The 144,179-nt window shown below is 42.7% G+C and overlaps 1 protein-coding gene across 1 annotated transcript; it reads left to right on the forward strand.

Moving 5' to 3' along the window:
• The first annotated feature begins 16,113 nt into the window (after positions 1-16,113).
• antxr2a (ANTXR cell adhesion molecule 2a) lies at positions 16,114-87,004 on the forward strand. The gene is made up of 17 exons (XM_076104750.1): positions 16,114-16,644; positions 19,005-19,076; positions 21,750-21,821; positions 22,737-22,818; positions 22,917-23,021; positions 23,394-23,462; positions 24,768-24,848; positions 28,454-28,514; positions 29,042-29,137; positions 31,290-31,359; positions 40,126-40,204; positions 40,684-40,779; positions 46,961-47,011; positions 47,397-47,486; positions 49,017-49,187; positions 50,161-50,241; positions 84,371-87,004. The coding sequence occupies exons 1-17, from the start codon at positions 16,472-16,474 to the stop codon at positions 84,407-84,409; spliced, it is 1,488 nt and encodes a 495-aa protein (XP_075960865.1). The 5' UTR covers positions 16,114-16,471; the 3' UTR covers positions 84,410-87,004.
• Positions 87,005-144,179: the final 57,175 nt, after the last annotated feature.

A 144,179-nucleotide genomic window follows, 5' to 3' on the forward strand; every position in this document is an offset into this window, starting at 1 on the left:
AAGGACCCTGCCCTTAATGAGTGACCCCTGGTTTTTAACGAAGCGCCGCATCGACCCCAAACCCCCCTCCGGGCACCTTATTCCCCGGACTCACTCCGGGGTCACGCACCCGTGGCTCGTCGACCTCATTCTCTGTCACGTCAGTGGGCCGAGCAGACGGGCGTCGTCCTCCACACTTTCTACATCGAGGGGGGGGTGAGATTTCACAGCAGATTTACCTCATAACCACCAACATCCTCCCCTCTGCTCTCTGGGGAATCCCCTAATTCCCACTGTGATCTCCTTTGTCTTTGTTGTTGTCTGAGGCTGGCACGCATCCCTGAACCACCAGTCCCTGTTTGTCTTATGTGGGGTGGTTTTTTGGGGGGGGTGGGGCGATGGGGTGCTGAGCGCAAGGCTTTCTGGAGCAAAGAATGTGCAACGTGTTAGCAGGACGCCTGCCAGCAGAGAGGACGGCTGTATGTGGGACCAAGTTTTAATTGGTCTCATATTCTTGGCCTCAAGTGTGCGGAGATTGAAAGAGAGTGTGCGAAGGATTAAAAAAAAAAAAGGCATCAGAGTGTGGAATGGCTGTGACAAAAAAACTCAATTCTAAATTGTTTTTTTTAGCAAAACTTGGTCTGCATAAAGAGTTTAGAATCAAACTGATTATCAGATAAAGCAAAATGTCCAGTGCAAAAGCCTGACGTGAGAGGCCCTCCTAATTTCATGTGCAAATTAAGCAATCTGCTGTAATTGCAGCGGGGATGAATGAGTCCCTGGTTATTCAACCTCACTGTTTGCAAAAAGAAACTGAAGGTATTTCCGCTGAAAACCGCTCCGGGGAAGGTTGGAGCGAAAGATTTCGAGGGGGAAGCAGCAAATGTTTCCCCGCTTAGCCAAGAACGTGACCCGTTGAAACGTTAGGCCTCGGTTCGAGCTTCTAACGGAGCGTTACACACAAACACACACACACCTCCCTTACCCCCTTGTTCTTGAGTGGCGTTTGGTGTTAAGCTAACGTGACTTGAGGCTCAGGCACTGCAGCTCAACGTCCGGCTAAATATTGCTGAGATTGGCCCCCGAGTTTTACTGGTATTGTAAGTGCGCTCATTTAATCCCGCCGCCTCGGACCGCACACATCCGCAGCGCTCATTACTGTCACAGCCCTTTAATATTAGATTAGTGACCCTTTGGAAATTAGAGGATGACCAGAGAAAGAGGCTGGAGTGATTGCCAGGAGGGATGTGCAGGGGATATTTGCCCATCATCCATCCAAACCTCTTATGTTCGCTTTTGGGGGGAAAACGGACGCCGTGGCCTGGACTCATGTCATCCTATGTGGCCGGTAATCGCATTAAAAGTTCACACAGTAGTCCGAGATGGAGAAGAAAGAACTGTGTGTGCTGTCCTCAAAGAGATCCCACGTGAAGGGACACGATGCGGCGCTCTGGTGTACGTTACCGGGACATGACTCCGGGCTGAGATGGAGCTTGTTATAGCTGATGGTCCTCTGGAGGCTCACAGGGTGATGTAAAGACACGGAGAAGATACGCTGAACTGAAAACCTTTCTGACAGCCTCAAACTTTGAAAATAGGTTTCACTTTATAAGACATTTCCTACAAATGTTTTTTTTACCTCGGTTCATACAGTAGAAAGCCGACAAACCAAACGTTGGTGCCAAGAACTTTAAATGAAATACAAATTCTAAACTAAATATCCTAAAATGATTATGATAAAAAAATAACTTTATCTCTGGATTTACTTTATTTTCACTCATCGAATCTGCTCTTTCCAACTGTACTGAGCATGAAGTTTAACTGCCATAGTTATTATTTATGTCATTATTTGATTTGCTTGTTTACATATCATTATTTATAAAACTTGTTTTCATGAATATTGATTTGGATTAACACGCCAGGAACCATGTTTACGTCCTAACTTGTTCTGGGACATATTTAATCTTCCAAGAAGACCCATGACGTGGCAAAAGTTTCTCCACTCCGCTTAAAGATTTAAGTCTTAAGTTTCAAGTTCTCTCAAAGACTTCTACAACAGCTAGAACATCTTGTACAAGAGGAGCTCGATGAAGAGATGAAGATAATGAGAACCTGAGGGAAATACCAGGGAGGGAAAACAATAGAATGCAATTGTAGCTGAAGTAAAGCTAAACGTTCACAGAAGAAACAAACAGGATGATGCCCGTCATGTTGCCTCCTACTAAACTACAGTTCTCATTGTTATTTTCTGTTTGTTTTGCTGCTTTCTAGGTTACAAGAGTTGACGTTAGATGAATATTTGTGTTTCATGCCCTCCAAACAAACCAAATTCACTTCTGCAGTTTCGGTCTGGCATGATTATTCATGAATGCTCTGATACTTCTACAACATGTGTTTTCTCTCACTCGGGCTTGGCGGAGAGGGAACGCGCTGAGGTTATTGATTACACTTCTGAGATCTGTGGGGAGCAGAGATTCACTTGTGTCTCAGCCAGAGTGTCTTAGCTCATATGAGTAGTGACTTCCCTCATCAACACTGTCAGTTTGTCACAGCGGGAGGGAATTTTCTGTCAAATTTTGTCCAAGATTAATCTCAATTATTGGCTTGGTCTTTTACTTTAGAGCCTCAGGAAATGAAAACAGAGGGACAAATAGATATTTCCTTTCTAAACTAAATATTTCCAGCACATTAATCCATCTGTAGTTCATCCGTACCATGAAGCTCTTTGAATACCACAGAAGGTTTCAATTCAACAATTTCAACATTAAAAGCGCCTCCGTTATCGATCCTTATATTACCTCCACTGATGTTCTTGGTTCGGTTGTTGTCTGTTTGCCAGCAGGATAACGCAAAATCTACAGGCAAGATCTCCATGAAACCTTGCGGAAGGGTGTAGCATGGACGAAAGAAGAACCCCTTATATTTAGGAGCAGATCCGAATCAAGGCCCAGATACACACAATGTTTTTCACTTATGAAAACGGCCTCGGTGGAGATCTGCGCTCCCCAAACGCCCTTCTAGCTTCCCTGTTACTCTAGCCTACTTTATTAAACAAGACTATAGTCATGCTAGCGGCTCTGTGAGGCTACTTAGGCAAAACTTAGGCAAAGCAGGCGGCAACGTCCTGTTCTGCCGAGTGAAGCCAATGAAGCCGAGTATGGGACGAACTAAGATGTTAAGTCCTTTTCAGACAGAGCACGAAGAACAATTTAAAGTCAATGGAATGATGTGGTTGGATGCAAATTTCAGCAAACGTCTAGTTCATACATTGGCTGTTTGGGGCAAATAAACACAAATGGTCCAGCTGTTAAATTTGCACTTCACTTTCTGTCTGAACTCACCTTTAAAGTGCCAAGGCAATTGGAAATGATAACTCCATGACAGCTGAGCAAACTCTATCTACTGAGGAAGATTGTGTGATATAATTTAAAGCTCCAGAAGAGCTACTAAATGAACGTCGTAGGGAGATTTGTCAAAAACCCACAGATGTTTGTCTCCATTGGAAGACAGAAAAGAGTTTTACTCTACTTCCTTTTCTTGAAATACATAAATTGTAGTAAATACAACTTTCCATTCTTCACTCTGAATGTGTTAAAGTAATAATTTCTAGGAATTTCTTTTAAATAAATGTCTGTTAAGTCACTATCTATCGTCTTGAGGTAACACAATGGTGATTGAGCTTAAGGTCCACTTATGACAGCAGAAGTGAGATCCAAAAACACATCTGCAACTGATCTTGTAACTTTGAAGGGATTCTGTCTTTTCAAGCTCAATTAAAAAGCCTCATCGGTTTGAACTTGAGGAGGGATACCTTGAAGAAGTTTAATATTACCATACCCTACCGGCAAGAAGTTACAGACATGTAATACAGGATGATAAAGATTAAAATTAACTAAATTAATTAAAAATCTTGCAGTAATATGAGGTTTAGATTTGACAAGACGCACATTGTGTGTCTGTTACATTTCGGTTCTGCCGTCACACTAGATCTTGAACTTTAGCAGCCATCAGGCAGAAACATCCTCTCCACCTCACCCTCATCTCTGACTCTGCACAAAGTTTGGGTATTTTTGATTTACATTTTTTTCTCCGGCTATCACTCGGGTTCGCCTGGAGGCCTGCTGGCCCTCAAGGCCGCGTTGCTAATCTCTGGCGACACCGCTGCAACTGCCTCCGCTGTCTCTGGTCTGCGCTCTGGAAAACCTAAGCAGTAGAAAAAGGTGATGGGGACTTGGCGGTCGGCTGGCTACGATGGTGGGGCGAAGCACGGTACTGAAAATGGCAGCTGTCAAGAGATGTGACCCCCCCCCCCTCCCCTCCCTCACCATCACCAACCACCGCCCTGGTCTGTCTGAGGACTTTGTCACATGCGTTAGATACTCCTGGTCGTCAGAGTAAATGCGGAGCGGCAAGCTTGTCAAGTTGAGTGAGGAGGTATGTCCGTGCGTGAACTCAAGTGTGACTGCTTAGGTAAATCCATTAAAGCGCTGAGAACAGGGGGGGATTTCTTCATCTTTTCAGCCAAAGCCAGGGGAGCAGATGAAGTGAACATCTCATCACATTTAACATCACGTTGCATCCACGTCAAGAATACAGTGAAATAAACTCCTAAAACTTGAGGTGGATTTTGAGGAAGTGGGTGGATGAGGTCTGTGATATGATCTTAAAGCAACATCATCAAACTGTTGCAATGTTGGACGCTACTAAATAGGAATATGATGCTATATTTGTAGCTCGACAACAATGAAAACTCAGTAATATAAAATAATTGAAATAAATCTGTATGTGCATGTGAAAAAAAGCAGGAATGCTCAAAAATCTTGAAATGTTGTGATGCAAAAAATTCAGTTTAGTTGCTTTTCTGGAGCTTTCAATCATATCACACCTTCTTTATCAGAAGATGAAGTTCAAATTCTCATCTTTCTGAGCACTCTTAGGGCTGCTTAAGACATATTAGAAATAGGGTAAATAAAATCCCCCCACTAAATGTAACACTTTTACTTTTCTGCAACATTCCAAGCAGAGATTAAAGGGCTTGAGTTGAGTGATTGAAAACAATAGGATACATGGAGGCGTTCAAAAACACCCTCAAAATATTATACAAATCTTTGGTAAACTCCTGGACCAGCCTTAAAAGTCAGTCAAATATTATGTAAATAGATCTCTTTGCAAAGAGGGGGGTGATCCTTTTACAATACCAATTTAGCAAACAATCAAGCTATTCAAAGACAGAGAATTGTGGTCTTTAGATACAAAATGGCACAAAAAAAGAAACGTAACACCAGCAGAACCACATGGTGACCATATATATCAGCCCACAGGTGTTAAAACAGGAAGTGTACAGTCACTGAAAGGTGATGCATGATCAAAAGGCCTCCAGCATAAACCTCAGCCATGTGTGTGATACTTAAGGCCTCTACACACCGAGGGAGTAACGAATAAACAACACAAAAAGCAAAATACTCCCCTGTGAATATCACATGTCTAGGGCTTTTATTGTGAAAGGTAAGATCTGGTCTTTGTCGAGGTTGAAAGGAGTAAGGTTTGCTGTCTTGATTTGGACAATGTGTTGATGTTTCTTAAATATCGGCGCAATTTGGTTGATGCCTTTTATTTGCGGTGGGAAAGCTAAAAAAGACCCTGTGAGGTCATGCGAGGTCGAAGCCTCTCCTGAGCCACGAGAACAACAACAATGTGCCAGCAAGTTTTCTTCTAACGCTGGAAAAAGTGCAAAGACTTCCCCGTGACAGGCTGGAAAAAACATCGGCAAGATGAACTGTGAACACGGCAATTGTTCTTCTTCGCTATCTTGCTCCGAGCGCCCGGGGGCAGTTTTGAACCGGGGCTGGTGGAACGAGGAGAAGGGAAGGGGGGGGGATCGTGGGTTGCACTGGAGGTGACGAGGCTTGGACGGATTATTTGCTGCCAACTTAAGCGACAGCAAGGCTCATGCACTTCCTTCTTCTTTAAAAAAAAAAGAAAAGTGTTTTCCCCCCCCGAGGGGACAGGGTGCTGTGGGACAGTCATTAAGCTGTAAAAAGGGGGATGGCGCTCTCCAATCAGCCCCCGTCAGTGTTCAGCAGCGCCGCAGCCTGACATGTGAAGCAACAGCTACTGCAGAGCCTCGTCCGCTTTGGTTTCACATCAGCGACCCGCGCTCTTGCTGTTTCGCTCTCTTTGTCTCTCTTTGTTCCGCTCAACTGCTTCCCTCCCTCTTATGTACTCATTCAGTCAAACACACACACACACACACACACACACACACACACACACACACACACACACACATACACACATACACACTTTGGATATTTGTGAAGTTAACCTTCATTTTCCATCGTCTACTTTTTTTAAAAACTCTACGCAGCAAATTTTCCAACATTTCTTTGGCGGTGAATCTCAACCTAAAGAGGCATGTTAGCAACATATTTGCTGCCTTGTAGCAACAAAAAACATTTGCATACCTGCACGGGGACTATTTTGTTCACCAGGTGATTATATATACAAGCTTTTAGTCGTGATTCTCCAGCCTGTACTCTCTTTTGGAAGATCCTGCCAATGGAGGCGTGAGAAGACTTGTCTCAGAGGAAATCAAGTCTCTCTGGTTGTTGCAATGGCAACTGTTTGCCAACAGAGGTTGATAAAGGTTGTGCATTACTCAATGTAGTTGTAACTCATTGTCCTGTTGTTTCTCATCATTTGAAACACACAGTCCCCATCCACGTAGGACCAGTGTGTCTGTGACCACTATCAGTCATTTTCCTCCTGGAGAAAGAGGAATTTAAACGTCCAAGAACCACAAAACCGAGGAACTATAAATTCTGCTTAAGTGTATTTTGTGTGTTGTTTTTTCCCCACCGCATCTCGCATCGTACAAGAGGGGGAAGTGTTTTGTGATCCTTTATGTTTTTGCAACACATTCTCACTCCCAACGTGTCAAATATCACAGCTCGGTCAGTGTTTCAAACTATGACGCTCTAGGTTCCCCTCTAGCGTCAGTTTTTAAATGTGTCAGGGACTTCGTGTCAGTTTTCTGCTTGTTACAATCATCTCTTTTCATGATAAACTTCCGACAAAGGTTAACTTCGTTTTTAAGGTTTAATTAAGCAACAAACATACTCGGTTAGGCCTAGGAAAATATCGTGGTTTTGGGCTAAAAGAAGTACGTCTATAAGATAACATAAGTTTGATTGTTACGTAACTGGCGTTAAGTACAGAAGTTATATAACATTCTAAGGTGGAAAAATTCAATGTTGATTTGGTTTTACTTTGGACACAAACAGCGGTCTCCTGGATGAAAGTCCTGTTTGTTTGACCCGTCCAACCTCCCTACTCGGACATCCTCGCTCTTTAGTTCAGCCGCTCCTCTGAGCTTCCAACAATGACACGGATGGGTTTCACATTGGAGTTAGTTGAAAGCCCGGTACCTTGTGTTCCAGCGTTAACTGAAACGTTTCACAAAATGTGCTAACCGTTCAAACTTTTTTAACGCCAACAAATCGTTCCAAACGTTTCACAACATTAACCACGACCGTTTTACCGTAACCACGTGTTCCAACGTTAACCGCAACTTTTTACAATGTTAATCAAGTGTACCAACCGTTTCACAACGTTAACCAATCGTTCCAACGTTAACCACGACCGTTTGACGGTAACTACGTGGTTGAACGTTAACTGTGGCCGTCTCACAACATTAAAACCAGGTGTTCCAATGTTAAAGCCAACAGTTTCACTAAGTTAACCACTGTTCCAATCTTTTCACAACGTTAACCGTGCGCGAACCTTCAGCGTTGGCATGCTACCCACAATGAATGAGGTATTTCTTTGCCCTCTGGATGTCTTTTGCAGGACCAATATGTTGAGTAGAGAGGTCTGATATCAGAGGACGTCTTGTACCTGGAAGTTCACAGGATCAGCTGTGTGATCATCAGCAGTGTGTCAATCAACAGTCATGCATTATGAAACCTCCTTGAGCAATACTCTGAACTCCCAACTTACACACTCATGCGGGGAGACTCAACAAAATACTGTTTAATGTAATACAATGTTGAAATTCAGCGACTTCTCCAGAGACGAGCCTGCCTCAGGACGCCGCGCTGACCTGATGTTTTGCACAGAGGGCCGCGTCAGCCTGGAGGACATTTCATCAGAGTGGAGGAAGAAAAAAAAAAATGCTGGTGAGAGCGGAACATCGCTTACACTCATCTGCAGATGCTCTGGACAGGAAGGTGAGCAAACAATCACCAGGAGCAGGTGCCTTTTGATGGACAAGGCTGCCAGCGCGAAGGCTGCATGTCAGCCAAGTAAATAAAACACAGAGAGGGGGAGGAGGGGGGGGGGGGGTGAGACAGAGGAGAGAGATGGATGCAAACTGATCGTTGTGTGTGTACAGACCATCGCTGCGGTGTCTGAACCGAGAGGTATTCACTGTACATCAGATTTTTAAGGAAAGCAGGTGTTGAGGATAACATTATTAAAATGAAGAAAGTTACAATTTAAAGTGCTACGATTAAGTACAATCTTAACAGAGGAAAGGAAGCTTTCATTTGTCACTTCTGATTACATCTGAATGCAACCCAGTCACCAGAAAAAAGAAGGCTGGGATTGATTGTTTCTGCAAATCACGTGACACGTTGAATCTATGTTGTATAGACTGTATAGACTCTGGTTTAGACCAATGCTTTCAACCAACGGTTGGTACGATATCTTACTTTAGTCAGGACATCAGTGATCAGTGATGAAGGAGAACCTAAACGCTGAGAGAAAGAGCGCCAAACTAATTACTCAATCGAGGGATCAGGCACGACTTGCATCTTTGCATTGACTTTGTATAAAATCGCACAACGCGATAAACCATCACATCACCTGGAGATCGAGACAGAAGACAATGAAATGAAAGAACACTGTTCCTCCTTATTCTCTGTTACAATCATCAAAATATATTCAGTATACCTTCAGTAGCTAGCGTAGCGTAGAAGTGCTAACGTTAGTTAAAGATGTGCTAATGTACTCTGCTAATGTTAGCTCCACAGGTTTATCTCCTTCCTTCCTAATCAGCCCACCATACAAGTAACGTTAGCACTCCTACGCTACGCTAGCTACTGAAGGTATACTGAATGTATTTTAATGATTGTAACAGAGAATAAGGAGGAACAGTGTTGTTCCTTCATTTCATTGTCTTCTGTCTCGATCTCCAGGTGATGTGGTGGTTTACGTTCACACTGTGATCTGTAGCTTTATCTTCTATCTTTATCTTTTTAACCTGTTTTTTGCTGCTGATTCAGTTTGACATCCTTCAAACACATGTTGTAGACCCTTCTATCTGCTTCTCTTAGATTAGATAGTATTTCTTCAGAGTGCAGTTAGTGACAGTGTGGGCTCCTTGGTAATGTAGCTCTGACACTTGGGGGCGGGGCTTACCTAAGAGTTAATTGATTCAAAGTTAGCTGAGACTTGACTAAAGTGATGGACTGCTCAACAGATCACTCGTCACGTAGCAAAAATGAAAATAGTCCAATTTAAAAGATTTTAAACGACAGTGCAAACTATCCCATCATGTTCCATCTTTGACTAATTCAACTTTAATATAACCTTGCACTGCCCCATCCCCACTGCTCAACATCAGGAAACCACTGTGTTTCTACTTTGACGTTAATCTGTTCAGCCTAATGTTTCCCGAAATTAATCCATACGTCCTCACACAGGCGTTCGCCTCCTCCCATGATACTCCACGCCAAAGAAATCCTCGCCGTCTCAACGGCGCAGTGAAAGAAGTTGAAAAGGTAATTCTGAAACGACTTCATCACCTGTTTCCCCCTCATCCAGCCCTCCCCGACGCCCCGTCTGAGAGCGTATTTATCCCGATTTCCCTCTAAACCAATTAAACGTGGGAGCAGAGGTGCTGTCACTGCCAAACATGTTTCTGTAGGAGCCAGCTGAATAAAAGCCTCGAGACGGATTAAGGCAAAGAAGATCCTTAATTTGTTAATCACTGAACTCTGCTGTCACTGATAGGGGGAACGAGCACGTCTTCATACGCGGGCCCTGATATGAGTGGGGAGTCAAGCGTGAAACACAAAGGGGGAATCAAGAACAATTACCGGGAGATGCTGGGAGGATCAAACGTGGATTCATTTCATTATCTGGACGATGCCTGGCTGCCCGTCCGTCTCTGAATGCTAACGTCTTTCTCCGAGGACTCGACGAGGACATGTGCTTTAGCTGAGCGACGTAGTGCACAAACATCTTTATAATGCCAAATTATAGTTTGACAACTATAGTTCTCCAAATGTTGTTAACTGTTATCTGTTTAAAGATACAGCATATCCAACCCTCAACGACAAAACAACTGTATAGGTATTACGTATTATATTTACGTTAAGTACGGTGGCAGCCTCGAGTGTCTGTAGCAATTATGATGGGAGCAAAGGAGGAAGTCAGACGTAGTATTAAGCCGTAGACTGTATATAAGAAGTGGACTTAGTCGTCGTGACGTCACCCATTGATCTGTGGACTGATGAAGCCTCGAGTTTGGCGAGTTCGCCGTCGCCATCTAGACTTTTTGCAACCGGTGAACAGAAGTATTATAAAATAACAATAAAATACAACTAACAAGTGTGCAAAGCAGCAGCAGCAAACACTACTACTACAAGTAATTGCACATATGAACAAACCACCATGCTGAAATAATAATAAATCCAATCCTGTATATTATACAGATTTAAAAAACATTTTAGTTGAGATGTTCCAAGATGGCGGCTCATCTTCTGTAACACCAGTAACTGTTTGTTTACATGCCGGCTTGTTGAAAACAAGAAAAGAAAGTCACTGTGTGCAAAATCACCATTTACACATGTCTGAGTCCCCCCCCCCCCCCCCCCCCCCCCCCCACACACACACACACACACTACACTCATTACACACACACACACACTTTTGGCTTTTGTGTGCTTTGACACTTGGCCTCAAGTCATGATTGATAGATGCTGTTTACTTGCGGGCAAGGCACTCAATTTCAACTTAAGATGCCATTAGTGACAAACAATGCTTTCTCAAAGGAGGAGAAACAAGCTAAAATAACAGTTATTACGGTAATCATGAGTTATAGACGCCATTAGGGCTCGGTGGATCTTTCTTATTGTGACTAATATTTCTTTGGTTGGTTTTCTTGAGGTGCTCTGATTTTCTGACGCCTCTCCAATTATCGATAACGAGGTTTTTTTTTTTCCTTCTTGATGAAGCATCATCAACTTGCAGCAGTTTTTAACTTCAAGGACTTTTTAGAGGACGAAGGAGTACAGCCTACAAGACGTAGAAGAGTAAATAAATATTTACTGTACACTTAAATACGCCGAGTCACAGAGAGCAGGAAGCTGGTTCAGTGCTCTCAATTGTTTGTTTCACAAGTGGTTACAGTAAAGAAAACATCTACTGTATTGTCCCTGATTTGAATGAGGATAGAAGTTCCTTGAAATGTACTTGAAAGAGTGGAGACGCAGCAGTTCATCATCACTATGAGCAACACCCCACTTTGATTTTGAGGAAGGATGAAGTGAGGAGACGGAGGACAAACGGAGACGAAAAAACAAATACAACTCTGAAAGTGGAGCTCCAAACACCTGCTCATTCATCCTCCTACTTCATGAAACACCAGTCAAATAAAACAGCTGTGCCTCAGAAATAATCGTTTTTTAAAATATTTAAATATCAGTCAAAACACATCCTTAACTATAACTGTTTCCCCCTGATTTCAGTCTTTGTGCTAAGCTAGGCTAAAGGGACTTCCTCATTTCTCGAGCCAATTTCTCCTCACATGAATAAATGAGAAAATAATTATTCTAAAGAAAGAGGTCAAAGGTTCATAGGCTTTCTATGGATCCCCGTGGTCCATTGTGTTTGAGGATAGATTGTCGACGGAAACTTTTCTTTTTCTTGACAAATACAAATATGTGTTTGTTGTTGCACTTTTGCGTTTTAGTCATGGCTTCATCTCGTGATTAGCTTCAACACTTCACTGCTTCCATAAATTAGAGTTGTTGTTTTAACTGTCACTTTTGATTTCACCTCCAGCTCAAGAGCCCCGTGACGAATCAATGCACTGCAACTGTTTTCTCAAGCCGATGGATTTCCCAACACAATAGTCAAAAACGTGCTTGTTTTTTCCCGTTCCCTTCGTTTTACGGAGCCCTGCTCAGGGTACACCGAGTTAGGTAGCATATACTGAAACCAAACAGCGTGCAAAAGAATTAACATTCTAATTAAAATCTAATTATACTTTGATTTGCCAGATAATTATACTCGTGTGTCGCTGTTCTCTGGACTATTCAGATTTGATGAGGTGTGTTAGTGGTAATTACCTCGCTGATATGGAGTTGTGTGACAGCGCAGTTTTCACACGGAGGCAAAACAAAAGAAAATGCAGTTCCTTTGTGTGTTACGTGTTTCAATGGTTTGAGCAAGAGAACTTTCTGAAAGTTCACCTTTTTTTAGAAGAAATTGCAGTTCTATAGCGTTGCCTGTGGCCAGCTTTCAATATTTTATACATTTATAGGTTTTCATGACAAAAACATGCAAGTGTGTCCCTCACAGTCCGTGTCTCTACACCAGCACTGCACAATGAAGCTCTCCAGGGAAACACATTTTAATCATATATGAAGTTTAAAGGGATAAAAAAAGATGAATCCATTCGATCAAGGCAAAAAATAACTCAACAAAATGAATATATTAAGTTGTGGTGACAGAAACTTGATCATGTCAACTGACATCCAGGTCTGTCAGATGTTATTACAAAAACCATGATCTTTGTTCTTACTTTAACCAAGTGTTTCACAACATTAACATGTGACATTGTGGCTGATATGAAACGTATTCATGAAATGTATTTTTGATTCAGAAACATCGACATTCAACGTATCCCCTGGTTCGCAGAAAAGTACAATGTCGACATTTTTCCTGCCAACTGGTTTGACTTTGAAGCTTGTGGCTACATCCCAAGAAATCCATTTGTATGTAATTTATGTAATCATGAACGCAAAAACCCAAACAGGGTAGTTATGGCCGAGGCGGACGGGTCAAACAAACACCAGTCTTTCACCCAGGAGACCGCTGTTCATGTCACGTGTGAAACGAGAAGTCACCGTTGATTTATCACGTAACTTCTCCACTTAAGTAACGGCACTTCTGTGGTTGTTTCAACCCAAACGACGATCTTTTCCTGAACCTAACCAAGTAGTTTTGTTGCCTGAATCTAACTAAGTTGTTTCCAGTGAAGATGGAACATTATTTTGAAAAGCCTGCGTGTGTGTTGCTGGACTTTTGCACGAAAACTCATGAAAAAGTTATTCCAGACGTATGAGGACACGTTGTTATATTTGCATAGATTTCAATGCTGGTGCCATCCATAATAATAAACATACCTTGTAACAAATATACCTACACGTATTACAGAAATCACAATAAATACCTAAAACCCTTTTTTATTGAGAACATTCGTCGCAGCACGAGCAGGTGAAACAGATAGAGCTCAACAGCAGCGGTGGTGTTTTCACTTCCAGTGCATGTCGGTGCTTTTACATAATTCCATAGCCTGAAGTCACTTCCTCCATCTGCTACACACACCTTGTTCAAACAAGAGGCACCTGGAATGTCCTGCATGTCCTAAAAACCACACAACATGAGGAAAGGTGTCATTAGCGTTTATTGTAACCTGAGGGGGTAGAAGGTAGTCGGATGTGCAGGAGTTACGAAACATAATTACTCATCTTGAGTCAATAACTGTGTGACGACTGTCAGAACATTTGCATCATCCTTCTGGAAGACTTGTATTCGTTTTTTTTAAATGCCACTTGGCCACATGTTCGTGTTGCGTTTGGTTAAATGGATGAGGAAGGCTTCGGTTCATGCAGCTCCACGCTGCGCTGCCAAGGTTTAGAGGTTCAGCTCGGTGCAGATCAATGAGTAGAGAAATGCACCGAGTCTGCCAAGGGACGGGGGGATTTAAAAATGGCACAATGAGCCATCCACGCCGAGGGTGGAGGCACTTGCAGCTTCCATAATGTGCCTTGAGTATAAAGGAAACTTTAATTAAATGTTGAACAGTAAAGTCCCCCATGCTCCTGTACTGTTGCATAATCTGTGATGCTCAATGCTGTCAATGAGGTATTTTGTGTTACCATGGAAAAGTGAAAATACATGTTTGCGTCTATTTCTGTCGTGTGTTATTGAAGGATTTTCGGGTCATATGAGGGTCGTCACCCACTTTCCACATGTGAGTTAGAAAAACTGAAAAAGAAGGAAGAAAAGAAACACAGAGGGGCCCACAAAGACACGTCGCACTCTCCAAAAATAATATATAGCAAATATTTTTTATGCTAAAGTGCATAATTTGTCTTTATGCAACATCTTTTGTGAAACATCTTAGATTTCACACATGGCAGACTTCACATCTGTAACCTCTTCCTGGTGTCACTGAGCCAAAATACTTTTCTGTTTCCTTTAGAGTGACTGTTCTCTCTTTATTGGGAAATGAGTTTTGGATGCCTGCTTTTTTTTTCGCCACGTGTTCATTACTGTTCAAGCTGATATCTGTGCTTCAATGAGAGGCTCTCAGCCTGGATGTCAAAGAATGTAAAGTAGAAGATACTCATTCCCATGCCTGAGCAGATTGCGTGGTTCTGTAATCAATCGTAGCTTGAAAATGAGAAATGGAAATCATCTTTTAGTTTGATAGGTCCTCTCTCTGTGTTAATTACAACCGTACAACAAGAGATAGTTTACCTGCCAAAAATCTACGAGAACAATGTGGTTTTAGTCAACACAAATTACATTTTTGTTTCATGAAGGAGCAGGTCTTTAGTTGCCTCTGGAGTGACACAAATATATGTATATATAGATAAATATATTTATCTATATATTTATATAGATAAATATATTTATATCTATATATTTATATAGATAAATATAAAATATATATAAAATAAACAATAAAGGCTCTGTGTATAATTCAGTTAAAGAAAAATGAAAGAACTATAAGTGAAAACAAAACAATAATATACAATGAAATAAAAGTAAAAATAAACATTCATACATGTGGCTGATGGGAATTAAACCCCCAACCTCCTGCAATGGCAGTGCCTTGCTCATTAATAGTCTGAAGAACAATAAAATAAAAACTAAACTCCTGATTGGCCTGAGCTCTGACCTGTGTGGATATTGTTAATGCAACATGATTAAGTAGCTTTGTACAGAAGATACAGATGTTATTGGGTGTGTGCACTGGGACCTCCGGCTCTGCAGAAGTCCAACAGCTGGTTACATCATGCGCATGCGCACTGAACTGGAAACTGACGAGGCCTTGAAGTGCCGTTGGAAAGATTTGCTCGACACCCGGGCGAGCATGAAGAACCAAACAATCTGTGATCACCGTGTCACTATTTTGACCTTTTATGAAATGCAGTAGTGAGACTAAATCCTTACGAAAGTAAAATGCTGATTTAACATGAATGCATCAGTAATCTGACGTTCTGAGGTTTAGATGTTGCTTCCATTACTTGTTTTCTTTCAGGATGATGGAAAGAAAACATTCAAAATACACATTTAAGTGTTTTACTTTGTCTATTTGCACCTGTAGATGTATCCCAAATTCACCAAAAGTTAGCATTAGATAATGTTTTACCCTATACACTCCAATGTCATGTTATACATTTCTTACATACATTTATTTTAATACATATCTTTAAAGGCCGTTTTCTCCCAATGAGTTTTTTCCAGTATATTCTAAAGGTTTTTAAAGAGGGGTTTGTTCATATATCATTCATAGCCGGATTCATTGAATCCAGAAAACTTATAATGCAAAAATGTATTGTTTTCAAAAAAGTAATCAATTGAGGAAGTTTCATGGCTGTATATTATAGTTTATATGTTTTACTCAACTCACATATTGTCTCTCTTCTTTGTATAAATTACATATTTATTCTACTGACAACATAAGTTTCATGACTCATATTACAGCATTACTTTTAATCATTTCCAACTGCGTTAAAAATAAAGTCCCTCCTGCAGCACTCAGAAACCCGAGCTTTGAAAGCAGCACTTGAAGGAGGCCTAACTTTTCTTCCTCCTGAGTTTATACTTTGTAGCAGCTCGGTGAAGTTTGTTCTCGCGCAGCAGTGATTTATCCCCTCAAACGAGGGTCCACGTGAGCTCAGGAGACCGTTTTGTGTTTATTGGGGATGTTGAGTGAACGGTGAGTCAGGGAGATGAAGAAACCTCACGGCTGGTGACGTCAGGGCGGTGGTTTCCTTTATTTCGCAGGTTTTCAAATCGGTTTAACTCGGTTGTTTTTGGAGGAACTTCGACAATGTAGCTCCTCTCACTGTGGGATGCGCACGCTGTGAAACTGTCTTCGAAAGGCTATTTATTATTTTTAATTATAATTTATTTTTTCTTCAACTCGAGACTTTTTACTGCAATTCCTGTGGCAAAAAAAAAAAATATGTTGGAAAAGTTGTCACGTTATTCCCCCACGGAGGGGGAACGTTTTTCCGGAAAGAGTCGGTGGACTTCGGCGGCGGTCGCTGTGCTCCTCCTGGGGTTGTTTGCCTCGTCTTGCTGGGCGGAAGAAGCGTCATGTCACGGAGCCTACGACCTCTACTTTGTTTTAGACAAGTAAGTAAGAGAGAGAGAATGTTTGTCTGCTTTTGTTAAAAAGCTGTTATTTTAGTTGTAAAACTGTTTAGTTTGCCTGTGGGAGGGGAAGGTTGTGACCAGGTGTGGTGCTGGTTTCTGTGAGCCGTTATATTCTGTGACCTGATTAGGGAAATGCTTGGCACTGCACACATACTGTTTTTTTGTTTGTTTTTAACCCCAAATTGAGTTCAACACCATAGTGCTAGTGTTGGGTGTCACAATGATATGGACACTCCTCTCACATGGAAACCATATGGACAAGAGTGTCAACATGTATCTAATAAAAGAGAAGTCTGAATGGTACAATATGCCCAAATCAGAGATGGCAATGGTTTGAGAAAGGCCCCTTCCTGTTTCATCATGATAACATCCAAGTGCTCACAGCCACATCCATAGATGGATAGATTATATCTTTATTTCTGTGTCATGCACGTAACGTGCCCAACAATCATTGGTTTATAAGACACCAAAACACAGCTGCAGCGGACACGCATTTCATTACGTTTATTTTAATAACTAAATTACAGGTTACTTCACCGCTTGGTCCTAAACAAAAATACGCTGCCTTCCCTCCCAGGCCTGGCAAATACAATCTGCTAAAAAAAGTTTCTTTTCTGAAGCACAGCTCAAATTTTAGCCAAAATAAGTCAACATAAATGGAAGTCATTTTACTAAAGAGTATGTCCTTAATGTCCTCAGATAGGACAGTTAATACATGTTTGGTGTGGAAGAAGTTGACCTTGAGTCCTGACCTCACCCTCATCATACACACAAGTGATGCTTGTCCCTGATTGGCTGGAGTCTTGTGATGCTCAGTGGTCACATGGGAGGAGGAGAGGACTCTGAGTAACCTCATGGAGCCACACAGGTCTAACCGTGACCACTACCTCTCCCTGACACTAACCAACTAGTTTCATCCACGTATTCAGGTTAACCAACACGTAGCCATGCTGTCTCTGAGGAGAATAGTTGGTCACATGATGTCATGAGGTTTGGCAGCTCTTTGTCATGTACGGGAAACAAAATACTGACAATATCAAGAAGTGTTCGTCATGTCTTCCTTCCTCACCATAACAAAGAAAATGAGTAGTACTTCAAAATACTTGTATAGATAAATTCACCCATGTTTTGTTAAGGTTGCATCATTTGAAGAGTTATAAAAAATGTCTATTCTTTGTCAATTTCAAGAGAAGTTGCACCCCACTCTTTTAATCTTCTCTGTCCCATAAAATAACATTATTCTACCTTAACACACGGCCATCTGAGTCCTTAAATATCAACACAAGTCCGACCTTAAACACACTGAGAAGTCCTCGAACGTTGTTTTGTTAATCATGCAAACTAGCAGGAAAGAATTGCATCACCGTTTGTAAACTTCCTGTGTCTGCTGAAGGCATCACACACACACACACACACACACACACACACACACACACACACACGCTGCAGAGCCACATTCAGCCAGTTCAGCAACGCTTTGCAGTAGCGTCATGCAAATAAAAAAAAAAAGAAGCCTCCTAATATATTAGGAGGAGTTTCAGCTTTGACAGCGACTGGTTCTAATCCTGTCCTCCCCCGGTTCTGGAGACCTGCCGTTGCTCCGGGTCGTTGAGTTGAAGCGCTGCTCCTCTGACCCATTTAAAAAAAAAAAAAAAAAAAAAAAAAAACGACCTCACCCTCGTCAAAATTACCGGATGATGACCGAGATTATTGGCTCAAGTTAGACCCGAGAGCATGCATACGTTTGTGAATTAGGGATCTGTTTGATTTACAAATGCAATGCATGTTTATGTTGGTGATGTAAAAAACCTATTCTGCAGAAGAAGCTCCGTCAGGGTCGAATAGCTCGTCTCTTTGAAGGTTCACTTTGTCCCTGCAGGATAAAGTATCTCCACTCTGACTTCCTGATGGTTCTGATAAGACGAACATCCTAATGTCAGCAAGTTGTGCTGCAGGATTTGCAGAAATCTGCAGCGTTACGTCAGCGTTGGGCCAGACTTTAGTCTTTTCACAGTCTTATGGTACATCAGCGTTAAGAGTTGGGCCTCATTGCTAATGTCGGCCGAGACTTTGGTGATTTCTACCTTTTTGTTTTGGGAAATAAAGTCCAAGTCTACCAGCCAAGTAGATCTTCAGAAAGGCAAAGCGCCTGTGTTCCACCAGCTGCCATAGAACAGACTCGTCGGCACAATTATCCAGCATGTGGCTGGTGTTAATATCAACTGTGGCTGCGGTACGAAGCTCAAACTCTGTACAGTATCCGACTCCCCAGCACACACAATCTGCTGCTACTGACGAGCTGCTAACTGACTTCTTCTTGTTGTGTTTTATCCTTTCAGGTCCGGGAGTGTCGCCGATAACTGGGTCGAGATTTACTCGTTTGTGAGGAACCTCACCGACAGATTTGTGAGGTGAGTCCAAAGTGCCCAAAAACAGAGTTTCAGGGTTTCATAATTCTCATGTTTTGAAATAAGACCTGCAGATATTGCATGGAGCGAAGTCGAGCAATGATTCAAACAACAGAAATTACAAGAAAGGATATTCATCTGCATGCATCTCTTAAATATGACGGGTCAAGTGAAATGAGCTGATTGGTTGAAGGAGCAAAACGCCTTTCTTGTTTTACATCAGTTTTGTTTTCTTTATCCGACAAACGTCTAGAATTAAAGATCCTACGACACGCAGCCCACACCTGCTTTCTTACAAACTATCAAATTGCAAAAATCCATGACGTTTTTTTGCTGCACATAATTCGTTAAAAACCCCGTCTTGAAACGTTCGGCTTGCATAATGTTTGAGTGGAAACGCGGCGGCTGCCAGCACAGTACAGACGGCGGCGACCCAGCCAGAACGAAGTGGTTCGGTTTGAAGGAAAAATAGCAAAGGCACCAGGTGGGAGTGGGTGGCAGAGAGGAGCAGTCTTCTGGGCTGTGAGAATGGCCATTTGCACCGGGGGGGGGGGGGGTGTGGGGGGGGTCCGGCTTCCACACTTCATCCCTTGCTGACGGGGGGGGGGGGGGGGGGCAATGTACAGTAAAGCAAAAGAACACTGGAAGGCGACGAGGACAATCTGCTAAACAATGCTCGCTCAGAAGAGCTCTTCTGTCGCGCCATGTGGAGCGAACTGGACTCCTCCATCAACCCCCCCCCCCTCAAAGAGAAAGAAGTCCCACCACCACCCTCCGATATGTCCTTGGCATCGCCGCCCGTCTTCCTATACTAGTTCAGCAGCATGGTATACAATCACAAGCTCTGCCGGGAGCCCTCTCGGTTCGCCGTTAAAAAGTCACCACCCACGGTTTCTCATCTGTGACTCGGGTTAGTTTTCTTAGTCCACATATGACTCTGAAACTCGCAGACAGGATATGCGGACGTATACGCAACCGGCCAAGTCTGGCCGTGTGGCTTTTGAAGATTGTGCGATGTTTGGCGGGGGAGGAATGGCGACTGGGCCATGTGTCACGTGGGTGAGGATTATCAGCACCTCTCCTTATGCTCCGACAACGGCTTCGGATCTCTGCAGGAAGAAAGAAACACTGAACGCTGAAGTTTGACTCGGTACCTTCGCTGTTCTGCTTTTATTTAGGTCGGTCCATTTTGGGAGACTGCACTACGTTTTCTACACTACATGTTTAGAGGAGATTGTAATGTTTTTCTCTCCGACATTTATGTAATGGCTGCAGTTACTGCTGACGTTTAAGATTTTAAATAAAGATGCTACTTTTTCTCAGCATCTACCAATTCTTTCTTTAATTTATAGTCTCTACGCTGTGTAGAAATGATTGGTAGAAGATTAAACTAAATATGCAGCTAACAGCGTGTGTTAGATGTTAATTATATTGTTGCTTTATTGGGTTTTTAAATAGCGTTACCTTTTCATTTATTACAGCGATTAATAAAAAGTATTTATGTGTGTTATTGCTCACAGTGGTGTGATACTGGACCCATTATATTTCTATACCAGCACCAGCTCCTGATTGTATATTCAGTGTGAGATAAGTTGATGAATTACACCGAATGTAAACCGTTGTAGTTGTAGTCAGACACATCCGTTCACACCCTGAAACAGTCACAGGTACAAAGTTTATATGCGTGTGTGTGTGTGTGTGTGTTTATGTGTGACTCATCCCCTCAACATGTTTCCTGTCTGTGAATTGATTAATCACTTCCTTGAGTCCCACAGAAGCTGCTTAAAGTCAAACGCTAATATTAGTTGATATTCAAGGAGCCCCTTCTGTTTGCTTAATTCTACATTTACTCCCTCGTTCTCCTGAACTGAACCCGAGTACGAGCTTTTTATAAGAACCGTCGGTCACACCGGCTCCTCAATAGCCACCCGGAGTATTGTTCACGTCGCTCTGTTGCGGCGGTCGATACGGAGGATTAAGAGGACGGAAGTGATGATTTATATGGAGTAAGGAAGCAGAAAATCTGAATAAATACCACAATGTTATGGTGCATTGCAGTGGCGGCTGGTGGAACATGTTCTAGGCAGGGCTGTGTCACATCCAATCAATTTCAGCAAACATCCCAGAATGATTTAATGCAAAGAAATTAAGGTATCAAACACGCATTACTACTTTGCAGTTAAATATTTGACATTTATTCCAACACGAAAAAAAGCATTAAATAACACTTTGATAAACACGTCACGACATCTTATTTTTGTCACCCTCACAGGGAATTCAGTATCCTATAATAATGTATCATATAATAATATATATATCATATAATAATATTTTTGGCAGTTTCTCCTCAAAGTTCCCCTCTCAAACGGGTCTAGGGGTACATCCCAAGTCTCTTATTTGTCATTTCCAACTTCCGGTTATATATATATATATATATATATATATATATATATATATATATATATATATATATATATATATATATATATATATATAAAATGTTGCATATAAATAAAGATATTTCGATTTTTTTTTTTCATTTGGTGTGTGAGAGGGAAGCAAATGAGTAAAGAAGAATGGAAATCAAACACTAATTTAACTCTACAATTTGTAAAAGAATAAAATAAAAGTCCGCTTTTGGGATTCTGAACTCTACGTTGTTGTTTTCCTCTTCAGCCCCAGGATGAGAGTCTCGTTCATCGTCTTCTCGTCCCAGGCCAAAGTCCTGCTGCCGCTGACTGGAGACAGGTACTGAACTACTGAACCTTTACTGTGACGCTGTAATAATGTTCAACACTGTTTCATGCTCTAAATATCTACTTGTGTCTACTAAAATGTCTACTTTTGTTCAGCTTTTTCTTAATTATGATACTTTATAATCGCTGGTCACTCACTGACATTTTTACAAGGATGCTGGTGTAAAATGACACTTCTAACACTCTGTATTAATATATTCTGTATTATAATTCTCATCGTTACATTATTATCACTGTATTATAAGTTACTCCAAGTCGTCATTGTTGTATGTAAAGAGAACAAAGCCGACAATGACCACTCAGAGTAACTTATTATCACATTATAATGCATCATAACAGAGATTATAATGCATCATAACATGATCATAATCTATTACAACTATGAAACGTATCGTCCTAATACACTGTCATCAGCAATTATGTAGAAGTATTATGACGCTTGGCCTTGAAAGTCTTTTGTTATGAAGGTTGTTATAACTCATTATGAATATTTAAGAGAGCTTATAACTATAATCTTTCAGTGCATTAAGCAGATTATAACTCATTATTAGTATGTTTATTATGCATTACAGGCATTGTTTTGTTGATTTGGTCTGCTGACCTCGGCCTCTTCCTGCAGGACACCACAGTGAAATGTTTGCGTAGTGACATTAGGTTGAGGTTAGAGGTTCAATTCCCACTGGGCCTCTAAATGTCAAACTGGATAAACAGCTTCCATTTCCATCTTAATTACTAGAACAACTTGTTGAAGTCTCCTTTCCAGCGCGACCAGAACCACAAGTCTTCTCCACATCATGCAGCCGCAGTACAAATGATACAGAGCCTTCCACCCACAGCGTGACACAATAGTCCGACTTGTGGGCCAACATGTCAACATCTATTGTGTGTGTGTGTGTGTGTGTTTAAGAAAGGAGATAGAGGACGGTCTGAAGCTGTTACAGGAAGTAAAACCAGCTGGAGAAACATACATGCACGAGGGAATAAAGGCGGTCAGTTTACCCTCATGAATACATCACAATTTACAGCTCAGTGGCTCTCTACAAATGTGCAAAAGGCTTGAGATGTGTGGTGTCGTTTGAACCTGCAGGCCTTGACTCAGATAAAGGCGCAGACCACCAAGTCCTCCAGCATCATCCTGGCTCTAACAGACGGGAAGCTCAACGCTTATATTCACCAGCTCGCAGTGAAGGAGGTGAGATTCAGATCGTACAAACAGTTGCACAAGTTATCACGTCCAAGTGTCGGAAATAGTGTCGCAACAGAAACGATGTCCCCACAAAGCTGATGTCGCACTTGTGACTTGACGCTTTACTCTACTTCAATTTAACTGCAAATACAAATTCAATTATTTCTCAGCTTTTAAAATGATTTTATAGCATAGCAGGAACAAATATCCTATTTGTTTCTTACTTTTATTTATTTGATTAATGACATATTAATGATTTCTTTTTTTTTTTTGAATGTTTTGGTGCCTAGACATCCTGCGTGTCTCCAGTTATTTATATTAAAATGTTCTCTACACCTGACCCGTTGCACATCATCCACACGTTTGTTTGACCTGCAGGCCGAAGAGGCGAGGAACTTCGGCGGCCGTGTTTACTGCGTGGGGATCAAGGACTTCGATGAGCAGCAGGTAAGAAAGCTGCCGTCTTAAATCTGCAGCAGGGAAGTCTGCCGCTCAATGTGTGCCGAGCGATTACGTTCGATAGCGAGAGACGTGTTGGAAGAGTGTCAAGAAAGGTAAACACGTGTAATGTGAGCGCCGTTACCTGTGTGTGAAATCCACGTCTTAAAGTGATGTCATTAAAGCAGCATGAGCCTCTTCTCAGATGTTCATCGGCACGTTTCACTTTGATACAAATAGTCTCCGCTTCGCTGAAAGAAGTGGAGATCTGGAGCTCCCAGGACAGCAGTGTCTGTGTATTTTAGGATCAAATCTAAGTTTTAGTTTGTTTATTAGCTAAAGTGATTAGAAGTTGCTTTTATTTGTTTATTTTTAATATTTGTTTATTGGTTAAGTGCTGCAGGAATGAGTCCTAAAACCTGGAAATGATTCATCATTTTCACTTGTGAATTTTGAACCTTTTTACGTGACTTTAAAATAAGGTGCACTTACAATAGTGCACTAACAGGAGGCCATGTTTTCATGAAGTTTGGTGGAAGGGTGAAGCATTGGCCAAGAGAGAACCCGTGAAGGTTTGGATCTGAATCACTGGTCATGTTATTTTCCACTTATAGACGTGGCCTCGGTTCGTGGCTTCGCTCCTCTAGTGCTCCTCCAGTGCTCCTCTAGTGTCCTTCTAGTCTGCTCTGTAAGTGAACATGTGTTTTAACAAAGATGGTGACGGGCCAACCAAGTTCTCAGCAAGACTTTAAGTATTATTGTTTAAAGTGTGAACATGCCTTAAAGCAGATGTTTCCTGATGAAGTCACACTATTGAGAGCATAGTTTCTTTGTTGGGTAGAAGAAGAAACGGTGGAGTAAAGACATTATTTATGTGGCTGTTAAAATCACTTATTGTCCAGTCGGTCTGTTCTCACCGTTTAGGAATCAACTCATTCAATCTTAAATATTACATTTAATATCATTTGTCATCAGCTGGACCAGAGTGCGAGTCTTTCCTTTTGTGTCTCTGATGTCCGTAGTCTTTCTGTCTCTCTTCCAACATGGTGGCCTGTCCCTTGTAACCATTGGTAACCATCCTGTGATGAGCTCTTATTAAGTCAAAAACAAAGGCAATGTTGCTCCCAGTTTGTGTTGCAGTGATACATTTTTTTTTTTTTATGGTTGAGCAAAGTGTTTGCCACAGTCATGCCATCTGCTACGTCTCCTCCTGCCCATGATATGAAAGCAAAGACGGTGCTCAGTCATAACGAGGAAAAAGAACAAGAAAGCGGCGTTAAACCCGCACTACTCCTGTGTTTACTCCACCGACAGCTCGCTGAAATTGCGGACAACAAGGACCAAGTGTTTCCTGTCAAAGATGGCTTCCACGCGCTCAAAGGCATCATCAATTCTGTAAGTTCGCCTACTTTCTGTTGGTGTGTGTGTGTGTGTGTGTGTGTGTGTGTGTGTGTGTGTGTGTGTGTGTGTGTGTGTGTGTGTGTGTGTGTGTGTGTGTGTGTGTGTGTGTGTGTGTGTGTGTGTGTGTGTGTGTGTGTGTGTGTGTGTGTGTGTGTGTGTGTGTTGGACTGTGAGTGTGTGTCAGCTCAGGTTTGTGGTTGATGCATGAGATTTAAAACATGCACAAAACGTGATAATTATTAAAGTTCTTTTCCTTTATTTTAGAAGTAACTGAAGGTAGTAACAGCGCAGATTGCTGCTTGATTTGGGAATCAGGTTGAATGGCGGAAAGAAATTGAAGTTTGTCACAAATTAAAACAAGACCTCAGTAAACTTCCTGCTGAGCTGCATGGAAATAGCTGCTCGCTGTGACGGGAGAAGGGAATGTCCTCACCACTCCGTAGCAAATCAAGACGCTGGACTGTGAGCAGCTTGACAGTTAGTCGCCGTCCGTATGACGTCCTGTTCACGGTGTTTTTATTGTGTTTGAGTGTCAGAACTCTCAGTGAAGCAGCAGCAGAGATACAATTAATGCTTTTCATTTTTAAAATTCAGATTAAAAGCCGGAGTAACGCATCAAATAAATAAATGACATTACATGTACCAAAAATCAGATTTATAATTAATGTAGGCATTAAATATGACTATATATTAACATTTATTAGCTTCAGTATTTATTTGCCCGTCTATTTATTCTATTTATCTACTCTTCTATTTAATTTTCCCTTTTTATTCATTAAGTTTTTAAATACATTAGTTTATTTCTGCATTTATTTATTTTTGATACATTTTTTGTGTAATTATTCATTGTTAAATTCCTCTCTTTTAAAAAATGAATGCATTTCTGCTTCATTACGTGAATGAGGGAGCTGTCGTTCAACGTGGCTAAGCTAGCGCGCTAGCTAGCCTTCGCTGCACCAGGATCCTGCCGGGTTGCAAACTAAATTGCATCGTGAAAGCGAAGCTCATCTAAGTTCATATTATTCAACATTTCGTGGTCAAAAAATACCAAATTCCGTGGCGGTGCTTGGGTCTGCGGTACCTCCGGCCTTCCTCTGTTCCGTCCTCCATAATCTCGTCCGTGTCGCTCTGTGATCAGTGAGAAGCTGTCCGAGCATAAGAGTTCCTTAAACCGTGTTTAGATGAAGTTTCCCAATGCGGCCTTCCAATCCGCTGCCAGCCAATTAGTGATACTTTCCATTTGCTGCAGCTTTTAGCCTCGTCGCCGTCAGCCAAGGCGGGGGTTTGTATGGCAGCATTTTTCTACATGAATCTGAGCCCGGAGCCCCGCGGAGAACGCTGACCCGAGCTGGACCTGCATCTGTGTCGGAGCCGACAAGGCCGGCAGTGTTTGTGAAAGAGAGAGCAGAGCTCGACGAAGCTGTCAGCCGTGCAGCTGGAGCGACGCGGAGCCAAAGGGCGGGTCTCCTCTCTGTTGTGAGATCCAAAGTACAACAACTATGATTGATTGTGTTGCTTCTCACACGACCGTCGAGAGAAAGACGCTCTGTCGTCTGACGCTGGTCGGGTGCAGAATATACGCTTCAAATCTCCTCTCCTCTCGTATGATTTTTATCAAATGATATGATATATATTATATGATTATGACAAATGTATATATTTTGTAAAATGCCAACATTTGCATGTCATCTCGGGTGCTCTTGAGTGGGTCTAGGTGATACATCTTTCATACATTTTTCAGCAAAATGATTTTAAAAACAATGCAACCAGGATTCATTAAAAACAGGTGCAATAGTTCATTTATAAATATTGGGTAACCATGACACTAAAGAAGGCAGCAGGAAAACAATGCTGCACTATCTGGAACTATAAAAGAATCCAGCTTGTAATAATTATCATAAAATGTGTTTAAAGCCTCTAAAAAGGTGGATTTGATTATTTATAATTAGAAGAAAATATGCTTCTAATCTGTTCGTGCTGAGCTCAGACAATCTTTTATTTATTTATTTTCATTTTAAAAGCATGCGCTCACAGTCTTCGTCACAAGGCGGTCCTTCCCGGTAAAGTCATTATATCATTTTTGCTAAATGTTTTATAGCCTGCACAAGAACATGTTGCATGCTGACCACAGGAAGAAGAGGCTGTGAGCACAGCATCCTAGAGCATTCCTCTCTGATGAGTAAGACTGGATTCCCGACTAGTTGGCCTCCTCGCTCCTCCGATGGATTTTGGAGGATTTGAGATCATCTGTGCAGCCTTTTCTCTGCAGGATCCACCCTGACAAAGTTGTGTTTCTGCACCCCCCCCCATTAGGCCTTTTTATTTTTCCAATCTGTGCCACGCTGGACTTTTGTTGCCTGAGCTTCGGGCCTTTTGGGAAAACCCCAAATTGCAAAGTAGCCACATCGTTATCGTTCCGCTGAGCGTGGCCACCTGTAGTGAGCAGTCTCGCCGGATGTCGTGACGCATTCCTTTTTAAATAATGCACGACAGAATGAACTTTTCCGCCCAATTATTTCCACAAAACGAGTAAACCAGCCTCATCCTCTCAGAAAGCCCACCAGTCACAACGCCGGCTGAGATATTCCGATGACTTTAGGTATTTGGACGACTGCCTTCCTTTCTTTTCCTCCCTGCAGCCTGTAAATAGTGTTTGCCACCAGATCCCATTGAAATGAATAGCTGCTGTTTGAGTTCAGCCAAACTGAGGCCTCTAATCTCGGCGTTCAAAGCTTGTACCTCAATATCTCCAGACTTCCAGTCCTGATGAATTTTGTTATATTTAAAAGTAAGTGCTACTTTATTTTATGTTTTTTCAGATGACAAAATTTCTCATTTCGGAGCAGAACTTTTACACTTAATGGGAAAACAATGTCATTGTCCTCCATCTTTTCAAGCTTAGGCAGGCAAACAGTCAATTCATCTTTTTTTTGTTTTTCAAAGCACTGCCAGGGAAGTAATTAGACGGGGAAAATAGTGGCACAGAGGAACAGCAGCAGATCCTTTTCCTCCCAGCTGTCATCTGCAACCCTCTTTCCCCCTTTTAACGATTCCATATCAAACCATCACATTTAATAAGGCCGCTGTAAACACTCCCCTCCTCCTCTCCTCAGATTAAAGTTTCACCCAACATCAAATGAAAGGTTCAAGTGTCCTGTATCGCAGTTAATATGCTCCTTTTTACCGACTGTGTTCTGGGATTTGCATAGTTTGTCCTTTTGTTGATTTATTGAATGGCGGCGGATAGTGGCGCTCCATGACAGTGGGCTCACGCGGGCCTCTTTATATGATAATGCACGATCCCGGAGGTTTTTTAATAGAACTGAGGAATGTAATAGTCTTGCATAATTTTCCCATAAAGGCTGACACAGCTGCCGTTTTCTCCCCTCTCTGTCCTCCTCGCCGCTGATATTCGGCGCCCTTTCCTTTTAGCCGCCAGGCCGCGATCAGGAGTGAGACATTTCTCAGGTGTTGCACTCTAATCTGTTTTCTAAACTTGACAGAGCCGATAACGGCCAGGACTTGATGTATTTATTCTCGGCCCTCCAGCTATAATGTACCCATTTCATTTCATTTTTTTTCTCCTTGTCGTCCTCCAGATATTAAAGCGATCGTGCACAGTGATCCTGAGTGTGGAGCCCTCCAGTGTGTGCGTGAACGGTGAGTGCGTCCTGCTGCTGCTGCGGTCGCTTTCCTGGAGCTCCGCACAGATCCTTCTCTGCAGGGCTGCTCGCTCACTGAGCTCATGATGAAAAATGTGCCAGTTTCAAGCAGTGGGTGAGGGAGCAAGTCTGCTTGGAGACGAGGAGTGAATCAATCACTTAGGGGCATCATAGGACACTCGGACAATTTTAATTATTTCACATTTAGCCCTTTTAAAGCACAGTAATGTACGGGTTAATCCACCTGAATCAGTGGTTCCCAACATTTTTGGCTCCTAAAATGAAGCAATGTCTACTTGTGACACTTTATTACACTTTATTACACGCTCAAAGCATGTTGTCCTTCTCAGACCGTTTCATTTATATCAGTCTTCTAAAGCAGTGGTGGCCCAAAGGTTAGAGAAAGCAAGCTTTTGACCGGGAGGTCGCTGGTTCAATCCCCGGTCCTGGCAAGATAGATCTGGGTGGGAAAGGTAAAGCAGCAGTTCGTCCTCACAGTCTCATCTCTTTGTTTACATTCCTCAGAGTCCTTCGACATCGTCCTCAGAGGGAACGGCTTCCCTTCCGGCCGCAGCAACGAAGCTGTCGTCTGCAGCTTCATAGTCGACCAGGAAACCTTCAGTAAGTGTTGGAGATCACTAGAGGTGACCGAAGCACACGTTGCATTCAGAGTCTCTGAGATCGGCCTCTTGTATTCTCTCTTCACTTTGAACAGCACATGTAGAGCTGCACGGTGATTCCTGTGTGGCCCTTACTCGCTCTGTATATTGTTTTTGTCAAAGCACGAATTAGACGAGTCAAACTGGAAATTGTGGGTGTTTGGTCAATAAATAAATCATAAATCGCACGTTAGGTTAGCGTGAGCACGGAGGACAACAACAAGTAAAGCAAAGAAAGAATAAAAGCCAACTTATTGGTATTCATGAAGATAAAATGAAGTCAAAGCCAACGTGTTTTTGAAAGAGCAGGAGGTTTGTTGAAACAATAATAAACCATTTGCATTTAATACAAAATATCTGTTAAACACTGAAGTCAGTTTATCCGATACTGGATGAGTAAACTACAGTTTGAGCTGAATTCAGGCCTGAAGTTCAAGTCTTCTGGAAATGTTTTGTGTCCATAAAGCTTCATCTTTTTTCAAACGGTTCTCCTTCAGCCATCACGTCTACAGTAACTTAAGAGGAAGGAGTCGTTAGTCATGTAGTGCAGATTCAATGTCGCGCATCGTCGACAAATCTGTGAGGTGGACTTCTTCTACAGAACTGAAGGGGATTACCAACATTACGTAGAGTCACTGATGTCAGAAATAGAGAAGACAATGTATTTGGAGCCACTGCATCCTTTCTGACTCAGCTGTGCTGGTCATGTGATGTCAGTTAAAGCGCCCGAGGGTTCAGAGCTAAAGGCCCGAACCCGATCTCCACCCTCTGTGAGGGTTTAGGACCTTTCCATTGTCGACCCGTCGAGTGTTCGAGGGCTCTCTCGATAGACACTTTGAAGCCCTTTATTAACACTTTCCATAAGTCTGCTTTTCTTCAGACTTTGCTCGAAGGAATTACCCACAATTCATAGCCATGTGACGTTAAACACCATTAACGTCACAACAGCATCATTATGTTGTTGTTTCAGCATTCTTTCTATCCGTTTCTAGCAATTCCATCACAGACATGTGTTCATGCTGCTTCAGTGAAGGAACCGAGTGCCTCAGCATTGATGACGCTACTCGGCTAACAGCTGAACAGGTTCTTGCTGCTCGTGGAAGTATTACTGTGGTTCTACTACGAGTGTCCACAGGAAGGATGAGGCTGAGCGGACCCCCGTCCCGACATGTCGGTTATCTCTGAGTGGCTCCCTATCTATATGATCAGAGCAGAAGAAAGGGGGGGGGGGGGGGGTATGTAGGTCACCGTACTCCTTATTTTGAGCTCGTAGTCTGTTCTGTCGAGAAAATCCTTCTTTCAGGAAGCAAAACTAGATTTGGCACCGAGAGCCGATCTCTTCAAGCTCTCATTTGGCCGTGGGATCCGTGGGATCGACGTCTGCCAATGACAACACTTCCCTCCTTGACAAGTTATTTTTTGATTTTTAAACATTTCAACTTGACTAAAAATCACTCTAGCATATTTTTCGTTTTTTTTTATACTCCTTCCTTTTTTTTATAAAAAGGACTCAATCAGGAAGTGGCCATTAGCAGATGTCTTCCCGTTAGTCCTCTTCTCAGTTTAGTCCGTCTCACATACGCCCACTTGGGGCTATTTATTCCCTTACTGGCTTCTGCATGTGTTCAGCCCAGACCTTTCTAACAGTGGGGCACCTTATAATTATGGACAGGCGTCATGGCGACTATGGAACACGCGCTGCATATGTGGAGCAGATGCTTCAGTCTTCTCCATCACCAAACCGGTCGGAGCTCCCGAAGCAGACGAGCAGAATAAAAATACATATATATCAATAATCTGAGCGACCTGCGTGGCTGGAGATGATTCAGGCCTCAGTCAACCTGTGCTGATGAACACACACACACACACACATGTACAAACACACACACACACACAAACACAACATGTCTATATGATCAGAGCAGACACACACAAACATGTACACAAACAGTGACCCAATGCATTATAAAAAGATTATAATGCATTCAAACTATGGGAAATATAACACTTTATGATCCTTGCGAAGAAAAATGTCAGTGAGTGACCAGCAATTAATAAGTATTATGAAATCAGAGCTTCTAACACATTATTGTCTTCTTCTGTGGTTTTTACAGCTCGTAAGCCGACTGTTGTGCGTGACGATTACCTGCTGTGTCCGGCTCCGAAGCTCTACGAAGTGGGACAGTAAGTAGCCGGAGGGGAAGTGCTGAGCATGTTTATGTTTTATTTCATATTAGTATGTGACTGTCGGACATTCTTGTGACCAGCTGCTGATGTGGTGCTGGTTTGTCCAGAACGACAGATACAGAAAAGAAAAAAACCTCAAAATAAAATGCAGTTTTAGTTGTTTTTCAGATTTCAGATTTACGGCTGGAAATATGCAAAGTATATGTGGAACATATAGCAATATTCTCATGAAGCAAAGTTCTCCAAAATAACTGATATGCAGGTTATGTGATGGTGTTTCTGTAGATGGATTTAAGTTTAAATCTTGGCTCGTGGACAACAGGAAACGTGTGAAATGTTAACGACGGGCATCTCGCTGTGAACTCAAACGGGACCATGAAATAGATTTAATATTTATATATATATTTTATACATATTTTTAACCAGACAAAACAAATGGAGCTGAAGCATCTTTTAAAAATGGTGACCTGTCAAGTATGGTGCGTAAAGAATAGAAAATGAGTAATGTGTTAAATGATTTGGCGTTTGTTTTTTCAACTGCATCTAGAAATCAAGAATCTCATCATCACGTCTTTCCTCTTCTGTAAAACCACACACACACACACATACACATACACACACACACACACACACACACACACACACACGCACACAGATACTTCCTCTCTCGTACTTTTTATTTCCCTTTTCTTCAGGCATGTAGTCGTCTTTGTGCTGCTCTCCTTTTGCGTTCAGTCTTAGAGTCGTTGGCTGTTTAATTCCGGCGTATCTCTGATATTTAGATAAGACGCTTCAATCCATTTGCTTCCTTCTTGTTCTTACATGCACAGTTTTTCTGTTGTGCAAACAAACAACTCCTAAACCTATAGATTAGCTGTATGTTAAAACAGTAGACGCGGGGATGAGGAGTTTGCTGTAGCGTAAAGACGCAGTAAACATTGTCGAAAAAACGAAGAAAAAAAAAACCATATATACAAACCCACAAAGATTTAAGTGCAAATATGCATTTATTCCTGGCTGCACAGCTATTGTTTGATTTTTAACGTCATCTCTTATAATCCCAAACCATAACAGATGATCGCTAAGGCGTTCTAGGCGGAACAACAGATTTTAATGTCCTCGCTGACTCCAATCCAATCAAAAATGTATGATTATGAGTGCCGCTGGCTGCTGGAGGTCCTTCAGCTCTAAAACAGATTATGTATCATATGACGCCGGCGGAGCCGAAACGGCTCCAAATCAACTTGAACCTCACCTCAGATAATCCTCTCACTCCCAACGTCCACACTGCTCACAACATGTTTTCCTGCCAGATGCTGACGACGCAGTTTTTTTTAAAGGGATATAAAACGTGAAGTCAGACTGATTAAGTTTTGCATTGATCCCCTTTATGCACAAAGACGTATACATGTACGTACACACAACATTCACTCTCACACAGAAGAAATGCACCTGTGTGTCAATGCACACTGAAACATTAGAGTATCTTTAAGCTGTCTGAGAAAATGATTACGAGTTCGACTGACTAAAACGACTAAAATGTGACTTTAAACCATCTACAACTTTCAGTTAGTCACTCAAATTAAAACTAAATTTCAAAATCTTGTCAGACTCGACACTGACACACACACAGCCCTGACCAATACATCGATTAATCGATAAATCCTCAACTATTTAAAAAGTATTTAAAAGAATAATTGGTTTGAGTCATTGCTTTAAGAAAATAAGTCAAAATTCTCTGATTCCAGCTTCTTAAATGTGAATATTTCTGGTTTGTCTCTGTGACAGTAAACTTCACGTCTTTTGAGTTGAGGACAAAACCAGACGTTTAAAGGACGTCGTCATTTTTCTTTTCACCGTTTTCTGCCATTTTAACGACCAAAAAACGAATCGATCAATCGAGAAACTAATCGACAAATTATTCGAGAATGGAAAAAACGGTTATCTGCAGCCCTAATTGTGTTTAACTGTCTGCTCAGACTTGCAATTTTGCCATTATCTTATAAAATACTTTTCTTATACACATTTCTTATAATTGTCAGTCGCTAACAACTTTCCTGCTCATGAAATAACACATTTAAAAGGATTGTGCAGCCTCGGCGGAGGTTTGTTTCTCTCTCTTCTTTTCTCACAGCAGGTCGCTGCTTCTCTTCCTCCAGCTGCTAGCGATACTATGTTTGACACTTTCTCCAGCTGGCAGTGCGATTGCAATCACCTGATTCTCCTCACTTATCGACGTGGAGACGTTTTAACATTGGTGTTGCAGTGGCAGCTACTTCCTGCTTTTTTTTCCAGGAATCATTAGAGCAAAACTGGATCTGGTATCTTTTGCCAAGGATGCAGTAAAAACATAAAGTTGCATCTGTAAACCACGGGCCTACAGCGCCCGCTACGACCTGAGCTGCTGCTGGCGCTACGTGCCCACCATTTAGAAAAAAAAAAAGAAGAAAAAAAAAGAAGGCCCCGCTTAATTAACTCTTGGCTGCCGACGGTGACCCATTAAGTAGTTAGCTGGTACGGGGCGGTGAGTAAACACATCTGCTGGAGGGGCTCTAAAAGGATGTGCGACAGATGCAGCCGTTCCCTTTTTCCACGCTCGCCATTTAAATAATTCACCGTGCTCTGACAATCCCCGCGCCCAGGACCACCTGCATGGAACAGCGGAGCCCCGGAAACGTCCCGTCTCCGTCCATCTGTCTGCCTCTGCTCCCATCGCCGCGACCGTTGAGCACACAGGGCGGCGGCGGCGTTAACACGGCTCTACTCAGCCGGAGAAGAATCGGCTTTTTTGCGCCTCACATTCCTTCCCCTCCTGTTTTTTAAAAATTTTTCTACAACCCATGTTTTGTTACACGCAAGAGGCCTTCTCCTCGGTGCTGCTCGAGTCTCGACCTCGTCAACATGGTTTTTTTTTGCCGGGGAACATATTTCGGATGCGGCGCTCAGCTGTAGCTTCCTGTCCCAGCGGGGCTCCACGTTCAGCCTCCATGTCCTGGAATCGCAGCGTCCTCGGTCGGCCATCGAGCCGTGTACGAGCACTCACGGCGGAGGCATCATCTGCGCTGACAGCTGCGGCATCAGGCCTGAAACACTGGCATCTGCTGACGCCCTTCCTTCCTTCCCTCCCCCCCATCCCCTCTGTGTACCCCCATTAGGAGAACCCAGAATCCCCTGCTGGGGCTCCGATGGAGAGGTTAAGTGGCTACGCTCTCGCAGCAGCATGTCCTCACCTGGTGTTTTCACAATAACGGTGGAGGGCAAAAAAATAACTGAAGGGGGTTAGTCGACACCTGCTTTACAACGCAGGTACAGTACAGTAGCTAACGCTAATGCTCGTCAATAATTAAACTGGGCCGTCCCCGGGCTGCTGCTGCTAGCGGAGGCGTCGCCCCGCATCTGCTCCGGTGGGGGAATGAAGACGTCCTGTTGTTTGAATCGTCCTCCGTGTTGTGGGACAGACATGTTGGATGTGCATTGATTGCCACGCGGTGAAATTGGAACCAGCGCTCTTTGATTGAAGGAAGCGAGGAACGACTTGACGGCATCAGATCTCAAATACCCGATGATTCGAGCTCCTTTTGGCGCTGCAAAACGAAAACAAGCAATAAACTGAAACCGACAGAAAATTTGCAACCTGCGCTTTATGAACATACATGACGAACATTCTTAAAGGAATACATCACCCACAAAATGATCAATTACTCTCCTTGTTACGTTGAATTCACAAAGAAAACGTTTTTTTCTCTTTTGCCTCGAAGGTGAACGAAGAATCAGAAAACACGTGTTTAACATGTTTAACAACAGTAAAACTATATCAAAACTTTGTTTACAAACTCTCACACAACCCCTGCAGTACAATCCACGTCTCTTATGCTCACTACTTCACAAACACGTCCATCTTCGCTAAAATCGTTCCATTTAAAACACAGTCTGCTCAAGTAGGTGACGGTTGTAAAGTGTTGAAACGATTTTGGCAAATATAGCAAAGTTTCCTTCAGGAAATTCAACATGTTCTGGAGATCAACTGAAGAACTTATTCTAAGAATCAATTTTAATTGAACAATATGCTAATCAGACACTTGTGACATTCCTCAAATGTTCAGGATGTTTGTTTTAGCTGTTAAACGTTACTAGTGGTTTCATTAGTGGTTCCCAACATTAGTGGTGAAGGAGTTGCATCCTTTAAATTTCCAGCTGCCGTACCGGAACACGTCTGTATTTTTAATCAGTCCGTCTGTTCGAGTGCTTGTCACTCTTCCCAAGTGGCGGACGTCTCACTCTGGAACTCCTCCGATCCGGTTCCCCCAGGCTTCTCCAGGGCCTCCGTCAGAACTTCTGACCACAGAGTGATGACTCCCGGATGCCGAGCGACAGGCCCTCGCATATGCTCCGCCCGTCAATTATTCAGCCTCCTCAATCTTCTCATCTTTTAGGGAAGTTTGAAAGCCATTAGCGCCGGCGTCGTCAGCCGGCTCCAGCTGCATCGCATCACCAAGGCTTAGCGTCACGGCGGGGGGGCGCACTTTGTGACAGATTATAGCGAGCCAGGGGACGGAGTAGAGCTCCGACGTTGGAGCCAGACATTCAACCGGTGTCCCTGGGAGCCCGTGTCGCTTTTCTACCCCAAAGTTTGACTGATCCCCTCGTGATTTTGTGAGAAAGAAACTCAAGAAAATTATTATTTTATGATTCTTGTACGTAAACAAATAGTCAGTTTGGCAGAAAATACAAGAAGTTCCAAAATCTTTAAAATACATTCTCACTTAAAGTGATTTCAAAACATTAATAAGCTTATACTCCCTATGACATCACTACCGTATGACATCACTAACGTATGACATCACTACCGTTACCTGACGGCTGCTCCACAGACAGACTGACGTTCTGCTTGTTGGTCACATGTTGTGATGAACTTACTTGTGAGGGTTTTATTGTGTTTGAGACGACCAGAGTTCTACAATGTTTTCTTCTCTCTGATCATGATGTGAGTCTCACGCTGTACTGAGAGGAGACAGAGAGACAGAGAGACAAAGAGACAGAGAGAGAGAGACACACAGAGAGAGAGAGAGAGAGGACGTTTGAGACGAGGACGTCTCACTCTGTTAACTTCTAAAGAACCGATAGCAGAACCGGTAACTCCAGACCTTATCGATACTCCTGGTTTTATTTTTGAACTGGTTCCTGTTTAGGACCTGGTTTCGGGGCCATTTCTAGCCTTAAAAAACAATTGTCACTATCATTTATCTCAGAGGGAGAGTGGGTCGTATCAAAGTGTCCAAATTGCACCTGAAGTCTCTTCCATCGGTGTACGAATGTGAGTGAATGGGTGAATGATGACATGTTGTGTAAAATGCTTTTAAGTGGTCTGAAAGGTTTATTTCTAATTAAGCAATCAGTCATTGTGTGCATGAAATATTTCCAAAGCAACAAGGAGACTCATTTCTGGTTTTGTACGACCAACAGTCCAAAATCCAAGTTTTTTTTTTTTAATTTACAGCGACATGAAACAGAGAAAATCAGCAAATATTCACATTTGAGAAGCTGGAAACAATGAATTAGTCATTTATTTTCTTGACAAATTATTTCAACATTTAGGTGATTAACAACATGACTCGTTGAGCGACTGACACGGCAGCACAGAACACTTTTAAATAGACTTTGTCACCCAACTACTAATTGTTCTTCTGTTAATCTTCCTGGAGATGTAAGTGGGGGGGGGGGGGGGAGCATATATGACTTATGCCTCTGTGCTGGAGCAGATTCTGCCTACTCAACAGTAACTCGCTAAATTAGCAGTCGGTGTCTCAGGGAGGAGGGAGAAAGAACCGCCGGTTGGGTTGTGGTGCGTTAAAGACGAGTGTCAGACGTGTGGGGGGGGGCGTTGGCCGTTCGTCAGTGTAACTCGCTTGGGAGCCTTCCTCCTTCACACGCCGAGGTCCACACCTCCAGCTTGATTAACAACCTGCCCACCATTATCACGGATCGAGGGTGTCAGCTGAATTAGCCTCTCCCCTCACCCATTCAGCACAAAGCACTTAGTTAACATGCAGAGGACCGGGAACAGAGGCGTGCAGCGTTTTCACGGATCCACAAAAAGGATGTTTGGTCTGATGGAAGCAAACTGGTTCACCATTCAACTATATTTTAGAGCAGTCGTTCCCAAAGACCGGGTCGCGAACCACAGGTGGGACCCAGGAGATTTCATTAGGGTCGCCAAATAGATTTGCAATAGTCTGTTATTTAGGTACAGCGTGTCGCATTAAGGGGATCTATTGGAATAAATGGAATATAATATTAATACGTACGTTTTCTTTAGTTCTTAATGACACTGTGTCCTAACTGGACGCGAGGTTTAGCGACAAAATCTGTTTGGTTGCTGTTCTACGGATCACGATTGAAGACCAGAGTGGTGGTTTATCCGCTTCCGGCCCTCCTCCCTCGGTCTAAGGCCAGCACATATAACCTGACCTGGGACACTACCAGGACCGGGAACATCCCACTTTAGTCCAATTGTTTGGCCAAATAGATTTGCTCTCTTTTATTTAGTGTTTAGCATCTAGAGCGATCCATTGGAAATAATGGAATATAATATTAATATGTATGTTTTCTTTAGCGTATAATCACCTGAAAATATGAACAGGTGTGTTTTCGTCCTAACTGGACACAAATCTGTTGGATCCACGTCGGACACAAAGAGGTGTTTTGTGATGGAAGCAAACTGGTTCTCACACAAAAGATTCACAGTTGTCAAATCTTTTTAGAGCTTTAATTTCCAAAAAAACACCACAATCCATGTGATTGTGTTGCCTTTTTAAGGGGGACCTTTTGTTGGACACCCTGGTTTCTATATGTTTCACGTCTCTCGCTCTGAAAGCGCCGTAATGGACGAGGAACTGCTGAGAAGTTCAGTTGAAAATGAGGAGTTCTGTTTACGATAGTCTTTACGATCTAGCTCGGACAGACTGCCAGTCGCTGCTCCGGGTCAGAAGATCGAAACTTTTATTCATAAGCTGTTGCAGCTTTGCCGGTATGAACAGTGTAGATGTGAAATATTGTCCTGCCCGGTGTGTAAATCATCAACAGTGATGATGGCATGATTGAATAAACAAATAGAAAAAGAGGGAAAAGATAAGTGGAGACATCAACAAGTTGAGTGTCAAAGTTGATCCTGTTTTTTAAAAGTTCCATGAACTGTATTTTAAATATTTATCGTTGGGTAAATAACAAAAATAAACAAAAAAGGTGCAAAAGGGAGTCAGCGTGGAATATTGAGCCTCCACTGCATAGTAATGGAACACGGTCCGGCTGCTCATCTGTTCTGAACCACGGGAGAGTTCGGTGGCCCGAGGCGCTGCCTCAGGTGAAATCCAAAGCAAAGCAAAAGAGCTCTCTTGTTATTATTCCGCAGCACCGGGTTTCTCATGCCGGCCTCCCCTGAACGCCACCGCACACACTCACAGCTGCTGGCCCCTCACACACACACACACACACACACACACACACACACACAATACCAGCCCGCGTACTCCTTTTCTCTCCTCTTTTCTCTGTTAGATTTTTAGCCGTTCCATATCCTGACTTCTCATTAAACCCGCGGTAATTGGATCGGGCGTAATGGACATATGGAAATTGCGGTGCCGTTCATCATTAGGGTTTTTTAATTGCGCCCGTTTTTTGGCGTCCGCGTTTTTTTCCTCCCTCTAAATAAGTCATAGGAGGTTCACGACGCCTCGTTACCGCCGGTCAGGTTGCTTCATCCACAGCGCGCGCTGACGGCTGTGATAATGAGAGGAGTTCCTCCCGTCTGAGTCTGAACCCCGGTGTGTTTCTTTACCGAGCGCCGCCGCTTCTTAATCATCTTTCAACTGGATTCACTCGTGAAATAATACAATTTAGCTCTTTTATTCTGTCGCAGGAAGTCATATATGTTTTGTAGAACACCCACGGATGTATGAGCTTTGAGAAATGACTGATATTGGGAAGAAAAGTAAATGTAACACATGATGATACATAAGCCGATGTTCCTTATTTACTTAAACACTTGCAGTTTTCAGGCCTCAGTTGGGGAACAATCCTCTGTTTCCACCAGTGGAAACGGCAAAATTGGCACTCCGAAAGAAATATTTCTTTCTCATATTTGTTGCGTTTACTTACAAGCGCACAGGCATCTGTTAAAGAGACGATGCCGAAGCAAATTTAGTTGTTTGACGGAAACGAACGAATGTGCAAATCGATATAACTGACAAAGAACTAAATGAACAAAAAGGAAAAAAGTCTTAGGATGCGAAGTATCTTAATTACTCACAATGACAATAAGGTTACTAAAAATGGCAACCAAAAGCTGATGTCTGGTTCAGAACTTGGTGTCTGTCTCTGGTATTTGTAGCGAGTTTCTTTTTTCTTTACTGTAGTAATTATCCCTCATATTTAAGTTATTAAAGAGTATATATATCTACTGAAAGACCGTCTGTGCTCCTCACAAATTATTCTTTGTGTGTCGACTGATGCAAGCAAAAGAAAAAGAACCACGCGTTTGATTTGTTTTTGTCCAGAGAAAAAGAAAAGTGTAAAAATTTACGTCCCTTTGTTTCGCAAAATTGCCGTCAAAAACACGTAAAAAGTTAGCATAAAATAAACATTTCTGTTATTTCTACGCCTGCTGGTATAAACAGCTAATGTTAACGGTTTTCTCCTCCACTGTCCCGTTAGTTCACTTTATCAGCATCACATGTAGATAATTTAACACATTCTTCTTCTCTGCAGGTCTATGGACGTTCTCATCAGCCTGAACCACGGCAAGTCCTTCATCTCCAGCGCCTTCACCATCACCGCCTCCACGTGTGTGAGTCTGAGTTCCCTTAATATCTGAAACCAGATGCTGAGTTCTGATCTTTCCTGTGTTATTCACCTGTACGTGTTATATAACCGCTATCACAGCTACCTTTTCATAATCTGTCACATCCTTAATCTGTTGCTCATATTGTGGTTTGAGTTTGTGACGGTTACTGTTCTTTATGAGCAGAAGTCCTTCATCCTCTCCTCCATGTTTATCAAGACGTCAGAGTTTCTTACTTTGTTTTTGTATCGTCATAATTGTTTTGGTACGTAGTTCCACTGAACCAGTCGTGTAAAACCAAACGATTGATTGTGGGGGTTAGTTCTTTTCATAAAAGCTTGTAAACGTCCGTCTTCATCTGCATTTTGTTTACTGGCCAGCAGCAGAAACGAGTGACTCATTTAACCATTTAGTCCTTGGATATAACGCCACAAAGTTCATCTTCAGGATAAACTAAACCGCTGACTTGTACTTCCTCCTTGCAGTCGGACGGTCTGGTGGTGGCAATCGTCTTCCTGGTGCTGCTGCTCCTCGTGGCTCTGGCCCTCATGTGGTGGTTCTGGCCTCTTTGCTGCACACTGGTGAGCGTCGCAACTCTGCTCATTACACATTCAACCAGAGCTGGTGATTCAACAACTCATACGTTGGCCTCCAAAAGAAAAATAGAAATACTCACTGCTACCTTCTCGAGCTATGATGAGGACCAACATCCTTTTGCTGCAAACGCAGCTCGACATAAGAAATCATTTCAACTGAAAACTGCTTTATGAAATGGAACTGTAGTTGGTGAAGCGTGTGACGGTTATGCCCACCGAGAAAGCCCAAAGCTGCACCCATAAACCAGTGATAACCAGTGATACCACAGAGGGCTCGGTGCTGTACAGCTGAGGGGAAGTGGTGTTGAACCTCGCTCATCCACGGTGGCTTAGCAACAACCACAGAGGAAGAAACCAATCAAAACAGGAAGTGAGGGAACCCACATCCTGCACATTCAGTGTGACAAGTTCTGAGAAGAGATGAAGTCACAGACTGAGTTTAAAATCGATGGGAGAGGAATGTGACAGAGTGACAGATTACGTTAAACAGCGTCTGATGTTTGCTCAGACTAACGGTGGACCTACCTGGGGACCGAAGTGATTCATAATAATCACAGAGATTATTTACGGTTTAATCACATCTGAGTCTTTCATGACGCTCCAGCTTAAAATACTGACTCTGTTTTGGTAAACACAGAATTCTTTTCTTTACTAATCCAGAGTGTTTCATTTGTTTTTGTTCCTTGTGTTCTGTTTCTATTGTTATTATTTTTCTTTGGTGATTACAAACTTCCTCTGTTCATCAAGTATGGAGGCAGTGTCTAACATCTGGAGAGGAAGCGGCAGAATGTGTGTTTTGTTTCGCCAAATCAGGGTCGAACAAAAGTAGAGCGGACAAAATGTTTCAACAAAGCTCTTATTGACGTTTCAGTCCTTTTGAAAGAGCTCTGGCACCAAATATATATTCCAACTGTAAACGAGCACAGTACAAAGCTCTTTCTACTACAATAAGTACATATATTGCCATATACATATTCTAATTATTATGTTGGTTTAAACTACACCAACCAGCCAAAGTGACAAAAATGATGAATAAACGTAGTTAAATCTCTTTAACTTAAGTATTCCTGACCACAAATGCACCGATCTAAGTCTAAATAACATCCTCGTGTTTTACTCAAAGTGAGCCGATCTGCATCATCGCTCCAGGACTGTGTGGCTTTGATCACATTTGATTCTTGGTTCCGGAAACATAAGCAAACAACCAACCGACCGTCATAACATTTACAGTGCAGAATCAAACCCAGATTGCTGCACGCAGGAACACGACATCGTGTTGTTCCTGCTAACTTCAAACGCAGTGAGAGACGCACAGAGCAAAACATCTCTCGTGTCAACTGTTTCTAACTTCGGCAGTTTTCATAAGAAGCTGATTGAGAAAAGGCCCTCAAGGTTTAAAAAGACAGTGAAAGCATCTCCTCATACAGCTCATTGACCTCATTCTGTGTGCATGCTGTGTACTGTTTCTGGTCCCGGTGCTGTTTGGTGGATTGAATCCTACCTCAGCAGTACCGATGGGTACCGAACGCCAGTCTTAAGGCCTTCGCACACCAATTCTGTATTTTTTTAAAATCCATCATCCGATAAAAATCGTGAGACTGAAACCTGCACACTGACTTCAAAGAGTTTTATTATTCTGTTCGTTGCAATACAAGACGAACTGTATAGCACGAGTCCCAAACGGGGCTAATGACTGATCGAGATTAGCAGAGGCTATCGTTTAGCTGCAGAGAACACGATCACAACTGTCGAAGTCTTTCGTTCATCTGTTGTTTTGCGATCATCCCAGAGTCTAAGCTGCTGATCTTTAAATTGCAACATTTTCAGTTTGCATTCTTTCTTTTCTTTATTCTTAGCATCCCGCTAACGATGCACTAATTATTGTCATGTGACCACGTCACGGTTCAGGCTGGTCTCATCCAGCATTCGTAGCGATACCTACGAAAAGCAATGTGTCTTTTATTATTTCATAGATATCACAACAAAATTATTTTATATGTTAGCAATGTTTGCGATCTTTGACCCAGGAGGCCGCTGTTCGTTCCCCGCGTGAAACGAGAAGTCAACTTAGATTTATTTGTCATGTAACTTGCGTAATGTAGTCGCGGTTATTTTAACCAAAACAACACAATCTTCTCCTGTTTCCTGTGACGACGGAAGTTTATTTTGAGAAGACTGTATGCGTGTAACGAGCGGAAACGGAAACTGGACTTTCGTAGGAAAAATGAGGAGTAACTTCTAATAAGATATCATATGAACCGTTGCATGAGTATACGTTCCATAGTTTATATTATATTACCAGTGGTTCCAGTGGTAATAGACTCTGCAGAGTAGAATGAATACATTAACCGGTGTTGATGAAATCTTAGAGATGCCCGTCGCTGCTCATGACAGATCTAACGGTTGTTAATATTGAGTACAAAGTACACGATATTGACTCAAGTTCAGAGCTGTGGTGATGAAAGAGAATTTCATTAGTCGGTACAGATGCGTTTGTCTGAGTGTGGAGGTTAGAAGGTCATTCACTCATTCCACAGATCGCCACATGAACAGGTGTGAAACTAGCGAACCTTGAACCTCCTCTCAAACTCTGAGCTCTCCTTCATTGCGTCGCCTTTCAACAACTCGTTGGAAGGTATTTTCTTTCTTGAATCCGTTGTTTAAAGTTTTTTTTCTTTGGATATTCATGAGAACCGCTCTCATCATCCCCAGCCTCACCCACTTAACCGTTTATACAAATCCACCGCAGATTACCATTTGGGGCTGTGAGCGAGGGGCTACAGATGGTGCACCCTGGTCTGTTTCTGTGCCTCTTTTTTTTTTTTTTTTTTTTTTTTATCTACTGGGATCTGATAAAGGCAAACTCCCCCTCCACCACCACTCCCACCCCCCCATCCGCCACCGCCGCCCCTTAAATGATAGACGTCACCTGGCTTTGTGGACCTGAAGGGAGCCCTTCCAGGATGAGATGGAAGCATATTTTGGAAAACCAACAAAGGCATTAAAATGTAAACCCCCTGCAGCATGTCTGGCCGCGGACGTGTTTGTCTTGGTGGAGGGAGCTGCTGTTGTCTTCCATCGAGGGACGCGGCAGAAGAGGAGGGCCATGTGTGGCTTGTTAATATTTAAACCCCCAGTCTGCCAGGTTTCTGCAGTCGGGATGAGGCCGCACACACACACACACACACACACACACACACACACACACATGCCCAACCTCTTTCCCACAATCCCTCTCTCTCGCTGTCTCTCTCTCTCCCCACATGGAGCGAAGCCAACAGAGAGGTCACACAAGCTGTGGAGTGGTAATTTCTTTGTTTATGATTTGTTTTAGGAAATTAAACTCGGAACGACGTCTCCTCGATTCAGGAGGTTTTTTGAGTCGTTCATCCAAATCGCAAAAAAAAAACACAATCGCTGCTAAATTGGATGCACTTTGGGACGCATTATAAACTCAGTTGGTGCTTAATATGTTGATAATCTCTGATTGCTTCGTGTTATTTCATGTTTGAGGTTGTTAGCGTTGCTCTCCGACGCAGAACCTTTCATCTTCTTTTGTTTCTGTTTCTGTCAGAATCGTATTTATAAGATAAGATAGAACTTTATTAATCCTGAAGGAAATTTAGTCAAAGATTACGACAGAACAATAACGAAAAACAATAGAATACAAACTTATATGAACAATAGAATAACAATTATTAGGTGTAAAACCAGCAATGCTGACACTATTGCACAATAAAACAGAATAGCAACACGAGTAAATAAATAAAGTAAAACATTTAAATTAAAAAGAAAAAGTTGATTACAACAACAAAGAAAATACAAAATACAAGAGTACAAATATAAAGTGTATAAGAACACCAGTGCCTAATAGAAACTAAAATGTTGTGATTTTCTACAACAGATAAATTTGTCCTTTTACTTTTTAATTTTGTAAATATGCTACCTGCCACTGATCCGTCCCGATAATCCTCCTGAAACAGCTTGACGCGCTGGAGGTTGGGAGCGAACGGATTATCAAGTCCAGTTATTCGGAGACGGCCATATGGGGACGACGCCCACGAGCGCTTCTGATTGGTCCGATTCCCCCCCCCCCTCTGTGACAGCGGTGGCGAGCCGCTGGCCTCCGGTGTCAGACGGCGGTTCAGTTTTTAACTTGGCCCGCCCCTCCTCACATCTGTCCATCAGGTAGCCGCAGAAAGAGCAGCACAGCCCCGTCAGTCATTTGTATAATGCTTCATTTATCCCACAATATGTCCCGGAAATCTGCTGCATAATTACTTAATAAAAAGAGCTCATCCCGTCAGCGTGAGGTGTGGCTGAAACCACGTTAATCAGCGTATGGAGAGGCGACCAGTAGACCTTCGCTGGATTTGCTTACAGCCAGTTGTGTGTCAGAGAGCGATTAATTAACCCTAATTGATTATTTTTCATTATTCTAATGACAACAGTGTGATGGTATCCCCGGCGCTTTAACAGTGAGTGAAGCAGCTGTTAGGATCTATGATATGCCGTTATTATTATTACAGCGCTCCTTTCTATCCTCCAAAACTAATTTAGCAAATGCAGCGAGCGGAGACGACGCTGGAGCGTCTGTCTTTGGTGACTAATGGACGAAGGTTCTGCCTTCAAGTTGAAAAATAAATGTCCTCACTGTAATTCTACTACGTGCTGCATATATTTATATTAATAGGCCGGCTAGTGTGAGCTGTGGAAACTCTTTCTTTCTTCAGTTTCTACTGTTCACAACACAAAGATATTTAGTTTAAAACGTTACCAAAAAGTAAAAGAAAAGGAGCAAAACCTCATACTCGTGGAGTTGGAACCAGATAATAAATTATTAAATTATTACATAATGAACTTTATTAATGTAGCCGCTTTTATACTTGCAGCTCAAAGTGCTTCACAACAGAAACAAATCAATAATTCAGTTATTAAAAACAGAACACAGGGCGTTAAAACATAAATAAAGAACTATGTAATAATTATATATAACTTATTACTTGTATAATATAAGTAATATTTGCAAGTTGATGATAATAGAAACAATTTTGGGGTATATAAACTGGAGAGATGTACAAAAATACAGACACTTTTTTTGTTGATGATTACTTGATCATCAGCATTGTTTTATATCACTGACTGATTATTACTTGACTAATAATTCCAGCATGGGGCGCCCCTCTTTACACATGTGGTCACTTAAAACCCCCAGTTATCAGAAGCCATAGTCGGGCTCTCTGTAAGTGACCTGAAAACACCACAGAAGAAGAGACTGCATCTTTATTTATTTCGTTTGTCCTCCCATCGCGATCCCTCTCACAGACGGTGTGTTCAGCAATCCCGGCCCAGTAAAAAAATAAAAAGATAAAGTTGGACATCAGTATGTGAAGCGTCTGACTGACACCTGACAAGTGTCGCCGTCGGGCCGCTCTTTGCTTCGCGGTGCACATCTGTAAGAACCCGGTGGAGGCATCTTGTCCTTGAGTGGAATCACATTGTGGACAACCTGCTCCTCAGGTGTCGCGTCATCCGCCGGTGTCACGAACAATGCCGCTGGGCCGGTCACTCTGCTGAGGAGGTGTGCACTTATGTATTTTCCTTTTTCTTTACCCTCCTGTGTGTGTTTTCACTCATCTCTCCATGCAGTCGGGTGGGGGGGGGGGGGGCTTGGAGCGGAGCCCGGGCCTCCTCCTCTGCATCTCATCGGAGCTAATTAACTCCTTAGGACTTTATGATTGGGGGGGAATTGCTCGGGAGCGCTGAACCCCGTCCAATTAATTAAGAGCTAAGCGGGCGGCGCTCGCCCCAAAGACCCCCCCCCCCCCCCCCCCCCTGTTGTCAACAAGTTGGTTTTCAGTTTTTCTTTATTTTGCACTTGGGGGGGTGATGTTGGTTTACAAGCAGAGCCTCTTGTAATCAGTAGTCAGCGGGTGGCGGTGGCGGTTGCAGAGCAGCAGCGGCGTCTCCGCCGTGTGACGACCTCAGGGACGTCTCTGTTTGACTCAGTCACCTGTCACGAATCACCTCCGTCAGCCTTGTCTGGGCTCGCCCTGTCAAGTGTGTGTGTGTGTGTGTGTGTGTGTGTGTGTGTGTGTGTGTACACGTCCCCTGATGGACATTGTGCTGACGCTCTTTTGCTTTTTTTTCCTTTCTGTTTATCCAGGTCATCAAAGACCCGCCGCCGCCTCCTCCACCTTCCCGTCCTCCGCCACCTGTGAGTACTTCGCTCTGCCGTTACAGTGTAGATGACATACAACACAGTCACAGAACAGATACTGCAATTCATTATACCACGTTGAAAATAATGGATATAACAAGATAAAAAGGAATAGTAGTCATTTTTTGTCAGAAGATTGTTCCCACTCGAAGGACGTGAGTTTCTCTTCCTTCCTGAGGAAATGACATAAATGTATTTCCTGTTGAGAGGAAGTGCATTCAGATATTGATAAATGGGATTGAAAGAAAATAGAACAATAGCAAGCACAGTCCTGCACCACCTGTTTGTCCACGTGGTAGAGTTGATATGTAATCGTTACAAGAATACAGTTTGCATGTGGTTCTGTACACGAGTGACTAACTTCCCTGTTTTTCTTTTGAAGGAGCCAGAGCCGCTGCACAAGAAGAAGTGGCCGACCGTGGACGCGTCCTACTACGGAGGAAGAGGAGCCGGAGGGATCAGCCGCATGGAGGTCAGAGCCTAAACCTCGTCCCCCGACATATTGCTTTCACAAAAGCTTAGATTTGATCTGATTTAATTGTCCGTCACACATGATTCATTCAAGGAACGCTGGAAACTTGAAAATCCAATGATAAGTCCTGATTTAACGGTTTCTGACTGTAATAAATGTTGTATTTTTGGTGATTTTAAAAAAAGAAAAGAAAACATGCCTTTCAAATACATTCGGGCATCTTTTCTTATCAAATCCAACCAGCAGAAAAAAGAACAGAAATCCTACAAAGATCAGATCCCAGACAACAGGAAGTGACCCTGTTATCACGTAAACCTGCAGCGCGTTTAGAGAAAACTGCTGACGAGTCAGTCTTCTCTCTGAAGCTACAAGTTTGTGGAGTTGCACAGTCGAGCAGCAGGAGGAGGGACCAGCCGACCGACAGACCGGCCGGCCCGCTGTCCTCGTCAGTCCACTGATGCCTCCGACATGACAGGCGCTGCCATCTCGTCCTTGGCCGTCCGATCCTGATTGGATCAAGTCGTTGCCGCGGATGAAGGATTGAGTGCCGCTGTCAGCTTGACGTATCCACCTCCCCCCCCGCATCTCAACTCCCAAACCTTGGCAGCCTCTTTGTTATGCGCCTCCTCCGAAGGGAGTCCAGTTTAAAGGTCGAGCTCCCCTCCTCCTCCTCCTCCCTCCTCACCCCCTACCTCTTCTCAGCCCCGAGGAAGTTGGTGGCGTTGCAGGGATTTCCCAGCATCCTCGGGGAGCTCTCTTTACTTTCTTTCCCCACGAGTGTTGCAGCGATTTCAGGTTGATTCCCGTCGACAGGCCCGTCTCCACTTCTGAAGCCTCCCCCACCTCTCCTGCGGATGGAGAGCGAGGTGCTTGTCCCCCCCCCCCCCCCCTCTCCCCCCTTGCATCCACTTTGTAAGACGCCATGCTGCGAACGCCACCTCCACCTCCACCGCTTTGCCGCTGCCAATATTTCAAACGTGCATCGAGCCGGCTGGTGTGACAACGTATCTTTTATTCATGGCGGCCTCCTCTTTACTTGATGCTGCGGACCAGAGAACGCGTCCCAGAGATGAGTCTGAAAAGCTGTTCTATATTGTCACGGCTTAACCTACAGCTTGAAAACTGTGTCGCTAATTAATCACCTCTCCCCGTTCATGTGACGGTGTTTCTTTTTTTATCTGCTCCTTGCAACAGATGTGATGGATTCAATTAAAAAGCAGGACAGCTTAACGGACACACAGGCCTGCATTCACACGCTCACACAATGACACATTGTACCACATGTAAATGAGCTTATTAGTAAAAGCAAAAACAGGTTTTCAAGGCCATTGCATATTCTTATGGATAATGTAGTGATACAAGCAGTTTGATGCCCTTCTTAAAGGGCCAGTGTGTTGTATTTAGATGGATCTAGTAGCAGAAGTTCAGCACTGATGTAATGTTGATATTTTGCAAGTAATGAATGTAACGGGAACAGAATGAGCTCTTCTCTCAAGCGGGTGCTGTGTGTGTGTGGTTCTACCTGTCCAGGTGCGCTGGGGCGAGAAGGGCTCCACCGAGGAGGGGGCCCGGCTGGAGAAAGCCAAGAACGCCGTGGTGTCCATACCGGAGGACTGTGAGGAGCCCATGATCAAACGTCCCACCCCGAAGGCCGCCCCCACCTACCATCAGAACCAGAACAAATGGTACACCCCCATCAAGGTGAGCCACTCATGAGACTGAATATGTTTGGGTTTGTTTTGTCTTTCAGCATTAACCCTTTCCAGTTCTCTTTCCCTCTAACTAATGATGAATGTCTTTTCATTTCTTATGTTACTAAATGATACACAGTCCTGCTCACTAGTAGAATAGAGTTTGGCTTTATTATTTCATTTCATTTAACTTTAATTTTCGGTGGGATACACAGAAAGTGAAAATTCACGTCAGCCTCATTGTGACGTATTACTGAATTTATTTTTCCGTTTTCATCCCCGGTGTTAAAAGGCTTTACGTGGCATTTCCATCAAGGGATTCTTTTTATTTTCATCTAAAGGTTTTTAGGTTTTTATTTTTTTTTTTAATACAATTTAATTCGTTTTATTTTTTTGATTTGTTTTTAAAAAAAAGAGAGAAAAAAGGCGAGTTGCATTTCTAATTCATTCATTTCACAAAAATTGGAAAACGATTTCCATGTAAATAGATTGAAGTTCAGTCGAATCTTCACAGATGTTTTTGTTAAATGGACCGTTGGTCCCAGCAGAGTCGTTCATGGCTCCCAGTAGCGCTGAGGAGCACAGAATTTCATTTCTTTCACAGGATCTGGTTTGTTCAAACAGTTCAAACGCTTTATTTTGGGCCATACTTTAAATGAGGCATGCAGAATAAAGTGTTGTTGACGAAATATAACAATTTCATAGCTTTGATTTGGCTGCTTTTTCTGACGGCGGTGTTCATCACGCACGATGTGTTCAAGGATTGTCGTAAAGTTGGAAATCCGATGGTAATGTCTGTTTTTACAACTTCTGGATATGACAAAGACATTCTTTTAAAGAAAAAAGTTTAAAGCAACCGAAAGTTAGTAAGTGGTCCTTCCAGCTTTTATTATTTAGTTACAAAGGATAGAAATGACCTTAAGTAGTCAAAGTTTCATGTTTTGACTTTGCTGAGCTGAAATCCTCTTGTTTGGTTTCCTCAGGGTCGTCTTGACGCTGTGTGGGCTCTGCTGGGGCGGCAGTATGACCGGGTTTCCATCATGAGACCCTCAAACGCAGACAAGGTAAGTCGCAAAACAAAGTGGGAAGATGTATCTGCAGGGAGGCCTGAAACACAAACCATGCAGAGGCATGCAGGGTTGAATAAACAGGGACGTGTATGTGTGTGTTTTACTGAAGGGTGTGTGTGTGTGTGTGTGTGTGTGTATGTGTGTGTGTGTGTGTGTGTGTGGGATCAGCTTCACAGCGGTGTGTTGTGTTTGTAGTTACACAAACATGCAGCCTGAAGGCAGTGAGTCAAAGTCTCATCAGGGCAGCTTGTTGCATTCGCGGATTTAAAGAAGACATTTCAGCCTTCTTGTTTGTTAACTATTCATTGTTGTTGTAACTCTTCTAGAAAAGCCCTCATCCTCAGTATGAAGGTGTTTGTTTTTAATCCTTCCAGATCTTTTGAGTCACCACAATCACAGTTCAGAGCTGGTTATTTTATTGCAGTATTGAGTTCCAGCTGTGGCGGTTACAGTAATCTGTTTGCTGGCTCTCAGCAGAGGAAGCTGCTGGCTGCAGTTTAGCGTCGCGTCGTCTGTTCCCTAACTGGGCCGATGTGAGCGGCTCGCTGAGGGACGACTTAATATGGTCAGACCGTGACTTTCCTCAACCTCCGTCAGAGGAGAGGAGGAATATCGGCTGCACTGAAACCCGACACCATGCAGGCGGTGTGGAGAGCACGCCGCTCGCAAACCGCCACCGATTTAGAGTAAAGCAGATGTTTTGATGTGTTGTGAGCTTTCTAATGCAGCGGTTTATCCAACAAACCACCGTTTCTATTTCTTGAGGCCCAGAAACAGATTTTCTTTGGCCTCCTCTTAACAAGAAACTTCAAACTATTGCACGGTGAATAATGTGAAGTATTGCAGAAGCTGTGCAGGAAATAGTGACTCATCTGTACATGCATTTAGCTTATGTGGTGGTCCCTTCTGATCGTCTTCCACACAACTGAGCTCTGAGAACAGGAGCCATGAGAGTTTTCTTTAGCGGTTTCATGTCAGACTGCAAATGTCTGCAGAACGTAGACAAGATGAACCGGTGGGCCAGCTGTGAGCCTGCCAGTCACTGCTCAGGGTGTTTAGGATAACTCAGAATATCAGTAGTGTCCCACTGTTGGGTTTCATCCAACTGTTCCACCTTTCTCTTAAGTTACTGACATTTTCCCGCCTCCTGTTGCAACCTCAGTTCTTTACACCCTTTTACGGCCAATGTCATCAAGAATAAGCATTGTTTGGCCCCAGCTAGAGTTATCAAGTATCAAACATTGATTTAAAACTGTTAGCAGCATCAAAATGTCTGGTTGTTTCATGTTCGGTTGTCAGAATCAATATTACAAAAGCAGATTTCAGAATTCAGACAGGACCACGGCCGTTTTACATGTGACCGTGTTATCTAGTGAATCTCGTCACGTACATCTTGTTTATGATAATAATCACAGATGAGTTTGTATTTAGAACCGGTTGAGGCTCTTACGAGGACATGTACATGCTCTGTTGGTGTCTTCAACAGCTGGCCTTACGCATACGGCTGAGAGTCACCAGTTAAACTGAAACACCTGCAGTGTTGACTACCACTGGACTGTTTGTAGCGTCCATTTTAAAAGTGAGTAAAGTGCATCCACACTGATACGTTTGTTCCTGGACAGTTTCTGTGTGGACTCTACGATGGTTAGATAAATAGGCGTCAGTAAGAAACGGAAAGTCTTCTGTTTTGTGTCCGTCGTCCTCCTCAAAGCCGCAAACGCCCGCTCCGTATGGCTGATAACGCCGCTCGCTAATCACTCCAATAACAGCTGCTTCCTCCGCATGTCGGCAGTAGTAGAATTATAAAATGCAGAATTTAACTGCACAACAGCTGCTATTATAGACCACAAGGTCAGCAACGCCTGTGATCAGTTGGCCGTGTTAAATGAACCTGGTAGTCGATCGGTGATCACGTGATAGGGGCGTGACGAATCAGGGAGGGACACGTCAGGACTTCTAAGAACCAATCAAGTAGTGAACGCGGGTGTCTTCTGCGTTTACAACCGTCCACACGAGGAGGTAACCCCGGAGGTTTCAAACGTATCCAAGCTCAGGAGCGTTTTTAAACTCCTCTGTTTTCGGTGCTCTAAAAGTCCGGCCTAGTGGTGACGCTCAGTGTGAACGTAGCAGAAGATGTGCGTTTTTAAAATGGAAAGTAATAGTGTGGACATGGTGTTTGGTGTTATGAACATGAACACAGATCCTCTAGTGATGTGTAGCTCTTAATGTCTCTGTGGTGTAACGTTACTCCACCAGATACGTGTTAATATCTGGACTCTAAATACTGGTCCACTACGCACTCACTGATGGCACACAGATCTGGAGTCACTTTGGTTTGGTTACATTCTCCATCTTTGGTGGTTAATGTTCTTTCATAGCTTGACAAGCTGTTGCACTCCGCCCTACTTCCGTTGCCAAAATGCGTGAGCACACCTTCGTACGTCATCGTTCTTTACAAACTGTTGATGTCGAGTCGGTAACTTCCACCGGGTCTCGACGAGGCGCGCGTGCGATATTGAACTGAGCGGTCCGGTGGGAGGTTAGGTGTAGATGGCAGAGCGGGCAGCGGCGACGCGGAGAAGGGAGAGTAGAGTAGAGGGAGCGAGGGAGGGAGGAAGGGAGGGTGAGGGAGGGCAGCGGTCTTTGATGGCGGACAGGAAACCTCCAGGGTCATGAATTTTTCAGCGAGCCGCATCCGCGGGGTTACAAGGACTCGTACAGGTGTAAGGAAGCAGGTTGTCGCAGACATCTGTTCAGCGCGGGGACCCGGGTGTCCATTCCACCCCCCCCCACCACAGCCCTCCCCCTTCTCCTTGCCAAGCATCCATCCTCACCCCTCTTCCCTCCCTCAGTGCTGCTGCCTGGAGCCAGACTGCTGGATTGTCAGCAGATGCAGAAGAGAGACTTTTTTTTTTTTTTTTTTTTCTGGTCTCACATTTTAGCGCCCGAGGGCCTCCAACACCAAAGGTAGAGCGGGGGTGGACACAGCTGCAGTGCCGAACTCGCCCCCAGGCACAAATAAAGAGATCTAATGCGGTTTGACTGTGTTGTCGGTGAGACCGGGGGAGCCAGGGAGGCACTTCAGAGCCGACTTCGCACGGCAACATCTGCCGCCAAGTTTTGCCGGGGATCGACTGGGGACAGCAGGTAGAGGAAGGTGGCAGAGAGGGGGGGAGGGAAGGAGGGAGAGAGAGAGGTTGGCCTTATTCTGGTGCTCAATCAGGCTCTTTTCTTTGAAGCGGCGTTGTGCATACATGAGCATTCATACTCGCGGTATTGTTTTCTAAAAGCAGCTGTCCTCACAATGTCCAAACAAGGTGTAGAATGAATGATGCATCCGCAGACATTAAACCCTCCGACAGAAGGAGACAGAATAGCAGGCGAAGCCAAGAAAAAAAAGAAAAAGCGGCGTCTTCATGAGTCCGTGTGGGTTTCCATTTGTTCCTCTCGGCTCTCATCTGTTCCTCACCAGGGAGCCGTGTGGGCTGAGAACGCTGCCGTGTGTGGAGGTTAATACTATTATCTGATGGACCTTCATGTGTTGGAGAGTTTCTAAAAGGTTTTTTGTTGAGTTTTTTGTTTCCCTGTGGGGGCTGGTCCTTGGTGTGTCTTTAAAGCACTAATGAGGTGATAGTTACTGATCCTTCGGGGTTAAAGCATCTCGGATACTGCTCAAGATCTCAAACGGCGTCTCTGCACGACCTCTGCAGACGTTCAACCGCTCCTCGTGTCCCAGTCGGTCTCTGGCACTTGTTCTTAGATTCAACAGACTTGTTTCACATATGTAACAAATAATAAGAAAACATGACAAGAATAACCAATAAAATGTACAATAATACATGATTAACTATTATTTGAAAAAAAGGAAAGTAGGCAGAAGTAAACACAAGGTTTTAAGCCTTTCTTTAAGTTAAATAATGAACTTAATGTTTATCACATACACACATAATCATCTTAATATGTAAAACAAAACAATAACGAGACGAGGGCCCTTCCTCACCCCTGTGACCTTAAAAAACAATGTTTGTATTTTGCTACACGTCTTCATCCAACAGATGAATAAACACGCTCATCGTGGCACAACTACCATGTTTTTAGATTAAATGTTGCTCTTCAGGTTACGATCTCTCTGCCTGGAAACATGTGTTTTATGTTCCCAGGAAGTAAATAGTTTCTTGCTTTGTGTGTTATTCATGCAGATAAACATGTGACATCATGGTATTTGTTAGAGTCAACTAACTGGAAAAAAATTAACATTTATCAAGAGCATATTTACACGTTTATAATCCTCGTGTAAACTCACAAGTGAGTGCAGCGGCACGAAGAATGTAAATCCTACAACCAGCAGGAGAGATTTAAAGCTGCAGCACTCTGACAATACAGATATTATTAATATTATTATTATTATTACTATCTAGTGCTGGAATAATGTAGTGGATTTATTGATTAGTTGATCAATTGAAAAATGTGTTTTTATACTTGATGAATCTTTAGAGTCGTTCTTGTTTGAGTCGCTCACTCAGAACAAGAACTTCATCAATAATGAAAATAATCCACTTATACACTTTGTGTTTTTGTACGAATAATTCCAACATTAGTATTTTTTTGAACGATTGTTTTTGTTATGACTACTACTCGCAAAGAACTTGAATATTAATGTAGAAAAGCAACATAGATTTCTCTGAGCTAATTCAAAACGTACACTCTAGTGAACGACAACACAGAGGCTCAGGAGTCTGAACCCCTTTCATTCTTACCTTTCACAATAAAAGCTCTACACCCATTCATTGTGTAACTGTTGACCAGAAGGAACTCAAATTCTCTCCGAGCTTTTCACTGAAAGAAGACTCAATGAATCTTACAGCAGCTTAAAAGCTGCACTACAGTTAACCTCACACAGACTGACAACAGGATCCTGGTAGTTTGTCCTCTGCCTCTGTGAATCGATTCAAAACTTTTTGTTAAAAAAGTGCGACCGACACAATTTGACATCGCTGCCCGTATGAATACGTCTGATGCAAAATATTTGCAGGCGAGTGTTCCGCATTTTCTTGACCTTTTTCTTCTTCACACCCTTGTTGTGCAAAGGACTTTACTCTGACGTTGGAGTCAGACGGAGGGAGGAGAGAGAGGAAGGGTGGATGTTAATGAGGGGTGTAAGGAGGGGAAATGAGCTTCCAGAGCAAATGGAGCTCAAGTTTCTCTCAGAGTTCCTCTCAGTGGCAGATGGTGGAGGAGTGAATGGGGGGGGGGGGATAATACATTCCAAAATGTTAAATGTCTACAGGAAGAAAGATTTTAGAAAGATCCATCACGTAAAAAAACGTTGCTTTCATGGGTTTCTCTACTTGAGTAGATTTGCGACATCAGACAATTTTGAAACTCTTGTGATGCGTTCAAGTACAATCAGACAACTTGGATTTCAGAGTCAGCTGCCGAACATTATAGCTTCCACTACAGCCATGATAGTTGAATATCATCGGTCTTTTGGGTTTACATTTCAGCAGCTTTTTATGGGAGCTAATCGGGAAAAGTTTGATGTACCAACATCTGTGTGAACAGCAACCAGCAGCAAAACTGTTTAAAGTAGCTGCGAGCAAAACTGTCAAATAAAAAATTTAATAAAAAATATTGTAAATAAAGGTTTCTGTGTATTGATCCAGTGGTGATTTCACCAAAGTCGCACAACAGAAACAAATGAACCGATGGAGGCAGCGGTGTTCTGCGAGGTAAAGTCACTGTTTTTGTCAAAGAAGTCTGGTTGCGTAGAAGAGAGCGTAGATGACGTCTTCAGTGCTGGTACTCCGGTCTGTTTCTCCAAACGGGGGGCGTGCAGACTGGATCAGAACCTCATGCAACTCCTCTTCAAAAGCATCCAAACTATCCCTCTAACTAAAATCAGTGACAGAGTTAAAGATAGGAGGTTAGTATGACATGGAAGGCATGCTTTTGAAGATCATAAGTAGCAATGTGAAGTACACGATTTGTACTAATTGTTTCAATGAATGCACTGAATATTTACTTTGAACACGATGACCATTGTGTGTCATCGGTCATGTAGTGACAGAATCGCACGTATACGGCACAAACATTTTTACAAAACTTAAAAGATGACATGAACTTCTCAATTTCGGGGTTTCATGAAGGCAGCATGTCGTTGCTATTTGAAGAGGAAAGTATCACTGGTCTGTACACATACTGCACAAACATAAGGGATGACTAATATCACCAGAAGTAAACTAGTTAAACCCGACTTAAACATTGGACCACAGCCACGCTATAGGATCAGCAGTAAACTGGCTGCACTGGTACCACTGGTACTGGCTGTACTGGTATCAGTATGAGCAGGCTGGTCACATGGAAGCGATCCAAGAGAGCTGATTATTGAGATACACGATGACCCATTTAGATGATGCAGGTTTCTATGTAAAGATCGAGTTTAGTGTTGGCATCCTGAGCAGAGAACTCGGTCACTCATTATTCTGTTTGTGTTCTAATCCAAGCTTCGCTCTTCTTTGTTCTGGTGGTATAGAGCCGGCCTTGTGTGCATGTTGGTGCATGTCAGTCCTCTTCCTTTTGAAACTGTTTGCTCTTCATAAATAGAGAGTGACCTCCCACACAGCATTGCAAAAGTGCAGTTTGAAGCATTCAGCTGAAGGTTCTTTAAAGCCAATGCTTCATGTGTTAAAGCTGCATTCTCTCTAGTGTCCACCAGGGGGCGACTCCTCTGCTTGTATAGAAGTCTATGAGAAAATGACTCTACTTCTCTCTTGATTTATTACCTCAGTAAACATTGTAAACATGAGTTTATGGTCTCAATCTCTAGTTTCAAGTCTTCTTCAATACAGCATGATGTTCATTTAGTACATTATGGTCCATTTAGAGTCAAACAGACCATAAAGCAGGGGATGCTTTAGGGCGGGGCTACACGGTGATTGATGGGTCTCTACCAGAGACGTATATGGCGTCTCTACGTCACTCCTCCTCAGTCCAGATATGGTAACTTCCTGTTCATCGGCTGCAAAAAAAAACATGGCGATGGCCGTAATCCAAGATGGCGACGGCGACATCAATGTTTTAAGTAGCTATCGTTAGCAGGGTAGCTAGCAAGCTAACGATTACGTCACATGGATTTAGCTCGACAGATTGAAAATAAATGGCTCCTCGCCGAGCAAAACACGTTACTAATGCTACTGAAATACTCCGCACGATGTGCGTCACCCTCTCGTTCGCCCGGTGTACATAAACCATGTCGTTTGATGTTGTTCACGAAAACAGCGGGATGCGTCGACATGTAGCGGTTGTAAATGTGGTGTATAGACGGTGGGAGTGGATGAACATTTGCAGCAGTGAGATCCATTCAACAGACTGTTTATTCAGTCTCATACATAAAGGATGTATTTAGCAGCTTCTTTCTTTGCATCTTTTGTCACTTGATCCGAGCATGTAAAGCGGGGCAAACATTTGCTCGGTATTGTAAAAAAACAACAACCAAACAGATGCACACATACTCATCCTTTCACGCTTCCCGTTTGTTGCTTTTATCTCGTCGCATCACAATGCCACGCTGAATATGGTGAGAACATCTTTCTTGAAACTAATAAAAGCCGTCAAAACTGTATTGTTCGGTGTTAGAATAAAAAAAGAGGCAAAAGATGACACATCTTTGAAGGTTGTCGCTGAAAAAAAGGCCCACGTTTAGCTCTCGCCGCAGCCGTTGAGAGGAATAATTTGGTACCTAAACGTCTGATAAGACAATATGCTAATGTGGCACTAAAGAAAGAGTTGACAGCGGCACTAATGCAGAATAAACATGCTGCGGGAGGACTTCTACGTGTTGACATCAGTCAGGGTGTTTACCGGCACACGCATAGATACCTCGCTGGAACAAACGTAACACTTCATTTCAAGATAAAAGGCTTTAATGGAAAGAAAACAACCCGGCAAACGACATTAAGTTGAAACGAAGCTCTAGATCAGAGAGCGTGAGATTTGCTAATTAGCGGGGGTAATTGGAATTAAACCAGAGCGTCGCTAATAATGAAGCGTTGGGAGAGGAGAGAAAGGGCCGGAGTCGACTCTGACAAAATAAAGCTCAACATAACAATCAGACGTTACTCATGCTTGACATCTAAACCCCCCCCCCCCCCCCCCGTCGTCGTCACATGTATCTCTCCGTGCTGAAGGGGGGAGGAATTTATTTCATGTTTTTCTTTTTTGCTGCTTCTCTGTGGCACTACGATATGTGTTGTTTGGGTTAATAGCTGACCGCCGCGGTACACATCTAACAATAAGGGTCTGTTTTTAGCAGAGAGGGATCTTTTTCAGTTAAATATCCAAACGTTCCGGTTCTTCTATCTTTCCAAACAAAACCCAAACCTGCTAATAACATAACATACATCAATTCTGGGTATTTAGAACCGTGAATATACTGTAAAACATTCCACGTTGAGGCATTTTCAGATCACTTCAGTGTAGAAATGTGAAATAAAACAGATTTTCTTTTCAAGAAAAGGAAGACAATTTCAAAAATGAACCTCTACACAGACTACAACAATATGAAAAACTGGTAAATCAGCAGCTTTTCATTGTAAATCAGAATATTTAGTGCTCAAGAAAGCTTTTTAACGTTGTTTATTGTGCATCACAAGTGTTCATAATAATCATGAAAATCCTCGTGATACAGCCTCCTATTAAAAAATACAGGAATTATCAATGTTGCTCCTTTTTTCATTCATTTTTCATTCATGCAGGGGGACCTTATGATTTATGATCACCTCATTTAAGAATGTTTCAACGTTTGTTTTTCACTAATAACCATGTTCACCTGAAATAAGACGTGCGTGTGTCCCATCTGTGCTACTTGATTCTTTACAACAATAAAAGGTAAAGTGATTCCGAATGTTTTTGTGCCATTTCAGGACTTTTAAGCATATTTGAATGAATATTGAGATAAATGGCGATATGTAATTCATAAATTGCACTGCAGCAACATTAATTTTCCTAACTCATAACCAGATTATTAACCTTTTTTATTAAAACTCTTGATGCAGCATGCACAGTGCAGCGATCTGCTTTATGTTGCGGTGTTTCAAGTGAGTTTTTTTATACCTTCAACATGAGACTAATAATAATAATAATGACGATTGATGTGCATGCCTTTCTCACACCTTGCCGCTCTTCATACATCGTGTAGCACATAAAGCAGCAGTGGTGTGGTGGTGCGGTGGTGCGGCAGCGAGCCCTGGGCCTCATTAGTGCTATCGGTGGACGGCCTTGTTAGCCCTAACAAGTAGCCGGCTGACAGCTCCATTCAGCCGCCGCTCCCCCACAAGAGAAGTGACAGCTTTAACTCCGGACGCACAGCGCCGACGATTTACGAGCCGCGCCCGGCGCTCTCTTAACCAGATTAGTTCTTTTTACATTAACCGAGGAAAAGTAGGGCAGATGTCTGTATGACTGGTTGTAAATTTGATAATGACCGCCATGTTAATCTCCCCCCCCCCCCCCCCCCTCTCATCCTCCTCATCCTCATCCATGCCCCCTCACGGCAAGTCCAGGCTGGGACCTGGCTGGTAACAGGATTACCAGTGAGGGGACCCTCTGTGTGCGTGTGCGCACGCACACACACACACACACACACACACACACACACACACACACACACACACACACGCGTGTGTGTTTCTTGGACCAGGAAGCTAATTGTTGTTGTTGTTGTTGGTGGCTGGTTGGAGGAGTAAAGTGAAAAGTAAGCTAATGTGGGAAAAAGAGACATAATGAGAAAAGGATTAGTGAGACATCAGGACTGAATCCCCTCCAGTTCCTTCACAACGTCCTCAGAAGTCTGCACGGAAATAAAACTGTAAAAAAAATCATTTAAAAGACACTAATGTCAGGATGCATTCAAATGAATACTTTAAATACTAACACTTCATTGTTCTTAAAAAGCAGCTGGATCTTTACTAACAGAAGCTCAAACGTGTGTAATTCAGTCCTTTATGAATATGTATACATTGAATAATACTTTAATCATATAAGTATTATTCTGTACTTTTTTTATCTTTTTGCTTTGGCAACATTTGTGTTTTTAATACACACACACACACACACATATTTAAGAGTTTGTCAGGTCATTAAATAGAGACAAACAAGACAACACTGTTGTTTTTATTACAGAATTGGATTTAATGCAACAACAAATTTCTCAAGCGACATGTCACCCCAATAAAATGAAGAAAAGAAAACAATCTGTTTGTTGCATATTTTAATATCCTTCAAGCTTTAGTGAGATCTATCTGCACGTGACGACTCTTGACTCTGATCTCCGGGTCACTTTCCTGGATTAGCTCGTTGTTTTTCTCTTCCTTCTAAATCTCGTTCTGCGCTGAAATCCACTCTGAGCACAGCGAGTTACACGCCGCTTCAGAAGTGTTTTGTGATTCTATAGAGTATCTTCTGGTGTTGTTTTTTGGAGACCCCCCCCCCCCCTCTCCTCACTGTTGTTGGAGGCCTCTCCTCTTCCTCTCCATTAGCTGATCGGTGTTGTTGTATCTGGGTGGCCGGGGCTGGTACCTGCACCTCCCCTCTCCGCCCTGATACGATCTGAACTGATGTCCTGCCGGTGCCTTTTTTCCCAGAACCCCTCAGACTGGGCGGGCGGGCGTCGCCGTGTGCCGAGCCTTTTCTTCATCACCTATTAAAATCAAAGCCCCGTCGTTTGCGCGAGGACCGCTGGGAATCTTGGCTTTAATTAAATTACATTATTGTTAACGTCAGCTTTGCCGAGGCCGGCTCTGTCGCGTGCACTTTGCCCTCCTCCTCCTCCTCCTCCTCCTCCTCCTCACCTCCTGACAGGGAGGAGGAAGGGGGGGGTCACACATGCATGCAGTAATGTATTCTAAAGCCCCCCCCACCTTCCATCGCCTCCCATCGATTTGAATTTTTAAAAAGATGGAAGCGGGGAGTCATGTTATGCAGGGAATATGTTCACAGTGAATATTCAATTAGCCCGCTCCTATTTGGTCTACATAAATGTAGCGGCGGCGGCTAATACGTAGTGAAGGGCCCTCGCATGCAGCTACATGTAATCCGATCCGCTCTCGTGTGTTTGATACCAGACGCCATGAATAAACATGTAAACATGTCACCACGCTGTACTTTTCTCCACCTTCATCCTCGTCTGATAACGGATTAACTTGTCAATAAGTATCTTTAGTACTCTTTCTCTCTTCACTTGTCACGCAGGCTCATTATGAATATTATTGTTTTGGTCAGAAAACACCCTCGATGCCCCCCCCCCCTGCAGAGCCTCTCTCCTCCATCCTGAATAGAGCAGTGAAGTGTCACTAATGTGCCTCTATTCACTGCTTTTTGCAGGCCTGAGCCTCCTCCTCCTCCTCCTCCTCGCTCTCTGCTGTCGTCCTGTTGCTCCTCTAAAGGAGGCTGATCAAACTCCTACAGGTCACTCTGGTCAACATGGCTGACTCTCTGTATTACAACACAGTTTGGATACTTTCAGCCCATATTGAGACGTCACAGTGCTGCAAATTAATACTAAATTAAACAGACAATAATCAAAGTAATGCAGTCAGTGCTGCAGGTCTCCACATGTTGTACACGAAATACACAATATGCAAAATACAAAGACTGGACTGTTTAGGATGATCCCCACAGAGCCATATTGAACATCACCCAGGCCGAGTTCACACGTACACGGGAGTTCTTCCTCCATCGTTACAAAGAAAAAAGTGTGTGTGTGTGCGTGTGTGTGTGTGTGTGTTCCTTCTCATGATGTTTTGTTAGTTTACGTGATGTTAGTGTTTTCCAACTATGTTATAAAACACGGTGGGAAATACAGCTTCATGTTCTGATTTACTAATCAATTCAGTTTCCAAAGTGTCTGAGATCAGTTTGGGAATCCTTACAAGCTTTTCCGTTAGCGTTACATTTGGTACAACACACACAATCAGCAGAGAAAAAGTTGAATATTGATGCTAGTTTTTCCAGAAATTGACGAGTGATTCTGGAGATCAATGATCCGACATCTCTGAACTGGTTGATAGGCGTCTCATTCCGAAGTCTTTTGTTCTTTTATGACATGTGTTTGTCTGTAACCTTTACAATCTTTAAACTTTTTGATTTTGAGGAGTCACATTTTAAAGACCTTTTGTTCTATTTCTACAGTAGTCGGACTCACGTAACTGGAAATGACTCGTCACGGTTAAGACGAGCAAACAAAAGGACGTTTTTGACATCTGTCTCGATGACGCTGAGTGGACATATCTTTCACGGTTAATTATTTTTTACTTCTTTATTTCTTCCCCCCTGAGAGTGTCGTTGGATCGGTCGGTATCGGCCTCCAGTGACCATTTAAGTGAATTAGCGGCGTCCCCGTCAGCGGCTCAGAGAGGGTCACTCCTCGTCCAATTACCGGCTCCACCTCGTTAACTCCTTCAACGCCAGGCCTTTGTCATTTCTCTTTTTTTTTTAACATGAGCTTAATTACGCTAATGAACTTCAGCATGCAAATGGGCCAAGCTCTTTCATCCTAAACTGTAGGCTCAACAGCTATTTAAAGACGTTTTAGTTCCTGTTTGACACTGATTAATTGTGTGTTAAGTGACCTCAGCTGAGAAGAAAAAGGCCTTTCCACTTATATGCATGTTGTACAAAAGGAATCAAAAAAGTACCAACTTATTCTCTTTAGATGTCCCGTTAACTAATACATCTCATCATGAAACTTCCCCGGTTGATTACCTACTTTAAGATGACTCTTTACACTGTCGACAGCCATAAATAAATACATTTTCTCCATGTTTGTAGTAATAAAATGTTGTATAAATCAGGCTCTGAATGATGTGTGAACAAACCCCTCTGTGTTAACCTTCAGAATATAGAGAGGAATGAAACTGGAAGGTTTGGTGTGTGTGAGAGCTACTCAAGTGTTGATTTCTGGATCAGAGTCTGAGAAAAAAACAGCCTTTAAAGGGACATTTCACTCGAAAATCGAAAAATATTTTCCCTCTTACTTGCTATTTATCTCGATAGTTTTGGTGTGAGATGTCTGGTTTTGGAGATATTTGCTGTAGAGATGTCTGTCTTTTTCAAGATGTAAGCAGATTCATGGAGGAACTATTTTCTCTTAACCACAGTATAAAGTAGTGAAATAAACAACTAAATGTGTGTTTTGGATGTTTTCTTCCCACTAGTCTGAAAGACGTCGTGTTATGGAAGTTAAATAGACCAAAAGGAACCAGTGCAAGGAGCAAAGTTTACAGAAGGTGAACGGAGCTTTTATTTACTTGGTCTCGTGATGTAAACAGATGTCTTCTTTAAGCGTGCTGCTGGATGCCGGGGGGGTCCAATCCTTCCTACGTTCTCTCACAAACTGGAGCCCCGAGTGTGACATGAATAAATGACAGCGTTTCATAATTGATTGAGAGAAAAGATGCAGATGTGACAATCGCTGGCAAAGCGTCCCGGCGGCTAATTGAAAACAATGTTGAAGAGGTTCCAGATGTAGTTGTCATTTCTGTCCCACCTCGTGAAATATCCCGTCGTTGTGTTTTTAGGCTTTAAGTGCAGAATTCATCTCGATGAGACTTTGACTCACTCGTCTCATTTGTCTCACGTCTTTGAAGAAGTCGCCTATTTTATCAATATGTCATTTATCATCATAATGGATGTATCCCATGTTAATGATGATAGTTTATAAAACAGCTTATTAACCTTAATGACAGTGTGATCTTTTACAATTGATAGGTTGCCTCACCTCCAATTATCCTGAGTGATGGTGATGCAGATTTAATTAATGCTTAAGTGCTCCCGCGGCTTCTTTTAGTCCATGTCTGTGCAGCAGCTCACCGGTGTTTGTTTGGACCACAGGAGCAGATATTCACCCGTCATTGCTCTTCATGCTCCGGTCAATTCACACAGTTTGGTCCGTTTAGCTCCCGTAACACGTCTTCTATCAGAGTAGTGGAAAAAAACCATTCAAAACACACATTTCAGTTATTTTGCTCCTGTGTCTGTCTGTAGAGTTCATCTAAATTCACCAAACTATACCATTAGATAATGCCTTATTTGCATATTTAAACATAACATTTCAGAACAGTTGTAATATAAAAAAGAATTGTCTTAATATCAGTAGTTAACTGGCAACGTTTCATGGTGATATCTATGAGTCTATTAGACTCTGATCCAGAAATCTCTTACGTACACCAAACCTTCCTGTGTCATTCCTCTCTATATTCTCTAAAGCCTGATTTATACACAACGTTTATTAACTAAATAGCAAAAGTTATTATCTTCTCATTTCTGATACAAAGAGAACAACATTTGACTCTAATATGTGAACAAGATGAAACAACCAGGCTGTATCCAATGTTCACATTTCTGTTGTATTTTATAACATAATGCCTCATTTGCATATTCAAATAAACACATCCAGAAAACTTGTACTGCAAGAACTAATACCTTAATGTCTGTTTCATGGCGAGATCTATTAGTTAAATACTGTAGTGTCTCTCCTTGGATTAGTGGAGTGAAAGCAGAGCATCGGTGGTGCTGCTGCTCAGACGTGGTACAGTAGAAGTGTGGTAACAAAGTCGTCTCTTCTTCTTCTTCTCTGCCCGTCTGTCTGTTTATTCGTGTCTGAGCGAATGCCTCCAAAGCGCCCGTTCAATCCCACTGTTTGGGAGCACAGATGCACGTTCTCCGCAGTCTTAATAGTGTTAACCCGTCAGCTGTCCCCAAATACCGAGGACACTCTCAGTGCTTCTTTTTTTTTTTTTTTTTTTTTTTTTGCCGCTTAGCCGGATTTTCACTCTTTTCTCACCAAGCAAGAAGCCAACACGACTTCTCCTTCCAGCTTCCTCCTCCTCCTTTTCTCTCTCCGTTTCTCTCTCTCGCTTGCTCTCTCTCTCTTTCTCTGACAAAAGGCGCTCCAGATGTGCTGTTTTGTTTCTCATTTTAATGTTACTTCTGGTCTTTCAGGCTCTCTGTGCCAGAACAATAATAGTACAAGTCTTTATTTATTCAAGCATCATGGTTTTTAAACACCTTGTTTCCACCTCACAAAGTTTCATCGCCCACTTTTAAAACATTCAAGAGCACTTTAAGGGTCCTGAACTGCATTTAAAACCAATCCAGCGACTGCATTTCTTTTTGTTGATGTGTAGATGTTTCAGATTTATGTGTCTGCTTTTGTAAAGTTTGCAGCTGCAGCAAGTGAAACCTGTCAATCACAGACACTCACACAGAGCTAGTTTCTATATTCTTTCATCAAATGATAAACGTATGTCAAAGTTCTTGCAGCTGTACATTAAAACATTGAAGAACTTTAGCTTCCTTTGTTAAATACAAAAACATAAAATAATTATTTATAGAAAACATTAAATAAGCACGGTATTAAAAAAGTGCTGCGCCAAAATTCAGGTTTCGTATGAGCACAATATTATTAATATATGTGTGTGTGTGTGTGTGTGTGTGTATATGTGTGTGTGTATATATATATATATATATATATATTGTGTTTTATTCAAGACTTTCTTTCTTTCACCAGATGATCTTGTCTTTTTTAATCGCAGCATCCTGAGCTTTATCATTTGTTTTGTGTGATGAAACTTGTCTTCACACAAAACTCTCTCGTCTCCTTTTATTGCTCACTGTCACAACTTCCAGTCTCCTCACCCTCCTCCTCTTCCTCCTCCTCTCCTTTGTCTGCCGCCTTGGCGTCTGACTTTGTCCACGCGTCCCCGTCCCTCTCTGTCCGCTCGCATCGGGGGAAACGAGTGGCGCGCGGGACGGCGCTGACACTGCTCCCTAATTAAGACGTAAAACTGCGGGCAGCAGGTTTCTGAAGGTTACACTGTCTGTACCGCAGGAAGTGATAAAGAATGGAGTCGCTGATGACATGTGACGTTTTCACCGGGGATGATGCAAACCGCCGCTAATGAAGCCGGGGCCGTGGAGGAGGAAGCGAAGGGGGACAGGGGGCCTCTCTGTGTGTGTGTGTGTGTGTGTGTGTGTGTGTGTGTGAGTGTGTGTGTGTGTGTGTGGGCAGGATTTGCTCCAGAGGCCTTCTGGGATTTCAGGGCAGGATATTTGAGTCAATTAGACAGATCGAGTACGTGAGGGTCGCTGCTCTGCACTGAGACCGATTAAAGTCGGTTTCCTCATCAGCGTGCTGTCGACTGCTCTTATGAGGTTCCATCATTCTTATGGCTGACGGTTCATTCATGTTCTATGATATTCATATTAACGATCAGACTTTCAGTGGGATCATATCATGAAGATGAGATTGAGATTTTAACAAACTGCTCTTTTTCTTTTTTTTCGTTTTTAGTCGATCTTAGTGTTTAAGAAAAGGCATCCATGTTCTCTCAAACGTGTCCTTAATCCCTCTAAATGTAAACGTAATCTTCTCAAGGTTTAAATAAAGCATCATTTCTGTAGGCCTCCTCGTGTGAGGCGGTTCAGGAGAATGAGGCGTTGAGACGTCAGAGAGAGGAAAGCGATGCAGAAACGTCCCTCTGGGCCACAAACAGCCGTCATGTCCAAACACTTAACTATCATCTGCGAACATATTGTGATATCCAGCGTATTGAGGAACAGTCTGATGGTGAAGAGAGCCGGTTGGAGCTGGTCCGTCCTCAACCTCTCCAGGAGTTATACTTCATCACAATAATATCTATAGATCTGGAAGGGTCACCGTGTTCATACAGCGACTGATCGGTCTGATGTAACGAGTATCTGGTGTTAAAACGTGCATAAAGACACACCTGTTGTCTTCCACTTTTGTTTTGAAGGTAAAATCTGTGAATTATCTTTTCCCAGTTGTATCCCGACTGCATCGGTGTCACATCCCATCACTGCTGTTTGGAGTCCACTTATACCATCGAGGCCTAAACATCTGCCGCCGACGTACCAAACCTTTTACGCCGTAAAACATAAAAGCCGAAGCACAAGTCAAGCTGCATCTTTCCAACAGCGAACGCAAACGAGAACATTGAACTGAAAAGCGAATGCATAAAACATGACAGCTGGCGTTTTTTTTTTCCTTCAAACAAAATAATCTTGACACGGTGCATAATGAAGGACTGGAGGACGAGGCGTTGCTGATTAGCATGCATGTCGCCACTAACGGTACAGCTTGACTCCCCGGAAGGAAACTTGCAAACGGAGCCGCTCTCGGGGCCAGTGAGCGTAACATGGTGTGTGTGAGGGGGAAACGTCCTCCCGGACTTTGTGCATTGTGCACAAAGTCATGAATTACATGGCCGCCAACCTCGCCATTAGGAAAGCAGCAGTTCTATTAGCCTTTGTAATGCTGCGCGGTGGAGGACGGAGCCGCGCCACACAAGTCGAATAATTACACTTAATGCTGAGCGTGTTGAGACGAGGCTCCAGGCAACTGTGAATGTCTGTAGTTTCCCCAACATATGCAAATAAATTAACATAATCGCAGATCGCACTCTGATTCGTGCTCATGGCAGCAGCAGAAGTTGAAACGAGTGTTGACCCACTGCAGAGCTGGAGAACCTGCTTGATTAAACAGTGCAATCAGTGTGACTGCAGGGCTTTAAAGCAGGAAAAGAGCAGCGACGGAAACTCCTTCTTTCACATGTGGAAGTCCACATTCAGAGGTTGTGAGTCGCTAACGAGATCAGCCGATTTATCAGACAGATATTGGCTTTTATAGATGCTTCGGTGTTGGACGATTGTTGGCAGAAATGCAGAACAAAAGTTGCATTGTGCGTAGTTTAACTCATATTTGTCTCTTGTGTCCAGTATCTGAACCTGACTAAGATCTAGGAGCTGTGTGATGTAGATAGCTGCACCAGTATTATTATTAGTGCCACAAAACCCTTGACACCTGAATGTAACATTAGCACCACGCAAAGACAATCTTCATCTGTGCTGAGCTCTACTGGACGCTTGTAGGAAAAGCCTGAAGTGTCTCCCATTTATATATATATATATATGTTTTCTGCACACACAAAATGTAAACCTCGGATCATTTTTCAGGTGCCGTCATGTACACGGCTCGCTTCATTCCTTCCTCTGCTCCCCATGAAACAATGTTGATTCTCTTGAAATGTATTTGCTCACAATCCTCCTGCATAAATACTTCACAACAGTATTTGTTCCAGTTGTACAGGATAGCCTCTTCACAAGGTATTTCATTTTCTTCTTCCCAATGTGAGATTCGACCGTAGGAAGTAGCGAAGGAGAAGATTCATGCAGGCAGACTTGCCAGTTGGATGTCGGTGTACATGCAGTACGGTTTTCTACCCGTCGCCTCTAAGCTGGTTAAATCTCACCCTCAAACACGAGCCCCCCCCCCCCCCCCCCCCGACAATCCTCACGAGTTCATTGGTGTGAGCGTCTGAGCCCAATGTGAACTGTAGCCCAACTGTGACACACTGGCTCTGGCCATATGCAAGCTTTTCACCCCTCCTCCCCTGCACTGATACTGGTGTTGTGAGTACACGAGTCATGACTGTTGGCCGTGGCAACACTCTGACTCACATAACCCCTCACAAAGGATCTGGCCCGAGCTCCTTCAGCCCGGGCCAAGCCAGGCCGTCTCCGCGCAAGACTCTAATTGATTTGATGGACTCGTGCGCCCGTTCACACCCCCTTTCCCCAAACAAACAGTCCGCCCAAGATCCGTCTCCGCTGAGACAAAGAGGCAGCGCGAAGCAACGCCGGCGCGGCCCCGCCTGAGAGAGGCGGCGTCGGCCTGCCAGACTAGTTAGTTTCACTGCTCGGGCCTCGGGGAAGGTTTGAGCGCGCTGGGCGACAGTTCATCATCCTGCAAATCAAGCCCCCCCCCCCCCCCCCCCCCACAACCTCCTTCTTCCACCAACTCCCAGGTCAACCGGAGTTGACTCAAGTTCACAGTCATCGTTCCCTCGCTATCGTAGCCAAGAGCGCTGACGAAGGACAGTCATGAGAACGCAGAGCAGCTTCAGAGGGCGTTAAGCAGATGTGTTGTTTTTATTTGATTTAGATGTAAAAACGCTCCAAGACCTCCGCTAAGTGTGGGGATACATTTTTTATTTTTATTTTTTGCTCCGTGCATAACTCATTACAGCATCACCGGTGAGCTGGGATTTGGAGAGACTATTGGGTACTATAATAATAAGATCAGGGAGTGTCGTGGGCCTTTTTTTACCAAACAATCGCACAAGTTGATGAGCCCCAAGAACCAAACTCAGAGTTAACCAGCCGCTGGAGACTATTCTGCAAATTGTTTCTGCAACTTCAGCACCAGAATAACCATAAAGATCAGGAACAAAAGACCAAAAAAGGTCAAATGTAAACGCTTTCTTTGACATGTAAGGTTTGCAACCACAGGCTACGTTAAATTTCCGCATTTCTGAATCATAAATATGTTTAATTTCAGCCTCGTATCCCGCTCGCAGAAACTTACAATTACACACGGTTGCTCTATATACTACGACACATCGCTCGTACTGCGTTGCTCTGACTGAATGCACAGAAGAAAAAGAAAGAAACATTTCTGTGCTTTGCAGAAACGTATAACACCAACATCTTGCTTCCTGGTGACTGAGCTGCATTTTCAGAGCAGAAACCAAACCTAGAGGTGTGTTCCTCCGGTCAGATACAGGTGAGTTATAAAGGGGGGCAGTGAGGTTGTTCAGCAGCAGTCGGATGTGAGGAAGTTTATTTAATCCAAACTAAAGAGCTCCAACCAATCAGCAGCTCTGTGCAGAGTTTGCCTCCTTCTTTTGTCACAAACTGTTCTCACCCAGCGAGCTCTGAGCAGCTGACAAAGTTAGCGACCGGCTGGGGAAGAGAAGGAAACACGGAGCGGCTCAAGAGACCGGTGTTGTTCTGAGGAGGCTAGGAGGAGGCTTGATAAGTCAGTGTTGTGTTTCTGTGAGTCTTTCGGCCTCCTAATGCTTTGAACATACATGGAATGCAGCTTCATAGCTTCTTATATTCGCTAAAAGTTAAAAGGAAAGGTTGTCGGTGTTTGAAATATTGTTATAATGTTGTCCTTGGGCTTATTTTTTTATGCATTATGAAAACATGGGTGTGTAGTGGTATCAGGATGCAGTCTTGAGGCATAAATAACCTTTAATTAATCCAGGAAAGACGCACAAAGAAACGTATTTGCTTTAACCACGTACACAAATTGCTTGAAGATAATTCTGTTTGAGAATTCACAAATTTCATCAGTTTATCGATCTTTGCTCACTTTGCGTCTTCAATTTCTTCCCGAAAACTCCCGACTTAACCGCCGGTTTCTCCTTTGTGTTGTGCGTTGATTCATCACGTTACACAGATCGTTAACGATGCCTTTACTCGGTGTGTAGGAGGGTTTGTGAGCGTGTGTGTGTTGCTGCTCATGTCTTCACTGCTCAGGTCACATTAACCCAGTTCTCACAGTTTGTAGCCCATGTTTTAAAACACACACACACACACACACACACACACAACACCTCCCTGTTGTCAGCGTGGCTTCAGGCTCCTTCACGCTGTTATATTTGCAACATCGCTGGCCGATGATCACATTATTTACTGCTTGTATTAACATGCGGCTTGATAAGCATATTTTCCTCAGTAGAGCTAACAAGATGCTTTATCACCGAGCTTCTCCCGCCGCCGTAGCAGGACGCCGTCACCGCCGCCGCCGCCGCTCGTATCTCCACCTCTTTATAGTTCACTGCCTCGTAAATAACAACTTTTCTCCTGTTGAGATTTAAAGCTGGAGTTGTGTTTTGCTGTAAAATCAGATTTAACTTTGAACATGAAGACATATTTTGGTTGTGAGTTATGAAGCCAGAACCCTTTAGTGTAAATCAACTACGAGCTCTGCTACATAAGCAGAACACCTTTGGGATCTGCAGCGCGACGACACGGAGTTAATATTCAACATGCCATCAAATAAAACAGATCTGTTAAATGTATATTGGGTGAACTTTGTGCTTTTTTAACTTTTATTCATATTTTTCTGAGTAGTGTGAAGATATCGTCTTTTAAAATGATGAAAATCTCATTTTTGGGTGAATTCCTCAGATAATATCAACTTTTCACGATTTGTTTAACTGATACCAGAAGAGGATTGAACTTGAGTATTTGTTAACACCACCCTTCACATCCACACGTCTTCTATTTAGCTTCCAAACTGAGAAGAAACATCAGTTTAGTGTGGAACAAGAAGAAACGGGCCTTATCATAATTATCAAAAGACAAAATGATAAAAAGGAAACCTTATATTTACCAATAGTGTTGATTTAACAATTACAGAAAGCAGTCCCTTCTCTGTCGGAGCCGAACACTAACGAGGCAGCTCCAGATGTTCACGTACCGGCAAACATCAAATAAACCAACATTGTCAGAGAAACTAATAATAATTAATTCATCAACCCGGAACGCAATTATCTCCATTTGTGTCTTTGATTAGACACAATTCCACATTCATTCTTTTCTTTTACCTTCTTTTTTTTTTTGTTTTCCTGTAATTGCAGTTAATCATGTCAACTGCAGGAAAGCGTTTTGCACGTTTTGTTTGTTTGTCGGTTCACGGCGGCGCGTCGTTGGCTTCTAAATCTGCATCTTTAATTAGTTGATTAACTCTTGAAGGAGAAGCGAGCGCTGTGAAGGATCCATGGTCCAGTCATGAGACAAAGAGGAGAAGTTGCTTCTTTTAGATTTGGGAAACAACAGGACATTTTTAAAAAATATGAATATTCATTTTCAATTAAAATCCAGAGGAATAAATTAATAAAACTATTTACACACATAGAAATCGACCCTTTTTCTTTTTTTCCTGCACTTGCTCCAGATTCATGTCAGGTCGGGGTTCGACCCAGACCAGCCTTCCCTTTTCACCTCTCGACCGGGCGCCACGCCAGACCCATTTCCTCCTGCATTAGTCTCATCAGGGACCTTAATCTGTGCCACCCTGTAGGAGGGCAGCCTCCCTGGCACGTGCACAACACACACACACACACACAAACACACCGCCCCGTCTTGACAGCTCACTCCCAATTACTGGCCCTCCCTGTCGCATGGCCTGCATCTCCGCTAAGAGCAGATCACATGTGACCCCGTGCAGCATGCCGCTGGTGGAGGGAGGGGGGGGTAAGAGGGGGAACCGTGCAGGGTAAACCGGAGTATAGTCACACACACACACACACACACACACACACACACACACGTACATTTACACACATAGAATAGGAAGGAAAAAACTAATTGAGGCCAATCAAAGAGCTTCATTCCAAAATGAGCTCTTCAGCCCGACTGGCATCAAAGTGAAGCACGTTGCTGCTGATGAGTCATCATAAAACCTTTGTTTACTCACAGAGGCTTTTATTATTTAAAGACTGAATCATCTGTGTGTTTAGTTTTTTAATATTGACAGATGAATTTAGAGCAGCAAAGTTTAGACCTAATGGGTATTCAGCATATTCATTTTTGGAAAGAAACAGTTTGTTGTTTTTTTAATGATTAATATTAAAGGCGGTCTCATTGAAGATGCTGCTATTGATGGTTATTTATTAAACGGTAATAACAAGGCAGACGGATTAATGGAAGCAGTAGTTGAATTCAATGAAACGACGCTGGAGTTTTAATATTATAATGATACATTATTTTACTATATTGTATTTATTTATTTCGTACATTTAACAAAGGACACAGAAATGAACAGTAAAATCCTCGTATGCAACTTTTAATGAACAATATAATAAATATTACATGTCTGAAAAAGGAATGTGCACTAATGTAAATACAAACTAACACATAACTACAACCAAGTATCAACAGAGCATCCAGATATTATATATATGATATATATTATATGTTATAATAAATGAATAGCTGGTAACACTTGTTCTGTCACATGGAAGCACCAACAACACTTCCTGCTACAGTGGAAACCTGTTCTTCTTTTCTGATACATACTTCTGTCTAATTGACCGTTGTATATTTATTACATGAATACAAAGTAATAAGACGGACGTCTTCGCCATTGACTGAATTGTGTTGACTGTTTAAAACACAGGTGGTGCTTTAGTGTTCTGTCTCCATCACGAGCAGCCGCGACACCAAGTGTCTCTGCTGCAGCTCCTCGGCTTCGTGCTCCGCTCTCATTCAGAGGAAATAGTGTCTTCTTCTCAGGTTACCAGCTGGCTGCAGGCTGGCAAAGTATCATGGGAGTAAAGTCAAAAAAAAAATATATATAGTACAATTTCTTTTTATCATGTATAAAAATACTCAAAATGAACACGACCGGACTACTACGAGTGAATCATATGAACATCATTTGTAAAGAATTGATTCTCCAACGTTTAGATCCATACACGCGTTTGATCTCTATTACATATTTATCTAATGTATCTAATGTGTCCTTTGTTGCTGTGTAGTTAGACTTTAGGAATAATAAAAGGTGCTACTTTATTGTCAGTGTGCAGCAGTATGTTCATATATTTATTTATGACATTTGGAACATGTCTAAAAACTCAGGGCGTCACAGAGAAACGCTGTGACTGCAGCAGATCATCGAAGCTGTTTTCACTGCGTGTCGGTTTGATGAGACGTGGAGAACGTGCACGTGATCAGAAAACAGGACGTTGGGCTTCATCTTCATCTGCACCCTCTTTGTCTGCAGAAGTACTTTGCTTCAGGGGATCATTTTGCTTTGCGTGACACTGAAATCATGGCTGCTGTAAATGCATATTTCATCATCAGTGGTGTTTTGTGAGCATCTGTAAAAACCCCGAGGTTGAAGCAACAGCGATGGAGGTTCGCTCCATTTAGCGTAAAAAAAAACAACCGGGCAAATGTCCCGCGTACTTTTAATCCAACCGAACACGAGAGCCGTTTGGTTGACGGGACGCGAGCTTATGTTTTAAGTGCAGTTGTGAGTGTTTAGTGGCGTCTCTGCTGGCCGCTCTGGGAGGACAGATGTGGCTTGATTTAAAAGTACAGATGAGCCCAGTGGCTCCGCGTGGACGCTGATACACTGTGGCACCCGGAAGAAAAAAATTAACAACTGCTCCCCCCCCCCCCACCAACACCACCTCTTTATTTTGGGTTTATGTTTTGGCGTCCTCGTTCAGAAGGCTCGCACATGTTGTCTGAGCGTGTTGTACTGCAGATCTGAGCTTTTGGGACACCGAACAGCTGCAGGTCCAAACCAACAACTGGCTTCTGTCTTTTTTGGGGAGGGGGGAGGGGGGGGTTTGGGGTGGAATTCGGGTGCTGCTGCAGTTTGCATGTTTCATCCAAAGTATGCTGCAACTTAGTATCTTGCTTATGTCGTCTTTCTATTGTCAAATAGCACCCGAGAAACTTTTCTCTGCACTGTGCTGTTCTGCAGAGTTTCAGAAGGCCGAGCTGCCCACCTAACCGCTTCCTCCTCTCGCCTCAGAGAGCCGCTTGCATTTTTAGAAAAACCACGCAGAAGGCTGAAAACGGCTGAAACTTAAGGTATCGTGACCCTTCAGAAGTATTTCAACTTTTTATAAAAAGAACACGGAGCTCCAGACTGGACTTTTTTCTCTTTTCTCGGTGGCCACTTAGCACCATCAGAAGCTGTGACTAGTTCTTCCTACAAGCATCTGCTCAGCACTACTCGCTGAAACATAAAAGGAGACACAGGGATGTTGTTTTTTGTGAATGCTTTGCACAGCAAATGTTCACATGTGCAGCATGTGGGCATCAACGTGGGAAATGAAGGGAAAAGATTTATGCGAGATGCAAGTCTATCGCCGTCACAGGTCGTATAAAAAAACAACCCGGCTCAGGCGTTAGCACAACAGAAGCATTGTATCGGGAGCCGGTGCGGTCTATAAACTGGCGGTCATTGACTGACAGGGTCCATTAGCTGTAGCTGTCTGTCTGCATCGGGCTGACGAGCTCACTTCAGCACGTATCATCCCAAAGAACAATCTCTCCTCTGTCTGATCCCACCTGGCACGGCTCCACGCCGATCCTCCCACCATCTCCCTCTCTTATGATTATTTCATCATTTTAAATACTTCATGCCGCATCGCCGTGGCACCGCTTCTCCCCGCTAGAGCAGAGCGGGCGGCGCTTGGCCATACAGTACATTCACACTACAGTTATTTGGACGGCGCTCCGGTGTGGCTCTGTCCCGGTCCCTCGGTTGGATTCTGCTCGTCCATTAGTGCCATCTGTGCCTTCCTGCGCCGTCTGTGAGGCCCCCGTCGACGCCAAAACGATTGGCATTTCTCTGGAACAACCAGAGGGACGGTGCCCAGAGCTTTTAGCTGCCAATGATGTGCACTTACTCTGAAAAAACCCAGAGAGGGGGGTGGGTAGGGGGGAGAAAGCAGGAGGGCCCTGCAGGAAACAGCTGCACCTACAGTACTGCAGCGTCCACGTTCAGGCTTCAGGAGGTTCCACTTATCCCTGCAACAACAGACGGCTGGTGCAAGAGTCGGGAGCCGTGTCATTTTAGACATTTATGCACGATGATGATCGCATGAAGGGAACAGCAGGAAACAGGAAATAGAATCAAATCTGCAACGCATCAGGGGGTGTAAACGGTTCTGCTCTGAAATCAAGCGAGCAGCCGAATCTTACACCAGCAGACAACATGACGTCAACAACAATACGCCGCCATTGTGACTCGGCCATGAGGTTAACCCTTTAACAGAAAGCTGCGTGTGATCGAATTTTCTCAATTGTGCAAATCATTGTTTTACTCTTGATTGAGGTGGTTTTAGCCTTCGACCAATAAATTCTGAGGAAGCAAACAAGCGTCTTCCTGGATATGTATTTCTGTTGTCTTCACCTCCGGACAGCATGAAACATGACCAATACAAGCTGACATACAACTTGACCACTTTAATTCAATTCCTGAAGACGTCTTAGATGGCCAAGGCGACTTGTTTTGTATCCGCTTTAACAACCTCTACTTCTTCTTCTTCTCTCTGATTACTGGCAGATTACAGTCACCTGTAGCCTACAGCGCCAGCGTCTAACCAAACTGCGCTGCAGCAGAGTTTATTCTCTCCAAATCAGTTGATGGAAACGCTTCTAATTCACGTTTATTTTTTGTGACATCAAACATTTGCTTAAATTTCGCCTGATAATTGATTGGAAACACGGCTGATTACACAGCTCAGGTATCTGGTTGATGACATGAAAACAGAATACGACCTCAAGATGCAAGAATTTGTAGATGTAAGGAGGAAGATGAGATATAATGACTCTAACTCAGCTCCCACCATACAGTTCAGACTGATATCTAATCCATTAATCACGGCAGTGGAAACCTCAACAAACAGAGAAGCTAACAACATGATGGTTCGGACCAAAGAACCCGACCTCACCATCAGCTTCTCTTCTTCTCTCCACTCAGTAAAACATTCTCCTGTCTGCAGGAAGCGGGAGCCAGCGATGCTCTGACAGTCTGCAGACCATATGCTGCTGCCTGCTAGCATAACTTTTTTTTTTTTACTGCAAGCTGTCACTCACTCCCTCTCTGCTCCCAGGGTCAGTGAAGTAGCCACCAGAGCCGGATTCATTCACACTGAGGCTCCCTATTGGAGGCAGTGTTGGTGTTTCCAAAGGCCTGAGACGTAAATATGAGGTCAGAGGTTTGAAACTAGAACTCTGATCTATCGTGATCAAGTTTGTCTCTTTCCTGTTACAAAAACCGGCTCCATAAAGAGATGGTTGCCCCCAGTTTGTGGTGGAAGAACTTGACTGGTCTGTACTGAGTCTTGACCCTCAACCGACATCCTTTGGGATGAACCAGAGCGGTGAGCTGATCACCCAATATCATCGTCGGAAAACATATTTCGATGCAAAATGGCACAAGCGGCTCCAACGATGAACGACGTGTTAGGACATCGAGCCGTCAAAACACAGCGGAGAATGGCGTCAACGGGAATATGGAAAAAATCGATCAGCTGATTGGGAGCCAGTTTCTGCAGCCAGGTTATGAAATATGGTGAAACGCTTGAAAGCAGAAGAGTGGAGGCTGTTACAGCAGCATGTTAACGGCCATTATTTTGGAAGAAGAGGATCACGTACGGGTGTAATGTGTGGGAGTCTACATACTCTTGGTTCTGTACTATATGTGTTTTTGATCGCTTAGGTTGGTATCAAAGTTCTATCCCTGCAGCACTACATATGAACATGGAGGCATTTATAACGTGCATATCAAGCAGAGACCGCTTCCTGTTTTGGAGCAGGAAGAAGAAAAAAAAATGTCTTCCAACAGATCTGCTAAACTTCACAGTAGTGAAACGAAATGCTGTCCTCCCATGTACCTTATGTGCTTGTATAATCTTTATTCATCTCTTTACAATGAGGAGGGAACTGCCCGAGTTGTCAGCGAGCATCATGTATTTGGCCGAGTCTCAGGTGGCTCTGATTTCCCAGCAGGCCAGATGGCAGCGCTGTGTGGGCAGCGCGTGTGTGTGCGTGTGTGTGTGTGTGTGTGTGTGTGTGTGTGTGTGTGTGTGTGTGTGTGTGTGTGTGTGTGTGTGCGTGCGTGCGCGCGCGTGCGTGCGTGCGTGCGTGTGTGTGTGTGTGTGTGTGTGTGTGTGTGTGTGTGTGTGTGTGTGTGTGTGTGTGTGTGTGTGTGTGTGTGTGTGTGTGTGTGTGTGTGTGTGTGTGTGTGTGTGTGTGTGTGTGTGTGTGTGGACGAGGTGCTGTGAGAAGAGGGCCAGCAGCCTCGTGGAGGGAGGATTGCTCACACCCTGGCTCTCTGCTCTGTCCTCCGTGCAGCTGTGCTTCTCCCTCCGACTTGAACTTTTTAATTTGTTCAATATGTGGCCGAGGACACGGAGTAAAACGGAACACATGTCTGGTGGCCGAGGCTCTCGACGGGCCGCGAGGACGACACTGAGCGGAGTTAATATCATAACTTGTAGAAGTCTGCTGCCGTGAATTCCATAAAGGGACAGTTCACACCTGTTTTGGATTAAATGATTACATTTAAATGATTGTTTACTGCTTTACCTTGGGGAAGTCAGGTACCTTTCTTAAAACAGTTTCTCATCAGTTTGATGTGGAAATATGCTGCAAAACTACGAAAAATCTAAATATGCACACCTTTAAACTTTAATTTTCCTCAATAAAATAAACTATTGCCCTTGTCCACTCCACACAAAACTATCCAGACAGTGGATGCTTTATGGGCTATCATTAGCTACACAATGCATGAACTTAATCATACCCCAAATCTGAAGCTAACGCTAGCTGCTATGGCTAGCCCCGTCCCGTGACCGACGCGTTCTCAAGATCCCACTGCTCTCCTTGTGCAGCGTTCTAGCACTAGGATCGGCCAGGCGTCCGTGCTCGCTGAGGTACCGGTAACCTGATTTGTGGAGTCCTATCCCAATATGACCAATCGGCTATCCTGACCCCAGGAGGTCAACATCTAACCTCAACCAATCGTCTCTGCCTCAAATAGCTATGCAGTGGGATTCATAATAACAAGTGACCAACCTGCAACATTAGCAAGTGCATCTCAGCTACTTTACCATCTTCATGGTATCTCAGCTACTGGTGGATCTCAAGATATTTTCTTTGTTGAGGTCGTTTTCTCTACATTATTAAGTGTTGAGAAACTAAATAAAAAAGATGTTTCCCACATTTTGGCAGCACACTACCTGCAGGTATGACACCGGCTGGATTATAACCGTTCAGACAGATATTTCTGCAGCTGGAAATCCGGTAAAATCGAGGTCCGTGTGAATATTTCTTCCTCCATATGAATGTTTGGAGTGTGTAAGCGTTCAGAAAATCACAATCAGTCGGACGAATATCTGTGTTTGGTGTGAATCGGCTTTTATGATTCCCTTTAATGTTTGTTTCTTCTTTATTTAATACCCAATGCACTGAGAGATTTCGCTGATAATTATGCAAAAACAGAAATGCAAACCCGTTTCTGCTGGAGCTGACACCTTCACAGATCCAGTGATGCACCAGTCAGTTCGGTTACCAGTCTGATTGCTTCTTGGTCTTTGTTTACAGACCTAAAAACATCTCCAACGTCTCCAGCTAGTGAAGACGTGACGTGGCTAATATTACCGTACACACTGTACAGTGACTCCTTGTGATTCCTGCGACCTGATGAGAAGCCAGAGCTGACTCCAGCCCGTGTCGGGTGGGCGTGTTGCAGCAGTACGTGCTGTGTGTAGTTCATGCAGGAAGGAAACTTTACAACAGCTACATGATGCAGTTTGGATTTGCTCTTCAGCTCATTAACATTTTGTCAGAACAACAAACACGTGTTGGAGTAATGTGAGGAGAGTTGCTGTTGGATTAAGTAAGCCCTAGATTAACTAAGATACTGTATAGGCTGCAAAGCTCTAATGTGGGGGGGAGAAAAAATCTCTGTTCTGGTAATAAAATCTTTCAAAGCCTGCAGCTTATCACTGCAAAATAAGCATCTTGCAACTGGATTACAACTCTCATGCTTGCAAGTGTTTTCACACTCCAGTCCAGATGGGAGATTCCTTCTGTAACCTAAATGGATGCTTCTCTCCTGCATCTTCTTCTTTTTTCTATATTGTAAATGTGACGAACTATACGATCAATTAATACAAGACAAGCCAATACACACACTTGGAAGGGCGCTAACTCCATCAGCTGTGTTCCTTTCATTCGTCTCCCAAAGACATGCATGTGGAGACTTCTTGTAAACGGGTTCAGAGAAGAGACGAACACACGACTTCATCTTTCAGCTGTCGTGATGCTGAACTAATAGATTACAGAGGATTTCTAGATTATTATTTTTATTCTAGAAGGAAAGTTGAGAGAAATGTCCACTGACTCTGGATTGAATCCAACTAAACTACAAAATGACCTTCAACTTTTTTAAGTGTGTTGTTGTTTTAAGGTTTTCTGAAAGTTTGTGAAGCTTCTCTCATGGATTAACTGTCTAAAACAACAATGAATCGATTCAATAGTGATTATAAACGTGACCAATGTTCGCTTTCCATTCCTTTGGTGAGTTGGAAGACTCACTAAAAGCTAAATGATCCCGTTAGGTAACGGCTCGGATCACTGAGACATTCTTGAAAGAGTTGCACCCAGCTGACTCAGTGTAGTTTGGACGTGACTGTAGCGTGTACACACACACACACACACACACACACACACACACACACACACACACACACACACACACACACACACTCACACCATGACAACCATGAAGCTAGCCAGCACTTCCTGTTGTTGTTTGGCGTCTTTTGAGACGGTTACACCAGAGGTTCTCAGACCTGTTGGGGTCACGGAGCACCTGATGACCTGAACACAGACTAAACATGTGCTCACTACCGTTTGTGCTCTTAGATCCCAGAAGAACTATTTTTATTCTAAAAGCTTTCAACCTGAATACTCGTGATGAACTGAAACACATTCAATTAGAATCTTGTTAAAACCTCTTAAAAATGAACACAATCACATCAGAGTTTCTATTGGCCCAACGCTGACGTGGGAGACATGGAAACAATATGCTTGTTTTATTGGCACAAATGTTCCTTGTCTGCACATATGATACGATATGAACTTTTAATTATACGGCACAATTTGCCACATCTCAGCCTTTGTTGGACTCTAATCCAACGTTGAGGTCAGGAAATCCACATACACATTAGATGATAAGTCATGCCCTGCTTTATTGTTTTTGCAGAATGTAAGAAAATAAAACCTCAGTAATGACGTGAAGGAACGTGTGGCAACCAATTTGTAGTGAGACTAGAATGCGTGTTTGACCCAAATCTTCAACGACTAGAAAGAAAAAGATATTCCTCCGTAACGTCCCGATCCTTTCCCAAACAATGATATTTAATATTCAGATGGAGTGGCCCAGAGTTGTGTCTGAGCTCTCTGAGTTACTGCCGTCTGTCCTCAGAGTCGCAGCTCTACGGGACTCAAGCTGCTCGGGGCGAACGCTGGCGGGAGATGAGAATGAAACTCAAACACGTACACACAGTCTCCACTTCACTCCTGGAGCTCCGCCTCCGGTTACAAGCCAAACGGTTCTGGTGACGAGCGTGTTGTCCGAGGACTGGGGCACAACGAGGGCCTCTGCAGCGAGGGGCCCGCTAACGAGACCTCAGCGCAGTGATGGGGAAGTATTCCACAACACGTGCTTGTGTCGGGACGGGGATTGTTTCTAACGCTGAGGTTATTAACTACACAATTTGGATCAATCAGCGCAAGGGTCCAGTCATCTTCGGCAACGTTTTAGCTCCCGGTTATAAAAATGCTCTTACAGAAACTATTATTGTAGTAGTTCACCAATGTGTACAGTATGCTCCGGCATCTTTAGTGTGATCATTTGCAGCTTTTTTCCTCCTCGTATCATATTTTTTTTACAATGAATATTACTATTTTCTGCCATTTTCAGATTAAACAATAATTTATTGATTGATAATAAAGATTATGGTGACATAATGATTTTAACACCTCTGCTGCAAACTATCTGCTTTGTTGTGTTGGACAATTCTTGTTGTTCTAATCAGTTGATATCAAGGTTCAATATATTTCCATTAGTTTTAAAACAAAAGCCAGTGGAGTGTCTGTAATGAACCTTATTAATCACAGTCCTCGTTTGGACGCCCCCCCCCCCCCTCTTGTCTGTTCACCTCTCCGTCTCTCCACCTGACTCATCCACCCGTCTCCCTCTGCAGTCACGCTCCCGTCCGTCTGATGAGATCTCTCTGACACTCCTTGCTGACATATTCAGACTATTGTTCTGCCGCTCCGGGTGGCACAGGTGGGCCTCCATCTCTCTCCAACATGGCCCAGTTACAAAGGCGGCGCTCGCTGCCAAGTCAGGGCCCCGCTCATCCGAGGGGGGGGGGGACGGGGGGACAGGGGAGCTGGAATGGGTTTGACCGTATTGCGCCGCACCTGCTCCGCCCTCTCCATCAGATCCCCCCTCGCTTCGCCTGCCATTCTGCCGCCGCAGAGAGCGCTCCCTCTCCTCGCCGAGGACCCCCCCCCCCCGTGCGCCGCAAAACCCCGTAAAATCCACTGAACTTAGCCGCTCTGACGGCCGTGGCCAAAACAGCATCTGATGTGCCTTATTTGTTGACTGTGCGAGATTAGCTGCAGAGGGTACACGTCGAGGGGCTTACCATGCAGAGATGGAGCGAAGCCCCCACCCCCTCCGTCAAACACCCACCAGCCCTGCCAAATAATGAGGAATGGAAGATTCTCCAGCTTGTCTAAAGCCCTCGTCACAGTCGGTCCGCGCACACTTCTGCTCCCGAGCCAGACTGTAGTGCAGATACTGTAAGATACCGAACCGGCTGCTGGCTTCTGCATTCACCCTGCAGCTCCGGAGCAAACGTCCCGCTCGTCTCTGTCCCTCAATGGGACTCATGCACCTGGAAATATGGTTTGTTAAACAGAGGGGAACAAGAGATGTATGTGCACATTTAAATGCACATTAATCAGGTCTTTTTATTAGTTTTTTCATCAACTCCTGTCTAAACTTTCCTGTCACACTTCTGAAACCATCATTTAAATTGTCGCCACACCGATGCAGTTTGAACTGTGAGTAAACATGAGCTTACTGCGTCCAGGTCGGCCTCGTTCCTGTATGTCAGAAACCACATTTCACTACTTTTGAACAGTTTATCTTTAGTCGATTAAAGGTGTTCTGCTGCAGCTTGATTTTTAATGTTCGACATTGTGACGCAAAGTTTGACGTCTTGACGCAGAAGTTTGTGTCATGAGACAGAGTTTGAAGCTGTGACGCAGAGTTTTGCAAAGTTTCTGCATCGCACGACCGCCAGCATTGATAAAAACTATCGATAATCTCTGAGGCATACAATTCAAATGGATCAGACTATTTGCATGTGGTTCCTGATTCCCATCACTAGTGGAGATTCAGTGATGTGTCTACGTGGTCAAGACAAGCAGCAGCATGTGGCTCAGTGAACCTGCGTCCCTCATCCTTTCGCCTGAGTTCAAAGCCACTCGGGGGGGCTTTTATTTTGGCGTTCGTGCCCATGATAGTGCAGCTTTCCTCTCGACCCCACAGTTTGTGTTTCACATTAAAGGTTAAGTTCACCCAAATTACTAGAAAGCACTATCTCACTTATCACTTCGGATTTTAAACTGTTGAGGAACTTCTTTCATTCATGTTGCTGTTCAGTCATTTTTCAAAACAAAATTCCATCATCACTACTGCAGCGGTGGCCTGCATGGATAGATGTGAGTTGATTTGGGTGAATTGATCCTTTATGAACACCGCTGTCCTCAGATCTGATGCTGCTCACTGCCTCCAACATGTCCACAGCTCGTCAAAGGACGCATGAGGACACATGAATGAATGAAACATAACTAAGTACCTCTATGATGCTGTGACCAGGTTACAGTGAGCACATGTAAACACACTGACAGAGACGGAGAGCGGTGAAGAGGTGTGTGTGAGTGTGTGAGTGTGTGTGTGTGTGTGTTGGAGGCCTGCTGGCTGGTATGAATTCGCTGTGCGAGAGCTCCCTCTTGGTGCCAGTCGGCCTACTGTTGGTGAGCAGACTGCTGCACCGAGAGGCTCAGACAGCTGCCTACACACACACACACACACACACACGTTGCGTGAGACTGTGCACAGGGAGACGAAAGTGAGATGCCAGTATTCTTAGAAAAGAAGTGAGGTGTTTGTTCACCAGTCGATGCTTCATTTGATTTGATTTAAATATGATTTCTGCTGATTGTTTTACTTTATTTCTCCTGAAATGATAAAGTCATTAATCTGTTAAATGTGTGTGTGTGTGTGTGTGTGTGTGTGTATATATATATATATATATATATATATATATATATATATATATATATATATATATATATATATATATATATATATATATATATATATATATATATATATATATATATATATATATATATATATATATATATTTATTTTCATATTTTGTTATTGTTCATTTTATTTTGATTATTTTAGTAGAAATATCTGTTATGAAAGAGTCGACTATGAAATCATGATGTTGGGAAATATTTAGATATGCTAATTAGGCAATATTAGCACATATAAACACATATTTTTTTTAAGTATGAGGCAGGTTGTTAATTCTAAAAGTGAATACTTTCCTTCTCTGTGTGCTTTCAGGGTCGCTGTATTAACTTCAACCGTGTGCAGCGTCAGTAGCAGCAGAGCAACATGTGCTGATCGCTGTGAACAGCAGAAGGATCTCAGCTCGTCTTTAGTTTTAGTGCTGCAGTTCAAACCACTATGTGTTCTACGCGCTCCACTCTGTGCACGACGTTTCCTCTTCTGGCTTCCTGCTCTTACAAGTGTTGATATTAACTCTCATTCCTTACGTGTTTTACAAAGACATTTCTGTTCCCAAATACATTTTTTTAAATTTGTAGAAGTCGAGCAGAACGCCCCAGAACTCAGCGCTCGGACTCGGTTAGCCTTCTCGTGCGCACCAAAGGCTTTAACATATTCTGACCATATTGTGCCTTCTGTGGGGAAAAAAGCCTAATTTCATGCACACAGACGGAAGCTATCTAAAGAAAGAAAGGAAAAAACAAACTGGGGGGAAAGGGGGCTGTTGTGCCTTTGGCGTGGAAGTCTGAATAATCCCAGTGGGGCCTCACAAGTGCAGAAGTCCGTCGCCTTTTGGCGATTGTCTCATCACGGATCCTCTCCCAACTTCAGCGGCGCTGCATTGCCCGGCGGGCCGCCCCCTTTGACCGGCTCATCTTGTCATTTTAACACTGAGAAGTGCACACGCTTGACAAACTGTAGACAGGAACGCCCCGAGGTATCGGAAGACTTTGCCCTGTAGTTTTTCCGTTGTTTCCTCCTGAGACACCTTCCTTTCATTATGCGCCCGGGACAAGGAAATTAATAGAGCGTTATTCGACCGCAGGACCAGGCCGAGCTCCAGCTATGTTTGAGGGATTGATGCCTCCAAGACCTTGACATGGCGCTTGGTGTTTTTTTTTGTTGCCCCTGTTTCCAGCGCAGTCTGCTCCCTGCTCAGCAAGGCGTAGCACATCACCGCCCGTAAACAGGCCCATCAGTTCAGACTTCTTTAAGATGCAGATACAGCTGCTGCCCTCGACGCCGTCTCCATCCCTCCGAGGGGCTTTCTGTTCTCCCACCGGCCCGCGTCACAACTCACTAGTTCACTCAGCGCCGCCAATATCAAAGTTTAATTAAAATAATTAAAGGCAACAGCAAGCAGCAGCCTGTGAAGACTTGTCTGTCGCTTTTTTTTTATGCCTTTTTGACATTGAATGACCTGTTATTGCGTTATTCACACACAAAAAAAAAAAAAAAGGAGGACACGGTGCCACGTTGACGGTGCGCCAACGTCCAAAACGCAAACCCGAAGTAACGGATGCGATGGACGGATAAGTATTGTTCATTTCCAGAAATTATGTCCACCCTCCTCCACCCCCCAACTCCCTCACCCCCCCAAAATAAGCAGCGTGTATACATATATATATATATTGTGGATTTCTCAAGCACGCTGTCATGACGCCAATCCCAAATGATGTCAGTGCGAGCGGAATAAAAACCACTGTGGGGGAGGAAAAAAGGGGGCAGCAGCTGAAGAAAAAGGCTCGAATGATCCAGTCACTTCGGATACCGTACTTCAGATGCGAAATGGATATTCGAGTCGAGACCTGACAAAGCGCGCCGGCTTTGACGGGAAGCGGTATAGACAATGACCAGTGGCTGGGTCAGTGGGATGTCTCTGTGCAAGCAGGGGAGCTTATCAAATGACACTAAAAATAAGTTCAGCAACCGTCAACTTTGAGGGGAAAACGGGAGAGCGGCTCACATTCGGCGACGTCGACCGGTCTAATTATTCCTTTGTTTCCTCTCCGTCCCGATCGCAGCGACATAAATAAAAGCAGATCTAAACCTCCGGTGTGCCGCTGTTTGTGTGTGCGACTTAAACGCTTTTAGCCTCTTGCATCATTTGGGCGGGCTGACATTTAATCGGCTCATCAGCCTCGTTCTGGACGCTGCACGAGGAAACATTTCAAGCACTTCAGATCGTCTTTTTTTTTTTTTTTTTTTTTGTTACAACCACGAGCACAGGAATGCTATTAACCCGAGCTAATGAGATATTAACATAGCCGTCACAACAGGAGTCACATGACCCCTCCGTGTCCTCACGGCACCACATCGTGCTCACTTTAGTGCCTATTGCTGCAGATTTATTAAGAGCATCGTTGAATGTCTTTGTGCCTTTTTATTTTTTTTTAAACTGCCTTTTATGAGGGAAAAAAAGTATTTTTTGTATTTCTGCACTTGTTAGATGAGGTTGTTTTAATTTCATTTAAACACAATTTTTGTTTTTGAACAATTTTTTCACATCAGCCAAGTTTTTCAATGTAACTTAAACAAAGAAAAGTCACAATTGTTGATATGTCTTCATTTTTAATTTGTGTTTCTTTCACATTTTGGATTGAATTTGATTTGCATGCACTTCTTTCTGCTTTGTACATTATTATTATTATTATCATTTAAAATTGTAAATTATCATTGTATTATCTTTAAAATTGTACAGTTTTTGTCTTTCATGCTGCCTCTTCTATACTCACGTAGCACCTTTGAGTCCAGGTTCAAGTCACAGAGCTGCACATTCAAGTGAGAGAAAAACCAGACGTCTCGTTCGCAAAGCTTCTTTTTTTTTACGAGTTTTACACTGTTTTTTTATTTTGTTCTTGTTTTACACTGCAGTCTGTTGTGTCAAATATACATTCGATGAAAAGCCAACATTGTTTTCTTGTTTCTTTTCCTCTCTTTTTAACACGCGTGTGCGTTGGTAGGGGTGGACATGCTAAAGGCCATCTTTAATTGGGCCCTTACAGATTTATAGGGCCCGACAGGGAACGTGTGTGTGTGTGTGTGTGTGTGTGTGTGTGTGTGTGTGTGTGTGTGTGTGTGTGTGTGTGTGTGTGTGTGTGTGTGTGTGTGTGTGTGTGTGTGTGTGTGTGTGTGTGTGTGTGTGTGTGTGTGTGTGTGTGTGTGTGTGTGTGTGTGTGTGTGGACAGAGGAGTGGACAGTGTGCAGCCTCTCCCCCTGTGAAGTCAGTCACCGGAGGCACCACACACACACACACACTCAAAATCCCTCCAAGGTCCCTCCAACGCCCCAAAAATGAGGTCTTGCATTTAGTAAAAATATGCGCTCGTACACCTTCTGCTTTATCCACGTTTGCATGCTGTGACAAGATGCCAGCTGAGGTGTGTGTGTTCATTCATGCTATAACCCCTCCTCCATGTTGAAAGTGAGAGAGCGATGTCTCCTTGTTCGAGGTCATAAAAATCTCACTTTTTCGTAGCGTTAACTCTCCTCTCATGGAGGTCGTTTCACAAAACGTACGTCCTGATCTCATTTCTGACACTAAAAGTTTCAAGAAATCATCTTCTGTTGTCCAGAAACATAATTCTGTTTTAGAATAAAGTGGTGTAAAGCTGCTGCTGTGAGGCATTAACAGTCTGAGCATCAATAGGAGCTCTGTAGAAACACAGAAAGCTTTATTCTACTCTGACAAAGATCAGACCAAAATGATCGCTCAACATTTATTTTATTTTCCTGTGAACTTAGAAATACAAAAGCAAAGTTCCATCTAGTAAAGAAACACACGTGGCCTTAAAGTGCTCCTGAATATGAAAAAACAACTGAGCCCCGGAAATAAGAAGTTCTTCAGGTTCAGGTCAAAAGGTTAATAATAAAACCAGACGAGGTCCTCATCAGCTGTGGTACAAGTATTTAGATGATCAACTTTAGTAAATGTAGCAATACTACTCCATCAAAATACTGTCACGAGTAAAATTCATGTTTTCAAAATGTCATTTAGGTAAAAGTACACGAGTACTCTCAGTACAAATATCGAGAGTATGAGTCACTCTTAAAACGAATACACTGGCTTATCTTTTAAAGAATAAAGGTTATAATATGCATCTTTTTAAGAAGTTTCACCTCTAACTGTATCCAGTACTTTTATAATCCGACTAACGCAGTAAGTTTAGTAAGTTAACAGAATTTGCTTTGACTTCTAAAAGCTTATTTAGGTTGAAGCAACTTAATATTGTGGTGTACTCATTATGCAAAGTGTGTTATATTCTAAATATATTATTGGGTCGTTATTCTTGATGCATTAAGATGTAAATATGTGACTACTTTAAATACGGCACCGTAGTTTAATTCATAATAAAGTATTATGTTTATGAGCTTTGTAACTAGAAACTGTAGAAGTCGGTCAAACATTAAAAGTAAGAAGATGCATGAAATGGGAATACTCAAGTGAAGTACAAGTACCTTTTGTAACTAAATGTACTTCGTTGTATTCCACCGCTGGTCGTCATCAGTTAAGTTTTATTGAGTTTTTAAAATAAGATAAATGTCATCGATCCCCTGCAGAGGAAAACTAGAGAATTTAGCCGAAATAAGTAACTTCTGCAAACTTTTAATAGTCATCCGTCATTATGTTCTGTCATTTCATAGACTAAACAATCAAAGAATGAAAACACTACAACCGTATATCAAAAGATTATGAATAAAAGCATTGTTGCAGCTTCACTACGGACACTAATGTACCAGCTGTACTGATGACAATTAACGAGTCATCAGCTCGTTGTTTCCTGTCTGTTACTTCACTCAAGTCTTGATTACCAACATTTCCCTGAAAAACAGCTGCATGGAACCAACAAAAACCAACCTTTTAAAACCCAGTGAGTCGTTCTTTTTACTTGCTCAAAGCTTTTCTCTGCCGATTCCGTATAAAGTGGACTAAATGCATCGTCTGTGTCGCTGTGATCCCCATAAGCTGATCCCTGCTCTCAGCTGACCCGTTCACACAGCCTCCACAACACCAACGCTTTAAATGTTTAAAAAAAGACATAAATACAAACTACCATTTCGCCTCGTTTCTCATCACGAAACAGATACTCTCTCATTTTTAATTAAAACGCACAGCTAAACTGCAGTTCACTGTGTAACAGTGCTGCTGTGTTTAGTTCCGTTAGCCGTTAGCTCTGGTAGCCGTATTAGCCCCCATTGGCTGTCATTGGCCCGTTAGCCAAACACACCGAACTGCACCGAACAGCGCGTTCGGTGCAGTTTGGCATTGGCTAAGCTTATAGTTAGCGATATAGCACAAATACATGCACTCATTCATAGGAATACATGCAATTGTGTAAAGAAAAATCAAAAGAGGAAGAATACACAATCTGTAGTGGAAACAAGAGTCAAACTGAAGCAGTCGCTGATCACTTGTCGCCCCTACGTACCTATATATAATAATGTCTGAAACACAAAGATGAATGCGTTCACACAGGTTATATGTTCACACAGGTTATATGGCACCGCAACAAAAGACAACGAAACAACTAAAAGAAGGTTAAAAACTACAAATAAGTCAAAAGGAATCGACCCATTCATCCTCAAAGACCATCATCAAAGAATAACTCCTAAACCTTCAAATGTTCACAAACTTTCAATGCAAATAACCAAAATGTAATTTGCTCCCGAGTCTCCAAACGCTCCTCGTGACATCTTTTTATTGAGTTCTTTAATGAAGCGCCATCCTGTCTCACTGGAGGCTGCTCGTATACCATGCTGCCGTTCAAGCTCATACATGATGTGTAATGTAAACGGGCTCAGTGCACAGCAACACACCGCCACACGAAAACAAACAGTAGTTTGGAGATGAAAAAGACATCTGAAAATATAAATAAAGCAGCTGAATTAACCAAAAGATGTCGTGTGTTTAAAGAAGCTCAGACGCGGCAAATATTCTTCAATTCAGCAGGAGATGAAATCACAAATATGAAACAGAAGAGATACATGCTGATCGTTTTGTAGAAATTAATTTAGGAGGTTTTTATGAGTAAAGTTGATTAAATTCACAGGCAGCACTTTGTGGGTTGAAACGGGAGTTTTTGTGACTTTGAGAGGGAAGATAATTCACTTTTGTATCTGTTTGATCCGTAGATTGGAATGAAAGCGGCACACGAGGACGCCGGCACCCGAAAGGTCTTTAGCATTCTTCTATTTTTATATTAGTGACTCGCAGCCAAGAAAACACCGAGCAAACTCTCAAATCCACCCTGAGCTGTGCCACAAGGTTCTGTTTTCACAATTTGATGGAGGGGGGCTTAGCCGCCGTAAAATTTCAACCTCCACTTCCCCTGATAAAAGTTTTCTCTGGCAGGCAGCGGACGGACTTAAGCAGCTGTTGCCCCCCCACCAGACTGAAACCCCGTCTGGCTTCCCAGGTTATCCCCATTTGCACAGTTGTCTCTGAGATGTGGGTAACTGTAGGGGATCAAGTACTCAAGTACTCTCTCCAGCCCCTCAAAGCCTGAGCCCGGACCCCCGTCCCGTCCAGAGGGCAGCACATCCGCTCTAAGAACAGCTTGTTAGAGTTGACACTTGATTTTAATGCATTGTGTTTCTGAGAGCTTTACAAACTAAATCCCCTTCTCAGGCAATACAGAGGGCTGAGAAGCCGACAGCGACGGCTGTGCAGAATGCAGGTGGTGGTGGTGGTGGTGGTGATGGTGTGGGGGGGGGGGGGGGGGGGGATTAGGAGAGCTTGGCGGTTCGGGATTTCGGAGCTTTATCTTGATGCTCTTTTCTCCGTGAGCTCCCTGTGAATTTTAAAGCCCAATATACTATATGTGCTGATAAAGATTTAGGACTACTGTAAGATGATTAGACTGTATGTCATGTGATGGTTGAACAGTTATTTCAACGGAGCAGCAAAGGAAAGCGGAAACCCCACTTATGTATGTGTGATATAAGTCCAGTCGTATTACACGAGATTGGGGCGGTTGTAAAATAAAACGTAATCATAATGAACCATGAAACAAAAAGCTTTAAACCTACTTAGAAGAAAAATACTTTTTTTAAGTCAACTAAGTGCTATTACCCAAATATTATACTTGTACCAGGTGGCAACCCCCTGTTCTGCCAAAATAAAGACAATGCGGAAGTGTCTTAAACCTGCATTCTCTCTAGTGTCCACCAGGGGGCGACTCCTCTGGTTGTATAGAAGTCTATGAGAAAATGACTCTACTTCTCTCTTGATTTATTACCTCAGTAAACATTGTAAACATGAGTTTATGGTCTCAATCTCTAGTTTCAAGACTTCTTCAATACAGCATGATGTTCATTTAGTACATTATGGTCCATTTAGAGTCAAACAGACCATAAAGCAGGGGATGCTTTAGGGCGGGGCTACGTCAGTCCTCTGCATTACAAATATGGTCACTTCTGTTCATTGGTTGCGAAAAAAACAACATGGCTACGGCCGTAATCCAAGATGGCGACGGCAAAATTGCCAAACTCGAGGTCAGTCAGAATACCAATGAGGTCACGATCACTACGTCCACTTATTAAATACAGTCTATGTTTTTATCAGTGTGTCTTAAAATCCAGATCAAATGACCCAGATCTTTAACCAGCTCCCATTCACATAAACGGAGAAAGGAAAATAACAGTAAAGGGAGAAGTGAGAGGAGTTAGATACCGCCAGATCCTACACACTGTCCCTTTAAGGGACAATGAAAAACTACACACTCTGTATTTTACATATAAAATAACCCATAAAAAAATGAAGAATTAACAACAATATTGCCGGGTGTCGGTACCCACAAAAATGTGAAATAAATATTAAATAATATAAACAATATACTTTTAATTCAAGTATATTATGCTGATACTACTTTACCAAACATACTGTATAATTATTGTACATTGTGGTATTGCTACTTTTACAAGCAGACAAAACTTAAATCTATACTTTATATTTAATTTAAGGGTAGAGTGCTTTAGTGCTGATACACATGCATCCAACACAAACACAAGAGAAACATCTGATGTGCAAGAGAAAAACAAATATTCTCTTCATGCAGTCTGGTGCAGTATTCCAGCAAAAGATTCTGATTTGGCCGTCTGAACGAAAGTCATGTTTCATATCATGAGCATATTTTATAAGCAGGTCAGAGAGGCTCTGCGGAGCAAAGCCAGCAAGTATATGTTTTTTTAAATAGATATAGAAATATTAAGTGAACGTGTTCTCGAACGAAAACAGATGGTCAGCAAATGCAAAAGGTTGCGGATTACATTCTCCCTCTCCCACCAACACAACAAAATAAATAACTCCTCTCACAGCAGCCTGCTTTTGCACCTGAATCCGTGCTCCTGCTAGGTATGAAATAATGATGGCACAATATGTGTGCCGAAGCTCCGCGGGGGCATATGTTGAGTCAGACGGGCCGAGCGAGATCACCTGTCCGGCCGGAGGGGTCGTCGGGGGCCGTCTGGAGCCCGCTAATGATAAACCCTCCAACATACTGACTGTCAGCTCACGGCGGGGGCCTTTTTTCTCCGAGGCGGCAGATCCACGGCGGCTGACTGAAGGCCCTCTGAGCCAATGGCGTGGGGCTGTGTGAAACCAGCGCCGGCCCAGGTTTGGGGGTGGGGAGCCCTGGCAGAGCCAGGGGTCAAGTCACCTTGCCAGCAGCGCTCTGCGTCGCGCTTTAATGAAGGCAGAGGGAAACTTTGGCTGGAGGTGTTTTGTGTGAAATCATGTCACATTTGTTTGCAAGAGGAGGCGGCAGATCGCTTCTGACTTCTCCAGCAGATGTTTGGAAATGGTGCTAACGTTGTGGGAACGAATCTGTGGGTGAACGAGCGGCGAGGAACTCAACGAGTTGATTCTGGGTGAAATGTGCCTTTAACATGAAATACATAAAACATATGTGTTTCACACATGTTTATGTGTACTGTTGGTCCACACTGCAGTACGCTACGAGCTAACGTGCTAACGCTACAGCCCGCATCGTGAGCGGCATAACGATGCGCTAATGGTGCTAATTTCGGTTTGAATTATTGGAATCCAGTGGTTCATGAACTTAAAAAGTGTGTAGTTAGTGTGAAGCCTCACGTGTGTCGTCACCTCCGGTTCTGCTGAGTGAAGCTGATGCTTCATGTCTTAAACCTGCATTCTCTCCAGTGTCCACCAGGGGGCGACTCCTCTGGTTGTATAGAAGTCTATGAGAAAATGACTCTACTTCTCTCTTGATTTATTACCTCAGTAAACATTGTAAACATGAGTTTATGGTCTCAATCTCTAGTTTCAAGTCTTCTTCAATACAGCATGATGTTCATTTAGTAAATTATGGTCCATTTAGAGTCAAACAGACCATAAAGCAGGGGATGCTTTAGGGCGGGGCTACTGTGATTGACAGGTCTCTAGACATATGGAGTTTATACGTCACTCCTCCATCGCGTAAATATGGTAACTTCTGTTCGACGGCCAGAATGCTGAACTCAAGGCAATCAACGACTCTATTAACCCCATCAGTTCCATTTAATTTTGAATTAGTTTTGAGGTTAATTTAGCTAAAATGTTCACATTCCGAATGAAACACTGGTGTTTCATGGTTTTTATGTTTGAAGCATAATCAGGCCTGTTGTCCTGCCTGTCTCTCCATCTTCTCCTCCCTCTGGAGACTCTTTGTGGAGCGGCCACTTCCCGGTCGTCCCCCTAATCCAGCCCGGACCGCAGATCCCCGAAAAAAAAAAAGGTTTGTATTCAACCTCAGCTGCTGCGCTCGCTGGGGCGAAACAAAACACAGCCCTCCCACACGGCCGATGCCACTTCTCTCTCTCCGTGGCTGGCATCGTTTAACATTACAATATTTTGCCGGTGTTTGCCCACGGATGATGAGGCTCTCATTGCTATGCATGTGCCAGATGAATCATAAACCTATACCATATGCCATCGCAATTTGCTGATGGGCCCAAGCTGTTTTGGAGGATATAAAATCCTGGGATTATGGAGGCTTGATCCTCAGTGAATGAAGGGAGTGAAGGGCAGGGAGAGAGTGAAAGTGGGGGAGAGAGTCATAGGGCGATGGCCTCTTCTCTGCTTTTCTATTGGTCGACGGGTCAGCGGCTGTAGGGAAAGGTAGGCTGCTGATTGACACCTCCCAAATCCACCGAGGCCTGCGAGGTATTAGCTCAACCTGCTGCTTTGTGAAAGCAAACAAACAATTCCTGCACGCACAAAGACGACAACATGTTTGTCACCTTGTCCCCGGCGTCCTATGGTGGTAATTGAAGTAGCTGTCAAAAACAAAAGGGACAAAAGCCCCTCAGGGAATTTCTGTTGTTGTCGTTCTCCTCTCTGAAATCGAGAGTATTACATTCGTGTTGGCGCTAAAGCTCTTATTGCAGATAGAGCAGCGTGTTTATTGAGGTGAGGAACGCCTCGATGCAGGTTTTTGATTGTTAACCAAAAAACAGGAATTAAGAGCTTAGTTTGCATTAGTGAGAGTGAATGGGGTTTTTCATCACACAATACCTGAAATCTTTCTCAAAATTATCTGCATTCAACTTGTGGTGGTTCCCTCATACTGCGATAGTATTTGTTATTGTTGAAGGCTTTTATAATATAGAAAATAAGTTGTTGTATTCTAATCTCGGTAATAATTTTAGCTGGGTGTTTTCTTGTAACTTTGAATGCCAAACTCAAGGCTTGAAAATGTGTATATTTCTGTTACGTGCTTTGTGTTGACCTAAACAAAGAAAAAATGTTCTTAAAGTATAGAGTAAGTGTGGAGGTCGGGCTGGAGGATATTCTTTACTCATATAGTTTCATTTTGTACCTTAGAAACAATCTTTCTCTGGCTTTAAAGTACTTAAATTCAACATTCAGAGCATTAATATCATCAAACAACTAATGTAATGTCGACCTGATCAGAGAATGAAGTCACTCTCCCTCCGTGTTTGTTTTTATCCGAGCTTCTCTGTGCTTTGTTGACATGTTAGCTTGCCCCGCTAGCTAGCTAATCGCCGCCACTCTGCACTGCGCTCATACGGCGGCTACATTTGATTACGTCGTTCTTGACCTACGGTGGCGTCGAGGAAGCGTATAGCGCCCACCCTCCGGTTCCCCATCAGGTAAACACATTAGCTCTGTCAGCACTGTTGCCATTATTTGCACTCCTAGCGCTGTTAGCTGCTAGCACTGTTAGCTGCTAGCCCGCCGACATGTTGATAGCCGTGGGGACGCAATTCCTCTCCTCACAATATCAAAAAGTGAACATTCATATATTCAGTTTTTACATTAAGTGGAGATCTCGAGGAGGCCAGTAGAAACAGTAGGCCCACTGTTTACTCTGGATAATCATCCCGGTGTGAAAGGTCCAAAACAAATATCGATAAACAAGCAAAGAGGCTTAATTCATTTTGATTAATATCAATATTTGGCTTATGGACAAATAATTCATGTCACGCTTGTGACAGCGGAGGGAGGCTTAAGGATTATGTTTCACATCAGCAGCTCAGCCGTTTTAATAGAACCCCCCCCCCCCCCCCACGGTCCAACTTTAACTTTACTGCACTTTCTAAAGGTCACCTGAACTTAAAGCTCTGATACTTTTTAAAGGTTTAATGTATAATTTCTTAAGTAATTGCACAATAGACTCGGGAGCACCGCTGAGGAGAGACTGTGCTAACCACCATAACTCAAACTAACAGCATGTATAAGCGATTACCTCGTACTTTTTAATTGAGTGGGTTCAGAGAAGCTCTAACTTCCGAGTTTTACGAGTCGGTGGGGTCCTTTAACGGCTCGGCCGCAGTAATTCGATAATCATTTTCATTTGGTAGAATGCTGGTGATCAATCTGATGGATGACTTCATCAATCCTTATAACGCAGTCTTTTAGGCGGCGGATACTTGAGTGTAAGTCGAGAGGCCATGAATCGTCTCTTTATGAATCACATTCCAACTGAAAGTTGATTAGTGAGCTATTGCAGCAGGGAGATACAGCCGCACTTGATATTCATTAAGATAAGGTGTTACTGCCAGCGTTACATGGTTTGTGACAATAAATTTCCCATTTGCATGAAAATGGGCTCAGAAATTTAAATGGCAAAAATACAGTCTAGCCCATTGTAGCGCAGTTTGGCAGCGAGGAAGTGGAGTAATTTATTCATGAGGCTGGCAGGATGTCGGGTGCCGCCATCTGAAGTGTGTGGTGAAGGGTGCCGATACTGTTCTGCAGTATGTGTTTAGGAAGAATCAATTCAATTCCACATTTAAATCAACATTTTGCTGATCCTTTAAATCCTCCTTGAAATCAAACAAGGTCAAATTTCCAGATCAACAACAATAACAATCGGCCAATAGAGCGCGTGTTTCCGGAGCCAAAAAATGCCCAAACAAATTACACAGTTGATCCCAGATTGATCATGTACAACACATACAAGATGAGTCCCTCGCTAACCCCGCTGCCGGCCTGCCTTTGTTGTGCTCCAGCTCTGTCGTGTGTCCAAACAATCGGTCAGTGAATCATATTTGTACCATCCTATTAATAATTGAGATTATCCTCTTGATTATCCTGTTTTGCAGACGAGCTCCCCGGACCAGCAGATTATGAGGGAATAGTTACAGAGGACTTAGGTATGCCTGTAAACAGTGAATACGTTTTAAAAAAAAAGAGATTATTCAGAGAATTCAGCTTTTGGACACCACTTATCATCAAAAATAAATAACAAAATCCATGTTTTTTTGTTTTTTCTTGACCAAGTTTTTACACTTTTTCAATAGAACGACACAAGCAGACATTTACCAGATGACTAAAATACAATTATAGACAAAACAATGAAGACGCTCTGTTCCCCAGGGATGTAATTCATCCACCCACATGGCCCCACCTACCCTACTTCCTCTTCTCTTCTTGAACATCACACTAAAGTGTGACCTGTCAACGTATCCTCATACAGCGAGTTCTCCTACACACGCTTGGTACACAAGGAAGAGCGCACCAAGTTTCAGTTGGTTGCAATCTGCAACTTCACCACTAGATGTCGCCGAATCCTACACACTGCACCTTTAACGCACAAAACAAAAGATGAGTACGAATATTTTCATCTCTGAAAAAGAAAACACATAATTGTATTTCCTAAAATGTTACTTTAATACACAAGGAGCTTTCTACATTTTGAGTTTTTTTTGAGATGCAAGATTAGAATCCCTGGTTAAAATAAAAATCACTTCATACCCAAAATCAATAAAACCTGTAAAACAATCAACAGGTATCTCATCATTTTACTGTGTTAATAGGCAACAACTATACCTCTAGTCTACATCTGACTGTCACAACCCCAGAGACTGAATATTTTCCTCTGCGTTTATATTACAGCACATTTCTCCTCCTCATTGACTCGCTTTTCTATCAAATCCTTTTCGGACAATTGGCCGGGACAGCCTCAATCATCTCACCTGCTCAGACGGATGAAAGAGAATGACATTAAGACAAAGTGAGAGCGACCCCCCCCCCCCCCCCCCCCCCCATCTCCGCTCTAGATGCCCTTGACGTCGTCTCACCTGAGGAAGCCCCTGGGCGCAGGTTGACCTCATCCACACGACCCTCCATTCGCCACTCGCTCCACGACCAAACCTTCAGTCCCTCGTCTCTGCTGCAGAGAAACACAGTCACTGATATGAAGCCTTCGCTACATCATGGCACTTGTTATCGTTATCAGGTGCCATGTGAAACATTTCAAAAATCCTCATAAACTAGGACCATCACCCTCCTACAGTCGATCCTCTATTCTGCATGTGTACCGTGTGTATTTATTGTAAAACTGCTTCATTGCGTTACGTCTCAGAACCGTAAAATCATGACAAACTGTATTAATTACAGCTCCACTGATCTGATCACAACCATGCTGCTGGTCAGAATAGCGATCTAGAAGCATGCCTCTAACATGGCTGAATAAAAGAATAAAGACATTAACAGTGGATGTCTTACTGGAGCTCATTTTCAAGAAATGACTGACTTACTGGTGCTTCTGAATCCAGCTCAAACATGCAACAATTTACTCAGTTGCCCAAACATTTGGATTAGTTGTTAAGCCCCTTTGCACCTGGAAAATAACATTTAATTATTCATTATGAGATAAGACTTTAAAAATAGTGTTTTTCAGACTCGGAGTACTCTGCGTCTTCTCCATGTTTAGTCTGAAAACAGCACTGTGCTAAAAAATGTAATGGTCTGCTTTGGTTTTCTTGTGTTGGATAGGTTTTTGTTGTGTGAAGTGGACATGGACTCTATTTAGGAAGAAACCCATTGGACCTCATTCACGATCAATTCACCACCAACAGCTGATCAGCTAGCTTAGCTCGTAGACTGGAAACAGGTCAACAGCTCGCCAGGCTCTGAGCAGAGGAATATCAAACCGCTTTTATGTTTCACGAAAATGGAAACGCGTAATGCTGATAATTTGCGCCGGAGTCATTGTACATAATAGTTGTCATGCGAAACTTTGCATAACAACTAGCAGATTTTTGGTATTCCTGCAGCTCATTTTTCCCATTGATTTTTTTCATGCCATTAATTCGCACGCCAATGTATTTTTTGGAACCCTTATTTTTTTTCATGCATACTATTGCAAATGATGATTTTTCGGAGCTTTTGTACCGAAAATAAAGGCATCAACCAATCACATTGTGCAGAAGTTGTGCCTCCGTATGACATCACTACCGTATGACATCACTACCGTTACCTGACGGCTGCTCCACAAACAGACTGACGTTCTGCTTGTTGGTCACATGTTGTGATGAACTTACTTGTGAGGGTTTTATTGTGTTTGAGACGACCAGAGTTCTACAATGTTTCCTTCTCTCTGATCGTGATGTGAGTCTCACGCTGTACTGAGAGGAGACAGAGAGACACAGAGACAGAGAGACAGAGAGAGGACGTTTGAGACGTCTCACTCCAGAACTTCTAAAGAACCGTTAACTCCGGACCGCGTCAATAATTCAGAACCGGTTCCTGTGAATAACCAGGTTTCGGAGGGCATCCCTACCCTTGTCATGTATATAACATGTTTGGTTCCGTGTCTACTGTCTTCATGAGTAACACACATATTCTGCCTGAGAGGATTTAAAGCCAATGGGATCAATGAAGATGTGAAGGTCTTGATTGCATTAAGAAGTCTGCTCCCTCAGAGAGTTCCTCCGGTGCTGTGCAGAGGTCAGAAGTGTCTCTGTGGGGATTATCAGCAACATGTGTTGTGCACTGAGAACACATATGCATTCTCATTTGTAGTGTATGTGCTTTATAATCCTCTGTATTCTATTTGTCTGAAGATATTTTTGTAATCTCCGATGGCGTGACCAAACTTAACGTGACCTCCAAACTTACACCGGAGGATCGGTGGCTATCGGGTCACCATAATAATCTGCTGCACAGCTTTAGTTCTTGAGGCGGCGAGCGGCGATCGGAGGTCCCGCGAGGGCGACTCTGCAGCTCATCCTGTTTCTAGTGTGTTCTTAATACCGTAATGCCCAGAAAACAAACATGAAATGTCTTCTTGTATCAAACATTTGACGAGATTAAAATAAGTAGAACGTTCTACATGAAACTGGAGCGGAGCTACTCGTCATGCTGCTTTTGTGAAAAGACGGATACCAATTTATTTGGTTTTTAGTTCTTATATGATTACTTATATTAACTACATCATAGTTTATATTGATACGTATGTGTTGGTATAACTTAATACAATTCAGCAGCACAAACTTCAGCCTCTAAAATTAAGTTGAATCACATCTTTCTTAGACAATTTACACAAAAAACTGATTATAACTTTATGAAAGTATTCTTTAGTGCAGGGTTGTTGCGTTAGGCTGCATTGGTTCAACGTATTCTTATTAAACATGTTATGTACGTAAGTCCAGCAATATGTGTCAATTTCCCCCTCCTCTTTTCAAAATAAACTTCTGTTTTACCGGGAAACAACTTAGTTAAGTTTAGGAAGAGATCGTGGTTTGGGTTAAAATAACTATGAAAGCATCGTTAAGTATAGAACGGAAGTTACGTGACAAATAAATCAACGATCTTGTTTCGCATGGGGGCACGAACAGCAGTCTCTTTGTCTCTCTATAGAAATCATGACCCAATTATTCAAGATATCTGACAAATAAATCAACGTTGACTTCTTGTTTCACATTGTGCACGAACAACAGTCTCCTGAGCTGACAGACCGGTGTTTGTTTGACCCATCTACCTCACATCCTGCCTCCCTCTTGTGTTCGTTCTGCAGACTTTACACGACATCGTTAACGATCACGTGGATTCCAGTGCGACTTCCAGTGCGTTCCTGTTTCGTAGAGGTGTAGCAACAAACACTGTGTGAGAACGGCCTGCTTTTACACGCCAACATGTGAATAAGGGGAGTACCGGCATCTATTTTTGTTCCACTTCAAGCACTGATGACCATGTTCATAATGAAGGAACATGTTCTCCAGTGCAACAGTGATGTGTTTTTAATAGTTTATCTTTGTGTTACACACACAATACACGTTAGCAGATACGTTCATTGATGGTCTTTGGATTTAACCATAGCAACAATGTATCCTTTAATTATGACACAAAATCAAATTACTGAGAATACATATCTTAATGCTGTTGGCTTAAACATGTGATAAAGTCTTAATGTTGATGCATCAGAGGAATGTCTCACAATTACATGACGCCTCAGGGAGAGATCAAATTGGACTTTTTCTTCTCTAATCAAATGTCACAACTGAGAGGGTTCATTTCATTTAAACTAAATATAATTAATAAGTTATGAGTAGAACATGGCAACGACAGCGTCTGTGGAAACAGAAATCGTTGTGCGTGTACCGCGTGCATGTATGAGCCAGCACATGTAGGTAATGAAGTACATAAATATAAAAATGAAACACCTCAAGCTCCTATCGGAGGGTTCCTCAGTCGTCTTATGTCTTTAAGGCCGTGCACATTAATTAGAAACCTCACTCAGAGGGCTCAGTAACACACGCAGTATTAACGCGGCATGTCATTAATAAGGAAGGGAGAGTGACATGTGAAGGTCTCACATTGTGACTAATTGAAAAGGCATCAATCATCCGGGGCCATTTCACTTGCCTCAGCACCTGCTGCTGTATGGAGGAGGGTCACACTTTGAACAGGATCAAGACAACTTAATCTAGATAGATGAACTGCAGACTGAGCCAGGAGGACGTCTCCCTCGTCTCATTTGAGTTTTATCTTACGGGATCAGGTCCACAGGGTTTCTTGCCCCTCCTGGAACATTCTGGAAGAATAGAGGGTGGTTTTGTTTATTGTTGTCCTTTATTTTAGTCAAGGGTAATTCTGCATATTCAGCATCATGTACAATGCATTCAACAATAAGAACCTATATTATAAATCAGCAGCCTTGCGTGCAACTAATGCTAAAGTCTAATCATTGATGTAAGAAAGCGCCTCTGACCTCGTAACCATCATGTAATATGAAGAAGTTCTGGGAAACAAAGTAAGAGGGAGAGCAGCTCCAGAGACCGGATGGGGGATCATCAATAACCCACCGCTCTGAACTCACTTCTGTGTTTTCCTTCTCCATACTTGTCATCTATATTTCATCCTCGAGTCCCAGCAGCTCAGGCTCGGTCACTGCTGAGGCCGTGGCGAAACAGATGTTTGGAATGGCAGATGAACACAACTTAGGCCTCGCATATGCTGCACAATCAGGAGTTGGGAGTGATTTATTCATACCGGTGAATAATGTAAACACACTTTTTTTTCAGGGTCTGGTTCGGGATGTGTGTGCGACTCAGTTCAGCTCACGACAAGCTGATGTTCGTGTCACAGGGAATATCAATCACGTTGCACTGTGGGGTTTACTCTGCATGATTGTACCGATGCAGACAATTCCCTTTTTAGCTATTCGAGTTAAATCTTCTCACCGTCCGTCATCTGCTACCACCCTGACTTTCTCGCTCTTTATACGTCCTCAATTGTTCTGACTACTACGGTAAAATAACTCAACGTTGACTTGGTATTACATGGGACATGACCAACGGTCTCCTGGGTGAAAGTCCTGTGTTTGTTTGACCCGTCCTTCCTCTGCTACCACCCTCCCTATGCGGACTTTCTCCCTCTTTATACATCCTCAATTGTTCTGACAGCCTAATAATGGCGCGGATGGGCTCACATTGGGTGAAAGAGCATAAAGGTTTCCTCGTGCGACGGTATTTGACGAGTTGGGAGTGAGAACGAGTTGCTCTGGCAGCCGTGATGTAGCCAGATGCTGCGTACATAGTAAACTAGTTAGATAGATAGGTAGATATAGCCAGAAGATAGACTGATTAATAGATAGATCCTGTTTGGCCAAAAGGAAGGCGGGTTGATCGATTGGAAAACATCAATACTACAAATTCCCTACGTCTCATTTTGAAGAGACGTATTATAGCGTCAATGGGATCAGTCTCTCTCTTCTACGCACGTGTATTTCATCAAAGAGTAGAACTGTTGTACTCTTCTCAGCGCTGTTGTCGTGCTGTGTGCATTGAAACAACAAAAAGCATTGACTTGTGTCTCCGACCAAGACATGATGGCTAAACGAAGAAGGAGCGCATGAAGCGATTTCACGGGTGAGAATCATGGAGACGGATCGTGAGCCTTTGTTCAGTCATTTGCACTTAAAACCTGGTACGAGCAAGGTGTACCTATTAAAGTGACTGATGTATAATATTCATAGATACACCTATCTTCTTTAGCTTTAATTGTCCTGCTTTGTTGTCCTTCTTCTTAGCTGTTCTGTGTATTTCTGTACAGTGAGTGAGATCCCTCGTATGTGATCCATGTATGTCTGTGTGTCAACAGGATAGAAATCCCTCCCGGAGGTAATCGGCACTGAATGAGTTAATTGCCTGCCCCCCATCTAGTTAAGAAGATTGGTCATTTCAGATATCTAATTCTCCGTCGCAGTGTGATTGTAATGACAGCTCTCTGTAAGAATCATTTCATCTGCCTACATTACTTGGAGGACGGGATTAATGAAGCGCAGCGTCCCTCACATTCCTCCTCCGCTCTCCCTCTCATTCGCCGATATCCCGATCCGCTGACATTTACTTAAGTTCGGGCTAATGTATTAATTCCAAAGATAATTATTCAATAGACTTTTGTCACTGTTGATGTAGCTCAGCGTCACCCTGCGAGCTCTGCTCTGAGAGGCCCGATGTGACTTTGCCAGATGAGAAAAACGGCTTCAACGGAGGTCTGGTTCTGAGAAGAAGGCCATATGTGAGAGGTAGCATGGAGAGATTACCAGACGGGAGACGAATGGGCCTCTGGGACACGGACACACGGGTCTCATTGATGCATCTCTGATATACTACGCAGTTTATAGGTTACTGCACAAGCACATTATACACACAATGAACACACACGGATTGATATGGAGTCAAAATATTTGTTTTAAAACCTTCCAGGAAGTTACGCAGCTAGATCAGAACATAGGCATTTTGGCCGTCGCCATCTTGGATTACGTCTGTCGCTATTTTGGCTTTTTTGCAACCAGTGAATGGACTACGTTTGTACAAAGCACAGACATGTTGCCACGGACCTGAGACCTCCAATAATACGGCTGCCAGAGAAAGAGTAATTGAGCTCATTGAGCTGGAAACGTGAAGAAACTCCACTTTTTAAACCCTAAAGAGGATTAAAACGTGCAGCACCTTTGCTTCTGGTATTGTATGTTTGATACATTCGAGATTTGAAATAAGCTCTTGTTAAAATAAAGAACCCTTTTTTAAATGCTTGACAGATGCTTTGATGTAATTGCATGAACGGCAGCGTGAACAGACCTGTTTCCTCAGACGGAAAAGCTCCAGCTCCTGCTAGAAGTGAGTGGAACCTTTAAGCATGGAAAACCACATTTTTAGGAGATTATTGAAGTCGCTGGCTTGAATGGAACATGGGGTCATCTGTCAAACAACACACTCCACCTTTCAGCATGTGGGATTGCCAAAACATCTGGTTGAGCTCAACTCCACCAGAGCTGCTCGAATGGGATCCATATGCCATTGACTTTCCTTCTTTTTCCATCGTCAGCAGTGTGGCACATCCCCCAAGGAGCTGTAACGCAACAGGTGTGGGGGCGAGTATGGGAAGTAACTTGGCAGAGGTTTCTGTTTCCCTTCAATGTGTGATAAGATGGTTTTGTGAAAGCTGAAAGACTCCAGGAACCTAAAACTGCCCCTGAGAATTAAACAGCTGATGAGGTTTCCCCGGAGAAACATAACCTTTATTATATCTGGTCTATGATACAGTGTGATGGGACATGAATCATGAACTGACACTAACCAGATGTTTGGTGATATATTGTTGTTTTTCATTGTTATCCCTCTAGGATAACTAAACCACTGCTTCTTCAGCTGAAAACCACTGTATGTGTTAATGTGGCTATTTACCGTAGTTGTTGATGGATTCAGGTCCTAATCTTGACATTTTAGTGCAAAGTATTTGAATTCTACATATTGTAGGATGACCTCACCAAATGTTCGCCAACGCCCTACAGCGAACTAATATATGTCATGCTGAATGTCTTTAAAATATTGTGTTGAGAGTGAACTGGAGATACTCAGAAAAGCTTTGACCCTTCTCAAAGTAGTCCACAGGTATAGCACTGAGGTCACTCCTGTTTACTGGCACTTTAATTCAGCTTACACTTCAGTGATGTTTGGTGATCATACAACCTTCACTTTTTAGCTTTTAGCTTTTGCATAAGAAGTCTTTAAAGCCTGAGGTGCATGAAAAGGTAAAAGTATTGTTTAACCGTACTGTAAAAACGTGCATTCGACCACAGACTGTATGTAAGAAGTGGACGTAGTTGTTGTTACGTCACCTATTGGTTTGTGGACTGATGCTATGAAGCCTTGATTTCGCCGTAGCCATCTTGGATTATGGCCGTTGCCATGTTGGCTTTTTGGCAATCGGTGAACAGAAGTGACCATATGTGGACTGAGGAGGAGTGACGTAAAGACTCGTATACGTCTCTGGTAGAGACCTGTCAATCACAGTAAGCCCCGCCCTAAAGCATCCCCTGCTTTATGGTCTGTTTGACTCTAAATGGACCATAATGTACGAAATGAACATCATGCTGTATTGAAGAAGACTTGAAACTAGAGATTGAGACCATAAACTCATGTTTACAAAGTAGAGTCATTTTCTCATAGACTTCTATACAACCAGAGGAGTCGCCCCCTGGTGGACACTAGAGAGAATGCAGCTTTAAGACATGAAGCATTGGCTCCACTCTTTAGAACCAGAATGTTGATGTCTGGATTCGACACACAGTTTCCTATTTTTGAGGAACACTCTGAATTGATTTCATATCAATTACTCCTGTGTTCCCTTTCTGTATCAGGTGGACGCCATTTGTGTCACAACTTGACCATCTGCTTTTTGCTGTACACCGTACGGTAATGATTAGCGGTAAGGATTTTACAAGGTTTCATTTAGACTTGAGATGAAAACACGCGTGAGCTGCAGTGACATCAGGAGGTCTGTAGAACGATCAGAGGTGACAATCAGGAATCAGAGAGACCGTCGAAAGGCCTGGACGATCCGTCAACCAGGCAAAGATGCAGCATCAGAAATCGCTCCTCATGCCACAAACAAAGACTCTGAACATCGTTTGTTCTCTGTTTGCGTGTCAGCCCTTCACCACGCAACACAAATAGAAAGCAGCAGGAGTGGAACGAAGCCCGGAGAAGAGCACATCACAGCGGCTGGTTGTCATCCACCCAGCGAAGACGACATCACAGCGGTGCACACACATCAGTCGGGCTGTGTGTGTCCGAGGCCATCTTGCAGATGTCTTTGTTGTGTCCTGTCTCTCTCTCTCTGGGCTGAGCTGGCCACTGTGCGTGTGTGTGTGTGTGTGTGTGTGTGTGTGTGTGTGTGTGATGGATACCAGGAGACACGAGGGGGGGGCCAGCCTGTGATATTTCAGCAGCTGTTTCCTTTATGCAGCTGCACCGCCGCAGACAGGACACTTCAAATCATGCTCATCGCGGCCACCACGGTGCGTGTGCGTGGCAGTCCAAAGGGATCTAGTGCCCGACGTTTGCAGTGAGACACAACAGAGAGTCGAGGGGCACCCTACATCTATCACCTCGGATATTATCAGCACAGAGGAAAGCACAGGTCCACTATGTGTGTAGGGAGAGCGTGGCACTGGCTGTGTGGACATGGATGCTTTTATTCCAAATGTATCTGGAAGAGAAGCTACGTCGCATCAAAACCGCCTCATGAAACCACCTCAGTGGGAATAACCCGGTCTATTCCGACAGACATGTCCTTCTGTTTGACAGAGGTGGGATAAAAAATGACATAACCTGTTGAAAATATGTTATTCTCTCTCCTTTGGTTTACTTTCAGTTTAAAGATTATTTATATTCCTTTGCCAACGCAGTATCCAGAATTTTGTTTTGGCATTTTTGCAAACCACAGGATATGTTGAATGTCGACACATTGTGTTGCATAAATACATTCCGTCAGTGTTAAAAGGTCGTTATGATGCACGCTATTATTCACTTTTCATTCAGTTCAATTAAGTTTTATTAATATAGTTAAATATTACAAATTTAGCTCAGAAGGCCTGTACAAGATATTATTTCACTCCCAAGTGATTATCATCGTCATCATCATCAGCATATCGTCAACTGATCGATTAAAAACACTGGACAACATCAACTTACATATTACCCAGTTATCATCATTGCACATCGCACATCTGTTTATGACCAAGAATACCAAAGAATCTTTTTTTTTGAACTGATAAATGGACTCGTATAGCACCATTCTAGTCTTCCGACCACTCAAAGCGCATTACAATGCATGTCATTATTCACCCGTTCACACCCACATTCATGCACAGATCGCACAGCGTTCAGGAGCAAATAGGGGTTCAGTGTCTACAGTTTATTTAGAGGAAGCATATCATTTTGTCATCTCTACTGACTATTTCAACAAAAAAATTAAAACCATGACAGAGATAGTTTACATTTTCCAGAGCATATATCAACAAAATACCCAAGTTACATTATTATAATTTATAGTAGTAGTGTGAGTTTCTCTTTGAACATAGGTGTATATTAGCATCCCTTCCAAAGACCCGGTATCCTCCCATCAACATTTTGCTGTATGGCTAACATTGTGAAATGATTAGCTCGGGTTTAGGCAACAAACTACTTAGTCTATAAACATCATGGTTTCTGTTAAAACTACAATGTAACAACTATAACAATGTAACCAGCTCAAATAAATAAGAACTGCCCGTAGCTGACTTTCTTAAGTGACGTTAAGTAACAAGTGTAAAGTCAGCGTTTACTTTTGGTTTCACACGAACAGCGGCCACCTTAGTGAAAGTCCTTTGTCACTGTAACGCAGTTAACATGTAAGATTTTTCCCAGTTGCCCAAGTGTATCTATAAAACAATGATGCAAATGAATATTTGCATCATTTTTGGCTTCTCTACCAGCATGTTTTTGATGGCCTTCACAGACACACACCAGTCGAATCCCAATGCCAACACCCCGGCTACAACTAGACAACCATCTTTCATTTCCTCATTTATTTTTCATTTAAAGCTGAAACCACATCGGTGTGCCCATGAAAAATACAGATTTCACCCTTGTCTACTTCGGGGGAAAAAGATCCAATGAGGCAGAAAGACACATCAACAGTGAGGATAGAGCGAGCGAGAGGGGGAAAAACACACGCAGCGTGTCCTTTGAGCCGGTGTCACCCTGCTGGGCGGAGTTTGACATTCAGACCATGCGACAAGGCTCGACCCAGGGTGGACGGCCCCCCCTGCAATATTAACTCTCATTTGGAGAGCAGCTGTGGCTATGAGCATGAAACATTGAAGGAAACAGCTGCCATGGATCCAGTGCCATCGCACCACCTCTCGCACTGTCTATTAAAGCGCCCGCCCCACTGTTCCCTCAAGCCTGCATGGAAAAAAGAAAAGCACACAAACTGGCTCTTATTCCTCATGTAATTTCCCTTTGGACCGCCGTCTCTGGGCGACTTAGCCTGTGTGTGAGGCGGGAACGGGCTGGGAGATGTCACCAACATCTGGACGAAGGAAAAGTGCTTTCAAGGCCTCTCTGTCTCGCTGTTTGGTAGTTTGTGTGAGTGTGTTTGAATGCAATCAAGGACATGACACAGAAAGTGTTATTTAAGGCGCAAATAAAGGCAGAAAGGGTCCGGACAGTGATGTGTTGTGTACTGAACGTTTAAACAGTAAACTAGTGGGAAGAAAAGAGGCAGAAATATACTGTACTGCTGTTATTTTATTAACAAATCCAATTTAAGAGAACCCAATCAATAATGAATATATTCTACTTGTCTGTGTAGCCAATCATATTTATTTATGTTTAATATACATTTAATAAACACATGAAAAAGTCATACAAGAAAGGCGTAGGAAACAATTGTGGTTGGGGTTAAAATAAGTACGTCTTTGACTTGAAAATAACTGCTTGTTACATAACTGTTTAAAGGAACAGTTAACCCCAAAATCAAAAATACATATAAGATAATCCACACACCTTGTTTTGAGCACTTTTATGTAGAAACTATTAGGATATTTCCAAAACTAGGAGACTCACACCAAAACAATCTTGATAGCAGCACAGGTAAGAGAAAAAATATGTATGTTTGATTTTGTGGGTGAACTGTCCCTTTAAATACAGAAGTTACGTAACTTCATTCTTTCTTTTCAAAACAAACATTCGCCTTCAGAGGAAATAACTTAGTTAGGTTTAGGCAACATAACTACTTTAAGTTTAGGAAAAGATCTTGGTTTGGGTTAAAATAACTACAGAAGTGGCGTTACTGAAGAACGGAAGATACATAACAGATACCGGTGTGTGTTTGATCCATCCACCTCCGCTCCTTCCTGTCTTTATACTTCCTGGTTCGTTGTTCTCTCTAGTGTCCACCAGGGGGCGACTCCTCTGGTTGTATAGAAGTCTATGAGACAATGACTCTACTTCTCTCTTGATTTATTACCTCAGTAAACATTGTAAACATGAGTTTATGGTCTCAATCTCTAGTTTCAAGTCTTCTTCAATACAGCATGATGTTCATTTAGTACATTATGATCCATTTAGAGTCAAAAGAGTATGCTTTAGGGCGGGGCTACCTTGTGATTGACAGGTCTCTACCACGTCGTTGTCCGGTCTGGTAGTCGTCCGTGTCTTCGTCTTACAACTTTAACTCTTTCACTGTGTGTTTTCACTTCATGAAAGTTAATTATAACTTTTCTGTCACCTCATCATTTTGTTGTACTCAGCTCCACTCTCTTCTGTCAATACTGGTTGCAAAAAAAAACAAGATGGCGACGGCTAAAACCCCAAACTAGAGCCTTCAAAACAGCAACTACATGACAACTACATCCACTTCCTAAACACAGTCTACGCTCCCAACCAGTCATTATCCCCCCCCCATCGCCTCCCGCCTGCCTGTTCTTCCTGAATCCCTCTGAACGCTACAGCGACTCTGCTTCCATTTTACAATCACTCGTTGGTCCGACACGCTGTCTCCTAAAAGACCCTCGCCTTGTAAAGGAGCTCCTCGGGGATGCATGCTAATTTACTTTAGCTTCGGGAGGGGCGGGAGCATTAAAGGTCGTCGGTGACTCCTAGTGACAGGTTGAGAGTAAGTGTGCATGCGACTGAACCCGAAGCTCCGCTGGGGGCCCCCGGACCCCCCCACCCCCGGTGTTCTCCTGGTATCCGTTCAAGCTCCTGTCGTCGGTGCAGTGTGTCAGAGACTGATTCAAAGGCAAGTGGCTTTGAATAATTGATCGGCCGGGTCACCGCGGCTGTGGATTATAAAGCATGTGAACACTCTCTCCGATATCCGCCGGTGTGTTTAGCTGTGGAGCAAAACAACGTCTCTCACGGAAACACGGTGCTCAACAAGAATGTGAATAAAGAATCCATCTGCAGAGCCGCCACAAACGATGTAAATGAGGGCCCTGACTCTTTGCCAGCAACGTGGACAATTAAGCAGTTATTAATTATTCAAGAGTGGAAATAATGGATCGGCGAAGGTTGAAGTGTCTGCGGATTGTGATGGCCTGGGCAGTGCCACGTTCACGGGGGACAATTAGCAACAGGGGTAATTACACTTACAGCCAATTTGTAATACCAGCGTTTCTTAATGCACGCCGTGTATCACGGCCTCAATAGATGATTTTATTTCCAGGTTAAAAGGAGCTGCGCTGATGACTGCACTGGGAAATACAGATTAACAGTCATTCAATGGTTAACCGCAGGAGAATGTGGTTTAACTGAGCAGTTTCTATGTGTAAATAGTGTAAATGTGAATAAGTTGGTGGGTTTAACTTTGATGTAAGCAATTGTTTTTCCAGAATGGTTGTTACATTTCCAATACTATTGGTTTTGTTATTGCTCTGCTTTCTACACTCTGTCGTGGTCTTTTGTTGTAGTTTGTTTCCTGTTTTAGTTTGAAAATCTTCTCCTCTGTGTCTTGTTTTACTTCTGCCTTTGTCTCACCTGTCCACCTGCTGTCGTCTGTCCCTCGTTATCTCCCTCCTGTCCTTGTGTCTTAAGTGTTAGTCTTCATTTTAACTGTCGTTTTCTTGTGGATGATAAATACTTTTACACAGAACAAGAATATTGAGCAGTGATAACAAAGTTAGATTTTTGTTTGCGCCGCGAATAAAGACATCAACAAATCACGTCGTTTGGGACGGGGTTGAGTTGCACCTGTGTTTATAAAACAACACGGAGAACCCATAGTTCGAACCAAGGCGATAAACTTTATTTATCCTTTCAACCTTGCCTTTCACAATAAAAGCCCTAGATATGCTGTATAATATTCACAAGCTGATATGTTGCATTTTTGTGTCGTGTATTTGTCAAACCCTCGGTGTGTAAAGGCCTTCACACCTAAAGGTTTACTCATCACGAAGAACTCTAGTTTAGTCACGTCTGACCAAACATCCCAGATGATGTCAATATCATTAACAGGAAGGCTTCGTTTCTAACTGGTGGTGATGGGTTTGAAAGACGCAGAGCGAGGCACAGAAAGAAAGAGACGCTTTGCACCAAAGTGAGGAGTGTTGAAGCAAAACGGATCATTTCTCCCCACTTCCTGCTTCGACCCATCAGTGATATTTCCATATTGACCGGTCACCTTGTTTAAATGTGTCAGAAATTACCAATTAGTAGCTCATTTCCTGTCGCCACAGTGGTGTCATCAAACGATGAACTGAATCAGGAGAGTCTCCTCAGAATGTGTCACTGTGAGAAGGTGATTAATGGAGATTACAGGGAAATGTGACTACAGTCAGGAAAGACGAGCACTTCTTCTACAAGTCCGATTCTTTTGTTGCGTGTATTTTAGGTACACTACCACACAGACAAAATCTTCACAGAAGTATTTTGGTTGTAGATACACCACTTATGTGTGTGTGTGTACTGACATAATCGTTGGATGGCGTTCATGCTCTCGACAGGATGAACCCTAAAGCTTCATTTTATAATGACTTTAATTTCACTTAAATCAGTCAAAGGTTCCAGAATACCATGTTTGATGTAGATCTGTGGTGTATTACTTATTATCTCAACAGCTCCAGTAGTCGGCCTTTCTCACACCTGCTGCTGTAGCACATGTAGCACAGGGATGAATTTAAGGTCTAGTTTGTAGCATTTCGGGGGGATTTATTTGCAGAAATGTAATATAATATTCATAACTATGTTTTGATTTGTGTAAAATCACCTTAAACTAAGAGTCGTGGTGTTTTTGTAAGCTTAGAAAAAGCCCTTCATATTTACATAGGGTCCACCATGTTTCTGCAGTAGAACGGACAAACACCGGCTCTAGAGAGACATTCATGTTTTTACGTTACCTAAAGGCCACCGTAGTTCTCCGACATGCTTGTGAAACGGCGTCAACGTGAGTCTGACATTGTTTAACCGACTGAAGTGATGCAGGACAAAATCCAAACGATGGTCACGAAGTGCTGATGCAGTCTGATGCGTTAAGAATTAAATAATCACATTTCTACAATAGATTTATCAATCAAACAAACATTTGAGTCTTTTGAGACCCCGCGATCACATAGAAAGAGAGATTTCTGCAGGATGTGCCAGAATAAACACTGCAGAGCTGGATAACCGAAAGTGAAACCACTTTACCCTCTCTGTCTACCACACACACACACACACACACACACACACACACACACACACACACACACACACTCTTCCTCTCTCTCTCTTTCTCATTTCTCTGATGATTCATTTCCAATGTGCCCTTTGCAATTAAACCCGGGGGTTCCTCACTTAAGACAGACAGTCCAGGGGAGGCGGGTGTCAGCCGAGACCATCAGTCATGCATGGAAGCTGCGGTGTGGCTCTGTGGATGTGATGACTTTCTCCAAAAAACACTGCAAACAACTGCTGGCTGACACACACACACACACACACACACACACACACACACACACACACACAGACAGTCAATTATCAATGAAATGGCACAACACTCTATTTCTTCTACTGTCTCACCCTCTCTCTCTCTCGCTCTCTCTCTCTCTCTCTCTCTCTCTCTCTCTCTCTCTGTCTCTCTCTCTCTGTCTCTCTCTCACCCTCTCTCTCTCTCTGTCTCTCTCTCTCTGTCTCTCTGTCTCTCTCTCTCTCTCTCTGTCTCTCTCTCTCTCTCTGTCTCGCTCTCTCTCTCTCTCTCTCTCTGCTCTCTCCCATTGACGTTTTAGCACATTAATTGACTCATTATTCCGATTCTTGCTCAGGGAGGTGGGGGAGGGGGCCGTTGATTAACGAAGGCAGATGCCCAGTCTCTGTAGAGGAGCACCGGATCACTGTTGTTTATCCCGTATACGTTTGCATGACTTATTAGAGCAGCGAGGGACTGCTGACTGGAAGGAAGAGGAACATAGGAACATCGTCAAAGGATTTAAAAGAAGCAATTTACAGATTATTCTGTAAATCATTTATCAATAAAAAATGTCAAAGATTTCAACCTCTCACATAAAAAGATTTGATGATTTTTCTGTTTTGTATCTGTGTACTTTGAATAATGTTTCTATGAGAATACTTCATTTCTTTTTCAAACATTTCTTTGCAGTCGGTTGGTTCTTCTTCAGCCATTTCATGTTGATCGGTGAAATTGAAATATAAAACGTTCATTGACATAAGGAACGCTTATTTCAACGCTGTAATCTCAGATTATAAAGATCCTAATGAGCAAAAAATACTCCTAGGAGAAGGAGACAAGGGAGATCTTTGTGCCAAATATGTATCAACATGATACAACCTGAATGACCCAGACACACACACACACTGTTGTTGAAATGTAATTGCATTACTGTATATATACTATTATACAACAGTCAGAATGGTACGTTAATATGAATTCTGTGCATGACTCTGCATTGTCCCTGCTCCCCCCCCACACACCCGTCTCCCCCTCCCTCCTCATGTCTCTCTCTATGTGGCGCTAACATAAGATTTTTAGGCCACATCTTTAACCCCATTGTTTCACGGAGACAGCTCAACATTTAGCCGCCCTGACACCTCCGGTTAGCTACGAGCCCAAAGTTTACCTGACACAGGGTGGCCTACTTATTGCCTCTCGTCCCCCTTTTTCTTCTTCTGCAACCCCGCCCATCCAATCCACCACCGCTCAAGTGTCCTCGCCCCCCCCCCCCCCCCCCCCATTCCTCCTCCTCATCCTCATACATCCTATTTGAGAGAATTAGGAGGGAATCAATCATTTGTCGCTGCCTACATGTTGTTACAGCCGGCCTTACTCCGCAGCCAGGGCCTGCATCTTCTATCTCCAGGCCGACAGGCCGGTTTGGTAGATTGGGGGGTGGGGGGGGTTGAGATATCATGTGGCGAGACCAGGAATTCAAAGTGACGCAGGTTGGAGCTCTGGTGGCCGTTAAGTTTCTCTGACAAACTGACTGCAACACCCCCCCCAGGCTCTTTCCCTTCCTCTCTATCTGTCCGTCTCCGATATCTCCTCCGCCGACGCCCCGCTGTTCTGTCATTTAATGAGACGGGAAGCCGCCGCCATCGCTGTTGTAGCAGCAGCCAATAAGAGGCTGTCTGTCTGTCTGTCTGTCTCCTCGATCTGTTCTTTAATTGTCTTGAGGTTGAAGGGTTCTTGGGGAAAAACAACCTGCTCAGTGTACATGGGTGCTGTTTAAGCACTTATCAGTCTGGATCTGAGCACTTTAAAGGAGAAGAGGGCGCAATTACAGTAAGAGTTGTAGGCAGGGTGAGGAGGAGGAGGAAGAGGAGGAGGACCATACAGATCGCCGGGGTTACGAGCATCCTGAGAGTGATGAGTTTTAACAGAGGCTGTCTCTCTGGATCCACTTCGAATTCAATCACATTTGCTTCGTAAAGACCCACCAGGATGGCTGTAACTTCAGAGTGTCCAACAAACTGTCCCCCGAGTGTTTTAGCACCTTTAAGCTCGTTGTTTTGGCTTTCTGGCCTTTTTGGTTCAAAAGGCCAGAAAGGAAGAGGAGGAGACGCTGCTGATGCTGCTGCTGCCGGGAGCTGAGCTCTCCTCCCTCCAGAGCTCCGACTGCAGGTCCAAGGCTGCAGGTGAAGCCGGATCTGGGTCTGTCCACGGTGGACCGGTCTCTGCTGGAGGATCTGGGTCTGTCCACGGTGGACCGGTCTCTGCTGGAGGATCTGGGTCTGTCCACGGTGGACCGGTCTCTGCTGGAGTCTGAGCTGAAGGAGTTTCTGGTGAACCTGCATGAGTTCATCTGGTTTCACCAGAATCCGACCCGGTGGCACCGATGACGAGCATTAAGAACAACTCTATAGAAACAGACCATCTTCTCTCTGATGGTCTCGTTTACTGATGGAGGTCAGATAGAGGACCAGGACTAAACTCGGACTGGTTCAGAACCAGTTAAAAGTTCTGGCAGTAACTTAATGGATGCATTATTCAACTTGATTGTTTTCTTTCCGTTATGTTACTTTAGCTTGATACTCTGTTTTTACGTTTTAGTGATTCTAGAATGTGAATATTAACAAAGATATTATAACAAAAACTCACACAGCAGCTTTGACAACGACATAAACATAAACCGGCCACTAGAACAAGTAAACACACTGTGGGCACAATACAAAAAAATAATGAGATGAATTCAAATGAGAATGTGTCCGGTCGCACCAGAGGGAGCTGGAAGTGCCTGTAAATCTGTGTTTGTAATGACGTCATTAGCTCTCAGCTGTTTAAATAGTTGATTAAGGCCCGTGCAGCTTGCACAGCGACCCCTGACACCCGCAACATCTGTTTTGTTTGTGTGGGCTGAAAAGCAGTTGCTCTCACACTGCGCAATATGTGCCTTCGTAGCAAGGTGACATTAGCTCTGAGAACAACACAGCCACGCCGATTAGCTGAACACTGGAGCGACTGCAGAGGTCTGACTCTCGGATGCAGCGTTGCTCCGCCTGCTGCTGCACTCTGACTCCATCAGAGATGCTGTTGGAGGAAAAAAGTAGATACATGTTTGAGTTTTGTTGATGCGTTTTGCAAAATATTCAGGAATTAAGTCATTCTCATATCAGAAGTCAGATTCTTATTTTTTTAATTGATTCCGATCTAAAGCTCAATAAGTAAAAATCCTGAACTTTTTCTTACACAGTTCTTGGCTCAGAGTGAGGAGCCTCTGTGTTATTATTCTACTACTTTAATAATTGTAGGAGCAACTGAAGCGCTGCCTTCTTCCTTTGTGCCGTTAGCCTTCATTTTTCCAGGAGATCGTAACCGGTGGAATAGTGAAAGCGAAGCTTATAGGGAACCAGTGTAAACACAGATGGTGTCATTAATCTATAGCTTTACATTGTGCAATCAGCTTTTACTTCATAATGATAGGTTAAAGCAAAGAATATGTTTATTAACATTAACATTTTCCCTCTTGTTTCCCTCTTAGCTGGATGCTTTAAAGTACCAGTCCACTGTTTTTACACATACGTGCTGGAAACATTCGGGGTTCAGCCCAAAACCTGGAGGGTCCGGGGGCCTACTCAACCAGGGGATTTATTTTTTTCCCATTTACAGCAGCTATATGCACTATTTGATAGTAGAATGATTAAATCTGTACACCCTTTGGGAAGAATATTACCTATTTTGTGCGGTGAACCATGAGTTCCTTTCACTCCTGCCACCTAAAAATAGGAAAAATTCTGTCTCTGTCTATTTTATTTTTTACAAAAACAGCAATCTTTAAACCCTATTTTTGTCATTTTATGCTGGAGTAGAGTTCACAGAATGAATGTTTCGCTCACAAATCTGCTACATTTGAAATCCATGCCATAATATTCTGGGCTGCCGCCCAACAGTAAAAAGTAAATGTTGTCTTCAATACTCTGGAATGGAAATTAGGCAGACAGAGGAACATTCACTCAATTATATTAATATCTTTAGGGAATAGCATAGAAGCAGCATAGAGCTGCCTCCGTGGAGACGTTAGAGCGGACATAGATGGAAAAATGACATCATATAATAAAGCTTTTGCTCCACTGATCCAGTCACAGAAGCACAGAGTCTTTTTTTAAAAAGCTAAAAGTTTGAATCGTGGAAGTTTACCAAGCAGAGAGGGAACACCAAATGGATTACAATTCAAATCTGAGGGATACCAAACAACTCAATAAAAGCTTAATATCCAAGAAACATATCTACAGTCGTGAATATACGCAGTATAAATGCACAGAAGAGCTCCTCTGCAGTCATTGTATTGGACATATGTTGGTTTTCTGCTTGTCTGCTAACACGCTAGCATTAGCATGTGCTAATATGTTTGTTTGTTTGTTTTGGAGCATCATCGTCTGCAGTCACCAACCCCCCTACCCCCCTTTTGCTTTATCTAGACTTGCAGATGGTGACCCGCTCTAATAATAGTCACTTAAATAGGACATGACTTTCCAACGCGCACATATGTCTGGTTCCTGCTCTCCCTGTCTGTCTCTCTCTCTCTCTCTGTCTCTCTCTCTCTCTCTCTCTCTGTCTGTCTGTCTCCCTCTCTCTGTTTTTGGTATTCGGCCTATTTGTTTTTTCACTTTAAACGTTGCAGCTCTGGCTGCTTCGAGGATCTTCCTCGCTTGTCGTGCGCACTGACCAAACGACCCACTCATGCAGAGCAGTCATGGCCGCCATGAAATGAAACGTTCTCTTTATCAGCTTTGCATGTCAAGAGAGAGGCGGGGGGGGGGGGGGGGGGAGGGGGGAGATAGAGATACACAGAGACGTTCATTTAGGACAGAGGAGAGAGAGTACAGAGGGGGATATAGAGAGAGAGAGGGAGTGAGGGATCAACACACATATTTAACTAGACAGGGGCCCGGTCAGAAAAGCCACTTGATGATGCACGTGCACACATTTCTGCACAGCATGTAAACACTGCAGCACAATCACACTGTTGCTTCTAATGTCTTTAATTATTGTACAGACAAAAAAATTATTAGTTCTTATTCACAGATACTAAACAATTTATTGAGTAATCAAAAAAAAAGTTGATATATTTGCAACCACCAAAGAGCTTACTTAAGCTGTTTTACCCTGACTTCAGTCCCTTTCGATCTTTCTTACTTTACACTTTGAAAATAAGTTTCTTATCAAAATAAAAAGGGTTAATTCTTAAAATAAGAATCTCTTCAAATAACATCCTGGATTACAGAAGATCATTCTCAGGATTAAGAATGTGTCATAAAGGAGTTGCAATCTGAGTCATTTGTATCTATTTTCTGTATTCTGGAGTGTAATGTAGATCCACCCCAACATGGACAATGGAGCACAATAATTGCTCCATTTTCATTTGTCAGTGAGTGCTGCTGCTGCAGACTCCTAAAAGCATCTTAAAGGCACGGGAAGCTTCAAATTCATCTTTTTAAAGTTTTCTTTAGCTTATGGAGAATAAAAAGTGTGAGATGGATCTGACATATCTCAGTGATTATTACGTACGCTGGACTAACAGCACGCATTGTGGGGTGGAATGATTCCTGGTTTGTGACAGAGCCCTCTCCATTCTTCACTGATGAGGTTTGACTGTGGTGGTGTAATACTGACTCCCACCAAAAGAGGGCTCTCTCAACCTCTGGAGGCCTTAAGGGAGGGAGGGGGTGTTGCAACCCCAGAGAGAGGGGGCATGTGAGAGGGTGATTTTCTGAGAGGGTTTATCGGTCGGAAAATTTGAGTGGATGGATCAAATATAGTGTTGAGGGAGAGAAAATGATGCAGAGAGGGAGAGAACATGCACAAGCCCCGCTTAGCATATTGGTCACCGGTGAGCACAGCGACATAACCGCTCAGCTGCATCGCTATTAAACTCCTGTGTTGTACTATGCAGCTCCCAGGTGTGATGTGTTTAAGCTGCACTGGTGGGGGGGGGGGGGGCTTTTTGAGAAGAAAAGTGTTTTTTCTGCAAATTTCCACCACAAAGGTCACCAATAAATAAATTGGGTGTTCAGGAGGAGACCATCGCAGAGGTCAACGGCTGCCACCGTGGGAGCAGTCGGTGTGCTTTAACAGCTCCACTGTGGGCGACACTGATTCTGACACACCTCACGTCCCTCTCTATTGGAACAATGACGGGGGGGGGGGGGGGTTGGGTTTCGTGTGACAGAACATGTCCCCCCCCCCCCCCTCCCCAGCTGATATCTTGTCCCCCCCCCCCCCGTTGGCGCCGTCCGACAGTCAAGAGTCGACGCTCCGGGGAGAGCACGGCTTTGTAATTGTAACCACATCCAATTAAATTTCCAATTCAGCCTCCTATTAATCAGGCCAGTGATCAGAGAGGCAGAAGCTGCAGAGCATTTCCTGTGAAGGGAGCTGTGTCACATTCACAACAACGGGAGCTTCTTTTTTTGTCTTTCTGATTTGTGCCTCTCAGCGTTTGGGGTTTTAACTACAGGGGGGATGTGAGTTCTGTGCCACAGAAGGTAACCAACCATCATTTGAGGGCTATATTCTGGTGAATAACTATACCTACCTTTGGGGGCTGATAGTTGGGGAAAGATTCTCCCGTTCTGTTTTCAGTTAAAGTTGTGTTAAAATGTTTTTAAAAAAAACAAGTTTAATTTGACCCAGAGTAGTAAAATATGGCTCCTCCATCTCGATATTTCATGACCTTTGTTGAATTACTGCATTTTCACTGTGTTTGTACCAAAGACTGTATAAGAAGTGGATGAAGTCACTGTTTGGCCGTCGCCATCTTGTTTTTTTTGGAACCAAAAGTGACACGAGAGGGTGGAGCTAAGTACAACCGAACGCTGACTAAGACAAAGACGTCATTCAAAGTGCTCAACAGGCAAAGATACAAAAATAAGATGAAAAATAGTACAGACAATTCTCTCTGGCAGAGACCTGTCAATCACAGTAAGCCCCGCCCTAAACCATAGTGTACTAAATGAACATCATGCTGTATTGAAGAAGACTTGAAACTAGACATTGAGACCATAAACTCATGTTTACAATGTTTACTGAGGTAATAAATCAAGAGAGAAGTAGAGTCATTTTCTCATAGACTTCTATACAACCAGAGGAGTCGCCCCCTGGTGGACACTAGAGAGAATGCAGCTTTAAGGAGCAACAGTCCAAGCAAAGTTAACCCTGATGACATCATTTAAAACTTTACAAATCTCCCCCCAGAGCCACACCAGACTTATTAACTTCATAACTTGAACCTAATGTGTACAATTAGTGGAGTGACCCTCTATTTTTGTGTCAGTAATGCAGAATGCAATACAAGTGTGGGATGCCTAAACTGGCCACATCTGTCCTGCACATTATATCAGTCTGTCTGCCCATTACATAAATCAAGCATCCATATGTAACCCAAGGTATTGGGGTGTGACAACTGAAGTGATATTGGGACGCGGCAATAATCATAATCCATCTAATGGATCAGACAGATCTAATCCACACATAGTTAAAGTTGAGCTAAATCCACATGCAGCTGCCCGACGAACAATAGCAGAAATGAAAGTCTCTGTGGTGGTGGGCTACCTTTTTTAATAATAATCCCCATGATGTGTTGGAGTGTAAGAGAAAGAGCTTTCTGTTGTAGGACAAAGCGTAATCTGCATGACAGGGGGGGGCTGCTACAAGTCAGAGTCAGATACCCCGTCATCGCCGAGGGATATCAGCTTTTATCTAAAGCGCCTTATCACCTCAAACAAAGAGGTTTTACTTTCACCCCAACACATTTTCATTACATTTAGATGGTGACAATTCAGCTTGTAAATGAATGCGACTGTTTTAGTTCCAACTATTAAATCAGCTCACCTGTCACAGAAAAGCCTCGTGCATGTAGACTCTATCTAATCATATTTGTTTAGACTTTGATTTACCAATGCAAAATCAAATTCCCTTTGCACAATGTTCTTGCTTTACATATTTAACCCTTAGACCTTTTCGAAATCTGCAGAACTGTTTTTATTCTAGAGGAAGTCCCAGAGTTTCCAAACATGTGAGGCATGCAAAGGGCATTTTGGGTAAAAGTAAATATCAGGCGGCAACCTCCGGTTCTCAAAAAGTGAAGCCAATGCGGAAGTTCTTTAAACCTGCATTCTCTCTAGTGTCCATCAGGGGGCGACTCCTCTGATTGTATAGAAGTCTATGACAATGACTCTACTTCTCTCTTGATTTATTACCTCAGTAAACATTGTAAACATGAGTTTATGGTCTCAATCTCTAGTTTCAAGTCTTCTTCAATACAGCATGATGTTCATTTAGTACATTATGGTCCATTTAGAGTCAAACAGACCATAAAGCAGGGGATGCTTTAGGGCGGGGCTACCTTGTTGATTGACAGGTAGCCGTGTGCGGCGTCTCTACGTCACTCCTCTGCAGTCCAAATATGGTCACTTCCATTCACTGGTTGCAAAAATCCAAGATGGCGACGACCCAAATGCTGAACTTGAGGCTTCAAAACATCAGTCCACAAATCAATGTGTGACGTCCCGTCGATTACGTCCACTTCTTAGAGCCTATGGTTAACATGATGCCATGACATGTTTATTGTATATTTCCATCTGATGAAATGATGCCGCCATAAAAAGCCTTGAGAATTTTTTGCAAACATCATATACCTTCAATAAAGAGGTTGAAAAAATGATGCATAATATATATAATACTATCAGACAATGTGAAATATAATTATTTTAGCAAAGCTACGAAGCAAGCTAATATTACTGTGACACTTTACGTTTCTGTGAAGCACCTAATGCCAATTTCTTATTCAGTAAACATAAACTCAGTGGTCGGAGTGGGACGAGGCATCAACAGAAGGTGTGTGCAGCTTTAACTGGAAAGAAACTGGTGACTGCGTGGGCAGAAGCTGCAGAGGCCAACTGGGCTGACTCATAAGTCCATTGTCAGTCAGCACGTGAAACATGGATAAGCCCTCCGCCAGAACAATGGATTGGGGCCCCCTGTATAGGCATCTGACACGCTTTAGCTTAGATTAGTGTGTAAAATATAGGTTATCCTCTGATTGAGGTGACAAATGCACTTTGTGGAAATGTGAACGGCGATGGCGATTTGACTAAGTGCCATTGTTTTTAAAGCTTCATCCATAATAATGCTGTCTAATGCTGTTTGTTTGGGGAACAATATGCAAATAGCTGTGGTTGATATGTAGGATACGGTTCGTCCAAATATCAAAAACTACATTTTTAAAAATGTTTAGGCACATAACTTGTAATGTAAAAGTATTGCAATAGAAACATTTGATATTGTCAGGAGGTCAAAGAATCAGGAAGAACAACATTTTAGATTAATTGGAATGGAGGAAAATGGTTAAAACTCAGTGGGACCAGGATGTATTGAAGATCAATCAGTGGGTGAAACAATGCAAAGTAAAGCAACTGGACATAAAAATGAACTTAAAACCATTAATTGCTCAATAACTCAGCGACTGTACATATAATGTTGAGCCGGGATGGAAGCTCTATTGTTTTACTACCCGTTGCTTTTAATTCACACATTTGCATTTGTGATAGGGGGTAATTAGGATCTATTTATTATTCACATAATCCCTCATAAAAGGCTAATGAGCATTTGTTTTGATGACGGTAAAAATGCAAGAGAAAACGATTTATATTTGTTAGCACTCACAGGTCATTATGCTGGAGCCATTTGTCAGGGGCGTAGCATCCTCTGCTTGATCTGAGTCGGGGAGAGAGCTCACTCTCTCACTCCTCCTCTCAGGATGGACTGAGCTGCCCGACAATGTGTCTTCTCAGCAGGGGTCCATCTGTAATTCTAAGAGGCCTGGGTTTATTTATTGATCTAATATTTTATATATTTATACTATATATTGTATGATTTTACACCTCTCTTCTATTATTTCTTTGTCTGTTTTTGTAATTTTATTTTACAGTTGTTAAGTGGATTTTGACCTTTTAATATTTGTTATTATTTTCTGATGTTTAAGTTCGTTAAGTTTGTTCTGCCTTTTGTTTTGCTTTCTATTGACACTGGGAAGTAAATTAACATTGATTTTTAAGAAAATAAAATTGTGTGAACCTTGGAAGGACTAGCAACCACTTTGTCGATTGAGAATATTGTTTTTAAAACCAGAAAATCATAATTTGAGGAAAGATATTGCAGCTGAGGAGGGTTGAAATGAGCCAAAGACTGTCATTGGCTGAGAGCACTGTCAATCAAACAGACACGCCTTAACATGCATATTTTAGCTTTCATTACTTTAAACTGAAACTATATTTTATATACATTTAAATAAACATTCTTAAGTTAATAATTGTGGATAAACTAAGGTGTTAATGAAATTAATAAAGGTTAAATTTGGAGACTGGGTGAGGCTGAGGTGGGGTGAGCGTCATTGGATCAAACACCTGTCAATCAAACAAACACACTCCTAAAACGATATTTTTTAAAACTGAATAACCACTGAGTCCATTAAATAAGTCATAAAGAACATATAAGACCATAACAAATATAATATAATATATAATATAAAAAGCTTTGTATTCAATGTATGGAGAAAAGAGTGAGTCGCCCCAGTCAATTAAATAAATAAGTCCCGCCCCCTCTGCTAGTTGTTAGCTTCCTATTTACGGTCTGTGATTGTTAAATGAAACTTTCTAGAAGCTCCAGACAAACTACAGCCTGATGGAAAGAAGTCAAGAGGTAAGACACGCAAGAAACGTATATCACGAAGGTATTTTACTGTGGCAAACAAAACAATTTATTCAGCTAGTTAGCCTTGCAAGGCTAGTTAGCATTAAGCTAGCTACCCTCCATATTTGTTTGGCTAGTTTAGCTTCAGACTAGCTTGTGCGGTTGAGTTGGTAAATAATATGCAAAACATGTGTCTCAATGGGCTTTTCACATTGGTGTACCTATCAATAGTTGTGAAAACAAGACATGGAAATAAATAACAATTAAGCCAATCAATATATCTTCAGAATATTACAGTTTTAATTGTTTTGGCCTTGACAAAAAGTGTGTTTGGCACACAGTATGACGACAGTAAGTCATACAGTTAATGATGATGAAACCTATTGAGTCTATTGTATTTCTTTAATAGGAATTGAGTGTACAGTGTTCTGCCTTTATGATCAACAGTAGGGGCAATTGAGGGACATCAATAGTAAATTGATATACTCGGACAGTAGGTTCAGTATAGCAAGGTATGTGATTCCGAGTTGAGTTTGATATATTTATTTCATTGATTTTTACTTTGTTTGCTGGCCTCAGTTGTCTAAATAGTGTACTTTTGTATTTGATATCTACGTTTGTAAACCGAGTCATTGTGCTATAAGCAATAAAAGGTTCTAGGTGCCTGATTACACCAGTGCTACGTTGCTTCCTTTACTCCTAGTGCCTTCTGGGTAGTGACAGGAGAAAATATCAAAACGCTCTCCCCGTCACGCAGAGCCGAGACGTCGAGGGCTCAAAGGTGAGCGGGTTGGTGAACTGGCATGTCCTCACTCTCCCGGAGGCCTGCTGGCCTTCACCTGTTCCCTGTCCTCCGCCCCCCCCCCCCCCCCATCCCCTCCCATCCCGCCGCACAACAGACGTCTTATCAAACGTGACTGATTGCTGTAATCTGGACTGGAGCCATTAAGCAAATTACCTGAATCATTGCGAGGATTAGTCTCATTAACACATGATTAGCATCAAATTAAAATAATGAGTGTTTAACTTGTGATGTCTTCCAGTTGTTGGAACAGCTTGATCAGCCACGCCGGGCTTATAGAGGGGGCAGCCCTCCGTGTCAGGGATCCCGAGGTGCAGGGATGGACTGGTCCTGGACCTCGCCGGCACTACCAACCCCGGCCGGCACTACCAAGGTGAGTGTCCTCGACAAGGTGGTTTTCATGACAGAATGTCACGCTACGGTATTTTCTTCTGGAGTTTTGCCCCAACTTTCAAGGTCAATTTAAAGAGGACTTTGAAAGGGAAGTCACTGTTGGAACTGAAAATCTGCACCTGCTATGTTAACATGAAAACATAATACAATAGTGCTGTGTTTCTATTATTTTGTCCACCCAATTTATCAGTGAGTACAGGTTTAACGACAGAAACACCGTTACAACATGGAAAAAAAAACAAGGTGTAATGGTGACATGGAACTGATCATGTCATCAAAAACATTAACAAGACATATAGCCATTAAATGAAAAGAAGGAAATATCTTTAAGATATGAATATCAATATAGAAATATCAAACCAATGTAGGAGTTAAGTTTTAATTTTACATTGAACTCAGTAGCTAGTGCTGCCACATATTGTTGTCATTGCATTGGGAAAAGTAAAGTATAAAACACAAGTTTTACAAAAGTATACTCATGTGAAAGTATTGATTTGTAAAGGACAGTGTTTTGGGGTTTTAACAGCGACTGTGATTTTGGAAAAACAAAATGTGTGGATAATGTCTGAAGTGCTTCCTGCGCCATAAATGATCAAAACCCCAAAACAGCAATGTGATGCACAGAAACAATCAAACAAGTATGAAGAAAACCTGACATCACCAACATGCTCTGACCTGCTGGGATCACTTTGCCTCCTTCTAATACTCAGTAGCATGAAACTACCAGACTATTCAGTATGTCCCAGTACATAGTATGTGATATGCAGTACGACAAAAATACCAGGATGTACTTCTACAGCCGGTTGCATTTTTGCAGTCTTGCTAGCCAGCATGCTTCTCTGGCTATTCTGACCCACAATCCTTTGCACAGCAGATGTACGAGCAAGAGGGTCAAAGTTAAAGGTGCCAATTATGAGGAAGTAGTTTGTCCCATTTGAGTGTGTACTTCATGCAACAGTACATACTTTGTGAGGCATTAATAGAGCTTTGCTTCTTCTGTGTCCACAGAAGAAGAACTTTAATGAGCATCTTCAGGAAGAAAGGAAGGGCGTGTTTTTAGTTTTTATCATGCAAATTTGTCGTAGTCGTTTTTTTGTGGCTTTTTAAAAAAAGTACTGGTGAGCTTTTTGGTGAAGGAATCAAAAACGTATTTATTTTCAAAGTTAGCATGAAAACCTGGAACTTTAACTTCCCACTGGAGTGTACTGTACTTCTTTACATTGTCAAACACGCCAATATACAGTGTACTTGGACTACTTTTGCACTGAAATCATGTTTTCAACATTTAAATTCATATATTCAGCTGCATTGGACACAGCTTTATATTCTACATGTATATATTTATATGTCCCCTCTTAACTATTTCTGGTTTGTCCTACATCTCACTTTTTAATGCTGTGATGACCCTTATTTTTATAGGGAACACTTATGTCTAATTTGAACCTGCATATTTAATTACTTAATGGAGTATAGCATAAATCTAAGGGAAGCGTCCATGCTGCGGTAGAAAGTTGTGCTTGATGTCCATGTATGACCCGACCTGTTCCAGCGGGGATAACGGGATCGGACGAGGCTTTCTACTCTGCAGACGTTCAGGAACATCTGTCAAACTATAATTAATCAGCATTCGCAGATGTTGCTTTACTGCAACCTGTTGAACATTTCCCCGAAAAAAAAAAAGCCCCTTTGCAACAGAGAACATCTGACGACTTGAGTAACTGGTAAAATGTTGGATTATCATCCTCAACCGTCCAGCGTCACCTCCTCGCCTCTCAGAGTGAAGATGAACAAACGGGAGTGTAGTGCACCTTCTGCTTTTATCTCAACAGATTTACTTTAATACCACAAAATGCATATTTAGAAACCGCTAAGTGTAGTTAAAAACTATAATGCTAACCTGCTGCTTGGAGATTATGAACCCTGAATGACATTATGTTGTATCAGACGGGGGGGAGGATGTCAAGTGCTCGGCCCAGCAGCACGATTTAATATCATATGCAGCGAGCACAATTCCTTTTGGCACTAATGAAAACAATAGCAGCACTAAACACTGCAGCCTACATTTAATTTAATCTTCTGAGGGATTATCTTCCTCGGCTAATGTCGGAGTGTAAGACGGCCCGTGAATATTAAATACATTTCCTCTGCAGATGCTCCGACAACATCGGCCGGCAGATAATGTCAACAGATTTTTTCCTGAGTTTCTTCATATGGGCGGAATTACTTCGTGAAACATTCACGGTGGAAGCGGGTTTTTTTCTCTTTTTTTTTGCCTTTGCCGACTTCCCCATTATGCTTGAATGTCATGACACCAAAGGGGGCGGGGTGTTCTGAGGATCGGATGTGTGTTAATGGCCTTGTGTTCCTTTGGCTTTGGCTGAATTAAAGGGCTTAGCAAATCCATCTTAACCGTGACTGTACGGCAGGAGGAGAAAGTCACTGCTGCATCGTGCAGGATATTATAAGAGTGGTCACTCAGACGGCCCGATTCAGGGTGCGTTATCTACTAATTCTATTCAATTCATGTTTCATTTAAATTACTTTTACATTAATTCATTATCAGAATTACAAGTTATTGTTAACAGTTGCTTCAGAATGATTTTAACATATGTGAGCCGAAAAAAGGACAAGTAGCGTCGTTACTACTGTAGTTTAACTAGCATGTTTGTAGCGATGCGGTTTTTCTGATCAAGTAGCGAGGTAGCGCCCACATTAGCTGTATTTTCCTGAGCATTTCTGAAGCTCAAGCGTTTGTGTTTACTCAAAGGAAAGGTGTCAGAAGGTGAGGACACAGAGAGGAATTGATCCCAAAGGATTTTAAAAATCGAACTGTCAACTCGTGAAATACAGCAGCTAGGTCATCTGTCCTACATTTCAAATGATGACGCTCTACATAACCCTCTAGTGTGAGTTTTGCATGCGTCAACTTCCACTCGTCTTTACTAAATAAACTTCCGTGTTCACTGGAAACAACTTGTTTAGGTTTAGGCAACAAAGCCACTTGTTGAGGCTCAGGAGAAGGTCGTTGTTTAGGTTAATATAAGTACGTTTGTTACGTAGTTAAGTAGGCTAAGTTATGTTGACTTTTGGTTTGACGCTGGTCACAAATAGCGGTCTACCGGGTTAAAGTTCTGTGTTTTTTAACCAATTCATCCACATCAACCTCCCAATGCAGACTTTTGTCCCTCTGACGAAGCTATTTAACGCCTCTGGAGTGAGAAGCGGCCTTCGGCGCATCATATAATCAGTCCATGTCTATTAAGCTGTTTGTGAGTTGTTAAGCTGCAGTGTGGCCTGAGAAGCTGTTTCCTCTGCAGGCGACAGTAGTGACACTACTCTCTAAAACTCAGCTGCCAGCTGGAGTTTCAGAGTGTAAGTCGGCCCTCAAAATGGCGTCGTTTTATTTGCTGAAGTCGCTGATAAAGTAGACAAACTTTACAGCCAAGACGCGCTCGCATTTGTTTTGTTTTTTGTGGCTGACGATAATTTCCCCACATTGTTGCTACTTTATGTCTGTCTGAGCCCATCTGTGATCTGCGTGGCAGAGGACCGTATTTCTCACTGAGCTTCGCTGTTGTGTTGGCGGCGCACAGTTTCTCTCTGCAAGCGAATGGAAAAAGTCATCCTAAGGACAAAGCGGCATTCGCCTAATTGCGGTTGATTAATAAAATACCAGCGCGGGGCAGCAGTTGGCAACTCCATTATTGTGTTTCTCAAACAGATTAATTGCGGTGAACAATATGAGGCTGCCACCGCTGATAGCGAGACTTTGGATACAAAGGCAGTCATCAAGAGCGAGCCCCGCATCGCATTAGTCATTTTTAAATAGCTCACTCAGTGATTACTCTCGTGTACCAGTTTCAGGCTGAGGATGTGCTGCTATGAGCTGAAAATACTGAAAGAAGTACAACTGATTGTACTTTGTTCGATGAAAAAAACACGTAAAATCCGATCGTTCTCAGTTTGAAAGCATCGTATATCTTTGATTTATGTTCTGTTTGTGGAGCAGAATGTAAATCTTAAATACATGTATCCTCTCAACACAGCCTCTGTAGTTCAGACTCTTGTTAATGAACTTAAGCTGAGGGGGGAAAAGCCCCCCCCCCCCCCCCCCGCCCACCTCACGACAGCAAATAGCCAAGGGCAATAGCCGATAACTAATGTGTGGAATATTGCAATTAGCATGGCAAAGTACTTACAGGGATCAAATTAAAAAATTCATTAACGCTCACACTTAATTAAGAAACACTTTTGGGTTTACATGATAAATTATGACACCTATTAAATCTTGGGGTACAAGCTGTAATGGCCTTCTTTGCTCCTGGGTATAGACGGTGTTTCCTTTCAGGTTCAAGGAACTCTCCAAGGACCTGAAGTATTTATTAAAGAGTTTATTATTAGGAATAATGTTTCCCTGCGAGGGATACAGGAGCAGCCATTTTAAGGGAAGATGTGGAGCTATTGTTTCTTTTTGCTGCTGTTGCACCTCAGCATCTTGTCTGAACATGTCACACTTAATTGAAACAAGATTGGAAAAGAGCCTCGAGTTGAATGTGTTGTTAAAGGGGAAGTCAAATAATGAATAGAGCTGAATATCCACTCTCGTGTCGGACATGCAGCTCATCAAACGAGTCCTGCAGCACGTTTCACGGCGAGCTTGTTGAGATACTTTGCTGAGAGGTTTAAAGAAGCGTTTGTTTTCATCACTAAATATTTATGATGATAGATTATTTAGGGTTTAGCATCTGGTGATATATTATATCTTCGGTGTCTTCTAATCTGTCATGGAAGTAAGAAACTCTCTTCAAGTATCACGCTGGCACATGTTTCAGCTTAACAGTTCTAAAAGGGTTTCAATAGACGAGGGTTTTACAACTCACCGGCTACGTTTATACGATACTATGAGTTTGTTCGTCACACTATACCGTGACAATTATTAATGTACAGTACGTACAGTTGAGATGCTCTCCACAAAGCCACCAGGCAGTCAGTTCACCTCATTGATCATTTAAAACGCTTCATTCACACTCCACAGAAACCGTCTTTGTTCACTCTTTTTACTGTTCCAACAATCACCAACTCTGGTTTGGGAGTTTGAAATAGAGTCGAATAAGTTTTATTTATGTATAAAGTACTAAAGTACTAACCCAGCCTGTTTTAAGCCTGTTTTCCCGTGTTTATAAACCTGCAAATCGTCGCTAATTTGGTCGTAAAAGGAGAATAGCTTTCATTAGCTGCAGTTGTGATATATTTATCCATGCTATAGCATCCCCTTAGAATTTTCTGGAACACAGCTATTAATATATTTAATATATTTAAGGCCCGATTCACCGACATGAATATATGTATATGTATGTGTATATATATATGTATATATGTATATGTATATGTTTGTATATATATGTATATATATATATATATATATATATATACGTATAAAGTGCTAACTACCCCACACCCAGATCATGGCAAGATAGTTTTTTTTCTAATTTATCCCATCCCCCACGATTCAACAACTCAAACATGAATTAAGAACCCTTTAATATCCCAAAGAACCATTTAATACCCCAAAGAACCATATGAAAAACATGTAGAACCATCCAATAGATAAAATGGTTCTTCAGTAGGGGATGGTTCTTCGTGGAACCACACTGCCTTTTAAAGAACCATTTAAGAACCTTTTTTTTTCTGTGTGTACGTCTACTAAACATCCATGTTCTTCTCTGTCACCACTTTAAATGTCATTGTCCTACAATTCAAAATATAATAACCACGTCTGTGTCTAAAATAGTCCCACTGGTGTCGAGTCGAGCACCGAGGAGGATGAACATGCATCGGCTGAACCGCTGTTTCCGATCTCAACTCAACTACTGTAGCAGCTGCTATTGATTCATTTTATTCCCTGTTTCTATCAGTATTAACTGAAATGACGTCGTCTTTCTGCAGACTCGGAGATTAAAAGCTGTGAGAAGACGGCCGGCTGATGAGCACACGCTGCGCATGTTGAAGTTCGGTCTCATAGTGGAGGCGTCCGCTGTGTTTCGGAGGCGGCCGCTCGTCCTTAATCGTCTCATTGATATACCGAGGACGATTCCACACACCAGTAAACACTAAACTGATCATCCTCAAACAGGCGCGTAGATTAATCTCATTTGCAGCGCGGCCGTCCACAGATGAACCTGTTGGTACACGAAGAGAATATGAGGAAGTGAGATGAATGTGGGCGCCTGCTGAGGCCTTAATGTTCCTCACAACAAGAAGCTCTTGACAGGAGGCCTCTTGAACTCTTGGCTCAAGTGGCCGTACTACACGAACCCTTCATTTTGGTAATTTGAGTCTTCTAGTGCATCCAAAATGGCCTCTGAGCCGGGCTGCACACAGATGTAACGTTTCATGGCAGTGATTCATTCACAACATAGATTTGTCTCTAAAAACCTTCCTCTATGCATTCATGCTTCTTAATTAATAGCATTGCTTTATTGAATACTGCACAGTAAACTACTCCATACGTGTATCATTTGTGTATTTATTTTAACTTTTTGTTATTTTTTTCCCCCACATGCAATCTATTAATATGAATTAATATTAATTAATAGGGGTGTCTTGGCATTAGTCATGACATAGAAATAAAATAATTGAAAGAATTAATGTATTGTAGACTTTCAGCAAATATTGTTTTGTTGTCCAAAGAATCGATATATAATATGGTATTATGATGGAACTATAAATGAATGGATTGAAATACATAAAATTGCATTACGCAACATTGCAACACTTTATAATACGCTGCAAAACGCCTGCTTTTGAAGATATTATATGATATCTTCTGTCGTATGTTATTGTATTTTATCTAACCAGAGGCAGAGCTTCGTTCTTTATCTCCTGCATGAACAAAAGAAGAGTTCAGGTGCAGCTTTCAGCCGACAGCATTTCATTAAAGTTAATGTGCGTCTCATAATGCGTCTGTGCTTCCTGGAGTTGATTCCACGTCACTCTTTATAACTTTTTCTGTGCGTTCATCTGCAGCTTCAACAAAAGTTGACATTGAAAGAATCCAAAGTGAATCTTTTGCTGATTTGGGTGAATTCCCAGTCATGCACTTTGCTCTTGGAGACGATTCAGATGTTGGGTGTTGAATGGGAGTGTTGGACAGACAGAGAACTCAGGGTTCAACAGCTCCCTTCTGCTGCTGCTTCTGGTCCGATCTCAATATCTCTTTGAGTTTCCGCTGCCTCTCTCCTCCATCGACCCCTTCGGGTGAATAATTGGCAGAGCGTCGGGACAAAAATGGCCGACGGACAAGTCACGAGTGAGCAAACGTGCGGTTGATTTGAAGCCTCGAAGCGGACGCTGGCTGACTTCTGTTAGATTATCTCAAACAAGTGTCCAGAGCCGTGACTAAATTATTATCTGTGTATTCCATAATGTTACTGACAATATGTTAACGTGTCCCCCCCCCCCCCCCCCCCCCCGCTGTGAACAGATGGGTCCTTTTACTTTATTTTCCACATCAAGTATGATTATTTCTTTGTGCCAAAAGCCACCTGCCGTTCCTCGGTCTCTGTTCTAATTATTTATGTTGCTAACACACAGCAGGACTTGTTATCAGTTGGATGGTATCTTAATAAAGGAAGGCACATCAACATATTGACATCATGTTCAAGGGGAAAATCTATCATCAGGCAAAAGTGGGCAGAGTGTGTGTGGGGGGGGGATCAGTCCATGTGCCAACACCTCCAGATCTGACCTCCTTTTGTTCCCCGACTCCTGAGCTCCCTCTCCAGCTCGCATCTCAGGAACCGTGTGATGGTAATTAGGTGAAAGCCCATTAAAAAGTCAAATCAGAGAGAATACATTATCATTGAGGCACCGGGAACCTGATGATTTTCACTCTCTCTGTGTGTGTGTGTGTGTGTGTGTGTGTGTGTGTGTGTGTGTGTGTGTGTGTGTGAGAGACAGAGAAGGACGAAGAGGTCCAACTACGAAAAGACCAAAACACACCTGGTGTTTGTTTCTTGTGTCCGATCCAGAGAGGGGAAGGTTTCCTCACAAACCTTCTATAGAGACACACACACACACACACACACACACACACACACATACAGCCTGTAAACACAAGTGAACTCACATGAGACTCGTTTTAGTGTCTTCTGGTAAATGTCCATCAAGTCTTAACTGACAGGTAGATGTCTCAAGGATTCTCTGTGATCTTTGATTGACTTCTCTTGTGTTTGTTTTGTATCTATTATGGGCTGTATATTCTATATATTCTATGTTTTACACACTCGGCACACGTTTATATTTTGTGCTTCTTTCATGTATGTTTAACAATGCAACATAGTCTCTAATCCATGTTTCTATTTAGCATAATTATCCCTCATTTATTTGCTTTGCATGTTTTTATATGAGCCTCTGTGTTGCATGTCTTAATAATACTTGACAATGTACTACAAGAGTATCCTGAGTGATGTTTCTACTCATATTAAAATTCTCTCTTCTTTTATTATTGTTTCTGCATGCTTTGTAGGTAAATGATGATAGAAAACAGCCTCTTGTTCTAACTCCGGCGCATATACAGGCATGTTTTATTAATGTGCACTGTCCCTACCAAATAAACCAAGACATAAAAGACATAACTGTGAACTCGAGCTTGCTCTCAAGGATCTATCGAGATTAGAAAAGGATTGACTGAATGATGGGATATTTGCCACAAGTCTTTTAACAGGTTGTTGAGTAGTGCCCTCCAGGACACGTGTTCTCATCTGCTGCCTCGTCATTAAGTTGAGACAACGAGAGCAGAGGGTTGCATTCGTGTGAAGTGATGCAGCCTTGTGATGTATTTCACTTCCTGTTTGGATGTGTGTTCTGTGCTATAGTGATACAGTTCAGTGCTTAACGTCACGCTTGTAACAAGAGGCTGTAGTTCTGGGTTGTTGTGGTTGGTTTCGGTTTCCGCACACGGTTCACCTGGAAGACGACATTTAGTTTGATTCTTGGTACTTTAACGTCGATATTTGAGGACACAAAAATAGCAGAATATGAGAATCGCACCAGAAATCTGTGTTTCTGCCAAATCATCCGTGTATTGCTACCATAAATACATTGCATTCTGGGAATCGTGTTGAAAATTAGGAATATTTGACGACTTCTGCCAAACAGAACTGCAGATATCTTGGAGAAGCCATCAAACATATTGATGAGAACTTTGTGCTGTCGCTGGTGGTTTTTGAATGATGTGAAAATGAACATTTAATATATATATAGAACACATTATGTGAAACGTTTTGAAGTTCCTTACAGAAGGAAGTAAAGAAATAGAGTAAAAAAGAATGAAAGAGACGGACACTTTATAACAATATATAAGGACAAGATCACAAAGTGAACAAACTACAAAATATAAAGTTATTAGATCGTGTTAAAGCAGATGAAAACACGTGAGTTTTGAACTGAATGAAAAGACGAAACACTGCAGAGCCAAAGAGCAAAGAAAGAAACAGTAACACACAAGGGAGACATCAGAGCGAGAGGATGGAGGTTGAGTCAGAATATTGCAAGTAAAAGTAGCAATTAAGTTAAGTATTAACGTGGTTCCAAAGCGTCCTGTCGTGGGGATAGGTCACTCTTAATCAGGGGCTCCACTCTTCTAAAATGTAGAACACTTACAATTAAACGTACTCAATACTTTAATCCCCCGCGAGCTCAAAACGAATACGCCATAATTACAATTTCACATGTACGGCTCCTGCTTGTTTCTAATGTGACTGGAGATGGGTTCAGAAATATGTCGTTGATGACGGCTGATGCATTATAATTACAGATTCCTCTATCCTTTTTTTTTCTAAGCTTTTTCTATCCATCCCGGGGGCCGAATACAAAAGCCGTCGTATTACCCCTCCAAGGGCCAGTAAGCCAATGTAGCACTCCCATTACCAAGCCAGATTTAAAAGGGTTACAGAACCTTTATCTACCCAGTTAAGAACATATATATGTATATATATATATATATATATATATATATATATATACATATATATATATATATACATATATATATATGTATATATATATACATATATATATATATATATATATACATATATATATATATATATACATATATATATATATATATATATATATATATATATGTGGGCTCACGGTATCCGCAGGAGTGCAGTGAGGAAGAGCCATTGTGGGGGCTCAGACAATGCACTGACCATAAATCTATAATAGCCTTTAGGATTAAAGAATATGCTCTCTGAGTTTAATTACATATTGCTTCTGAGAGGTTTACCCCCGCTGGGACGGAGAGGCACACCGACGGTCCTGGCGACCGCAGATGAGGGACAGACGGCCTGAAAATTAACAGAAGGATTTATTTAATCTCAACTAGTGAAAGTTTTTTTTTTTGTAGCGTTAATGCATCCACGTTTCACCGCCGTGCGGGTAGAGTGAGAGTAAGAATAGGCCAACTCGCCGTACATCAGTATCAGACACACGGCACACACACACACACACACACACACACGCACACACATGATGTCAGACCCTCTTGATCTCACTGCACTATATACTCACATATTTCCTGTTCCTGTTATTGAAGCTGGAATTGTCCAGTTGCAATGACATAATAGTGATTAAACCTACATCTAGGTCATAAAAGCTTTCATATTTCATGCTTTAAACAAGCTGTAGACTAAAATTCATTTTGTTTTTTGCACTAATTAAATGGAATAAAAAGAAACAAAAAGCTGCAGGAAAAAGGAAAGATGTGGACGGTGCAGCAGTTTATTTTAAATGGGCAGCAGTAAAGTCAGTAGACACGATTTGATTGTCGTCCATTGGTGCACGCCTGGTGTCATCTCACGTTGTAAAACAAAATAGTAAAGTGCATTAATTTCTTGGACATTAACCATTAGAATAGAACATTGACAGGGTGAGTGGGCTTTTGATTAAAGCCTCTTTTTTGACGATGTGGGGTGACATTTTTTAAATGAAGGAAATAAGAGTATTCTGAGAAATGCTCGCTGGGTCCAGATGAGTGACGGCTTTGTTCTGCCCTTTTTCTCTGTGACCAGTGTAGCATGAAAGCATGGTGGCATTAGTAAGCTAGCTAGCTAACTAGCCACCCGCTAAATGAGTGAAATTTAACAACTTCATCCACACCAAAGACTCTTGTCCATCTGTGTTAATTGTCTATGCTCTTGTCACAGCGTAGGAAAGCACATTGCTATCGCAAGATAATCGGCCAATCACAGCACAGCTGGTACTAGCCAATCACAGTTTTCTGTCATGTTATAACTTACCAGTACTCATTTTCACTGAACAGAGCCTGAACGCATCATGATTTAACTGACTGTTTGCCGTTAGCGGTGCTGCTAACGTTACTAGCTCTTCTCCGGTCAATTTAAACACAGATCAGTTGTTTACATTGTAACATTATCAGAGATCGGCAAACAGAAAGCATTAATAAAGTCCTGATCACATATTTTACTGAATATTATTGAATAATGATTGTCAGTATAACTTTATTTCACTCTGTGATGATTAACGTTAAACTGTGTAATTGGGGGGATCCGTACAGATCACAGATCAACAATGATCCGTCACATCACTAGTTCACAACATGCAGGACAAGATAGAAAGTCACCATGTACAATGTCAACAAAACAAAAGATTGTCACTTCCATGTCGTCGACTTGTTCTTTCCTCTACTGCAGCCTTTGTTCAGGTGAGACTCCTTGCAGGTGAATATGTTCCCTCTCTGCTGCTGAGCCTCTTTGGAGGGCGACAGGTTGTGTTTGGGAGGCTGAGGAGGAGGTCCATATGTTCCCTCCTCCTCTACGGGGACGGGGCTCTGCAGAAATGTAGGTTAGCACCTGCTGCATCCATGTAACACTTCTTTTAAACTGCAAAAACACACACCTGAGGTTGTAGATGATTTGTTTTGAGCACTTTTTAAACAAGCGTTTTTTCTTTTCTTTTTTTAAAGTGTGCTTACTGAATACCGTTGAGTCTCCGGGTTAGACGATGCTATACCTGCAATGTCACTGGGAGGAATTCATTAAAACCCCCTGTGAGTGGTTGTTTGATTTATAGCGGGTCTTGGATCCCTTCCTTTGAATTATAAAGTCCTGCAATTAACAGATTGAAAGGACATTTAACCCTGTGTTGAGGGTGTGCCGGGAATTACAATGAACGGCGCCGAAGTTTAGCAGCAAGAAAGTTGAAAACAAGGAGAGGATTTTACCCCGTTTGAAGCGCAGACGTTCCCCACAGTACTGTAGGACAGAAGGACAATAACTCTGTAAGTTATGGAAATGACTTCTATTGAGTACACTCCTTTTGAAGAATATCGCTGAGATTATTACGCCGGTTTAATTAGTATGCAAATGCATTTCTTTATGATCACTTCCTTTCTTTCTTCATTATATTTCATCTCTCTATTTATCCTTCAAGAAAGAGAAAGATTCAATTCACTTTGTCCGGCGTTAGAGCGCTAATTTATCGCTCTGTCATTAATTTCAAATACATTCCCCATTAATCAGACACATCTGTACAATTATAGGCACAGAATCTCTTCTAGCGACGGCTGGACGTACCTGTCCGTTCTGCAATCTCGCACATTTACTATCAAGGGCATTTCATTTGACAACTCGGAGGAGGTCAAACAAGTATTTAAAGTGATTTTTTACTGAGCCAAAAGCGTTAGCACTTTTTTTTTTTTAGTGCACACACTGTGCTTCCCAGAGTTCAATTACCATCATTCACTTGCTCGTCTTTTGAAATTTGGGGAATTAAAAAAGCTGACACAGCAGACTAAAGCGGTGGTTCTCAAACTGGGATGTTTTCCATCAGTGAGTCACACGATGACTAATGAAATATAACAAGATCTAAGCAGTATTTATGCTTTACAGATTTAGTGTTGTTTGTTTGAGTTTTGATAAGTGTGATCACCGTACTTGAGCCTCCAGAGTTCCTCTACTGATGAAGGAGTTTTTAAAGGATGGTGATCCAAAACAGTTGAGTTCGAAACAAGCTCTACCTTTCTGATGTTTTCGGACATTTTGAGTCCTGTGACCCCAAAAAAGAGTTTGAGATTATGTTGAGACAGCTTGTGGCACCGTGATTTAGACGTTTTTAGGAGTGGTGATGTACTTTGAAGCTATTTATTTAGTTTCTAACAACTCGTGTGACTCTGCAGCTATCGAGAGAAAATGTGAACCTTTTTACGTTAATGTTAATTTTGCGCGGGACACGAACAGCGGTCTGCTGGAGGAAAGTCCTGTGTTTGTTTGACTCTCCTCACCTCCCGCCTGCCTCGTGTGGACTCTTTCTCATTCTTTATACTACGTCAGCTGCTCTGACCAGCTTATAAAGACGCGGATGGGTTCATATTGGAGTTAGTTGAGGGGAACTGAACAGCTGTTGGTATAAAATATATCAACTCAAAGTGAATGCACTCGTTGACGATTGAGCAAACCGCGTTCGCTCATGAATACGTGAGATGCAGTTGCAATAAAAATCCACCTTGATTTATGATGATTTGTTTATAGTTTGTTTCGATTAAGCACCAAATCTGCCCGTTTGGTCAACTACAAATGATGTTCCTATACTAAACTAAAGTATACTATAACTAAACTGCGTAGTGACTTGTGTTTCTAGGGAAAACACAAGTCTATGTTTGCTTTTCACAAATGGGTTTCATGTGAGTCCACAGAAATCCATATGGGGGGGAGGTTGAGGTAGGTGATGGGTCAAACAACAAAGGACTTTCACAAAGGAGACCACTGTTCGTATCACATTTAAAAACATAACCCAGTAGTAGTTTTGTTGCCTTGTTTTGCTTAAATTTGAGAAAATACGTTTTCCCCTCAAATTCCCTCGTAATTGAGAGGTTTACTTGTATGGGAACGTAATTTAGTAGGAGACAGGTTTGAATTTGCATATTGCAAAAAACCTGCCAGGATATTGTCAGATCATTTTTGGACAATTGTGGCAATTATCAGGCCTTTTTGGTGAAATAAGTAGAAGCAGCCTCTGCTCTTTCTTCTCTAATTTACTGATAGATTAAATCCTGGAAAGCAGAGGGAGACCAAAGTAATCTTTATGTCTCACCAAAATGAACCTGTTTTCCACATTTACAAGTGGGTGTCATTACTAGGAACCTGTTTGGTTTTGAATATTTTTGGAGTTAAGATGAAGAACTGCTGGCGACACCTGCAGGAGCCGGCAGAGAAAGCTGTTCAGCGGAGGGCCTCGTCACGTTGCAGCTATAAGGCTTAACCGAGAGATCAGTCAGACCTTAATCTCTCCATCGCTGTCCATGCATGCCTTCCTCTCCACCTCTATTCTTATTCAGATAATGTTTAATTCCCATAATCCACGGCCCCTGGTTATGGTCTGAATTAATGTAAGCCCGTAGACTTCACAGCTAAATGAAACAAGACCCTATTGTTGTCACAACAACGTATATATATTACAGCGAGGAGGAGGAGGGTTTGATTAAATCGGGCCCCTTCCTGTGCACTGCTATCAAAGCTTTGTTTTTTTTTAATCATTGCTGACTAATAAGAACCCACCGAGCATCCAGACCGGCAATGAAGGAGATCACATTGTGGCGGATCGCCTGCGCTAACCTTCTGTCGAGCCGCAACGCACCGTGATGTACTGTGACCGCTTCAGTCACGGCAGCAGATTGGAATACCCAACAGGACTTTCCAGTTTCCAGCCTCCTTGTGAGATTTATGCCCTCATTGAGAAAATTACATTCACTCCCTGTCCTCACTGTTTGGCATCCATTACAGTTCATTATTATCTTCTGAAGCCGTACAGCTCTGTAATAAAAAAAAGGGAGGAGGGGGGGAAAGAAAAACGGAAGTTTGTGCCTAGATTGAGGCATAAATTGCTCCGTCCCTGCTGTTGCAAAACACTTGGCCCTATCTAATTATTTTGTTTCTCCTCCACGGTCCGTCTTTCTGAGTCCAGACGTACTTGTTGACCAAATGTTGTGCAGCCTGACGTCCCATTGGACTTATTTTTAGCCAAGCCGTCCGAATGGCTCTAGAAGTGGCAGCTTTTGGTCTGTCGGTCCAGAGTGAAACATCTTGACGAGCACCACATGGGCTGCCATGAAGTTTGGCACACACCACAGACCGTATATAAGAAGTGGACGTAGTCATCGCGACGTCACCCATCGGTTTGTGGACTGATGTTATGAAGCATGGAGTTTGGCAATTTAGCCGTCGCCATCTTGGTATACGGACGTCGAGAAAGACCCTTGGTCCCTTGTTCCTAACACACACACATGTGACTGAACTAACCAATCAGAAGCTGGGAGGACCTCGACTGAGATACATGTGAGGGGAAACCACAGATCATTGTGACCGTTTTCAAGTCACTAATGAAACTATTTAAACATGTAAATAATAAGCTGTGTAAACTCACCATCAACACAAATACATCAATTAACTTCACTTCTGTGTGAGGCAGATGTCAACATCTGTATTCTCTGAATCCTCCTCTCCCAAGTAGAAGCAGGTGCTCTGGTTTGCCCTTTGGAACAATCGGACGAGTATGTTTTGCATATATTAACCCCCCCCACATGGTTAAATCCTTCGGCTTCGTGTTGTTATGAAATTTTAAACACTGGTGCAATGTTTTGTTTTGTCCGTTAGTCATTTCAGTTGTTACCTTCGCCGCAGAGGGACGTTAAAACAAATGTTTGGAGATGACAGTGGTAGCAGCTAGGCTAACAGCTGGGACAGCCAGGGGAGCAGGTGATGTTGGGGCACACACACACACACACACACTCACACCCCCACCTCCAACATGCTCTGTGAGGAGTCTTCATAAATAATCTTCCAGCAATCTGCCTCTCCCTCCACTCTCTTATTAATTACTTTTACGGCCAAAATCAAACATCTGTCATGCTAGAATATACAAATTAATTATGCAGCTTCTCCCCATCAACATCCATATAACACTGTTCCTCAGAGCCTCGCTGGCTTCAGAGGTGGAGGTGGCAGAACAGGAAGTAAGTTATCTCTTGATTTAAGTAGATCTGAGACTTGACTCGAGAGAATTAAAAGATCATTTATTTATGTTTATTCTGAAGGAAGATGTCTTTAGTTACACATCATAGCCGTGTTCACAGAGGAAAGTAGGCCTCCCTCTATTCTAATTCTAAACTCCGGTTTATTTCCCCGTTGAACATTTCGGCATTAAAAATAGCCTCCATGCAGTTTTTTTTAGCAGGCATCAGACCTGCATCTGCAGTGGGAAACATCAGAACTGGAACATTTGTAGTTGCAGTGTGACTGTAACTCAGTACAGTCCTTTTACCGCTCTGCTTTTAGACCAAGTCTCTTGCTAAATGGCCGTGTGTGTGTGCAGAAAAAGATGATCTTCGAGGTCCACGGGCCCACTGACAGAAGACAGCTGTCTGCCCATCCTCCAGCTCGGCTCTGAGGTGTCCTGGGACTCTGCCTGCTCGCAGGTCAGGACCCCAGAGGGGAGGCACCATTTGGTATCAGTTACCGAGCGGCAGGGGGGCCGCCGGTGCCTTCCTCCTTTCTTTCAGTCAAGGTAAAGCTGGCCATGCGAACCCGGGCAGTTCCTTTTGCTGGCACGGGCAGCAGCTACCCATCATGCCACAGCGGTGAAGGGCCCGGTGACCTTGAGACGGGCCGGGCCCCCCCCTCGCTGTGCTGCAGAGTGCTTATGAGACGATGGATGGAGGCGCATCTTGAGCGGCTTGTGACTGAAGGAAACATGTGCTGCATGAGTGGCGCTCACTGGGATGTATTTTTAACCCGCCGTTATGGTGCGAGGGTCCACTGAGCAAGTTGTTAGTGAGCTGGAAATGCTGTTTATCAGCAACAGCCAGCTTTAACTGTTGACACAGTTAGGGTGCATTTACACCAGGCATGTTTGAAGAGATTTGTTTGGATTCTGGAGCATTCACATGAGAGAATAGTAGCTTTTTAAAACACAGCACTTGAAAAACAAGCACCAAATGAAGCATGTCATGTCAGGCCTAAGTACGTTTTAGTAGGCATGAGGACATTATGCGATCAAACTACTACCTACCCCAAAACGCTTATATAAACGCATGTATATTTTGACTATTTAGCACTTCATTCTGGGAAAGGGAAACGGCATAATTCACGTTGCTCGCCAACTCAAATTGGGGTTTCTTTCAGGATTTATTCAAGTGGCAAAAAGACTGAAACAGAAACACAGGTATCTGCTCATCAATGTATCTTTGTTGACATCCAGCAGACACAGAAGAAGTTAAACATCCTTTCCACCCGATGAATGTAAGTCGCTTAAAGTCCTTTGAGCTCTAACATGCACTGAAAGCATGTGTGGCCGGCCCGGCGATATAAACAAAGCACAGAGAAGCTCAGATTACAACACACAGAGAGGGCGAGTGACTTCATCCTCTGCTCAGGTACACATTACTCCACTATATCTCTACATAGATAAAAGTGGTTTGCTGCTATATTAATGCTTTGATTATTTAATTTTGCACCAAAGTGTACAGGCAAGTGGTAACAAAGTGTCTATTTGTAGGAAGATTGACTCATTTGCTTCCCTTCTGTTTTGAAACGCAGCTGTGAACGCAGTTAGATTTGTAAGCAGTGTGTTGGCGATGCTATCGGGTGCTATAAACATAATTAAATGAGGGTTTTTGAACTTTGTCAGTGCCTCCACAAACATTAAGTACAATATATGGAATCCTAAAATGCTTATTAGCTTCTTTTAGATCACCCCGATAAAGCCTGTCAGCTGTAAAATCACTTTCATGTACACACACACACACACACACACACACACACACACACACACACACACACGTGTAAGTACGTACCTGCTGGTAGCACGGTGCTTTTTGTCTTTGTCATCAAACACAAAACAGCTAAACTTAGCATTCCAAACAATTTATGTCTGTTAAGCATGGCAGCATATATTATGACAAACAACACATGCTCCATTATGCCAGCTGGTGTAATGATGTGGTAATGCCGGACTCATTAACTCCTGCACACAGTTTATGGTGGCCTTTTATGACAGAATTAATTGATTCACACATGCGTTGAAACAAAAATAACGGGAATGAAAATGCAGTCGGACGCTGTGCTCTACTCTGTCATAAACACTTCTGGTGGTAAAGCGTCCTGACATCATTCATGTCGATGACTGGTCGTATACGCAGTAAACAAACCCAAACAAGCCGCCATAGCTTTGCATTTATCTCTTTAACAAGTATTAATTACTTTGGACACGTTTAATAAATACGTTTATCACCAAATGACTTGAATCCTATGAGTCTATTTCTCTTTTTAAGGAATATTATACTCGGCGGAGACATTTTTAGGTGCAACTGAGCTCTTTGTTGTTAAACCACGTATGCTGATTAAATCTTTGCTCATTATTTGTTCAAACGAGCCGTTTAAATGGAGAGATTCATTCATGAATTGTATTCACACACCTTGTCGGCTGGCTTAGACATCACAGAATGTGGTCAGTGCTGCAGATCTTACAGTCTTTATACCTATTTCAACTATTTCTCTACTAATACTGCGTTACTTCTGCATTTTATTGACCCCCAAACTGGAAATAAGGCAATTAACCCTCTGAACACCAAGCAGTTTCGGGCGTTTTTTGCTCCGGTCACATTTTACTCTCTGTGGGCTTGATTTTCTTTACAATATAAAAGTCCTGCTCCTCTATGGAAACATCACAACCATGACTAGAAGTAGAGAGAACTCAAACATGTCTTTAGTGCACAACAGTTATAATGCCATCAATTAAAAAAATGTAAACAAATTGTTGGATTTCATTGATCTACATATCGAAATAAAATTTCAAGTACCCACAAATGTTACCAATGTTGGGAGAGAAATTGAGGCTTCATGTGCTATGTTTATTGGACTATTTACATTTTTACAACCTCTACTTCAACCTCTCCTGTCCTGCAGTTCAGTCAAAGCGTCACATAATTGTTGTCACGTGACTTTTGGTCTCAGCCGAGTCAATCATGTCTTCATAGTAGCGTTGAGGAGCTCAGAATTTAATGTTTTTTACAGGATCTGGTTAAAACAAACGGTTTATTTGGAGCGAGATTTTAAATGAGACATTGTGTATATTTTTGTTGAAATATCACAATTTTAAGCTTTATTTTAGTTGCTTTTTCTGACTGAGGCTTTCGTGACACATGTGTTCAGGGACCGTGGGAAAGATGATAATCTGACAATAGTTACGTTTTTTTTACAGCTTCTGCCTGTGATAAACGGTGTAGTTGTGGCGATTGTTTAATTAAAACATGGTCTTCAATCCCCCAGGCGTGTTTTGTGGTTCAGAGGGATGTTTGAAAGCCACACAGAAACTGAGACAATCCCAAAAGAGATGATTGAAAAGCAAAGTAGTACTTGAGCTATTTCTTTGAATGTACGAGAGCATATTTTTCCAACTGAATCACAAATAAAAGCTTTTCTGTGAATTGCTTTGTCGAATGCAACCACCAAGATGATTCATTACAAGAACGGCAGCATAATGTCCGAAGTCTTCCTCGTGGTCGGGGCAAAAATTTTGATTTATTTGCTTGGAACGGCCCATTAAGAAGCCTTTAAGGAAAATAAAGGGGTGGGGGGGATTCTTCCAGCATATGTGACAGTGAAAGT

This window comes from Anarhichas minor, unplaced genomic scaffold (assembly GCF_050575085.1).
Source record: "Anarhichas minor isolate MPS153535 unplaced genomic scaffold, ASM5057508v1 ptg000030l, whole genome shotgun sequence".
Taxonomy (NCBI): Eukaryota; Metazoa; Chordata; class Actinopteri; order Perciformes; family Anarhichadidae; genus Anarhichas; species Anarhichas minor.

What these genes read in the sequence shown, in the direction of transcription:
- antxr2a (XM_076104750.1), top strand. Translation starts at nt 16,472, where the DNA reads ATGTTGGAAAAGTTGTCACGTTATTCCCCCACGGAGGGGGAACGTTTT. An exon ending in CTCTACTTTGTTTTAGACAA is followed by an intron (nt 16,645 to 19,004) that starts GTAAGTAAGAGA and finishes TTATCCTTTCAG; the next exon opens with GTCCGGGAGTGTCGCCGATA. An exon ending in CTTCCCGTCCTCCGCCACCT is followed by an intron (nt 47,012 to 47,396) that starts GTGAGTACTTCG and finishes TTTCTTTTGAAG; the next exon opens with GAGCCAGAGCCGCTGCACAA.